The 127590-nt window shown below is 36.0% G+C and overlaps 2 protein-coding genes across 3 annotated transcripts; both read right to left on the reverse strand.

Annotated features, from left to right (window-relative positions):
- Positions 1–1457: 1457 nt before the first annotated feature.
- Positions 1458–114578, reverse strand: LOC121732470 (spindle pole body component 110). 2 transcript variants are annotated; one of them, XM_042122351.1, is made up of 12 exons: positions 114445–114578; positions 99449–99650; positions 97095–97214; positions 18670–18733; positions 13769–13914; positions 13130–13234; positions 4978–5127; positions 4428–4560; positions 3807–4073; positions 3432–3596; positions 3191–3356; positions 1458–3107 (listed from the first exon to the last, which is right to left on the reverse strand). In XM_042122351.1, exons 2-12 carry the CDS (start codon positions 99592–99594, stop codon positions 1678–1680), a joined length of 2892 nt encoding a protein of 963 aa, XP_041978285.1. In that variant the 5' UTR covers positions 99595–99650; positions 114445–114578; the 3' UTR covers positions 1458–1677. The 2 variants fall into 2 exon arrangements, with proteins under 2 accessions (XP_041978285.1, XP_041978286.1); XM_042122352.1 differs by lacking the exons at positions 97095–97214; positions 99449–99650; positions 114445–114578 and adding an exon at positions 75347–75421.
- LOC121732471 lies at positions 80747–87994 on the reverse strand. Its single transcript, XM_042122353.1, has 3 exons — positions 87660–87994; positions 83343–83975; positions 80747–81300 (listed from the first exon to the last, which is right to left on the reverse strand). The coding sequence occupies exons 1-3, from the start codon at positions 87984–87986 to the stop codon at positions 80830–80832; spliced, it is 1431 nt and encodes a 476-aa protein (XP_041978287.1). The 5' UTR covers positions 87987–87994; the 3' UTR covers positions 80747–80829.
- Positions 114579–127590: the final 13012 nt, after the last annotated feature.

Genomic DNA, 127590 nt, shown 5'->3' on the forward strand with positions numbered 1-127590 from the left:
AATATCAGTCTTCATATCGACTTTGCTATTTCACCAGCATTCCTATCAAGCATTTGAGCCAGACAGGCCTGTTTGTGATTGTTGATGGAATATCACACTTACTACATTAAACATAGAGTACTTTTTTGAGTGACGTTGTTTGGATATGTAAATACAATTCGTACTTTCTTCTAGAGTATACCTATATCTTTCACACGAGCGTGAGCGGGACGAATATATTTCTATATCTCGTATGTATAAGACGTTTTATAATGAACATGTTGAATGAAGTAAATATTAAAAAGATCTATTTTTAATACGTAGCTTCTAATCACAAAACGCGGTGCCAGGATTGCAGCGGCAATAATAAAGTATTATGTCTCCTTATAGTGTAAATTAGACCTTAAGTGTTTGCAAAAAAGCTCATTTGCTTCTTTACTTGTGTGGGTACGGAGGCAAAGTGCTGTAAACAGTGTGGCTTAAATGCGTGGAAAGTTGGGTGCTTCAGTGGTACACTGGTGCTCTGTAATGTGCTACTTTTAATGTTGTTCGAAAATTACTATTCGAAATTTGAAAACTTCTGAACGTTTCCAATTTCAAGGTCAGTGCATTTTATCTTAGTAAGGCTTCCTTTTATATTAATAATAAACTTTAGAATACCCCCTTGATAGCATTTTATAAAGTAACGGTTGTTGTAGACGTGTACTACAATAATATCATAACAAGCTGTATGTTTTTTTACTCAATCTTATCCATAGACAAAAAAATTTAATTTTTAAAACCAAATTCCATATTTGAATCCACGCCATTCAACAACCGTCACTACTAGAGTACATGTAACTACATGTATGATTTTAATTTTCTTAACATTATTGTAAGGTAGGTATTATTAAATATTATATATTTTTTTTTCATAGAATAAATATGTAATTGCGTTTTGAATTGACTTCAATTGTGAAATCTAATATTTTCGTGCTATTTTATATGATTATCTGTTACAGTAGCTATTATTTTATTCAATGAATGTGTAAAAATGTATGCAATGTAATAGTTTGGCCAAAAATAAAGCTTATTTATTCAATGGAATTTGTTTTATTGTATATTCATGTTGAATAGTGAAACGAATATATTAAATTGCGAGTTTCCATACATTTTTATTAAATGAAATCATTGTTTGTATATTATTATTTATTTGTAATTTTATTTCTTGAAGATTTGATTTTACAAAACTACTTAATTTAATTGTTTGTGACAAAGAGAAATGTAGGAAAATAAAAGATGTGCTGTATATCAATCGATTTATTAAGTACAAAAATATGTTTACGTAACTTAAATATTACAAAAATAACAGTAAAGATCGTGTATAGAATGTTTAAGAAAAGTATTTATAGTAATAATAATAATTTAATATGAATAAATAGCGTTCAATCAGATTTACTATTTGAAATAAATAAAAACATTAAATGTCTATGTAATGATAAACTAAATATTTTAGACTTACATAAATAGTGGACTCAAATAATTTAGGAGATTAAAGAGAGCAAAGTGCCTTATCTTATGTCAATTTTGTTTAAACAAAATTACAAAGATTCTAAAGTTATCCTAAAATTAAGTCTTAGAAAAATATTGCACTAAGGAGTAAGGTACGTTACGCTTACAATAATCGTTGGTTATCATCAGACGTACAGAAACGAACCTCTAGTAGAGTCCTGAAGGCATATCGGTCACTTTGTGCAAGAAATTGCCCGAACCTATCGGTGACATGGCGCGCTTGTGGTCTCCGAAACTGTGGCTACCCGTCATTACCAGGCTTGTCATGCTAGCCGGAGCGTCTCGAAGCATATGGGTACCAGAATAAAACCCTGCGGTACTCCCCCTCTTCATAATGAAAGTGTTCGTGAAATTGGTCCCGTTCTCAAACGATCCGGAACTGAGTTTGGCGTGGGATATGTATTTCTGCTCCTTTGCTTCGTCCTTGTTTTTGAAGTCGTAGATTCGACTGATCGGCTGGTTCACTGGTATCAAAGGCTCGATGCCGGTTTCGCTGTTTGACCTGGAGTTAGATCTTTGTCGCCTCTCGTAATTCCAAATTTGTTTCTTGGGTGTTGTCGTCACGACTATATCGACCATGGAATTTAAGCCTTCGTCGATTCGATCCAGGCTCTTGGTTAGTTTTTTAGATTCTATTAAATTAACAATTTCATCTACGCGACTGCATTTTGAATTGGAGCGTTGTAATTGTTTTGAAGGTGAATTAGTTGTGTCTTCGAAAAACATGCTATCTATGTATTCTCGCTGCCTGGATCCTTTTTCAGATGTCTGGAAAGACTCACTTCGTTTGACAGACGTTCTCTTATATTCTTCCCTAGATCTTGTTCTTGACCGCTTAGTGCGATTTTCATCCTTATTATTATCTACCACGGCGTCGAATTTAGCTCTACATTCATTGAAATCAAAACTAGTTATAGAATCTTGTTTAGTGATGTGATTAATTTGACATCTAGATGCACTAAGCAATGAATCCGATCCTTCGTCGCTAGAGTAGAAGTTATTGTCTTCATAAATGTCTGGTGCTTTACTGTATAGTAAACCCTGTTCAACGGGAGGCATAAACAAATGAATAAGACTCTTAGATCGTCTAGGTGGGAGGGGTAGTATTTTACTTGGTACTATTTCCTCTTCTTCATTATTATCATCATCAATGTCAGGGGAGTTAGTGATTTGAATACTATGTCTTGTATTTGTTATTGAGTCTTCCTTGTCACTGCTTTTGTTGTATTCAAAGCCACTCATGGATAACTCTGAATTTTTACGACTACGACTCCTATTTTCAGAGTACTGATTTCCCGAAGTCTGTTCTGATTCCGCATGATTAACTATATTTCTTAGTTCCTGTATTACTTCATCTATTGTGGTTTCCTCTTCGTCTTCAGAATATTTTTTGTATTCAGTCTTTTTGTTGCCTTCAATCTTCTTATGTGCTGTTCTCTTGTTTCTCCTAAGATCGTAGGTTTCATTTTTAATGTTAAATACTTCATATACCAATGGTTCCCTTTGTGGATCTCCTTCAGGGCTCAAAGACCTTTCGGAGGAACTTATACCTTCGTCCTCTGGTGGCGACGATTCGTCTGCAATAAAAAAAAATTGGTCAAATTCTTTTCTTTGAAGAGTAATATTTAGTGTCTATTTGTTAAAAAATAAACTTATATACCTCGTGATCTGTGAGCTGGCGTCTTCTTCTTCATCACAAACGTCTTCTTCCTGCCAGAATTGCTATGTTCTGATCTCAAAGTGCTCACTTCTTCTTGTAGCTCGCAACACTTCTCTTTTAAACATTTCTCCAATGATAAAAGAATTCCCTTCTCTTCTTGTAATATCTGAAAGATCAACTTGCATTTTACTACACTTTATTTGATTTAAAATACCCCCATATTGTTGAAAATGTACAGTACCTTTACTCTCTTTTCTAAAAGTTCCAATTTGTGCCTAAGATCATCTTTCTCTTTTTGCGCTTCGTTAGCCTTTTCACTAAGCGTATCAACGTCAATTAGTTGCTTCTCATATTCTTCTATCTCCTGTTGTAAGTAGTCACTCGTGTTTGGAAGCTTTGCAATTATCTGTAACACAATAATACGAGCAGGTTAGGTAAATCGTAATATTTGAACCCACTATTTTATAGCTTGTGTTTCATTTAGTAAAAGACAGACTTTCATATTTTATCATGAAATAGGTATTTATATCTACAGTTTTCATTAAAAAATATCATTCAAGCTTTAAAGAATTAAACAGTACCTAATGACTCATGTCAAACTGAAAGAAAATCTTACCTTCTTCAACGTGACGATATCGAACCCAGCCTGTTCCAATTCGGCCTGTATGTACAATTTCCTCTGCGGAGACGGGGCGCTTGACAGCAGTGTATTGATAAAGGATAGTCCTGCAGCTTGAAGGTCGCCGGTGCCACCTCCACTCTGCAGCATGCCCACTAGGAACCTGAAGCGGACTGGTTCGCCGTACCGCAGACGGAGGGTGGATAGAGCTTCGGAGACCATGCTGTGACCACCCGCCCCGGGGGAACATGCTTTTGTCAGCAGCTGGAAAGATATGTTTTGTTCTTTTAAGCTGATCTTATTTTATCTTGATTTTGCTTAAGAAACTTGCACTGCCAAGTGCCATGTTTTAGTACTACGAAAATGGCAGTGCAAGTTTCTTAAGCCGCGGTGGTTTCTTTCTAATCTGGATTGAATTGAATCTTGCTGACTCATTATAAATTATAATCTTTCTTACTCTTGACATTGTGACTCATCACAACTCATTCGAGTTCATCCGCCCCTAGGGAACCTCTATGCCCTATGGTAACATCCCTTTTTCGAGGGTTTTATTATTTTTCCCGACTTAGCAGGGGTTGCAGCAGTAGATAATTATGTCTGGTCGTTTAAAGAACCCACCTGTAAAGCGATGACCCTGGACTTGTTGACGGTGGACATGATGCAGACGGTGAGCGCGTACACCCCACTGGAGTTTGCCACCAGCCGCCGCGCGCAGTCGCCGTAGCGGGAACAGCAACTCCAGAGACATTGCCTGGAATTAACAAACGGGTTTCTATCAGACTTCAGGATTGGCAGATAGTTTCTTAGAATGACATTGTCACGGCAGTTTGGCGGGTGGAAATATACCTACTACGGCTAGTATAATAATTAGGTACTGTTCTGATCTTTAGAAATGGATTTGTACACCACAAATCCATAAATCTAAATGAGTAGCTTCTTAACCTTGTAAGTATACTCAAAAGCATATATTTTTTGGTGTCCTATTCATATTTTAGAAGCGTGCTCAAGTAGCATTGTTTCTTACTCGACAATGTGTAATGTGACAACCTTTTTTAAGACAAGAGAAACTTGAAATTTCTAAGACCCTTGCAGTGGATTTGACAACTGTTTTTCTACAACACGAGAAACTTAGAATTTCCCCAAACCTTAGCAAAAGCCAGATACTCACAAGCAAGCCAGCTCATCCAACAGCGGCCTCCTCCTGACTGCAGGCGGTCCTCTCGCCCCGTCCCCCGCCTGGCTCAGCTGGATATTCCGCAGCAGTTCCAGCAGCAACGTCACACCGTCCAGCGGCTCGCACGCGAACTCCTGGACGAAACTGAAATGATGGTAAGAGATTGTTAAGCGAGTTGATCATGATGATGGATGGATTTATATGCCCAGTTATTAAGTCTGGTAATTTACAAAAATTTTCATAGATTGTTTTAAATAATGGCCAATTAAAGTCGCTATTGTATAAAGACTCCTATCAAAGAAACTTGGTAACTAAGGCCAGTTACCAAGTTTAAAGAGGACTTCACCAGCTACATTGATTTGATACATTGATAGCGAAGATAGCGAAGCTGTTTATAGCATAAGCTGCCTCGGATTTATAAATAAGCCGTTTAAGCCGCGGCCTATGGGCGGTAGCGTCCTAGGAGAGCGCCAGCGTCCATACCCGGGGCGACAGATTCGTTCATAGGGCGGTGGAAATAAAGTGGCTCATAAAAAATATAAATTCGGCACTGAGCATGAGTAATCGATGTCGATCATAAATAAATAGTTATGCCTATTTTGCACGTTTGTTATTACTTTTAGCCCAATAGGTGGCCATAATTTTAGAGAAGTTTCATTATAACTGAACTCGTTTACGGCAGCTTTGATTAAAGTAAATAAAGTTGCATAAATAAGCAATTAAAATTTAAAAAAGCCACTTTATCAGTAATATAACAATATTAATAATTAATTTGATCCAATAATCATACACCGACTTCCAAAAAACGAGGAGGTTATATATTCGGCTGTGGATATATATATATTTTTTTTGTATGTTCGACCACTACTCCGCCGTTTGTGAACCGATTTTCAAAATTTTTGTTTTGTTATATTAGGTTTCACTCCAATTTGGTCCCATTTTCACAAAAGTGGTGATCTGATGATGGGATCCATGAGTAATCGAGGGAACTCCTCAAAATTTATATGGAAACATATGGTGATTTTGGTTTTATGAAAAGCATCCTAAGCATATGCTACCAAAACGCAAGATTTTGCACCAAGGTATACTATGGTTCCGAAGATACTAAGAGAACTCCGGATTCCTTATAGATACAAGTTTGGGGGTTTAGGCGTTGTTTTAAGAACTGAAAGCATATGCTACTAAGCAAATTACATTCATCATCATCATCATCATCATCACTACCATGTCAGGGTCACCAATGTCACCAAAATTGAACATGTATATGGATACAATATACACACAACACCATAAAATATCATCAGTCATCACGTTATGTCCTTAATTATTTGGTACATTTCAAAGCGATTTTAATACAAAAAAAAAATATATACTTAATGTTGTTTCAAAATACATATTAATATTTCAAGTACTTACCACAAAATTGAACATAAGTAACAAATTCAACCTTTACTCCAGAGCGTAAGGCACATTTGGGTTGGACTGAAGGAAACTGGGCACAATGGAAAAAATACTTAGAATTTTTTTTCCACAAAATTTTAACCTCTTATAACCACCCTATTTGAATATACTAATCGATAGGGGGCGTCAAGGGGAGCAACAAAGCTCAGATAAACTTTTCTCAAAAATCAACCCCTGTCGAAAGACAGGCTGAAATGTGACCCTCGTTAGCACGGAGAAAATACTTGAAAAAATATGGACGAAAAAATTCAACCCCTTTTGAATACACCAATCGATAGGGTGCGCCAAGGGGAGTAAGAAAGCTCAAATAAACTTTTCTCAAAAATCAACCCCCGGCCAGATACAGGCCGATATACGAACCTCGTTAGTATGGCGAAAATACTTGGAAAAATTTTGACGACAAAAATACAACCCCCTATGACCATCTCTTTTTATTATACCAATCGATAGGGGGCGCCAAGGGAAGCAAAAAAGCTCAGATAAACTTTTCTCAAAAATCAACCCCTGTCGAATGACAGGCCGAAATGTGACCCTTGTTAGTATGGCGAAAATACTTTGGCTAAGGTTTAGGAACCTAAGTCAATTAAATGTTGGTGACATGGGTTAAGGAGGATTGTTTTGGGTGAGAAAAACTCCTACTTACCGTTTTCACCGCCAGTAAACTCTCCGTTTAGAAGAAATTCGCATTTGAGATTTTCGTAATCTTCAGATAAGATCATCTGTTTTCTGATGTTTACGAAGTATTTTTAAGGCATCTCAAGGCTGTGATGAGTGGGTCTTACTTAACTACTCAGCTACGGATACGGGGGCGCAGCCCCCCGCCAAAACAAAAACAAACACAATGTAGAAAGTCCAAAAGTAGGTTAGGTTAGGTTGGAACTTAGACCACAACACCCAGATATAGGAGCCGTCGACTTTCTTTTGTAGTAGTTTGTCAAATAAATTGGGGTAGGTTTGTAAACATTTACCAAGATTAGGATAATATTAAGGGGTTGAAGTATTTTCTTACGCGATGGTTAGTAGGTAACTAAAAAGAGTGAAATTATTATTTTTAACAAAAAATTAAAACCGACTTCCAAGGTAAAAACAATAATAACATCCTTATAATATGAACTAAAAAGTATTAAATCATTTTTCCTATCTAATAGTGCCTTATTCCGAATTCGGCTAAACCTCAACTATTTCTGTACTTCAATCTTCATAATTTTGATGTCGGTGCCAGTTCCAAAAGTTTCAAATATTCTGTCAGAGAACTAAAGATTCGGCTATCTGGTACCGACGACTTCAAAATGATGAAGATTGAATACAGAAATAGTTGAGGTTTAGCCGAATTCGGAAAAAGGCACTATTAGATAGGAAAAATTATTTAAATATACTTTTTAGTTCATATTATAAGGATGTTATTATTGTTTTTACCTTGGAAGTCGGTTTTAATTTTTTGTTAAAAATAATAATGTCGATGCTAATACATTATTTATTCAAACAAAGTAGCTAATATTATCTCATATCTGTACGTGTCCACATTATAACGAGAAAAAACGAGATACCAGCTACCGTTAAATGCCTTAATTAACCAGAAGATAAGGGTCGTTAAGTAAATAGTATATTTTCTTGTATGAAAAAAGGAATTCGACGCGGCGCCAGCCGCTTATTTGCGGGAAAGAGATAAAAATATATTACGCCTCTGATCTACTATCAGAAAAATGTATTCATAGGCAGATAGCGGCCCTAGGACGGATTTAGAACTGATTTATTTGCGTCCGCCCGAGCGCGCGGTTAGCAGCTACACCGCGAGATCGAACATCAATGATCAATCAATAATTATCAAATCGAGATTGCAAATCAATACTTGACATAACTCGACCAAATAACGTAGGTTCGCCATCGGCCTATGAATCAATGTTTCTGATGGTACATTCAGCTATGCTTATAACATATTGTCACCATTGCCAAAATATTAGATATAATTATTTATATTTAAAATGAATGTTGTGTTGCACATTATAAAGGTGTGTGCATCTGAATTGAAAATTCTTGTACCTATATTATTGACTGTAATTTTTAAATGCATATGCTGCATGGCTCTCCCACGTATATATTAAATGTAGTGTCCGATCGAAACTGATTTTTCAGCCGAAACCGAAACCGAACTGTCGGCCTTACTCTCAGTTTCGGCCGAAACCGAAACCGAAACCGAAACTTGGTAAAACATTTAAAATTACGATAATTTACTGAAATTTATTGTTTTTTAATATAAATTATAACTTTTTAAACTAAAGAAAAAGTACCACATTGATCTTTTTACTTTTTGCGACATTTCTTAAAATAAATATTATTAATCTTAGACTCGAATAGGTTCCCTAGAAACTTTTTTTTACTATATTCCGTTTTTTATAAGATTCCAAGTAGGTGCGATTTCACCAAAGAAATTGAACGCGCTTAGCGCACACTAAACAGGTTCTAAACGTATAAACACAATTGCATTTCACCAGCATAAACTTGTTCACAGCAAATCCGATTTTTATCTTCTAAACGCCCAATATTCGAGTTTTAACTTCAACACATTTAAGTCCTGTCAGTGTAGTGTCATGACAGATTGAAAAACATAAACGAAAAAATTGTTAAGATGATAGTTTTCAAAGATGCGTTTCGTTAGCTTATTAATCGTTTCTTGCTATTTTGTTAATAAAACAACGTGACAAGGCTCCAAGACGATAAAACATAAAAACATATAAAAATCATCGCGTGACGTAACGTAAACTTAGATTCATTAATCGCGATTAAAAGAAGAATCTATTTGAAACAAAACGAGATTTACGTCGCCATATAAATGGGTTCATTGTTCAATGAGAATTTAGTTTAATCAAACGAAGTTGTAAGTGTGATTGGTGAAATTTCCGTTAATGTATTACAACGAATGATTACCCTAAGAAACAAGACCAGAAGTTATTTCAATGTTATCATTATTTAGGTGCGATTTCACCTAAGAAATAGAACGCGCTTAATGTACACTAAATCGGTTCTAAACATATAAACGCGTTTATAACACCAAATTGCATTTCACCAACATAACGTTCGCAGCAAATTAAAGTTTTATCTTCAAAACGTCCAATGTTGTTTGTTAAACTTCATAAAAGCTGTTAAAGTCCTGACTTCTGTCAGTGTAATGTCATGGCGAATCGAAAACCATAAAGGAAAAAATGTCAAGATCACACTTTAATTGATAGATGCGTTTGGGTAGTTTTTGTATCGTTTCTTGCTTTTTTGTTGATAAAATAACGTAACTAGACTCCAAAATGATAAAATAATGTAAAATCATCTTGTGTGTGACGTACATAAACTTAGATTTATTAATCGTGATTAAGAGAAGATTATTAAATCCATTTGAAACAAAACGAGTTTTACATCGAACGCGTTTAATGAGACTAAGTTTTATAAAACGATTTGTGTGATTGAGGAAAAAGGACACAATTGCAGTATATTATTTTTATGGGAAACATGGATACGACCGCGGTCGAAGTTCAAAACGAAATAACTAAGGTGGGATTTCACCAAACGCACATAAAACTTAGTTTTATAAAACTTAGTTCCCAATTCCCATTGAACGCGTTCATGCTGCGAAGTAAATCTCGTTTTGTTTCGATTGGATTTCACATACTTCTTTTGATCGCGATTATTAAATCTAAGTTTACGTGACGTCACGCGATTATTTTACATGTTTTCATCATTTTAAAGCCTTTTCACGTCAATTTAACTACAAAATAGAAAGAAACCATACATAAACTAACAAACGCATGTGTCAAAACTGTCATCTTTACATTTATTTTGTCTATGTTTTTCGTTCCGTCATGACAGGGCATGAACGGGTTTTATGATGATGAATGATATGATGTTAAACTTCGGACTTTGGGCGTTCAGAAGATAAAACTCGGATTGGCTGTGAACGCATTCAGTTTATACTGGTGAAATGCATTTCGATGTTATGATCGCGTTTATACGTTTTGAGCCGGTTCAGAATGCTTTGAACGCGTTCCATTTCTTTGGTGAAATCGCCCCTTAGGTAACTAGCAGTTGACGTCACATTTTTTTTGCCCCAGAAGGCGTTTTGCCACTAAACCTGAAAAATATGCTAAGGGCCGCAAGAGTGAAGCTTACGGGGAAGTGGGCTAGATAAGATTCTAGCAGGGAAGGAACGGTCTAAGAGATTGCGTGTCTATAGTTAAAAGTTAATTTTAAATATTTAAATAACACTCGTGTTAAAAGGAAAAAAGTGAGGCCAGATAATTAACTACATAGATCTCATCTCTCTGCGTTTGTCGTAGAAATAAAATTCAATAATATAATTTCGATAACAATAAGTTTTGACAATTTATTGAAAATAAAACGAAGTGCTAATTTTTGATTTGGGATTAATCTGGAAAACATAATCCCAAAACACGATTAAGTAGATGGTGGCGAACTAAGCCGGGGCCTCGCTGGCAAGCAAGCACGAGTTAACTGCGAAATTTACTGAACGACGCATAAGTTTCGGCGGGGCTGAAACCAAAAGTAAGGCCGAAACCAAAAGTAAGGCCGAAACTAGATTTTTTGGCCGAAACTGGCCGAAACCGAAACCGAAACCGAAAGTTCGGTCAAAAAATATAGGAGGGTAAGTTCGGACACAGGGTAAGTACGGATAATTATCTTATCACTAAAATAGTGTGTTTTTTACCTGGCGCGGCTGCGGCTGCGGGCATATTATGTCGTACCTGCCATACTGCACTGCAACCGCAAACTGTAGTACCGTACCGTAACTGTTACAGTTTAATTTAGCGTTACCTTGAATTACCCTGATTAACTATAATATAAGTACGATTTATTTTATGAGTCAAACGTATAAAACTCACATCTTGCTTTCCTCGTCGCATTTTTATACACTTTTCCCTAGACCTATAAATAATCTGGATGTAGATCAGCGCCATTACAGTACGCTGGGGTATAATTTGCCGGCATAAGGGAGATTGTCACAAATTGTACACAGCCACTTTTATTTATGGTCTAACTTTGTTTAAATTAGCTCCGACTGTACAATAATATTAGGTTGTGTTCACTGATTAGAAAGTTTTCTTATGTTATTAGTAGAACTCACGACTGGTACTCACTCACTAGAAATTAAGTAAATTTAAAGTACACATTTTAAAATAAAATCTGCCAAGTGCGAGTCGGACTCGCGCACGAAGGGTTCCGTACCGTTATAGAGCGAAAGTAGGGGAAAATTGTGTTTTTTATATGGGAGCCCTTTTTAGGGTTCCGTAGTCAACAAGGAACCCTTATAGTTTCGGTATGTCCGTCCGTCTGTCTGTCCGCGGTTTTGCTCAGAGACTATAGGACCTACATAGCTGTTATTTGGCATGAATGTACTGTTCTGTACATATTATATGATGCCGACAAAATTGTACATAAAATCTTAATTTATGGTACTTACCTTCCCTAGTAAAGCGGGAATGAATATTTTTTTTCGCGTCCATCGCATCGTGTGGGGTGTCGTTGGATAGGTTTTTTAAAAATATTATGAGTATTTCGATCATTTTACGACTTAGGGATCCGTTTGCATGACTGCGTACGCAGTCAGAAAAATTAGGGAAATTACTGATGAAGACACGGCAAGACTAGTTTATTTTAGTTATTTTCGCAGAAGAATGTCCTATGGTATCCTTTTATGGGGAAACGCTGCCGACATCAATACAATTTTTGTGCTGCAGAAGCGAGCTATACCTAAGCTCAATTTAGAAAATGTCAGCTTTTGAATCTCTGAGAGAAAAGTTTAAAGAAATTGATATTCTAACTATTGCTTCTCAATACATTCTCAATAAATTCTCGGTGATAATGACAGGTTTCAATTAAATAAATCCACAAGAGCATCTCTCTTGCTTTACTTTCGTAAACCAGTGACAAGGGCTCCAAACCAAAGTCCAACGCGGGAATCGAGCCCACAACCTCCGAACTACTGAACCCAGAGGTGTCTATTCGCATGCTCACTTTGTATCCATTTAGACCAGTTAGCAAACAAATTCCTTAACACATTGGCGTTAAGCGTTTATCTCGCTAATTAATGCGGCCCGGGCGGTGGTGTCAGGTAACACGGAACTCGATACGATTAGGATTCAGTAGGCTGTAGAAAACACTAAAAAGACTAAGATTTTAGAGTTAAATCGATGGATTTTTTTTTATTTTATTTAATTTTATAATTTTACCAGAAATTGTACACGTTCATAACACCCTGTTTTTACCTAACATATTTTATAGCTTTTCTAACTCTACATATAAGTAGAGTAAAATAAATGCTGACTGCGACAGCTATACTACAGGCATTTTTGCACAAAAATTTTTGACAGACCGTAGATATCATATCAGCAGCCTAATTCCCGACTGATATCAAACTGATATCAGATTTTTGACACTTTAGACACCTAAAATATGAAGAAATCTACGAATAATAAGGAAGAAATAGAATGTTGAAAGTGTCAAAAATCTGAGACCGATCAGTTTCGGGAATAAGGCTGCAGATCTGCTGTCTGACAAAATGTTGTCTTCTTGACTCAAAGTACCCCCATACAAAATTTTTGCAAAATCGGTTCAGTGGTTTGGGCGTGAAGTGGTAACAGACAGACAGACTTTCACATTTACAATATTAGTAAGTATTTACCTGGGGAAGGACAGACGGAGGTCAGCCCGCAGCTTGGTGAGCAGCTCGCTGGGCGTGGCGAACTGCCGCAGGCTCATCTCCTCGCCCACGTTCAGACAAGGATTCCTGGAATTACGACATCAGTAACTAGGTGTTGCCAAAATCGATTGATCAAAATCGGCTCAGCAGCAAAGCGGTAACAAATAGGGCAGGTTTATATCTAACTAAAGTTATTGCTGTCGTGTTCGCATACTTTACTAGCTTAGAATGATTACTAAGTACCTATTATACTTTTGCTGTCAAGATAGGCTTAAGGCTACCAATGTATTATTTGACTAAGTATTAGGCTCCTAGGCTAGGCACATTGAAATAACATGAACAACAGCAAAGAAAACAATATTATGGTATTAAATCAAAGTTGATTTTAACCCAAACATTTGCTAATGACCCATCATTGGCACCAGGTTAATGGTTTGTCAAAAATGCCTTTTAATTAATAAATAAAAGGAATGAGTGATAACCTGATAGGCTGATATATTCTGATCAATGATTATATAACCCAGACTGCCGCAAATTATGCTTGGCCTGTGATTCTTTGTTTAGGCCTAATATTTGGCCTAGCAGAGTTTAGTCTGCAATGCTCTGGCCTGGCAAACCTACCTGAAGTCCTTGCTCCCTTGCGCGGGCAGGGTCCTGGCCTTGTTCTCCTCCGGCTCGTACAGGTTGCCCGCCGCCATCTTCTTCCCCCACTTCTTGAGGGAGGTCGCGTAGTCCTCGGGGTTGTAGATCGGAGGCCGCTGCTTGTCCTGAGAAAAGGATGATAAAAATTAAACTATGTAAGGTAGTAAAATTAAAAACGTTTTAAAGTCGAAAGATTTGTATATTTATGCTCGTACCTATATTAGTTGACACGGCATGATTGACAACATCAAAAGATTTTCCTACCGAGCGACGTGGTATGCTCGGTCAGGACTCAGGAGTCAGGACACAGGCCAAAGCCTAATGTTGTCATTTCAGACGTTGGTTACGGGGCGCTGTGTTTGTGTCGCGCTTACAATATTTCTAACAACAAACCGTAAAATGCTAAGTACTTACATACGGTTTTGCTCGATAGTTTTACTCCAAATCGAGCAATAACCACCGTGTAGACCGCCAAAACTGACAGCTCGAAGGCTCGCTTCGAGCCGGCTCGATGGAATTAAATATGTGAAATATGTCATTTCCTTAGATTCGGAGTAAAACTATCGAGCAAATACCGTATGCGAATACTTAGCAAAACAGGAATGTGTTACTTATTAGAATAATCACAGACATTATATCAAGACGATTCCTTTACCCAATGTTTGAAAGTCTAGATACAAGAATTGGGTTTACGGATCCGCCTTCCTCCATAAATAAACTATTTGTGAACATACGTATGACATAATATCAATAACAAAGAGCTTCTCAGATGTAATCTCTTATCTCACTAACGTTGTTTAATTGCCGAATTCGAGGGAAAGGCGTAATTGTCGATTCCGTTTCACGTAACACTCATTTGTATATTTTGATTTTTTTGTATTCATCATCATCATCATAGTAAGTATGTAGTAACTCTCACGCCGGTTTTGGTGACGGTGGCCGGTTTCATAGAAACCAGGCCAGTTACGCAGGAGTAGTTTTATAGTGCCCAAGTGTGTGCGCAGTACACAAAAGCACTCTCTATTCCTTTTACTCTCATAACCCAGTGGGACGGAAGACCGACACGACTGGCTAGAGATCGGGCGCAGGACCGCGACCGCTTCTTGTCAGACAATCAGGTAATCAGCCTGCATTGTCCTAGCTTGGAAGCCGTCAGGTCCAAAATGACCCAATTGGTACTGGCCTTCAAACTGGCCGATTCCTGATGTTTTTGATTTCAGTTTAGGTATCTGTATTCTATTTAGCGCTAACGTTAAAATAATTACTAACTAATCAACAACCGTAGAGAAAAAACAAACTTCAAAAATGTCAGAAATTGGCTACTACTCAGCGCTCTCAGGCTGTTTAAAGACCAAAGTTAAGGCTGGTTTTATAGTAAAGCGTTTCGGCAGCGCCGTTGGAGCGCCGCGCGTTCGAATATGTATGGGGGTAGTAGTTGCGTTTTAAAGTCCGCGCGCTTGAGCAGCGCCGTTCGTCCATACGTTTGTTACAGCTTCGAACGCGCGCGCTCCAACGGCGCTGCGAAACGCTCTACTATAAAACCAGCCTTAGACACACGCCGCCGCGCCGCTCCATTACTCATCCTTGTATTTCTATTTCTTCGGTTTTGTGGTTTATATTTTGATTATAAAAAAGAAAGACTTTATAGTTTGACTTTTAAATGTATTTTTCTAGATAATTTTACACACGGCCCCTTTTATTCCGATAATTACTGGAATTAATAATAGGGATGATGACAAGGTCAAAGATTAGCGAATTTTGTTAATAAAATAAAGAAATCACGGTAAAAAATAAGTGTTCCCAAAATTTCAGCTTGATAGCATTTGTATTTTTTTTGTTATGCGCCTTCAAAGTTGGATATTCCAGTCGATTTTTTTTTTCAATCAAATTTCTTAATATTTGTTTATAATTCGATAACTTATGCAATTATAAGCAACTTTTGTTATGAAACCACTTTCATAAACGCAATATTTTATATACCTGTCGAACAAAGTTGTCTCCCGATGCGTACAAACTACGAAAAACTGACGTCATACTTTCGTAGCACTTTGTATGGAGCGTTTTGGGCAGGTCTTTTTTATAAGATATTTGAACTGTCGTATCTTGGTGAATTTTTAAGCTATCAGAGTCATTCTTTCAACGATGTTTCAATTTTTTAAGTGTCTTTCAATTACCAATTAGAAAAAAAAGTCATCATGCCTATTATCGTAAAGTTATTAGCATCAAAATAATGCAACTTTTATTTCTCAATTATCTAAAAAAATACATTTAAAAGTCAACCTATAAAGTCTCTCTTTTTTATAATCGAATAAACCACAATACTTGCTATCTAACAGTAGTTTTACTGCGTGACATAAAAAGGATGATAATGTGCTTTTAAGTCACTTTACATTCGATAAATGGACTAGAAAACCTGTATTTAAATACAGTAACTCTTGTTACCCTTTTGCCAAGAAGATAAGGATCATTTTATAGGTAAAATAACTTTGGGTTTAGTAGAACTTAATTACATTTTAGCTAATTTATTCAGTTTCAGTGTTGCCATCTTTGTAGTTTTAACGTGGTCGTGTCCTTTTGAAACGAAGTTCCTTATCGCGCGTTCCGCGTAATAGGACAAAACGATATTTGACCTCGACACTTTTTTATTAGTACCTACTTGCATGGTAGCTGGGGCAAAGGGCGTTGATAGTATTCCTGTGCGAATTTGCCACAAATATAGAGTAGATAACGAAAAAGGACATAGGCTACTTTTTTCAATGAAAATGTACAGTTTCCGCAAATACCTTATTTACGCGGGCGGAGCCGCGTGACACACCTAGGCCGGTATAAATAGTCAGTACTCAAGATGCATCTCGGTCTCAAGACACGGTTCAGGCTCTGTGATTGGTTGGCTGTCAAAATTTGGACCAATCACAGAGCCAAACCGCGTCCTGAGACCGGGTCGCATCTTGAGCACTGACCATTTATACCGGCCCTAGTTTTTGATAATAGTTATGATAATTAAACGGTTAAATAACAGCAGCCGAATCAAAATAACACTGGTAATATTGTGTAGCTTTTCCTATGCAAATCGGTTATAAATACACCGACATCTTGTTTTGCAAATTGCGTGAGAACCACTTTTTATTGCATTTAAAGTTGGAATTCTATTTTTAAATGTACATATTATTTTGAACAAGATGCATGTAAATAATCAGCTTTTGTTTTTTTTTTTGTTGCCAATTTACAAGTAAAATGAAAAAAAAATGATATGGATTGCTCTACCAAGAGTAACTTTTTACCAAAAGTAAAGAAAATCCAGGAATTTATTATCTCCATACCCAGCAAAATCGGTTTACGGCCGTTCCCAATATTTAATCTATCTCTGGTTTTGCCCTACGAGAGATAGGAATAACTCACATTAGACATTAGAGACATATATTTTATGTCAATTGTGAGCTATTCCTATCTCTAGTAGGGCAAAACCAGAGATAGATCAAATATTGGGAATGACCGTTAGCGATTACGCAGGCAAATTACGCAGATTCTGAGCCAGGGGGGGGGCGAATCAGATTTTTTATAAGCTAGGTGTTTATAAAGAATAAAAATTTAATAATTTTTAGTTGTATTGCAAAGAAATGGCAAAAATTCGTTATTTTTATAGATGAAAGTACTAGATAATATACTTAGTAGGGACGTCAACATGATCCGGGGGGGGGGGGAAGCTGCCCCCCCCTGCCCCCCCCTCGGTACGCCCATGGGTATGGATGCTTAAAATTTTGCAAATCGTATTCTCTACTTTTTTCTGTTTTTTTTAGCGACTTTTGTGCGACTCGGATTCGAAACTATTCGTTTCGACTCCGAGTCGAATGGGAATTACAAATATCCCAAGATTATGAAAGACATTGCTAAATTATTAGAAATCGTATCAAGTACAATTAGAGTACAAAAGTATATGTGATTTGATTTGCGTGTCGAAACAAAGGCGATTGGTTCGAGAGCGTGCGAAGTGCGATTGTAGAAAACTTATTTATTGGAATGTACACTTGTGAGACACGAGTGGGTGAAGTTGGTAACTAACATTTTACTTCAAGCTGATCGCACATTTTTCAGCACCGTACGCGTCGAACGCATCGCATATTCACGAAATGCGGCGCGTACGGTGCGGATGAATGTGCGAGGTTTCACATCATATCATACAACGAATTCTAAAATGCGTAGCGTTCGGCGCGTGCGTGCTGATAAATGTGCGATCACCTTATTATCTACTGATTTTTTCCCTTATAATTTGAACAAACCTTGTGACGTATTATGTACCTATAACTTCATCATCTAGCTGTACAGATAATCCACTTTTTTTTTTTAATTTCAATTTGCAATGGTCCTAAAGCTCTATTTATGCAAAAAACGTCAGGTTTTAAATTGTTACTTACCCACTTCATTCACTAAAAGTCTTTAGTTGTGACATGTGGATTGTGGATTATAGTTATTTAACAATAGAAAAGGTGCAATTTCTTTTAATTACAATCGTACTTAGCTCATTAGTTTTGGTGTAAAAAAGCTATTGTTGGTTTTTCCATTAGTTCGAGCAATTGTAGAGTCTTCGATTCAAAATTGTAACTATGTAGACTTGTAAAGTTTTGACCTTATAAAATTATTCGTTGCATTCGCACAAGGATCCTGGTATCAGAAGTACCAAAACCTAAGTGTCATTTGAGAGACGCTGGTATTTTTTGAGAGACACCTGTTTAACAAGTTGTTATCTTTTAGAGTCGGCTCACATAGAGACTGGTTCGCTTTCTCACATGTAGTGCTGGACGCTGGTTTTATGCTATTAAGAGTATGTAATAGAAAGCTCTTATGTATTTCACACACACTTGGACACTTAAAATTATGCGTACCTTAGACACGGGCTCCTCGGCCCAGCCCCCGCACGCCGCCATATTCTTCACAGCCGACAGCTCACTGAAACAAAAAAAATAAAAACAAAATTAATAATAAATCCTCACAATTTTAGCAATGATCTAGGCATCATAAAGCAGTGACAAGCTTATGATCATGAGGTGGTAATATTCTTTAAAATGATAATGATAACGACTCATTCAGTCATCGCCACGCATCCATGTGTAGGATAACTCCTATACCTAACCATAAAACTTCTTACTTCTTGTTCTTACTCGAATCAACATGATGGAGTGAGAAGGTATGCATTGAGAGTACGTCAAACTAAAAGGCCGGTCAACACTCTAAAAACGTAGGTATGTAAGAATGTACAAACGTCCGTTTGATTGGAAGGCAGCCGCCAATGCGCACTATACGTATATACTCCACTCGGGCTAACTTGTCGCTAGCGGTCGTTGACTCCCTGCCAAAAACTTGTCATTTTCCATATAAAACCACGATTGACAATATCTGACACTTCATTGTCAATCGCGGTTTATATTATGGAAAATGACAAGTTTTTGACAGGGAGTCAATGACCGCTAGTGACAAGTTAGCCCGAGTGGAGTATAGGTATATCACATAGCGATAAAAATAACAAAATAACCTCAGTTATTTCATTAACTCCACAAACTAACTTTATAACTATCTTTCTTTACTCCTATAACAATACCCAGGCTTTAAGTTCTAACATAAAGGCTAACCCTAGACGTAGGGAATAAGTTAGATGTGATCAAACGCTGATGCAATCTGCGGACGTTTTTATGTCTCTCGCAGACAATGGCTTCGATAGCCGGGCTGTGCCCGTCCATATTATTATTTGAAATTTAAATCCTCTATAACGGTAGGGTCGGGAGGGCTTCAAGTTTATTTGCAGACGAAACTTTGTCGTCCAACAGAAATCCGTGGATAGTTTCTGTCTTTCTCAATTATAATAAGCCATACTAATTACTAATGTTATAAATGCGAAGGTGTGTCTGTCTGTCTGTTGCCTTTTCACGCCTAAACCCCTGAACCGACTTTGCTGAAATTTGCTTTTTTTTTAATGAAATAAGGGGGCAAACGAGCAAACGGGTCACCTGATGGAAAGCAACTTCCGTCGCCCATCGACACTCGCAGCATCGGAAGAGCTGCAGGTGCGTTGCCGGCCTTTTAAGAGGGAATAGGGTAATAGGGGAGGGTAGGGGAGGGTAAGGAAGGAAATGGGAGAGGGTAGGGAAGGGAAGGGGTAGGGGATTGGGCCTCCGGGGAAACTCACTCACTCGGCGAAACACAGAGTAAGCGCTGTTTCACGCTGGTTTTCTGTGAGCCCGTGGTATTTCTCCGGTCGAGCCGGCCCATTCGTGCCGAAGCATGGCTCTCCCACGTTTAAAATGACCTTATTTAAAATTATGAATGGAGCGGAGAATGGAGATACTCTGAGTCTCGATAAAGGACATATGATACTTTTCATCTCGGAAAAATGTACGGTTCCGGCGAGATAAACAATTTTTTGTGCAACGGAGTTGCGGGCATCTTCTAGTATAAAATATTTTTCAAAGTCAGAGAGCAGAGAGCGCTAGCATACACATTATATTATCCGCCCAAAATTGTCTAACGTTGAACTTTTTGTTTACTGTCTGTGCTGGTGTTGCCGCTAGCGTGACAACAAAAAAGCCTTTATTGATTCCTTAAAAAGATTAATTATTACAATTACATTATCTGGATGGCTCTCCAATTGCAGTAATATATCCTACCTCAAATGCAGTGTGGGTACTTTTCGGTAAAGATGTTGCCTTGTCAATCAGTTTTGCCTCTATGATTCTTTTACTTATCCATCTATTATTACTTTCTTATTGTAGTATTTTCCAATACTACCATAAGTAAAGTTCGACTAAAATCGTCCAGTGCGTAACGCAAGCAAACAATCTGACAACAAACCTTCCATCCATCCATTTTGAAATACACTAGCTATAATCTAGTAATTTATAGCAATATTTATGTGCTATCCATGAATACAGTAATCATATCACAATATAGAACGCGCCGTGTTTTTATGCGCCCGCGCAGCCATTGCTGTGACTTATGGGTACACCGCGCACCGTTACTAACTGGACCTCACTATTGATTGTGTTATATTATGCTTTATTAGTTATTACATAGGTCATCTTAGGTATTTTCTCTCACTTTTTAGAAGAACTACATATTTTTAGAATCTATAAGCTGTTATTTTTGAGTGGCTAACAAAACTTTACATGATTATTAGGAGAATGATACCTTTAGCAACATTTTTATGGCAGAAACTTTGAACTAAAAAAAAACAACGGCTTGAAGTTTGGGAACGGCAGAAGTGCAGAAGCGGCGTTGAGAACTTTTTTGATGAATGTTAAACTCTCGTCAGGACACGTGATGACCTGATTGAAAATTCATAAATCGCCTCTCTAACACGCGGAGAAAATGTATGCTTGCCCCTGTTGTTTTGTTTTTACTTCTATCAGCACTTGCACCGGAGTGCTTATGAGTTTTCAGGGTTCCGTTCTTTAATACTAGAAACGGAACCCTATAACTATGACTTCGCTGTCTGTCGGGACTCGGACTGTCACTAGTAACCACTGACCAGGCTGTATCTCCTAAACCCTCTGCCTGGTGGCAGACAGACCGCAATAGCTGTTTCTATCTCTTTTATTGCATCTTTAATCATCTTTTATCACTCGAACGCACTCGGTAATGGCAATTTATAACGTCGTCCGGTACGTGCCGGTGACGTCCGCATTCCGGCGACAATATCGTAACTGTACACCACCGTTGTTATCGTAACTGTTCATGTCATGTCAAACTAGGATCTGCTCATCGAAATATTGACATAATATACTAGTCAAAATTCGTTTATAGTTACCGCAAATGTACATTTTCCGGGATAAAAAGTTTCCTATGTCCTTTCCCGGGACCCAAAGTATTTGCCAAATTTCAGATAAATCGGTCAGCGGTTGGGGCGTGAAGAGGTAACAGACACACAGACAGACACATTTTCGCATTTATAAATTAGTATGGATTAAGGTTGTACAAAATGCATTGCAATTCATACAAAACATCAGCCTTAAGGAAATTAACAATAACATACTCGTAACATACTTCAAACATTAATATTTGATACTAAAGAAAAAAATGTGTAAAAAATGGTGACATCGGCTTTGGATTATAATTTTGGGTAGGTACGACAATGACCGCACAAGCTGACTGATTTGGAATAAATTTCATACCTATGCTATCGGATAGTTGGATCGGATAGAACCGGCCGAGCAATACGCACACAAAATTTAATCAAATCTACCACTTTTTGCAAATACAATTACTGCTTTAACTTGAAAGTCATAAAAACTAATTACTTTGGACGAAAAGTTGGAAGAAAAATTATGAAAAATTCGAATCTAGTCAATCGTCCGATTGGGACGAATACTTATGGAAAGAAAGACCCAACTACTCCTATTTCTTATACCCGAAACAACGTATGAGTCAAAACACCGTTTACCGGGTCAGATAGTCTGACCTGAACTTAAATAAAACTAAAAATAGCAGACCAATTCCTAAGTATTCAATTCGGCAAACTAGCTCGAACAATGTGACCATTATTGACCCTAAACTCCAATTTGTGCGTCACGCTCGCGTCACGTCGCATTTCACGTCGAATCCGTTTTCGACGGTTATACAATAACTTTCTTAACGCTGCCATTGAGGCTGCAGTGGGTTTTCGGCAAACCATAAGTCACTGAATTCTAATTGTGTCGATTTTTAGGGTTCCGTATCCAAAGGGTAAAAACAGGACCCTATTACTAAGACTTCGTTGTATGTCCGTCTGTCCGTCTGTCTGTCTGTATGTCAGACGTCTGTAGGTTATAACTTAAGAACGGTAATAGGTAGAGATTTGAAATTTTCACAGATTGTTTATATCTGTTACCGCTATAACAAAAAATACTAAAAACAAAATAAAATTAATATTAATCTTAATTTAGGGGGCTTAGGGGGCTCCCATACAACAAACGTGATTTTTTTGGCCTTTTCTGCTCTATATCAATAACAGCCACAGTTAGGTACTTGAGTTTTGCACATCGATCCTTAGTTTTATGTGTACTTTAATATTTAATAATAATATTTAATTAAAATAATAATTTAAGGGGGGCTCCCATACAAAAAACACAAATTTTGGACTAATTATTTTGCTCTATAATGTTACGGAACCCTTCGTGCGCGAGTCCGACTCGCATTTGGCTGATTTTTATGTGTTTAGAGCTGCCTATGACTTAATTCAATAAATTTAGTCATATGCAGTTAACGGACTTTTGTTATGTGGTCGTTATTACATAGAACTGCCATCTACTTATCAATCTAGTTTTCGGATAGTAGGTACTGTAATGTGTAGATTTTTTTCTATACTTACCATGAATAATTTAAATGATTGAAAATTGTTGAATTTAAACATTATAAAAATGTAAAACATACACTTAATGATCTTAACAAAATTTATGAAAATTTTTACGCTATATAGATGCTAATTCACTTCACGCTTAAAATTTAAAGAAGGCCTTGAGTTACAAACCTACAAGTAATGATTACTTATTACTTCAGGCTAAATTTGATATAATATTATAAGATTCTAGTGATGACCCATCGACTAACCATTATAAGAACCGATATTCTTGTTAGGTATTCAGGCCGCTAACGTTTTCCAATAAACGCCATAGGTTGTATATTATGACCATAAAGTTAATATACCTAGCGGAATAGAGAAACAAAGGCCTGAGCAAGAGAGATGTCGCTATCAGTAACACTGCGTGGTAAAAAGAGACATGTGATACATGACAGCAGCACTCTTTTTTTGACGTCCAGTCGGCACGTGCCGCACGTTGACAATTTAATCTCATACAATTAATGTTCAATCATGCTTGTGTAAGTGTATACGTACACATATTTTTCACACAGATGAAAACCAATTTCGGTTTCGTTTGACAGCTCGAGATTGTTGCTCTATTCCGCTAGGTATATTAACTTTATGGTTATGACAGAGTTTATTAGCATTATATCAACATACAGAAATATGACACGTTATGCAAGTGCGAACCGATATATCATAATATCACCAGCTAATTAGAATACTAGGAAACAGACGCTTCCGAACTTATGTAATAATCAATAAATTAGAATTTCTAAGCCAAAATAATAAAACAGCAGTCCTTATAATAGGCAAAGTAGGATAGTGTAAGATTACATTCAACAATTTTTTCTCAACTTTGACAAGATAAAGTTATCACCATGGGCCACGCCACAAGCCCACAACACTGTGTTGCGGCGTCGTATCGCACAGGAATGCGATGCGTTGTTACAACGCAAAAATTTCATCGGAAATGCAACGCATCGTGGAAAGCGACGCGACAGCGAGATTTCCGATGACATTTTTGCGTTGTGACAACGCATCGCATTTCTGTTGTAGGTTTTTGCGATACGACGCCGCACCACAGTGTTGTGGCCTGGCCCTATAACTTTTAAATAATTAATAAGTAGATGACGCCCGAAACGTTTAATGCGAGTACGTTTATTGCGCGGGAACCGAATATTTTTATTCGGAATAAGAATTAGTATCCTATGTCTTTTCCCGTTTCAGTATCTCCATACCAAATTTTAGCAAAATTGGTTTAAGCGGTTTGGTCGTGAAGACATAGCAGACAGAGAGACACACTTTCGCATTTATAATATTAGTAAAGTACAGATGAATATCATCACAGCGTCACGGTACTTGAATGTTGATTGCACTGTTTTTGAGGGGTTTTGACTAAAGCTTAGTATTCGATAACGCTTCTGATTAGCCAATGCTGCGTCAAAATTTTAACCAATCAACAACGATTTTAAATTGATAAACTTCTGTCAAAAACTTCAAAACCACGCATAAGTTAACCCATATAAAATCCTCAAGCGGCAGCCGGCTACCGCATAACAATTGAAAATCTATTGTGTCTGCGATACTCACGATGGAGGTGCTACATTGGTAAAATTATGGATGGTTAATTTTTGTTTACCAAAATAAAGAATGACTTGGTTTGAAGTTTAAACACTCTACATTTTCTCTCCCTTAAGTAGCGTATAACCTACGCAAAACTAAAATAGTCAATATCAAAATTTTGTGCAAAACCAACGATTTACTGCCTATTCAAATTTAATCTGGAAAGTTTTTGACAGCTGTTTAAATAATATTATGATAGTAAACAATGCGTTATAAACACTACATTTGCATTACTAGATACTAGCTAAAAGCCGAGGTTGGTGAGGGCTCGCGTCGTCACACCTTGACTGACTGATGATAACACATTTACATATAAATAAAAATTACAATGACAGAGCACAAATCAATAGGCGTGATAGTTTTTCCGTAAAGTGTAGCACAAAATGTTCAGGTTGTGGGATGTACGTGGGAGAGCCATGCTTCGGCACGAATGGGCCGGCTCGACCGGAGAAATACCACGTTCTCACAGAAAACCGGCGTGAAACAGCGCTTGCGCTGTGTTTCGCCGAGTGAGTGAGTTTACCGGAGGCCCAATCCCCTACCCTATTCCCTTCCCTACCCTCCCCTATTCCCTTCCCTTCCCTCCCCTATTACCCTATTCCCTCTTAAAAGACCGGCAATGCACTTGCAGCTCTTCTGATGCTGCGAGTGTCCATGGGCGATGGATGTTGCTTTCCATCAGGTGACCCGTTTGCTCGTTTGCCCCCTTATTTCATAAAAAAAACCGGCCAAGTGCGAGTCGGACTCGCGCACCGAGGGTTCCGACAGCTTAAAGGTATTATAGACCTGAGTATTTGGTATGAATTTCAATTTAATACCTCTACGCGTTTATGAGGAAATGGGTAGTAAGTTTAAAATTATTAAAAAAATATATATTATGTGATGTAACTAAAAATTTATGGTTTTCGTAATTTTTCCTTTATCTATGCTATAAGACGTTGCTTCGTACCAAATTTCAAGATTCTGAGTTCACGGGAAGCACCCTGTAGGTTTTGATTCCCTTGCAAGTGTCGAAAATTTGCGGCATAAACGGCTGTATCTTTTGATTGCGTTGGCTTAGAAGTTTGATTTTTTCACAGCTTCAAGGGACAGTAGACCTGAGTAATTGATATAAATTTCAGCTTCATACCTCCACGCGTTCCTGAGAAAAAGGGTCTTGACAGACGGACGGACGGACAGACGGACAACAAAGTGATCCTATAAGGGTTCCGTTTTTTCCTTTTGAGGTACGGAACCCTAAAAATACTAGGGCTCACTTAGCTCGCCTTGATTATAGAACTACCTTATTTACTATAGTGTTAACTGTTTCTATAAAAATACCACTTTCACCATAAGCCCTTTGCCCAAGTCCTGTGCGTTATGGTTACCGGTGACAATAGAGCATAAAAAATTTCACTCTCTAAACCGCCAATAAATATATTAATAAATAGAAAATGTAATTTTCCGCTACCGACGTTCCGCCATAAAGTGGGCCAGCTTGCGGTGACGGTTTGGACATTTTGTGGCGATTGGGACACATTGTTTCTTGGGACATAAAGCATTAAAATCCGGATACCAGGTTTTATAATATTCTAGGTTTCTAGACTTTCCGCGCGGCTCCTCCCGCTTAAGGTGACGCATTTATAGTTTCACCTGCAGCGATATCGATTTTTCTCAACAATGACTAAAGCTAAGAAATTAAAATTCATTGTCAGTATTCATCATGTCTTTGTCTTTGAGTTAACCATTGCATAACACGATTGGTCAACTTTTATAACACACAATAATCAATCAAAAAACCTCTATAAAAACAGGAATTCCAATTTTGCAAACAGAGGAGAGTGATTTAGGCATCCAAAATTTGTACATAGATTAGTATATGCATACATTATCTTTGACCCATATGTCATATTATGAAATATATTTATCACTAGATGACGCCCGCAACTCCGTTGCGCCAAAACTCGTTTATCGCGGGGAACCGTACATTTTTCCGGGATAAAAAGTATCCTATGTCCTTTCCCGGGACTCAATGTATCTCCATGCCAAATTTCAGCAAAATCGGTTCAGTGGTTTGGGCGTGAAGAGGTAACAGATAGACAGACAGACACACTTTCGCATTTATTATTATATTATGGACTTTTCTAATAAAATAATGTTTTCTTGTAAATATAATTTACTTGCACAAACTTTTACAATGAGGTAAGAAGACAAAGACAAAAGGCCATAGATCATAGAGCCAGGTGAGAACACTGTTCTCACCTGGCAGAAATATAAAAAAAAAAATGTGACCAGTGTTAAATTTTCTTATTCAACATTTATAATATTAAGTATGGATTTTGTTGTCGTTATAACAACAAATACTAAAAACAAAATAGGTACTTACTTAAAAATTAAAATTTATATTTAAGGGGGGCTCCCATACAACAAACGTGATTTTTTGGGCCTTTTTTGCTCTATATCAATTATAATGGCAACAGATAGGTACTTGATTTTGGGGCTCCCATACAAAAAATACAATTTTGGCATAATTTTGCTCTATACGGTACGGAAGTCAGAAGTCTTCGTGCGCGAATCTGACTCACACTTGTCCGATTATTTAGTTAAACGCGGGGTCACCTTAAATAGGAATTCCTTGGGAACCGTACATTTTCTTTCAAAAGAGACCTAAGGTCCCCCGTGCTCTACCTACTCTATATAGGATGAAACAAAAATAAGTGATAATATCTTAAGGGTGTGTATGAGTCCCCTATAGAGTTAACTGTGAAAGTAGCAGCGTTGAAAGGGCAACGTTTTTTTAACCTTTGTATGGGAAATGTCATGACGCTGGGCGCTTGCCTATACAAGTGGCAAAAAAGAGAATTGCTCGAATCCAAAGTATTATCACTTCAGACGAGACGCCTCCGTGGTCTAGTGGTACAGAGCGCGGCTCTTGACTCGGAGGTCGTGGGTTCGATTCCCGCGTTGGAAACATGCTATTTCCAAGTTTGGTTAGGACATTGCAGGCTGATCACCTGATTGTCTGACAAGTAAGATGATCCATGCGTCGGATGGGCATGTAAAAAGTCGGTCCTGCGCCTGATCTCTCGCTGGTCGTGTCGGTCTTCCGTCCCACTGGGTTATGAGAGTAAAGGAATAGAGAGTGCTCTTGTGTACTGCGCACACACTTGGGCACTATAAAATTACTCCTGCGTAGCTGGCCTGATTTCAATGAAACCGGCCACCGCCACCGAAACCGGTGTGGGAGCTATTATTATTATTATTATATTATTATCACTTTAATTTGTTTCAGCCTGTATATTATGTGTCAAATCACATAAAAATCAGTCCTGTACTTCATATTATTTTAAGCGCAGTTCACCTTTTTAATATTCAGATTTCTTTAATAAATGTAAGCAAAACGTTTTTATTTCAAAATAGGTATCATGAATATATTTTTTGAACGTCGGAACAAGTAGAACTTATTTCCAGTGAGGCAATATAATCCCCTGGAAGTAACTATACTAACCACCTTCACACTAAATATTTATTTAGTGTAACTATCCCATTCGTGACGAAGCATGGTTAGAAAACATCGAATACCTACTTAACTCAGAATATTTTTCCCTAAAATCTACTAGCTATCTAAAAGTTTCATTTTTAATAGAAAGTAAAATCTGATTGTGTTTTAGTGTTCTCTAAAAGTAGGTGCTTTTTGTGTCGTTTCACAAACCTATATTTTAACCAAATTAGAAGTGTAAATTGTAATTACATTGATCGTTACGCTTTTACTTTTATCTTGAGCTGTTTAGTTTTTGCGGATAGTTTTTATAAAAGTTATAACTTTAAACGAAAAAAAAAAATGCAAAAACCTAAGAATGTTACTAAGGAAAAATTATTAATATATTATAATAATTGCCCCACGGAAAATTAACAAAAATTGGTCCACTCGTTTTGGATTAATTTGACAGCAAACATAAAACTTCATTTTTCGTAATTTCATAGAAATAATTTTATTATATTAGATTTGATATTACATTTTCAACCCTTATCGTTATAGCTTAATCCATACCAGTGCTCTTAAACCTTGCCCCCCCTTTTTGGCATGAAAAAATATTACGCGACATTCTCCACCTTTTGCTTTTTTATGTATGAGATTGGTTGTATTGACTAGTTATGTCATAACAAGTCAACACAACCAACATAACCAACTTAGTAAATGTTGAATAGATTTATATATGTATTATATTAGCTATCCCGGTGAACTTCGTGTCACTTTAAAACCTTCCCTGGACTTCTACGAATATTTTAAGACTAAAATCAGCCCAATCCGTTCAGTCGTCTTCGAGTTTTAGCGCGACTAACACATTTAGAAATCCATTTTTATATATAAGATAAATCTATTCAACATGTTATGTTTTACTGAAAAAGTTCCCTCGACTAACTCGAATAACAAGACGTCAACATTTTTATAATATTGTTTTACTGAAAAAGTTCCCTCGATCTCTAGCAACCAAAGAGGCATAGCGACCCCCTGGGGGGCGATTCACAGGTTGAAAAATACTGGACTATACTATTGGTATAGTCATGGTCTTCCTATATGACACGTATCACATAAAATATCCTCATTGGGTATTCAACGACGCACTACAATATGTGCATCTCGTCTGTGGGAACCCGATGAGTTCCCGGTAGCTCGTGTGAACGTGCCTTATTAGGGATGGACGAATTCGATAACTTGAAAATATCGATATTTTTTGCATCGATAAAGAGTTGTCGATAAAACGATGGTGAAATAATTTACAGATTAAACTCCACTGCTCCCAAGTATTTCTAAACTGAAAGTAACTATAGTACATACTTCTATACCTTACGTTCTATTGAGTAAATGCTCTGGAGAATAAATATTTCCATTTAAATTATTGTTCCATAATTTTTTATGCAACTGAAAAGAAACCGTTGCGCGTTAAACTCTTTCTTATGCGCGTCTTGAGATACAATTATTGTTTGGAATTTCTTTAAATAAAACATCTTTTTTCATTTCAAAATTAACACTATTGTAACATAATATATAAGAATGTTACAATAAATAACAGATATCTCATAAACAATAATTCATATTTTACAGCTGTCAAAGGCCATTATGAGTTCCTCACTAGAAGACCAAGGACCCTATCATTTAATAACAATCAGCCGGTGTTACACAAAGAAACTGCCTTTTTATGACGTAATAACTATCAATTACTGGACACGATCCCTTCATAGAAGTGGCGAGTAAAAAATATGGAATTTTGCATCGTTCCACGTAGTGAGAACATTAAAATATCAACATAATTGAGGCACAACACTAAACCTGTTCGTGATTTTGTGCAGTGTTACAATATGAATAAAAATAAAAACTTGAGAGGTGTCAAGGGACACCCGAATGGAACGAAGTTATTTCTTATATTCAAAAAACCTGTTTAAATATACACTAAAAAAAAATATTATAAAAACGCCATCTATTGACGCCCAGGAATACTAACAACGCCCTCTGCCCCTACCATGCAGGTACTAATAAAAATGTGTCGAGGTCAAAATGTAGGTCAAATATCGTTCTGTCTCAGATCAGAAGGAACTCCGTTCCAAAAAAATACGTGTGGACTGTGGCACTCGGAGACTGCCGCGGTAAAGCTTTTGCTTAGCATTTTTTATCCACTCATGCAATATAATTCACATACGTCGCACGCACACAATTACCATGCCGAAGTCTGGCAACACCGGATCACCTCTGTGCCGGTCGGAGTGGGGGTGTTAGGTTTTTTTCGTTACGGGATTTCTTGATTCGGTCAAAGCCCTCGATAAAAACTATGCAATAGATACCCCACACAATATTTTGCCCCTGTTTATCAAGCGAAATTTGAAGATTTGTCAGATGGACAATTAATGTTATAATTTAGTTAATCGAGAACGTTATCATCATTTCCAAGTATTATAAAATAATTAATTAATGATGAGATTTTGTGAAATATTAATTTCCTTCTCATTCCTCTGTGTGCACTGTGAAATCATTTACTCCTCCGGGTCGTGATTCTCCTTTTGGAGTTTAGTGACCACATTACGCCATCTGTGGCGATCCTTGGCAGAATGGAGAGCATCATGGAGGCCGGTATCTATAAGTAGAGTTGTGCGCACTTAATCAGACCATCTAATAGGGCTTCGGCCTCTTAGGCGGCGACCGTCAACTTTGCCTGGAACTACAAGTTGTTCGAGGTTATGGCCATCCTTCCTTGCGATGTGACCAAAGAAGTCCAAAACTCTACGTAGGCAGATCGACGACAGTCTTGTTTTTATCTTTAACGGTCATTCCCAATATTTGATCTATCTCTGGTTTTGCCCTACTAGAGATAGGAATAGCTCACAATTGACATAAAATATATGTCTCTAATGTCTAATGTGAGTTATTCCTATCTCTCGTAGGGCAAAACCAGAGATAGATCAAATATTGGGAACGGCCGTAAGTCACTAAGGATGAAGACGTTGGTACGAAAGGCGGTCCATGGTATTTGGAGCATTTTTCGCCAGCACCACATCTCGAAGGCATCAATTCGATCGCGATCTGCGAAAGCAGACTTTAGAGTCCACGTCTCCGCGCCGTAGGTAAATATCGAAAATACTAAAGACTGGACAAGTTTGATTTTTGTCTTCCGTGGGATGTTGCGATCTTTCCATATTTTTTGGAGCTGCGACATTATTTACAAAGATCAAGAAATTCTACACATTATTACATATTTTTAAAATAGTAATTTAAAACACCATGTGACACTGAAAAATATGAACAATATTTATTTATATATCAATATCATATTGTATCTCTGAAAAATGATATTCTGAAACATTTCAGAAAACTATACAAGTAGAATAGACTGCTTATACAGTACGTAGTAAAATCGTAGAAAAATATCTAATACAAGCATAATATCAATATGTATGAGTTTTTTACTCCAAAACTTGTAGCTATTTAGTCTTCATTAGATTTTTTTGCTGCAGTTCCTTGTTCTTGTTAATAATACAGGAAGAGTCAATGATTTTGTTCGTATAATTGTTAGTAAATATTGTTTAATATTATTATAATTATTATTTTTTATTTCCTGGTTATTATAATTATTGCGCTTGGACTAAATTCTGAGTATTATTTCGAGACTCGAAGTATCTCTATATACCAAATTTTATCCTATTACTCATGACATTTATAGTACATAAATACATAAACTAAACCATTTTAACACTATGATAACGTAGGTACTGAAAACTTAATGCCTACGTAGGTTTCTTTATATGTAACTAGATGACGTCATCCATTGTGGTAAAATTCATTAATCGCGCGAGAACCGTAAATTTTTCCGGGACAAAAATTACCATATTATGTCCTTTCTCGGGACTCAAAGTACGAGTATCTTCATGCCAAATTTCAGCAAACGTTTCGGTTTAGCGGTTTCGACGTGAAGAGGAAAGAGACAGACACACTTTCGCATTTACAATATAAGTATGGATATGATATCATAAGGTTGAAACACTTACGGATTTTGTCGCGGAACACTTTTATTAATCCCGACGTTTCGGCTGCTTTACAGCGGCCGTGGTCGCGGGTGGACTGAGGTGAGTGGCGTCCAATTCATTGAAGTTCTTCAACTACCCGAAAATTCATCAATTTTTGTTTGCGTTTCGATCAGAACGAACTCACAGTGTCTTGAAGCCGAGGTGTCCTAGATTTGTGCTTTAGTGTTTTGTGCTCACTTTTTTTTGTGCTGTGGGACACCTCGGCTTCAAGACACTGTGGGTTCGTTCTGCGTAGATCGAAACGCAAAACAAAAATTGATGAATCTTCGTTTAGTTGAAGAACTTTAATGAATTGAACGCCTGTTACCTCAGTCCACCCGTGACCACGGCCGTTGTAAAGCAGCCGAAACGTCGGCATTAATAAAAGTGCTCCGCGACAAAATCCGTAAGTGTTTCAACCTTATAATATCATGAGTGATACTCGCGTAAACTTAAGAAATCATTAGTATGGATATTGGATAGTTAATGATGATTAACATGATAGTAAATATTATGTTGAGGATTTAATGTACACGGCCATAAGTTAGTGCGGTCTAGTAGTTGTGCCAACGCTGTCAGCTGGTACTGGCTCGCACGGGGAGATTACTCATTATCGAGCTCATCTGACACGACGGGAGCAGTGGCTCTCAAACTGTAGGGTACGTTTGAGTACTTAAAACAAGTTAGATTTTAGATGTTGCCTGTGACTTTTTACCCGACTGCCAGGAAAGGTTTTGTGATATGTTTTTAGCGCGTATCTTGTATGTATGTATGTAGGTATGTACATGTATGTAATATTCTTTATTAGTGTCGAAATTGGTTTCTCACGCTACAGGAGCCGTTATATAATTATTCCACGTTAAAAACTATCCTGTATAGTTTTGAGATGATTAAAGTATTTATGCAACAAATTTCAAGTCGAATCCAAATCGGTTATACGGTATTTAAGCGTCTCTGCTGTGTCTTTTCATCACCCGATAAAAGTCTAAATAGAACCTTCCGATTACATTTTTTGGTAATTATTAGTTAGTTCATATTTTTTATTTCTTAGAAAAAAAAACATGTGGCACTATGGGACTGCCGCGGTAAAGCTATTGCATAGAATTTTTATCAACTAATGCAATTATAATTCGCATATGTCTAGTTGAACGCACACAAACACCGTGCCGTCTGGCAACGACTCACCGCACGTCTTGTCCTACGCACTCACGTGGAGGTGCTAGTGTCTAAACTTTGACATAAAGTTCAAAATTTTGACATATTTTAAGCACCATACATTATCTGTCAAACTCTTCATTTAATTGAATGTTAATCTTAATTAAATGTCTCTACTCTCTGATTACGGCGGTTAGTGTCTAAACACACTATGCCGAAGTTCTGCGGCGGAAATTCCGCATGATTACGTCAGCAATGTCAAACGCATACAATATGACGCGACGGAATTTCGGCATAGTGTGTCATCGGTAATTTAAAATACATTGCAGGCTGATTGTACGGCGGTTAGTGTCTAAACACACTATGGTGTGTTTAGACACTAACCGCCGTACTCAGAGACATTTAATGATGATTAACCTTCAATTAAATTAAGAGTTTGACAGATAATGTATGGGGCTTATGTCAAAATTTTCAATTAATTACATTTGAGTAATTAATGTTCCACTCTGAGTGCGGCAGTTAGGATTTTTGGATACGGAATTTTTTGATTCAGTGGCCGCGCTCAAATACCGCGGTAAAAAATAGAAATAAACTTCAGTATTGTTGATACGTGTATTCTCTGGTAAAAGTGTTAATGCACGATGCATTAGTGTCAGTAACTGCAACTGTCTCCTTCCCCCCCTCCTCGCACGTGAGAGGAGACGAGCTCGTTAATTCGGTCACACTTCATAGACCACCCCGTTTATTATGATTCGAGGTTGGAGGAACTTGCATGAGTCTTGTTTGATTGATATTTTATTAGCTATCATTAGAAGATTTCATAGACATCTATATAAATTCTTTTTCTAGATGTATTTTAAACCAAATTTTATAAAATGTACCTTAGATTACGGTCACCAAAAATAAAAATAAAATCAATTACATCAAATATCGGCAATATTGTTATTATAAATGGTATTTCTCTCGTCCGTCGTATTTCTGAAAGAGGTAAGGCATGTTATTTAACTAAACATTAAGCAAAAACTCAAGATTATTGCCTTGCCTTTATTTTCTAACGACCAAAAGTTTGAGAGCCACTACCAAACAGGTCGGCACTGTATGCGGTAGAGTAAGTGTTAATATCATATTAAAATGATCCGGCAGCTCAAAGGGCCGACGTCAGCGGTTGTAATGGTTCTTAGTGGTTCTTAGTGGTTAGTGGTTACAGGTTCCATAACCAGTAAACAGCTTCAATTCCGAACTACTATTGATTTTTATTATGATAGTTGAAGAATTCTCCTTAAAGAAGTATCTACAATCCATACTATTAATATAATAGAATATGTCAAAGTCTGTCTGTTTGTAACTTTTTCACGCCCAAACCGCTGAGCAGATTCTCCTGGGTACTTTGAATCCCGGGAAAGGACATAGGATACTTTTTATTCCGTAAAAATGTACGGTTCCCGTATCCTTGGTGCAACGGAGCTGCAGCGGGCGTCATCTAGTAATGTATATTGTACCTACTTATGTAGTTATAAGATAATGCCTACGATAATGCTAAATAAATAATAATGTCAACAAACAAAAATAAGTGGTTAATTTTGGTAATCCACTGACCACACCTGAGCCACAAATACAATGAGGATGACAGTTAAAATGTCAAAAATGGATGCATGTATTGCATACACACCCTTTCGTTTTGGCGCATTCAATAATTGAATTCGTCAACGAACGCAACGCCAATATTGTTATTTTTGAAGTTTTGGATACGGTCAGAGGGCATGCCTCACGTTCGCTATTGACATAACGCATGCCCTTGACGAAAAAAGGCACAGTGTGGACAAAGCTATTATTGTTTACATTATCATTATAACAAAGAAAATACTTACACAATATTAATTTTACTCCACAGTAAACATCTAGAAATCTAGAGGAAAAAATTAACAGAGAAATGTTATGACCGTTCAGATGTAGATAGACATGCAATTTCCTGTGCAGTGAGCACTCCTCTTATCTGATGCAATAATATGATTAGCATAACGTCAGTGAGAGAATATAAATTAAAAAAATAAATCATTGGACTCCATCGATTTGGCGCGCTCATTACTCGATGCTATCTTGTCCAGGCGTCTAGGCTATTTAGATGTGAATAGATAGAACAAAATATTGTAGCATTGATTAATAAGAACAGTGTAAAGAGGTCTATTTTGAAAATGCTTGGCTGGCTGATTCTTTATTATTTTTAATAAACATTTAAAAATAATAAACGAAGTGAACTGATAATAATTGCATACTGGATGAATAAATAATAATAATAATTGTTCGTCTTGCTTCCACTAATATTTAGTAGTCCACAACAAGACATAATATTTTAGGCACATCTCTCTTCAAGTGGTAGAGCCATGCTTCGGCACAAATGGGCCGGCTCAACCGGAGAAATACCACGGTCTCACAGAATAAAAAGTCGCTGAAAAATCCGGACAATCATACATCGCGTCATTCAAAAATTTAAACAAAATACAAGCAATTCAAAATCAATCCTTTATTATTACTCCTGTCTCTTTCTGCGGCTATTAAATCATGTTTTGTCTCGCTCAGCTATTACGCCGATAAGGCTGTATGTTACATAAATAGCGATAAATGTATGTAATGGCGTAACACGGCCGCGGGAACCCACATTTTATCCCGGTTTTTATCAACCATCCTGTCACGTCCTCTTCCAAGAATAGAAGTTTTTAATGCAACGTTTCCGTTAAAATAAGACACCTTTTACACTTGCAACTGTCGTGCATTTTTTGCTTTTGTGTCACATCTGCGGGTGTACAATGATTTACATTGAAATGGTTATTTCTACGATAGAATTTGCAAATCGATAGATTGACAAAAACAAATTACAATCTGCCACAGCCAGTATAGATAGTTTTCCAGCAATACTGCGTAAAAGATCGGCGTCTATGATGCTAAGAGTGCGGGACAGTTCCAACAGATATCTGGCGGAAATTGCTAATCAAGCTTGAAAGTCCGATATGGAGACATTGGACTAATTTACAAATTTTAAAATAATTACTTTTTACTAACATATTCATAAGAAATATTGTACTTTTACTAACTCTATATGGATCTGTTCTATGGTCTGAAATAAACTGATTATTATATTATTATTTACAAAATATATGTTTTTGTTTCTATTCTTTTGTACCTAGTCATGCAAAGTCTGTCATTATAGAGGCTTATTTGCTAGCCGTCCTTTGGAGAATCCAAAGGACGGCTAGCAAATAAGCTTCTAGTGTGTCTGAGTGTCTGTCTATCTGTCTTTTCGTCAGTCCGTCTGTCTGTTACCTCTTCACGCCCAAACTGAACCGTATTTTCTGAAATTTAGTATGGAGATACTTTGCGTCCCGGGAAAGGACATAGGATACTTTTTATCCAGGAAAAAATGACGGTTCCCGCGCGATCAGTCACGGCGTCATCTAGTATGAAATATTTCAATCCGCCTCATCATACTATTTTTAATGAAAGTGCAAAGTAATGAGACGCTAGCTGACATTTACAGGAATATGTTAAACTGATGCGTGCAATGATAATCATCATTAACAGCGCCAGTTCGCAAGCTCCACTGACACATATCATTAATATGTCATTTGCCTACCGCGACATATTGCAGGTCATTTCTTATTCTCACTATTATAAATGCAGCTTAAATAGCCGTCACAGATATTTCTTTTACTTACTTTTCTAGAATAAGAACCTGTTTCACCACTGCCTGATAAGAGCCGATGGCATGAGTTATCTGGCAGATGGAGTACTGAGTATCTGTCTGATAAGTTGTGGATAGCCTATCCGGAACTTATCAGTAAGAGGCCCCTTAGTGATTTTAGTTGGATAATTGTAGAGGATACTACATTTTAGTTCCTGCATTTATTCACATTCTTCTAACCTAATTTAGCGCATATTATATCCTCTGTATACGGTACCTACGTCTTCTAATTATTACATTTTTTATTTTATTTTGTAAATTAGGTAGTCTGACTGTAAAAAATCTCAATTATTTTGTATATTTTTAGGACAATTTGCTCATTGTCATTAACTGATTTTGATCTGTTTGTCTGTTACCTTTTCACGCACAAACCGCTGAACTGATTCTGCTGAATTTAGGCATGCAGATATTTCGAGTTCCGGAAAAGGACGTAGGATAGTTCTAATCGCGGAAAAATGTACGGTTCTGGCGTAGTAAATAATTTTTAACGGATAGGCGTCATCTAGTAATCAATAACAGGCAATCTATAGTGAGGTTCTATTCAATATTCTATGTACAATGTACATGGTCCTTTACGTAGAAACTCCATGTAGGCTTAATATGGTGCTCAGGGAGGTATAAGTGGTATTAGCACAGCGTGAGGCCTAAGTGATGTCATGATTAGACTTAGATAACTTACTAGATCCTAGATAACTCAGTTTACAAGTAAACCGCGGCTTATAGGTATATTTTATGTTATAAGGTATAAAATATATGATGTAATATGACAGGTTATTAATCCATCATGTATGAGATGAAATAAAAGTGCCATGTTGGTGTTTATTTTTTGCTTTTTGTTCCGGCGGATAGAATTGTATAATGTGCTGATTTTTCTGTTGGCTAAATACTTTGAATTCTAAGGATATTATATTTATTATGAAACTATGTAAGAAAACAGTACATAATAGACAAGTGTAAAAAATCCACAAAAGCAATATAATACCAACCTCCTTATTTTTTAAAGTCGTTAAAAATAAACCAAGCATACGTGTTTAAATAGTAAAATTACATACTAATTTTAACTTATTATTATTTGCACCTTAGTGCTTATGGTAATTGGCAACACTGAACATCAAGCGGTACTCCGATCCGAATTTTCAGGTTTATATTATTTTTCTGTGTTTATGACGATTTATATAATATTTACTGATGGTATGTGATGCCAGTACCTTTCTTGTTTCTTGTAGTGTTATTATTGCATAGTCTCACTACGCAAACTGGCATTTTGCTACGGACGTAACTTAAAATTTCGAAAATTATCGACACATCTACCTCACCCGAAGCTTGCGGCGCGACTGGCGCGCTTACGCCTTATCAGGCGTATGATTTGTTGCCGCATTTTTCAAGTACTCCGACGGTATCTAGTCGAGCGCGAGACCAATCATTCATCTAAGATTTGCACACTATGAATGTAGTAGATTATGTGAAGAATGAAAACACTAACACCATTATCGTACCGTATCTACCATATTTCTTGCAAATAAAAATGATTTTGATTGATTCATTTGATTGGTAGATTTTGCCACCCATCTTTAAGAGGATACACCAAGAGCTAGAAAAATTGAAAATAGGGATTTTAAAATGTATTGCCGTCTCACCAATCTCAAGTCTCCCACCGCAGAGCGCGATAGAGATAACTCGACAAAAGTTCTAATAAAAGAACAGAAAATCATCGATTCGTTGTCTGCTGATTTCTTCTCCAAAACTAAACCGATTTAAGTACTTTTTTCATTAAGAATTAAAGCAAGGATTGAGCTGTGTTCCTATGTTTTAATTTTTTTGTATATTCTAGCCAGTATTGTTTTCTGGGTGTTTGCACACAGAGGAAAATCTGGCCATTTTTTTGGGTTTCTGAACGTCTTTTTTATTAACTAAATTATGAAAAAAAAGAAAACATAGGGACATTGTATTAGTGGCCATAGATATTCAGGAAAAAATTATAACTCTACCGGCAACAGGGGGGAGGAAACGGGACAACGTTTGTATGGAAAAATGGCGGTGTGGACGCCTCTTAACAGTGTGTTAAAATCAGTCGTTACTAGTGCAAACGTCAATAGCTCAGTAGCTCAACTTGGTCTTACACGAATGCTACGCTACAAACGCATATAATTAGCTACTAATGAATAGATAGGGAAGTGGGTTCACAATGGGGTATTCACACGTCACCGGCATACAGTAGCGTTTGTATGGGACCACTGAATGGTACATAGTATTTAAATATCCAGTTTTCATACTTAGATAGAATCCAGGAGTTCTCAAACTTTTATGTAACGGGAAAGCAAAAATACCTTTTATTTTATACTAGTGACGCCCAAATCTCATAGAAATAAGTTTAGCGTATAAGCGTGAAAAGGTGACAAAACAGACAAACAAACGCACTTTCACATTTAATATATTAGTATTGATAAGGATAAATAGTTGCCGATGTAGAATTTCAGCACAAAACTAGTTTATCGCACAGTAACCGTACATTTTTCCGGGATAAAAGTACCGTAAGTCCGATTTATTGGTGTTAGTGTAAATATGTAACAGACAAACTGATTTTTATATTTTTACTAGCTGTCCCTATTTTTTATATTTTAAAACCTTCCCTGGACTTCTACGAATATTTTAAGACTAAAATTAGCCCAATCCGTTCAGCCGTTTTCGAGTTTTAGCGTTACTAACACTATTGAAAATTCATTTTTATATATATAGATATTACCTACCTAAGCGGGATGATATTGTAGTGTTTTCATATTATTAAGTACTTGACTTCGGAATGTAATTTAAGCTTTTAAGCTTTAGTATGGGGCCCAAACCATAAAGCTTTTCTGAGCCAAATTTAAGCTGTAATCATGATTTCATCATGATGATTTCGTAACGGTTAATTGTGGTATTAGCCATGATCCCGCGGTATCACGATGTAGCCATATTATAATTAGCCGGTTGTCGTGACTCTGATGATGGGGGTTATTTTGATCTCCCTAAGTGGCTAAATTGATGTAGCAACTAGCAATGATAAAATTTGATTGAAAAATTAGGCCTTTAAAAAAAGGCCGCTTTGGGGCTTTAAATTTTGAACCAAGTGTACCTGTCGCCACAGAGATGAATCTTAATCATTAGTGTATTATGATACCTCTGAATCCTTATAATGGCATTAACCATTTAAGAAAGTATAAATTCACTAGCTTTTTTATAAATTCAAGAAAGTATAAATTCACTAGCTTTTTTATAAATTCAAGAAAGTATAAATTCAGTAGCTTTTTTTATAAATTCAAGAAAGTATAAATTCACTAGCTTTTTTTATAAATTCAAGAAAGTATAAATACACTAGCTTTTTTTATAAATTCAAGAAAGTATAAATACACTAGCTTTTTTTATAAATTCAAGAAAGTATAAATACACTAGCTTTTTTTATAAATTCAAGAAAGTATAAATACACTAGCTTTTTTTATAAATTCAAGAAAGTATAAATACACTAGCTTTTTAACCTCTGTATTTCGAAACCCTTGAAAGCTCATAGATATTTGCAGAAAAATCTACGATTCTCGTGTTTTAAACGTATGGCACAACGAAGGATAACATTCAGTCGTGAAATTAAATACGTATTTATAAAATAACTATCACTTATTTTTTGCATAACTTAATAATAATTTACATTACTTCCTCCTAAAGTATTAGTTACATGACTAATAAACTCAAAGTTATAAGAGTTTCAACAGTAATTTACCATCAGGTGGTCCGCTATGAGTTAATAAAAAACTTTCGAGTCATTTTTAAGAGAAAACCAACAACACATATTTTTATAGTATGAATCTTTAACTGGTTTATGTTTGTATGCCCACAGGCAATTTTATCAAAACAGTTCCATGGCGTCAAGTTTACTTACTGACTTTTAAGATAGAAATTTAATTTTAGCTTAACATACCTCCGGAAAAACTCACCAAAAAACTCTAAGCTCAAAAACATGAAAGGAAAAATACCCATCGTTGACAGCCATCCTATTATTGACACCTTAGATTTTTGTTTTGAGAAAACTAGGAATATTAATACTAGGATTTTATGTAGTACTAGATGACGCGCGCAATTCCGTCGCGCCAAAAGTCGCTTATCACGTAGGAACCGTACTTTTTTCCGGGATAAAAAGTATCCAACTCCGTTGCGCCAAAATTAATTTATCTCGCGAAAACCGTAGATTTTTCTGGGACAAAAACTATCCTATGTTCTTTCCCTGGACTCAAAGTATCTCCATAGCAAATTTCAGCAAAATCGGTTCAGCGGTTTGGCCGTAAAGAGGTTACAGACAGACGAACTTTCGCATAGCTATAATATTAGTATGGAGTAATTACGAACAAAATATTATTTCTTGAACAACTATTTCTATATCTACAATCATAACTAAAACTGAATTATTGCAGTAAGAACACTGTCATTTCATGATTATGAGTATGGTATGCGCTCCGTTATCGCGCATCTAGGAATGCTGTACCGGTTTCGATGTGACATTGTAATCTCGTCAGAGAGATATGGCGATACAAGTTGTCACAACTTGTAATCACAGAACATTACCATTTTAGATGATGTTCAAGATGTTTTCTGTGATATAAAAGTTTCTATGATAAAGCATCAGATCAGTTAACTTAAGTTATTGAGGAGATCATTTTCTTATAGATTTTTAATGATCGTATATTGATGATACTTCGGTGATTGAAATAAACTTCCTGTCTTGTTTCCTTTTTTGGATGGGTAAAAATATATAAGTAAAATAGCTTTCGTAAAAGTACTAGGTGATTTAAAATTATACTGCTTAATATTAATCTGTTTTGTTTTGTTTTGAGGCCTTTTCACGTTGACAGATCATGGACAAATGCAAACGATTACAAACTCGTGGAGGGACTTTTTTATATTCCAAGATCGAAGATTCACGATTGCCCGTAAATAGCTGAGCAAAAATGGCAATCATGGTTATTATTGGCCGGCGTGAAGAGGAGACTACACAGGGTGTAACAAAACTAAGTGATAACGCTTTAGGGTTTGTATATTGTGTTCTTTATATAGAGTTTATGTGAAAGTAGCAGCGTCGAAAGAGCATTTTTTGTAGGCATGCACCCGAGCATCAGAAATTTAAAATACATAAATTAAAAAAACTTCTTTCAGCGCTACTACATTCATAGTGACCTCTATACAGGGTGTAAACAAAATAAGTGATAATACTTTAGGGTGTGTACGTGTTCCTTGTAGAGAGTTCACTGTGAAAGTAGCAGCGCTGAAAGACCAAATTTTTTTTTCACTTTTGTATGGGGAAACTCGTGACGCTCGCGCCCTTGTCCATACAAAAGTGAAAAAAATTTTTCGTCTTTCAGCGCTGCTACTTTCGCAGTGAACTCTCTACAAGGAACACGTACACACCCTAAAGTATTATCACTTATTTTTGTTACACACTGTATAGGGGACTAATACACACCCTAAAGTATTATCACTTACTCCTGTTACACCCTGTAACTGTATACAATATTATAGAGTAAACAATTTAACGTTCATAAATATAAATTAAATAAGAAATGGCGTGACAAAAATGTGGCGTGCGCCGACTGAAATTTAGAAAGTACACGAGATGAGCGCGCGCAGTTCCGACATATCGACGAAAGTATAATATCTGACCGATGTAAACTAGTATGTATTACAAATTATACGTGTAACGGCTGCATAATACATAATATCAATGATTACTTTAATTTAATGAAGATGTTGACATACACTGCCTACATTTTTTGTCAAAATCCTCATTTTAAGTAAAATAATCTTTAAATTACTTTCAAGTCTCAGTGCGGCATTGAGCTATCATAATAGTTCAATGGAGTGCGGCCGTAAAATTCTCCTTACAATGTTTAATATGTATTGAGTTCCAAAATTTAGCCCAGTATTCTGGCGTCTAATATACGTCTTGAATCTCAGTTCTGACGCTATAATATAATATATTGTACTGGTAAGCTACTGGTAAGACAAAATAAGACGTATTAAAATGACATCTCAATGAAAGTCATACTATATGTTAAGCACTGGCGAATATTTCGAAACGAATCAACAGCGCGGACGTCGATCATTAGTGCTCATGAAGTCTAGAATTACTGGTCAGTACCAGTAAACAGAGTGCATACGTCCGTAATATACCCAATATTACGGACGTATGCACTCTATTTTGCAGTTTCATGTGACAGACATAATCGAACAAGGATCAAAGTTGTATCGCGTAGGGCACTGGCGCTACCCATATTTTAAAAATCAGACCAAACTTTTAAAAAATCTGAACATGTAAGCAATAAATAATGCGTAGTGTAGTTTCAGTTTCAGAGAATTTCGGTTAAAAAGTTACCAGTTTTGGCCTGGTTTTCTAGCAATAGTTAAAGGGTTGCGCTACGCGTCCTTAATGTTGGATTAAGCAGGAATCGGAGCAACAACCATGTTCTGTTAATTGGTTTATGAGATTCACTGCTCACCGGGCAGTAGGCAGTGGGCGCATCCGTCGAACGGTACAAGCTATAAATTCGTAGCAGCTTATATCTGGGTCAATATTATAATCTAGTTTTTGCGACGCCAATACTGCTATACGAGACCAGGGATTTGCTAAACGAGTTGCGATCAGGTATTTCCAAAGCATTAGACTAAAGCATTTTCCAAACTATGTGCCACGGCGCCCTGGTGCGCCGTGGAAAGGCAAGAGGGGCGCCGTGAGTCGATCTTTCATTATTATCCGAAACCACAAATATTATAAAATTAAATTATAATATTAATAATAATAATGTAATGCAGGTAGATGATTAAATATTAGTTTATTACTATTTGCCTGCTTAACCTAACTTTAATCAGTAAAGGTATTTATTTATGTATCTCTTCCTAATAGCTAGGTAATGTAGGGCGTCCGCGCCGTGACAAAATACTTTACGTGTAACTACGCCGCAGGCTGAAAAAGATTGGGAGCCCCTGGACTAAAGACATCAGCTCCAATGGCTTCGTCACCCAAAAGTGTAGGACCCTATCTTAGAGATTGTCTGACGCCCGCACTCAGACGTCATTACTTAACTTTAAGTACCTGGATGACCGAGCTTTGCTCGGTATAGCAAACACTCATTGACTTCGTGTTACTTAATAACGCCGTCTGCTGGTCGTTAAAACAATTAGCTGCTCACAAAATGGTATTATTATTCGCCAATAGATGTCAGGAAGAGCCATATTTTTCAGTTTATCGATTATCGATAAAACACGAATAAAAAGACATTTTCTGAAAATGATTCCTAGCTAGATCGATTTATCGCCCCCGAAACCCCCTATATACTAAATTTCATGAAAATCGTTGGAGCTGATTCCGAGATTCCAATTATATATATATGTTACGCTCAAAGACCGAAATCGCTCAATGGCTCACAACGCGTTGTGGTCACAGTGAAACAGCCACGGCGCGTTCTGGCAATCACAAAAAGACCATAACGCGAAATTCGTGTCGTGGCTGATATGCTATTCGTTTTTCTTGATTTGTTCTTGATTGATTAGTCCATAATGAAACTTTTTAATCGGGACTTAACGCGACTTATTTAAGTAGTAATGCTACTACGAGTACATACTTGTTGCAACACGGCCGAAACGTCGAGAAAAAGTATGTACTCGTAGTAGCATTACTAGATACTTAAATAAGTCGCGTTAAGTCCCGATTAAAAAGTTTCATTATAATGCAACGCGAAAGTTTAAAATGTAATCGTCTATAGGTATGGAAGATTATATTTAAATTACCACGCGTACTACAAAATATTTTTTCTTTTACTAAATCACTGCATAACGTGTTTATCATTATTATTTATAAAATATCCATAACCGGCGCCAGACAGACAGGACAGTATGGATATTTTCAAAAAATAATGAAAAACACGTTATTGTATATACGCAGTGATTTAGTAAAAGAAAAATATTTTGTAGTACGCGTGGTAATTTAAATATAATCTTCAATACCTATGGACGATTAATCAATCAAGAACAAATCAAGAAAAACGAATAGCATATCAGCCACGACACGAATTTCGCGTTATGGTCTTTTTGTGATTGCCAGAACGCGTCGTGGCTGTTTCACTGTGACCACAACGCGTTGTGAGCCATTTTTTCGCTCATTGAGCGATTTCGGTCTTTGAGCGTAACATATACAAGAATTGCTCGTTTAAAGATATAAGATAAACTTTAGACTTTAAACGTTAAAGCTTGTCTAATAATGTAACGTATCATTAACAGTACGTCCATTCTATTAAATGGCTGGTAGACATTTCAAAACACGTAAAAATGTATTCGTCGGTTCGCACGGAATATATAATTTGTTTCTCATTTTCTTGGGAAGTCTTGTAAACAGCCGTTCCAAATGTAAGCACCCTTATGAAATGTTGTTTACTAGTTTGGTTAGGACAATGCAGGCTGATCACCTTATTGTCTGACTAGTAAGATGATCCATGCGTCGGATGGGCATGTAAAAAGTATGTGCCTGATCTCTTGCCAGTGGTGTCGGTCGTCCGTCCCATTAGGTTACGAATAACGATAACGCCAGGAGCGTTATCGTTATTCGTAACCTATTGTGTATTGCACATGAACTTGGGCACTATAATCACTGCTGCGTAGATTGCATTGGTGAATCCAGCTAATGTCATCGAACTGGTGTGGGAGGCATTATACTAGCTGTACTCATCTGCTTCTAGCTAGCGTTGCTAACCAAAATTATAGCACAATAGCACTGAAGAGGGTACTGGATAATAATAATAGCTCCCACACCGGTTTCGGTGACGGTGGCCGGTTTCATTGAAACCAGGCCAGCTACGCAGGAGTAATTTTATAGTGCCCAAGTGTGTGCACAGTACACAAGAGCACTCGCTATTCCTTTACTCTCATAACCGAATGGGACGGAAGACCGACACGACTGGCGAGAGATCAGATCAGGACCTACTTTTTACATGCCCATCCGACGCATGGATCATCTTACTTGTCAGACAATCAGGTGATCAGCCTACATTGTCCTAACCAAACTTGGAAATAACATGTTCCCAACGCGGGAATCGAACCCATAACCTCCGAGTCAAGAGCCACGCTCTTAACCACTGGACTACGGAGGCGTTTAGGTCACTGGATAATGATGATTCAAGTACATCTTAATTGACTCATCAACGTTAAGTACTAACCTTACCGTTATTAGTTACTACCTAATAAGATACTAATTTATTATTGAGTATTAACTGTGCAGACAGATAGAATAACATACTAAAAGATTAAATTATGGCTTCCTATTCTTTGAAATACTATCCGAAACTCGATGTCTCTGCAGACTGTAATACTCAAACAGTACTTATAGTAAGGGACTCTTAAAGTAGAAGAACTATGCATTGGCGCGAATTGGCCGGCTCAACTAGATCAATACCAGCATGATGATACAATATGATTAAGATTTAGCATTTCTTATTCTTGAAATATTATCAAAGTTTACATTAATTACAGGGTATAACGAAATAAATTAATTATTATAGGTTAGGTTAATATAGAGTTCACTGTGAAAGAAGTGGTGCTGAAAGGGTAACATTTTTTTACTTTAGTATGAGTATACAATGCTCAAACAAATCACAAAAAAGTTCCTCTTCCAGAGCTCCTACTTTCATAGTGGACTCTATATTATAAGGGAGACATACACACCCTAAAGTATTATCACTTCGTTTTCTTACACTGTATAATCTTATATATAAAAATGGATTTTTAAATGTGTTAGTCGCGCTAAAACTCGAAAACGGCTGAACGGATTGGGCTGATTTTAGTCTTAAAATATTCGTAGAAGTCCAGGGAAGGTTTTAAAGTGACACAAAGTTCACCGGGACAGCTAGTCTTATATATAAAAATGGATTTTCAAATGTGTTAGTCGCGCTAAAACTCTAAAACGGTTGAACGGATTGGGCTGATTTTAGTCTTAAAATATTCGTAGAAGCCCAGGGAAAGTTTTAAAGTGACTCGAAATTCACCGGGACAGCTAGTCTTCTTATATATAAAAATGGATTTTCAAATGTGTTAGTCGCGCTAAAACTCGAAAACGGCTGGACGGATTGGGCAGATTTTAGTCTTAAAATATTCGTAGAAGTCCAGGGAAAGTTTTAAAGTGACACGAAGTTCACCAGGACAGCTAGTATCTTATATATAAAATTCTCGTGTCACAATGTTATTTACCGTACTCCTCCGAAACGGCTTTACTGATTTTCAGCAAAATTTATATGCATATTCAGTAGCTCTGAGAATCGGCTACTGGGTACTTTTTATATTGATGAGTACCTACATTTGTTGAATAAATAATAGTAAATTATTACAACTCGAGACTGACGGCGATCATTGTTTGTGCGACGGGATAGCGATGGACGTTGCCATGGTGACATACTTATTTAGTCATTTCAATAAAATAATATGGGCGAAATACTTTATATGGCAAAACAACGTTTGCCGGGACAGCTAGTTTATTATAATAAATTTAAGTATGCGAAAGTATCTAGTCAACCTCACTCTTTCATTTTTGGCTCATCATTGATTGCCACCTTCGTATCAATCGTGTCCATCCATTATAATGTGCAATTCTAGACCTTATGGCAACGTGATAAGTGTCATGATTTCCATAGAAAGTCCGGCGAAAACGATGTAAGTCTGCAATAATTGTTAATCAACCCGCCTACGTACCGCAAATAAAGGGTTCCATGTGCTATTATAAACTAGTCAATGTCATGGAGGCGAGGCATATTTAAATTGAAGTTGATACTGAATCAATAAGCTATGCGACCACGTACCACCACTTTAATTTTATGAAGATTTTGACTTAGGATACCTTATATTTGCTGTTAAACTTTTGATTAAATTAAAGTTAAATAAATAATAAGTGTTATTTTCAGAAGCTTACGTGGCCACTTCACTTCTGGCGACTGGCTACCAAAACGTAATTTTCTTAACATGGCGGTTTGTATTTTAAATTAAAACAATTTTCAGGTACCAGGTATACAGGTACTTCTTATCATTTCATAATTATTATATTATGATAAAAATATTCCATAATATAAAACCTATAGTGTACTGTGTAACTTATACTATCAATGTCAATTTTAATACAATAATATGTAAATACAATACGGAACCAAACCGCCATATTAAAAACTCGAGCTCGACAATTACATTTCGTTCAAATAATTGTAATGTAATAAATTTTAACGACTTCATCAACTCTTTCCAGAATCTACAATCTCTTTGTTAATATAAATTGGTATTAGATTTGCAAATCGCTGAGTCAGATTTTAGGAAAGTCACTGTATTATTTATTTATTATGTAATCGTAACCAGAGCGCCTAAACTTGGTATCAAATTAATTTTAACCTGAATTTTAGAATAGGAAGCTAAGATATAGATGCAAATAATTCATAGGAAAATAATATTAATTAATACTTATTTGAATACCAGTAGAAAAACATCAAGATTTCTAGTTTAAAAAAACTGTTTTAAGCTATTATATTATGTACTCAAAAAATCCGTCTTTATACCCATACAAATTGCCGATCCGGGCATCCGTATGGGTATGAAGACGGCATTTTTTTTGAGTTCCCAGCATGATTGTTCTCATAGAAAAAGTTGTTCATTTTGACGGGCTCATTAATTGATGGTTTCAAGGATAACGGTGTTTACACTAACACACTATATAATATTATGTTACTTGATTTATAATTTAATTAAATTAAATGAAGTTTGTTGCTAGCCGCAAGAATAACAATAATATTTTAAAAGACGTCATAAATAAAATATTAAGTACAAAATTATTATTAAAAAAAGTGCACAATTTTTTTTAATGAAATAAGGGGGCAATCTTCCATCGCCCATGGACGAAATTTCCCACGATTTAAATAACGAATGTATTTTTCAAGTTTAACTTAAACCGTAATTTGAACATGGCGGACACGACAGATCAAATCGACTTCCCTTTAATTTAATTTATGATAATATATTTAATATAATTGGTTTTAACACGCGTTTTATAGGTTTTCGTAATTTATTTCATGGAGAATCGAGACAGCCCATTAAGAATCTTTTACGATTTCATTAAGCTATACGCCGGCCGTTAGACCAAGCAGAATTTATGTAAGTCTATTAGTCTATATAAAATTGGAAGGAAACGATATGTTATAATATTTGACATTTTAATATTGCTCATTCGGCGATGCAATCGCCGACTGATGCCATATCTTGATGTGATTTGACGCTTTATCATCTGTAAATAATAATAGGATTGCTCTTTCAGTGCTGCTTCTTTCACAGTGAGCTCTACACAAGGGCACGTACACACTGTAAAGTATTATCACTTAGTTTCGTTAGACGCGCTTACAGACGACGGCACGTGTCGGCGGCAGTCGGCGGCACGTGTCGGCGGCAGTCGACGGCAGACAGCAGTTAATCACGCTTGCAGTTGTGACGTACCGCGTAAAGGTAAGCGTCCACAGGTCGGTATCGTACGCAATGGACGCAATTTTTTTACAGTACGTCCACTGTATCGGCAGCGTACGGATTACCGACTAGCCAGTATGTTTATCTTCAAATTAGTCCAAACAAAGTTCCTAAGTCAAAATTTCTGCTTTTTGTGGGCTTCTTACACGTGCCGTTCGTCTGTAAGAAGCCCACCCTGTCATATTTTACCGTTCTTATAGACTATGAATGGGCCTATCAACATGGCGCTACGTATATGGCAATTTACATAATACGTTATGTTAATATGATAATTCCGTTAATGACGTATAAGATCAAAAGAGATTAGTAATTAACGGTGTTCCAATGCTCTATCTAATTTATACGATATAAGAAATGAAGGCCGTTGAACCAACATTAGTGGTACAGTTACTTTTTTGTACATAACACAGGAAATCGTACATACATTAACCTATTTTTTATAATATTTTATTTCATCTTTCAAAAGCTTTTTTACTCGTGTCGAGCTTAAATTAATAAAAGCAACAACTGGGCCCAAAGCCAAGATGAGTTGAAATATTTTGTGACAGTGCCCGACCATCTCAAAGTCTAATACTTTAGGGGTGCCTACCTTTTGCTATTATTGATATCGAGCAAAAACGGCTAAAAAAACGCTCCCATACAACAAACGTTATATGGGAGCCCCCTTTAAATATTTTTATTTTGTTTTTAGTATTTGTATAGCGGCAACAGATATACACAGTACACACTCTGCAAAAATTTCAGAACTGTAGCAATAGCGGTTCTTGAGATATTGCCTGGAGACAGACAGACGGACAGACAGACATGGAAGTCTCATGAATAGGGTCCCGTTTTCACCCTTTGGGTACGGAACCCTAATAACGAAAATCTGGCTGACACTAGCTTTTACTACAGAATGTTACAAAATTAAGTGATAATATATACTTTAAGGTGTGTACGTGTTCCTCGTAGAGAGTTTACAGTGAAAGTAGCAGCGCTGAAGATCACTTTTTTCATTTTTGAATGAGAAAACGCTCGGGCGCTTGCCCATGAAAAAAAAATTTGGTCTTCCAGTGCTGCTACTTTCACAGTGAACTCACTACAAGGAACACGTACACACCCTAAAGTATTATCACTTAGTTTTGTTACACCCTGTATATATTATTATTAAATTCGAATTTAATTATTATAAAAATATTTGCTAAGTGCCTAATATTTAATCCTAGTTTTCTTTTCATCATTGCTAACATTTTCATCTTACAAAACAATAAAATATTTTTACTGCCATCTTTTAAATGTAAGAATGCCGTAGTAGCCTTTTGGGTGTAGGGGCATAATCAGACCAAGTTAGATGACCTCCGTTAACAGTACTGTAACAATGGTTCCCACGGCGTTGGGAGCTGACTCAGGGTTGTACTGGCAGCTCCAAGATCGATAAAAACTTTACAAGCTAAATACTTTGAGGTAAAGTAAAATGTTGCCTTAGTTAGCTTGAAGGTTTATTGACATAGGTATTACGTTACAGCTTAAGAGAGATTTCATTTGGAAATACAGTTTAGTCTCAATTTCACCAACGACTGTTAAAGTTAACGCTCGGATTAATATCACGTTACTTCTTTCGTTTTTCATACGAATGAAAGAGAAGACATGACATTTTAACAAGCTGTTAACACTAACAGACGTTGGTGAAATTGGGCCTAAAGGTAATAAAAAAACTTTAAACGTATAAATGTATCCTATGTGGATGGTCCTAAAATAGGCGAGGAAATTAATCTTTATGCTCCAAAAAGTCAATATAAAACTGTATGCTCCAAGCTTTGACGACCTCTGTGGCTCAGTTGGTGGGCTGGTGGTAGCCCAAGCCGGGGGTCGCGGGTTCGAGTCCTACCCACGGAACAAAAAGTTTTCAAAAGTCCTGGGTCATGGATGTGTATTAATTAATATGTGTATCATATAATAAAAATATGTAATAGTATAAAAGTATTAAATATATTTCCGTTGTCTGGTACCCGTAACACAACTCCTTCAGGTACTTAGCACGGGGCCAGACTGAAGTGGTGTGAAGCGTCCATAGATATTATAAGTAGCCAGGAAAAGAAGTAGCATCATAGAAAGAACGTAACAAAAGCATTTTAGTTCTGCCGGCAGGAGTAATTTTTTTTTGTGCTTTCTATTCTTCTACTCTTCTTCTCACACAGCTACATCATTTCTACTAATAATGTAAGGGTTCTAGATACGATCTAGCTGCTAGTCTGATTTCATAATAATATTGAAACGAATTCATGATGATAATATTTATTGTGTAACGAATATACTAAAATGAGAACTTAAGTATTAGGTGACCAATTCTCAAAACACAAATGTTGTTACTCGCTACTACGTTTTCAGAAACAGCCTCCAATCGAAGCTACATTCGAAGTATAAGAATTGAGCCTCAAATTATTGTTTTTGTTTCTATTAGAGTAATCTTGGCAATGTTTCATAATGAAACAAAATACCTTGAAAATTGGAAATCTCCGGTACAAAATATATTTAGTTCTTAGTTAGAATAGAAGCCATAATAATCCATCCAGCCATCTCTAATATATAAAATTCTCGTGTCACAATGTTAGATAGCGTACTCCTCCGAAACGGCTTTACTGATTTTAATCAAATTTTATATGCATATTCAGTGGGTCTGAGAACCGGCTACTGGGTACTTTTTATATTGATAAGTGCATTTGTTGAATAAATAATAGTAAATTATTACAACTTGAGACTGACGGCGATGGACGTTGCCATGGTCATGGACATACTTAATTAGTAATTAGTCACTTCGATTAAATAATACGGGCGAAATACTTCATATGGCAAAGAAACGTTTGCCGGGACAACTAGTAAGTAATATAAAAGATATTGACTCTATACCTGGAGGCCATGGGTTCGAACTTCGATTCCGGCATATATATATATATATATACTAGATGTCCCGCGCGGCTTCGCCCGCGTAAATTAGAAATTTTACAGAATCCGTAGGTACATTTTCCCATAAAAAATATTTCCCCCGTTTTTCCCACATTTTCCTGAGTTTCTTCTGTCGTATTAGTCTTAGAGTAATAATATAATATAACCTTCTCGATAAATGATGAGTCTTACTCGATAAATGATCTATCTAACACTGATATAAGTTTTTAAATCGGACCTGTAGTTTCTGAGATTGACGCGTTCAAGCAAACATACTCTTCAGGTTTATAATATTAGGTAGATATAGATTTTTTTTAATTATCGCTTGACAAACTCGAGTCTCGATCTAAAAGACTATGAAATGGTATAATATGGTAGTGATGATGATGATGATGATGATGAAGAATGTAATTTGCATAGTAGCATATGCTTTCTGTTCTTAAAACAACGCCGAAACTCCCAAACTTGTATCTATAAAGAATCAGGAATTCTCTCAGCACCTTCCGAACCACGGTATACCAGGTATATCTCGGTGCAAAATCTTACTTGTTGGTAGCATATGCTTAGAATACTTCTCACGAAACCGAAGTCACCATATGTTTCCCTATAAGTTTTGAGGAGTTCCCTCGATTACTTATGGATCCTTCATCAGATCACCACTTTTCTGAATATAATACCAAATTGGGATGATACCTTATATACCAAAAGAAAAATTTTGAAAATCGGTTAACAAACGGCGGAGTAATCGTTGAATATAAGAAAACGAACATAACACCTCCCCCATTTTGAAAGTCGGTTAAAATTGTAGCCTATGTGTTATTTATTTAATATTTTAATCAGCACATGAATTGAATAACAAATTTTTTTTCAAATTAATCGTAGCACCATCTGTCAGGACAAACTAAAATTGAAATAGAATAATATTGAATGCGATGATAGCGCCGTCCGCCGGATCTAATGTAAAACATTCCAAAATCAACAACTCCTTATAAATAAGAAATTAATTGAAAAAACATTTTCCAGTAGACCAAACTGTAAATCTAAACCATTCTCGAATCTCCACGAACACACACAAAAAATTTCATCAAAATTGGTCCAGTCGTTTAGGAGGAGTTCAGTCACATACACACGCACACAAGAAATATATATATTAAGATATAGAAGAAAGATTCTTAGAACATGCACTGATTGTCTGTCTCTCTGATAGTCTGACATATCTGATAAAAAGATCTGTGCTGCTCCTGCGCATGCACTTCTGCACTATAAAATAAATCTGTGTAGCTGGTCTGATTTCAATGACACAATGGCATGGAATTATATTATTCATTTAAACTTTAAAGCCTGCTAATAAAACTAATATCAACTAACATACCTATATTATCACTAATAAATAATCAGTCTATTTTGTCATTTTAATGCCTCCGTGGTCCAGTGGTTTGTAGCGTGGCTCTTGACTCGAAGGTCGTGGGTTCGATTCCCGCGTTGGTAATAATATGTTATTCCCATGTTTGGTTAGGACAATGCAGGCTGATCACGTGATTGTCTGACAAATAAGATGATCCATCGGATGGGCATGTACAAAGTTGGCCCTGGCCTGGAAAGGTTGGTCTCTCGCCATTCGAGTATGAGAGTCTTTACTGCTGTTGTGTGCTGCGCACATACTTGGGCACTATAAAATTACTTCTGCATAACTGGCCTGGTTTCAGTGAACCCGTAATCGGGGTGGGAGGTATTAACTATTATTATTTTGACGTTCGCACTGATGACTCACAAAGTCTTACCTATAATCTTGGGAAGTATAAATTAATCAATGTGAGAGACAAAAAGACGGAAATTCTTCCAATCTCTAAATTCACATAATCATAACTCTCTATTATCTAATGCAAAATTCAGTCACGGAAACATAACACCAAGTGTGAGTCGAGAAATTATTTAATAGTGCCGTACACAAATTAATAAGACTCATAAAAAAGTGTCTAATCATCAAAATCTGATTATACAGACATGGTTAACAAGGAAGTAATTTTTAAGCACCATGTATAATTGTTTATTATACAGGATGTCCGGAATAATGTAATATAATGATTTCTCTAAGAAAATTATTATTGAAGATATTGTAGAAGTTTTTGTAGGGTAGTTAAATTTTTAAAGACAGAAAAAGTAAACCTCTTATTTCGGTGTTTTGCCAAAATACCACTAAACAACAGCTATATCGCCTTTTTGAAATGCTCATGGCCTGATCAAACTTGATTTACATATTATTTAAGCTAGGTTAAGCTTTCTCATAAATTCTTAGAACAGTATAGGAATTGTTTATCTGCAGAGACATAATATTGTTAATATTATGTTGCTTTTAATACATACATTTCAGTTTTGGCTTTTGCTAACTTCAGCTATTCTGAATTCAACTATTGTATAAAAAATAAGAGTTTATTAAACTGTCTTATAGACTCTAGGATTTTATCAACGTTCTCAGTAGTGCTACAATAATAATATTATATTACCTATTAAATTATATTATGATTATACGGAACTCCATGCCACTATTATCTATCTATGGAACCCTAAATAAAAATTCCATGCATGTTAAACTTTCGCCGTATTACATCAAATGTGGAGCGCTACTACCGTACACCGTTACCTACGGTCTACGTCCATATACGTTATGTAAATCTACGGCGAGATAAAATCATCATCATCATTTCTCTAATTGGGAAATTTGTTGATTTGCATATTGGTACATTGGTTGATGATGTTGATTGATGAGTCTATATCATGATGAGACTCAAAAAGGTTTTGACTGTCTTTTTTAACTTGATACCTCTTTTGCGTCGCCCCTTTAGTTGTAACGTACCTGGAACAAAAAGTACTTTTATTAATTTTTGAAAATGTGTAGCGCAATCGCGTTAAGAAGTATTATTATATACAAACTTTCATCCCCTATTTGACCCCCTTGGGGTTGGAATTTATCAAAATCCTTTCTAAGCGGATGCTTGCCATTGCATGCCAAATTTCAGCCCGATCCGTCTAGTGGTTTGGGCTGTGCGTTGATAGATCACTATGTCAATCAGTCAGTCACCTTCGAGTTTTATATATACAGGGTGTAACAAAAACAAGTGATAATAATTTAGGGTGTGTACGTGTTCCTTATAGAGAGTTCACTGTGAAAGTAGCAGCGCTGAAAGACCAAATTTTTTTTTCACTTTTGTATGGGGAAACTCGTGACGCTCGGGCCCTTGCCCATACAAAAGTGAAAAAAATTTTTCGTCTTTCAGAGCTGCTACTTTCACAGTTAACTCTCTACAAGGAACACGTACACACGCTAAAGTATTATCACTTATTTTTGTTACACCCTGTATAGATAAAAATTGTTAACAGGAATAATCTGTATTCCGTATATATTTTACTATAACTGTATTATACAGTAGTGTATACAGATGTTGGCCGTGTAGGAAGCGCCTCACTGAGACTGTAATTTGTCAATGGCGGCTCGTTTGGCTGTCAGTGTGTTTGCTACAGGCGGCTGCGCAGGTGACAATTACGAGGGTGACTGTACCCAGGTAACCAAGAAGTCACTCTTCGAGCAGAAAATCGTTTAGGGTGAAGCCAAACGAGCGTAATTTGTGAGTTGTGAGTCGCAGAATTTCGGTCGCGTAAATATCTTTTCATACGAATCAATGACTCACAAAATTACGCTCGTGCAGTGAATGAAACAGGGCTTTTGTATTTTTTTTTTTATGAAATAGGCAAACGAGCAAACGGGTCACCTGATGGAAAGCAACTTCCGTCGCCCATGGACACTCGCAGCATCAGAAGAGCTGCAAGTGCGTTGCCGGCCTTTTAAGAGGGAATAGGGGAGGGTAGGGAAGGAAAGGGAAGGGAATAGTTGAGGGAAGGGAATAGGGTAGGGGTTAGGGGATTGGGCCTCCGGTAAACTCACTCACTCGGCGAAACACAGCGCAAGCGCTGTTTCACGCCGGTTTTCTGTGAGAACGTGGCATTTATCCGGTCGAGCCGGCCCATTCGTGCCGAAGCATGGCTCTCCCACGTATAAAACTGAATGCAGCCGAAATTCTGTGACTCACAACTCACAAATTACGCTCTACTAGCAAGACTGACGCAAGCAACTCCGTTGCGCCAAAACTCGTTTATCGCTCGGGAACAGTAGATTTTTCTGGGATAAAAACTATCCTATGTCCTTTTCCGGGACTCAAAGTATCTCCATACCAAATTTCATTAAAATCGATTCAGCGGCGTTAAGAGGTCCTTACAGACCTGTCTGTCTGTTACCTTTCGCATTTATAATACTTTTAAGGATTAGAAAAGAAAAAAACAGCAAAAGTAAGGATAATATCCTTAACAACTAAACTTTTGAAAGCCCCAGAAAACACAACACAGACGAGCATTTTGTGAGAAATATTAATTTGTTGTTAACTTTTTTAACAATTGGCGGTAATTTTAACATAAATAAACGATCGAGATCAGCCGATAATCGTGGTAGTCACCAATCATGTTCAATCACTAAAAACTGTACGCACACTCTGAGCCGTTACCAGGCCTTCATAACATAGAAGGTAGATGACCGCCTTTTTTTCGAGCATAGGCACGCCAATATGCACCGTATGCACTGCTAATAAGGTCTGTTTATTTGTATAATTCACGGAGGCGTTTTACGATTTAATAAGTCATGATCTGATTGAGAGAATACATTACGCAGCTGCGATTGTTGTGAGAAAAGAAATGAGGACACCAAATTGTGTCGGATTATAATCGAAGAAAGGCCTTTGTATGTTGTTATATCAATAAATGAAATAACAAGAATGATATTAGGCGTTTTTTGTGTACTATATTATGTATCATTAGACCTCATAACGAATCCGTGGTCAAATGGTATAGAGTGCGGCTCTTGACTCGGAGGTCGTGGGTTCGATTCCCGCGTTGGAAACATGTTATTTCCAAGTTTGGTTAGGACAGTGCAGGCTGATCACCTGATAGTCTGACAAGTAAAATGATCCATGCGTCGGATGGGCATGTAAAAAGTCGGTCCTGCGCCTGATCTCTCACCGGTCGTGTCGTTCTTCCGTCCCACTGGGTTATGAGAGTAAAATAATAGAGAGTGCTCTTGTGTACTGCGCACACACTTGGGCACTATAAAATTACTCCTGCGTAGCTGGCCTAGTTTCAATGAAACCGGCCACCGCGACCGAAACCAGTGTGGGAGCTATTATTATTATTATTATTATTAGACCTACATGGATGGTGCATATCACTGTCATGAAGGCGTAGATGAAAAAAAAGAAGTGAAACTAGCGATAATTTATAATTTGGCCAAATGCACATCCAACATGATTACACGAGTAGCACTTTACAAGATGACGTTAGCTACAAAACCGCCAAAACATCTCCGTATGATTTTACTACATAGTTACAATCTGATAATCCTAAATAATTGGCATTCTTTGTACGTCTATATTCTAAGTTGGCATTTCGTCTCTGCTAATTCCTACTTGGCATTCTATTTTATAAGTTGGCATTTCGTCTTTACAAATTCTAATTGGCATTAATTTTGCCCTAATAACCCTAGAATAATCCTTTTTTCCTCGAGTCGAGTTATTGTATGAGACATCAAAGCAACCGTCTAATTCCATCCATGGATGACAGATTACCTCATCGTGTCTAGACGTACAGTCGAAGACTTTAGCACTTTTCGACCTTATGTCTTGGTGATAGGTTTTAAAAGTGTTAAACCTGTCTTCGACTGTACTGGTTCTAAAGTACCGGTTCCCGAGTTATGTCAACATACGTGATTTAGGATTGGTACACACGGAGCGAAAGATCAAAATTAAAATCTGCATAGTAAAGAAAGAGTCTAAGTTTTTAAACTGTGTAGAAAATTATTATAGATTGCGAGAAATACATAAATTGAAAGCAAGGAAGCTAAAAGATTTTATAGAATAGTTTTATTTATAAATTATTATTGAATTATTGATTGCACAAGTTATTGGCAAGTTTTGTTATATTTGGGAAATAAACTATCTTTATATTCACGTGTTTCTTTGTTCCGCGTTAACTAACGACCTACAAAGTGAAATCTAATTATTAGACAAACTAAAAATAATTGACATAATAATAGGTTGAGTTACTTGTGTTTGATCGCGAGATATCGGGAAACAAAGCCGATAATTATGATGGGGTTCCCGTGAGAACCGTGCACATTGAAAGTTCAGTATTGTTTCAAAACGCGCCATGCACGTTACACCCAAAAAGTCGATCTACATTCTGTCGGAATGGTGCCAAATTGCATTAATTTTACATACAATATTTTATTTATTTATTAACAAAAATAAGTGCATCTAACAAACAAATTTTACAAAAAAGTATGTAAAAACAAACGTACTTGTATCCCAATGAATGATAAACGTATTGAGAAGTTTAGGGGTGAAATTATGTATAAGATTGGAAATTAACGGCCATTCCCAATATTTGATCTATCTCTGGTTTTGCCCTACTAGAGATAGGAATAGCTCACAATTGACATAAAATATATGTCTCTAATGTCTAATGTGAGCTATTCCTATCTCTAGTAGGGCAAAACCAGAGATAGATCAAATATTGGGAACGGCCGTTAGAATATCATAGTAGCCCAGATATGACATTTTATGACATTTGGTAAACTTTTCAAATTAATTAAAAACATTTTTGATACCACTTTCACCTCTAAAACAGTTGGCAAAAATAATAAGAGTAAATTTAGTGAATGGGCTACACCAGGTATTATGAAAAGCAGATTAAAATTGTATGATCTTTATAATGAAAGAACTGTAAATCAAAGTGAACACTTTAAAAACTATGTAAGATCATTTTCAAAAATATTTAAGCAAGTTTGTAGGGCTGCAAAATCTATTCAAATTAGAAATAAAATTCAAGATTCAAAAAATAAAGTAAAGACAACGTGGCAAATAATAGCAAGTGAAACTGGAAGTCGCCAGTCACAACTCAGATTTTAAATTAAATATAGATAACAAAAATATAACTTCCGACGATGATGTTGCGACTGCTTTTGAGAAATCTATTTTAGGACCCTTCCTATTTCTTATTTATATAAATGACCTGCCATTCTTAATCAAAGATAAACATGGGATAGTATTATTTGCTGATGATACATCGCTTACATTTAATATCAAACGGCTTAATGCGTGTTATGACGAAGTAAATAATGCTCTCTTAAAGATTGTACATTGGTTTAGCGTTAATAATCTTTTACTCAATAGTAAAAAACCCAAATGTATTAAATTCACACTGCCCAATGTAAGGCAAACGGAAACCAATGTACTTTTAAATGGTGATGCTATGGCGCTAGTGGATACAGCTGTATTTTTAGGTATAACACTAGATTCCAAGCTTCAGTGGGGCCCTCATATTGCTGGGTTGGCCGACAGACTCACTTCAGCAGCATATGCAGTAAGTAAGATTAGACAATTTGCTGATGAAGCAACAGCACGTCTAGTTTACTTTAGTTACTTTCATAGTATTATGTCCTACGGCATTTTGCTGTGGGACAATGCTGCAGATATAAAAACAATTTTTGTGCTGCAGAAGCGAGCTGTTCGGGCAATCTACAAGCTAGCTCGTAATACTTCACTTAGAGAAAAATTTAAGGAAACTGTAATTTTAACTGTTGCTTCTCAATATGTCCTATCAAATATATATGAATTCAAGAAAAAATGTGATACCCATAGAAGAAATACACGTAATAAACATAAGCTTCTAATTCCGGTGACTAGACTTACTAAAGTCAAAAATTCTTTTAAAGGTCGCCTTTATAATAAGATCCCAGAAAACGTTCAAAATCTTTCAATTAATAAATTTAAAAAAGTTGTTAAAGAACGTTTGTGTACCAAAGCATACTATAAAGTTATTGATTTCATGAATCAGTACACCGTGGGAATAAGGTTGCCCCCTGCAGAGCTGTTTCTGTATATTATTTTATTGTAATATTGTACACTTGTTGTATTTAGTTTTTTTTTATTTAATCATAATGACTTTGTAATTTTCCATCTTTTTAGTAAAAGATGGCCCCGTGCGAGTTTCTTACGCCGGTTCTTCTCGCCGGGTTACTTCCCGAACCGGTGGTAGGCCCCAGTAGCATCTACGTTCGGAAAGTGTTTGAATAAAAAAAATTGACTTTGACTTTGAAATAGTGCATAGTACCTATTTTGGGATGTAAGTTAATTAAATTTTGAAGCATTTGAAGAAATTATGTAAAGATGAGGTTTTGTTAAAATTAATTAGTTTTGTTTATTTAAAACATGCCTAAATAACCCTGTTATTTGTGACTAATCTGTACGATCCACACTAATAGTATATATTTATTTTGTTTTATTATATTTTATTTAAATTATAATAAAGCACTTTGAGTATAATTATGATATTTAGTTTTTAACCCAGAAGTAGGTAAAATTTTCAGATGCTTCAAATCCCAAGCGGCCACATGCGGCCGCGATAACAAAAGATAAGCTATTGTGTCTGGTTTTCCACGATCGAGGTATTAAGACGTTTAGAGTAATGACCGCACTCAGGGACATTGAAATGATGATTACACTTCAATTTAGCTAAGAGTTTGACAGATAATGTATGGGGCTTGTGTCAAAATATATATGAATGAAGTAATTAATATTCGTATCTGTGCGAAAGTAAATCGTCTCTAGCAATACCGGGGTAGTTGGAATAAAACATTTTGATCCTTTTTTTTCCTTATAGCCGCTGATTCTGTGTGTGAAACATGCAAATATATAAATTTATCCAATGGTCAAGGATATTTTTTGAAAATCAGCTGTCAAAATTTGCCATAAGATTCTGGTAGGCCTATAATATTCGTAATGTAGTGCGGCAGTAAGATATTTTAGCTAGCTAAGCTAGCTAGCTTAGCTAGCTAAAAGCCGAGCTTTGTGAGGGCTCGCGTTGTTTTTCTGCGTGGTAATAATCTATAAGGCAGTTTTTTATATTTTAATAGTAACCAAATCGTGACTGACCGATGATAACACATCTAAATACAAACTAGCTATTTGACCGAGCTTTGCTCGGTATTCGATAAAACACGAATAAAATGAGATTTTCTAAAAATGATTCCTAGCTAGATCGATTTTCGCCCCCGAAACTCCCTATATGCTTACTTAATTTCATGAAAATCGTTGGTGCCGATTCCGAGATTCCAATTATATTTAAACAAGAATTGCTCGTTTAAAGATATAATATTAAAATCACTTTGTTAAAGCACAAATCAATAGGCGTGATAGTTTTTCCGTATGTACCACAGAAGTGCTCAGGTTGTGGAATATAATACTAGGGCTCGCCTCGCTCGCCCTGATTAATTTAAAAGCTCAGTGCGTCAAGGGCCTAACTTGTTACAATAATGGGGCAGTTATAATTACTATGGCAGACTGTACAGTAGCTACTAACTCATTCTGGCGGCAGAACTAGAATATAGGGTTATGTGTGGTATCTCTAACCAGTAGCGGCTTAAGGGCGGGCGCCCTGGGAGGTTGGGCGACCTCCTAGGGCGCCGAAGACAAATTGGGGCGACTCCGAATCCGACTCGCACAATATCATAGTCACGATATCTAGCCATTAGGTCACTGGTACATAATATGTTGGTTCATTCACATAATTATTTTTTTTAACCCTAGACTTTTGTCTAGGGTTAAAAAATTGGGCACCCGATGGGTCTTTTTAGACCCATCGGGTGCCCAATTGATGTTTTTGTCCATACAAACAGACCGACACGTTAAGTTTATAAAAGCTTGACGTGTTGGTATTATATATTGTGTATCTGTGTCTGTTCAAACGGATTGACCGATTTTGATCTTGTTTTTTGTTTGTTTGTAATGGTTGATTCAGACCGCAACGAGACGAGGCGAGGCGAGGTGCGGCGCGGCATAAATTTGTATGGATTTGACAGATTTCAATTGCGTGACACGTCTTGCGAATCTGCCAAATCCATAATAAATTCAGAAATGCATCTACGCGTCGTTTTCCGGTCTGAATCAACCCTAAGCTGACATTTCTTCACTATTAGCCCGCACAGTGTCAAAAAATTTAGGTTTATCGGTTTTATGAAAGGTTCTAAAACTTCTAGAAATTAGTTAAATATTTTGCATTCCTGAAACCTATTAAAGCTTACAACAATTCTTAGTTCCTTGAAGTGAGATTATGCGTAACGAATGGACACTTCTTCTTGACGTAGAGTCGCAAATAGGGTAGTATTTCTATGAACATTCAGAGGTATACTTCGTAAGGTCCAGTACCTACATGAGGGAAGATCACCGAGACCCGAGATCCATCTAATACTTATATATAAAATTCTCGTGTCACCGGGTTCCATGATTGAACTCGACCGCATATCGAACCGAGAGCATATCGGCTAGGGCTGAGAATCGGACAACATTTACTTTTTATATTGATGAGCGCAATTGTTGAATAAATAATAGTAAATTACAACGGGTCACGGGATAGCGATGGACGTTGCCATAGTGAGGTATACTTATTTAGTCACTTCAATAAAATAATATGGGCGCAAATCGAAATAATTTATACGGCAAGACAACGTTTGCCGGGACAGCTAGTACTAATATAATATTATAAATGCGAAAGGTTGTCTGTCTGTCTGATACTTCTTCACGCCTAAACCGCTTAACCGATTTTGCTGAAATTTGGTATGGAGATATTTTAAATCCCGGGAAAGGACATAGGTCACTTTTTATCTCGTTTAAATGTACAGTTCCCGCGCCGTAACTATAACAGAATCCGATTAACGGTTTAATTTGGAAATTAAGTTGTTTTCTTTCTTCTATTGATTAGTGCTTACACTCCATTGACTTGCGTTTGAAATCATCGAACACGTACCACTTTTAACTTTTTCTAACACTTTTTACAAACAGTTTTTTCGTCGGCTCGTGACGATAGTAGGTACGTGGTACGTGGGATGTCAGAATATCACGTACTGTGGGTCAATGCCACAGATTTAAAAAATAATACTTGTTACTTTACACATACAAATAAAAGTTTAATGGTGTATTCTAACTTACGTACATATTATGTTAAAACTAATTTGCCAAAAAATATTTTCAAAAAGTATTTAAAAATGCGCAACGTCCTTGCGAGAAAAATCCCTTACAAAAATTTTGGCGCATGATAATGTTACCAATTTTATTTCATAATTAAACTAACTGATCCGGCAAGAAATGTTTTGCCATAAACGTGATTTCGGGTATCAAAATCAAAAACAAAATCAAAATTGCTTTATTTCTGAATAAATTTAAAATAAATGTTTTTAGAATGTCCTACATGGTGCCTACCACCGGTTCGGGAACTAACCCGGCGAGAAGAACCGGCGTAAGAAACTCGCACGGGGCACACTTTTTTCTATCTTTTTAAAATAAAGTTTACAATTTAGAAACTTAATATATAATAATTTAACTGAGTATAAAAAAAGATGTTGACCTGTGGCCGATTCTCAAATCTACAGGATAAGCAAAGTTTCAAGAAAATGTGTCCAACCATTCGGAGTTAGATAAAACCGCGACACGAGAATTTATTATTTAAGATTGTTTACGTTCATATTAAATTTGATTTAAATGCTAAATGTGAAACTACATAGTCCACATACGCATGCGAATTAATTCTCAATACTAAATACCAATTATACAAAGAAATAGACGAGTAATGAGCACATACTTTCACCCTATATTGTCAAGTCATGTACAATATGACGATTCATTTATACATGAGACAAACACATCTATTGTAGCGAGTTAGAGAGGGACGGATGTAACATTTCTTTTTGTAGGCTTTTTAAAAGTTAATGATGTTTGTTAAGGAGAAAACGATGAATGATTATAAGATGTTACGTTAGTTATATGTCTAACAAGAATCAGTTAATGAACACATCTTTACTTTTATACTACTGTAAGAAGTGGTTAAACTTTTATGACGTCCACAACTCCGTTTCACCAGAATTCGCTGCGGGAACCGTACATTTTGCCGGGATGAAAAGTATTCTATTCCCGGTTTGGGCGTGAAGACGTAACAGACGGACAGATTTTCGGACTTAGTAAGGTTTATTGGATAAAGAATATAATTTGCAGTACAAAGTCTATTTTATAGTGAAAATTAGATTTCTCAATGAATGGTGCGACTAATTCTTTAGACGTCTGTCATGTACTGTACCCGCCTCGGGCTGACGAGCTATTACAGAGAAATACATATCGGAAAATACAGGCAATAATGTAACTGACAGATAATATTACCGGAAAATCGATTTAAATTACATGTTAATTGGAAAATATAAAGAGAAAAGTTGTAAGTTGAACGAACTTTGGCTTATTTCCAGTTTTTGAGATATTTTGACAGGCACTTAATCTTTTTTTTTTCTTTATTTATTAAAGAGGGTTTGTTCGCTTTGCTTAATGTTTTGCAATATCGTAACTATTGATTGGTAGTTTTTGACAGTCACAAAAAAGTGGATAGTTATCAGTTAAATTTCGGCAGAAATTTAAGAAGCTGAGAAGAGAAGGCAGGCAATGCACCTGCAGCTTTTCTAATGTTGCGAGTGTCCATGGGCGACGAAAGGTATCATTATTGAACATATGACTAAAAGTCATAAATAAAAAAAAACCACCCTTATAAATACCACACAGTATCTATTAAATTTGCCATGTACTAGAATAATTAATGGACTGCACCTGACACTGCGTTCAAATATATTTTACATTTACCAGGACCTTATACCAAGTTGATAAGGATCTTTTTTCAAGGAATTACCAATGGAAAATAACATTGTACCACCATGCTATTCTATGCTGAATATGCAAGCAACTGTATTAGATTATGCATGCAAGAAATCATCTGCTGTTTCCTTAAATGAACATGACAGTGTAGAAAAGGTGCAACCATTAGGGTTAGTGCACACTCAGACGTGTATTTTAAAGATCCTTCATTCATTTGGAATCACTAAGCTGCACGCACTCCAAATAAAACAGTCAACAAAACATTATTTTATGACGTAGGTTTCATGTGCAGCACAAAGTTGTGCAGCGCAAAACTCCAACCCTTACATTCGTCTTTTCATGAAACTCCACTACTTTTTCAGGCAAATTTTCATAATACGAGTGAATCTAATTTCACGAGTAAATCGCGTGTGAAAACCAACACAAGAAGTAGAATAAGATAATCTCAAATCAATAATAAATTATAAAATTAAAATAAAATGAATATTTAAGTGGGGCTCCCATACAAAAAAACATTTTTTTTTACTTTCGCTCCCTGACGGTACGTAACCCTTCGTGCGCAGGTCCGACTCGCAGTTGGCCGGTTTTTTTTTGTACTTTTACGTACTGTATTTTTGCGCGTGAAGAGCTTGCTATAGAAAACCTACAATTATGTTGATGGAGGAAGGAAGGGTCCTCGTTAAGTCATGTTAAAAATTTCAATGTCTTGCAATTTTATAATTTACATAAACATTCATAAGAGTTCAATACCTTCGCATCATGATATGCCAATTTGATCGTTACTACAATGGTATACAGCTGACATTCCGTAAACACAATCATATAATTTGAATATAATAGATAATTGTTGCACCGACGGTTTATAATATGTAAAATGCAGTTTTAATAATCGTCTCTAAAAGAATAACACATGGATACGTGAGTATTTTATTAAAATAGTATTTGTTGCAATAATTTAAATAATATCTGCAGCTATTTTAAACATGGAGAGACAAAAAACAACAGTTTGCACTCCGGTAGTGCCGACAAACGTAAAAACACAAAAAGCAGACATACATTTTTGGTACGTGCTAGAAAAGAGCCTTTGCCTTTCTGACAGTTTGGCATCTCCCTCCGTCTAATGATTTTTTAGAATTATTACAACCCAGTCTTGTCCATCTGTTTACGTTTAAAGAGTGCTGTTTTAAGGTCCCCATATACGTGAAGGCCGATCGTTTCGGTTGGACTGATCGCAGGCTGACCTGACTCGTCCAGATTTTACATATATGGGAATGCACAGCGGGGCTAAAATGGTCACATTTAGCAATACAATACTCAATCAATTCAGCAAAATATGAATTGCTAAAACTGTCAAACTGACAAATGTGAAATCAAACTGAAAAATGAATCATATTATGATTCATATCATGATTCTTCAATGCGACCATTTTAGCCCCGCTGAACGAAAGAAACATAACAAATGATAACCCTATAATGCTGCCAATTTAAAAGCCTATGGAGACTGGTGTTCTTCGGCGTTGGTGGTCATAAATTAAGTGGAATGTGCCATCCATTACTCTGAAGACCTCCTCTATTGAAATTAGATATCTTGATGAAAATGACGCAAGACCCTTATCTGATGAGGAGAACATAGACCGGTTGACATAGGAATAGTGGCCGTGTTTATCCTTAGTTTAACCGACTAATAAAGGAGGGAGTTTTTTTATCCTTAGTTTAACCGGCTAAAAAAAGGTGTGAGTTGTTATGTTCAAAATATAGTGTTATAAAATCAAGGACAGATGTTTTGGGCGCATGCTCGCATTTGGAGAACATCAAAGACAAAAAGTATTTTTTATTTGCAAAGCAAACTGACTTACTTATATTTAATAAGTCTTATATAAGTACTTAAGAGTACGTAAAATATTACAGATATTTCGAAACATCTTAAATCTTATATTATAATACTTAATCGTAATAAAATATCTACTATAACTAAGTCATACAAGAATTTATATTCCATCCGAGTCGTTTTATAAGCCCCATTAAAATGGCCCCAAAAACTTAAGGGCGGGACACGTTTTTTACTTCGATATACTACGTTCAATACGTGCATACAAAAGATTTCAACGCGCTACAACCGCAATTCAACTTCCAAAACTTCAATCAATTCCGAGTAATTAATTATGATTCCTCAAAAACTTGTCGAAGTTATCGATGGCTTTTTAATTAATTATCAATTCCGTTATAGCAATTACGGACAAAAACACACCTCACGCCGCGCCCCGCCGTAATAACGCAGCTCCCGGGTACACCGATTACAAATAAGGCCTAGGACAAGGGTACGGGCGAGCGGGGAGCGGAACGGAAAGCGACATGGATAGCAGAAAATAAGCACAAAATTGTAATTATAGACCGGGGCGTACAGCGGATGGAATAATGGACTATATCTAAGTGCTTAAAACAAGAAAAAAAAACAGTCTGAGGCCCGTATTTTTAGTCAGTATTTAAGAAGCGCCTTGGCCTCAAGTCGCGGTTCGCCTCTGTGATTGGTCCAAATTATGACAGCCAACCAATCACAGAGCCTGAAACGTTCCTTGAGGCCGAGGCGCTTCTTAAATATTGACCAAAAATACGGGCCTTAGTAATTATAATAAGTTCTTATGACGAAGAACTTAGCCAGGATTGAGCGGGTAAAATAATAGAGAAAGTATACCAAATATAAAATAAGTAACGATTACCAAGCAAAATTAAATGCCTCAAGAAATAAAGCATTGGACCGAGTAATCCTAAAATTAATATATTATGTATCTTTAATTGGTTAATTATTATTCTCGCAACTTAATATTATGATGACTAGATGTTTAGAAACTGCTAAAGTATTTTCGCTCCGCGCATCTCAGACCTAGGTCTTACGCGATCTAAAAGCCTGTAAGGTAGCAAAACATTTAAATACCTTTAATTACATAGTGTTACAATTTTTGAATACCGCTGCGGGAGCTAACTGTGGTAACAGTTAACATGCAAGTTAAATAACTGACAGTTAAGTGGAAGTAATGGTTAGATTGTGGTTTGTTTTTAGATCAAGAAGCTTCTAGATTTAAGGGCCAGTTCACACTGAAAACGAAGCTAGACGCTTGTCTTTTTTATATTGCTGCTAGTTGACGCTCACAACTCCGTTGCGTAGTAAAAATGTTATATGTCCTTTACCGGGACTCAAAGTATCACCAAACCAAATTTTATCACAATCGGTTCAGCCGTTTATTCGTGAACAGGTAACACATAGACGATCAGACATACTTTCGCATTGGTAATGTGTATTAGTAAGGGTTATATTGTAGCAAACTGCCTGAGACTACTCAGGCATTTTTGAAATATTTTAGTGGAAAAATATAGAATTCTTGTGGGATTTTATTTCACTCTCCGAAAAAATATTAAAAGCTGAATCATGGCGCTACCGCTTACATTTTATTGACATTTCAACGCATCCCCTTAAACATTTATCATTGTGTCTTAAAACGGACACAAAAAGAATATAATATGAATTACGACCCACATACCAGCGGTTTCGGTCGGTAAAAACTTATGAGGTCAATCGGACACTGAGCTGGGGTCTTATTCTCATGCTTCGAAAAACTTTCGATCGCCGGCATCTCACTCGCACGTGAGAAAGCAAGTGTATGAGTAAGACAGCTCGTGATAGAAGCATAAAGTAAATATACCTAGCGGAATAGAGAAACAAAGGCCTGAGCAAGCTAGATATCACTATCAGTAACTTAACATTGCGTGGTAAAAAGAGACGTGTGATACATGTCAGCTGAACAAATTTTTTTCATCTATTTGACGTCCAGTTGGCACCGGCACGTTGACAATTTAATCTCTTAGAAAGATGCTTGTGTAGGTACGTAAACAAATTTTTACACACAGACTTAAATCAATTTCGGTTTCGTTTGACAGCTCGAGATTGTTGCTCTATTCCGCGGTATATTAACTTTATCGATAGAAGCGATATTCAAAGTATGACAATCGGACCCTAGGGTGATGCACACATGCTGTCTCATTCGCACGTGAGACAGATTACCCACGTGAGTTAGATAGTGTGTGCTCGAATTGATATTCGAGGTATAAGAATAGGCTCCTAACTCCCAAGTTGTTACCAACAGATGGACTCATTTTAATCACTTCATCATCATCAATCTACTCCTACGTATGAATTATATTACATAATGTTAAGGTGTTGTAACAATAATTACAGTACTAATCGTACCATAAAGATTGCATTCTAATTGTGCTTCAAGAATTTTCATCGCGGAATTATATTTTACTAGATTATGCCTGCAACTCCGTTACGCCAAAACTTGTTTATCGCGGGGACCGTACATTTTTTCGGGGCAAAAAGTTTCCTATATCCTTTCCCGGCACTTAAAGTATCTCCATGCCAAATTTCAGAAAAATTGTTTCAGCGGTTTGGGCGTGAAGAGGTAACAGACAAACAGACAGACATTCGCATTTATAATATTAGTGTGGAAGTATAGATTTGTTTGTAAAAATATTAAAACAAGTTGTTAATGAAAATAGTTAAGTTTAAGATCACTCTGCAAAATCGGCGCATGTGTACAATATCTTATCTGATAATATTTTAGGGTGTATGAGTCCCTTGTATACTATGAAAGTAGCAGCGCTGAAAGACCACTTTTTAAAAGCTTTTGTATGGGAAAATTCATGGCGCTGGGGATGTTTCCCATACAAATCAAAGCAAAAATAACTCAATCAGCGCTGCTTCTTTCACAGTTAACTAAAGAGTTCATGTATGTTTAACTGTCACAAGATCCCTTCTGTTGAAGCCAAAAGTCTCAAAGTTACGCGCAACCTGTAACAAGTACGTAGTAAAGACACGAAGAACTAAACAGCAGGTGATAAGTCAGTAATTTGTATTTACGACCTAGACCGACTAATAGGTTCTAGGTCTAACTAGACACTAAGTTTTACTGTCACAGTTAATTTAACCGGTTTAATAAAATGCATTGAGCTTATTGAATAAACCGTCCACCTGCAGCGTTTACGATGGGCATAAAAATGCGATATTTCGCAGCTAAAGAAACAGCAAGAGAAGAACTAGAGTCCTAGACTCTAATTTATACTGATATTATATAAAGTGTGTCTGTCTGTTACCTCTTCACGCCCTTCACCACTGAACAACAGACAAATTAAAGTCGACTTGATGACACCCGCAATTCCGGAACCTCCGGTCCTATATCGCGTGGGAAGCGTATAATTTTCCGGGATAAAAGTCTATGTTCTTTCCCGGGACTCAAAGTACAATTCAGTGGTTTGGGCGTGAAGAGGTAACAGACAAACAGACACAATACTATCGCATTTATAATATTAGTATGGACTTTTTATTGCTCATCTAGTTTCGTTACAGCGTCAACTTTAAGCATAAGGTAACATAAGGTATTGGTATTTACAACATCAGTAAGTAATACTACAATATTATATGTTATTGCTCATTGGTTTACATGTCAGATATATGTTTTCTTTAATTAGTTTATGCTAATATAAAACCCGGTTTATAACGATCAGTGCGTGCATTCCCCACATAAACTTCTATCTTTATGTATTCTTTAATTTTTTTCTGTCGTAATATTTTATGACACTAGTTAAAACTTTTTTCTTTTAATTAAATTTATATTTATCATAAAATCAACAAGTATGATCATAGTCGTAGAAAAATAAGTAGGTATCTTTAAAGAATTATCTTGTAACATAGAATTCACAAATTGCCATGTTCGGAAATAATCAAAAAAAGTTTCAGTTCAACATTATTTACATTATTCTTTAGGCTTACATTACTCTAATCCAGTGATATTTAAATTAGAGATGTGCCGATCATGACTTTGGCCGACTAGCCGACTAGCCGATTAGTCGGTTGCAAAGAAGCCGACTAATCGGCCGACTAGTCGGCCAAGCCGATCATGGTTTCGGATGTTTCCGTAACGCTTTTATCCTGTTTCGCGGGTAAGTCGCACACGCTGCTTGCAACGTGTCGAATCGTGTTATGTTCAGGTACTTCGTGTACGTTACTTTATTCTGTTTCTCTGATACAGACGATACAGTTGATGATTTTCATTAAAACATACCAATTTCAAGTACATGAAATCTCGATTTAATAATACATACTTAATTTGTTGTAAAGATTATAATATTTACAAAAATAATTTCCTTACTAGCAACTAGCAAGTAATTTCAGAAAAACTTCATTTATCTGATTTTAAAATGTGTAACACTGATCGAGTGTGATATTATACTTTTAAACACATTATAAATAATAATCAAAGTTTTTCTTTAATGCAATTTCGATATTAGCAAAAAAAGTAAAAAGCATTAGTCGGCGCTTTTTGCCGACTATTCGCCGACTAGTAGCCGACTACAAAAGTGGCCGGATAGTCGGCTTTACCGTCTAGTCGGCACATCTCTAATTTAAATTGAAACGTATACCGGAATGCACTGGAAAGCACTGAATTACATTCCAGCGACCGTTTACATTATTCCAGCACTATGTGTGTGCTCACCGCTTCTCGGGTTACTGGATTGAAATAATACCTGTTATAACATCCAAAACTGCACCAAACTAACGTGGGAGAGCCACGCTTTGGCACGAATGGGCCGGCTCGACCGGAGAAATACCACGTTCTCACAGAAAACCGGCGTGAAACAGCGCTTGCGCTGTGTTTCGCCGAATGAGTGAGTTTACCGGAGGCCCAATCCCCTGCCCTATTCCCTTCCCTACCCTCCCCTATTACCCTATTCGCTCTTAAAAGGCCCGCAACGCACCTGCAGCTCTTCTGATGCTGCGAGTGTCCATGGGCGACGGAAGTTGCTTTCCATCAGGTGACCCGTTTGCTCGTTTGCCCCCTTATTTCATAAAAAAAACTACACCAAAAGTTTTGACAGTAATTTCGACAGTTCGGTACTGAAAGTTAAGCATGGCTCAGCATAACCTCCACAAGTATTTTGACAGTTTCTCTGACTAGAAACTTTTAGAAACTCGGCTCACATAACGCAATAAGTACTCTTGGTTTTATAAACGTATTTAAATATGGTGAAATAATTAAAGGCTTTAAACGAGCAGGCTGATCGCCTGATGGCGTGTGATAACGCAATATAGATTGAAGTGTGAATATTTATAACTCTCAAACTATTATTTTGGCATCTGATACTCAAATACTCAAATCACAATACAATTTTTCCAACAAAGCCATTTTATACATGGGCCGTGGTATCAACAGCTGCTGTTATATTAAAGGATTCCTTGCTGTGGGATATTTTCAAACATAACAAAATGGTTTTGTTAATTTAATAATACGAATTACGAAATACAATAATTAAGGGGGCGCCTAGAGTGTATTATATACTTTAGGTGCCCACGGTAAAAAATATTTTCACTCCCCATGATGAAATATATTTCAAATAATATTGTAAACGAATTGAAATTAAAAGAAAGGTTCGGTTGTTTATTTTTATAGCGTTAGAATATATTCCTAATATATTTTACTACAAGTTTGTACAGAATAGGCAAAACATAGAACGAAAAGTAACATTATTTACTTGTAAATAATTGTAATGTGACTTTTGATTTAGTCAATAAGATTTTTACGCGCCTGAAATCGTAAATAGCTTCTTAACCGATTAATGTTTGAAAAGAAAGTAACTAAGTTTCTGTTACTTAATGTATTTCATATTATAACATATTTAATTATTATAAATAATTCAAAACTATCTTCTATTTTGTTATTAGTTGTTGCTGCTTACATAAATATTATTATATCATTAATAAATATTGACATGCGAAAATACATAGTCTATATTATGTTATTATGATAATTATGCATAATAAACAGATAGTCAAAACATAGTAAGTATTAATTGTCTTTAGCTAATACAGAAAATAGAAATGGAGTAAAAAGAGCTTAGCTAGTTAGCATGAAACGAAAATTTCTTCTATGTTGTTACTTGTTATGACAACGATTTGATACAGGCTAAAGTTTGTATGTTTGTTAGAACTTCACGTAAAAAAACTGAACGGATTTTGATCAAACGTGGCACATTAGCAGTTAATGTTCTAGATTAACATAATGATTATCTTCAAAAGCTACGTGTTCCCAAAGGATACTGTAATTACTTGCTTTTGCCCTTTTTGGTGGCAAAGTAGAATATAAATATATTATCTAAGAATATGTATAAATAGGTACTTAAGTACCGACTTAAGTTTTTGTATGATTGTTACGACTTACGAGTACGAATTATAATTCTACTTAGATGATATCATGAGAGTGCCCCTTGCCGGTATGTAGTATGGACTAGTTTAGTTTTTATCACAAAGTATTTAAGTCTATTGTAAAAACTAAAACCTTTACATTGGTATCCGGTTTTTGACCTTTTATCCGACTTTCAATAAAGGAGGAGGTTCTATGTTCGGCTGTTAATATTTTTATTAGACTCGAGTTTACTTTTGATTGGCTAAATTTAAAACATTAAACAATGAAAAGTGCTGTGGCATCCCACAGCACTTTTCATTATGCCTGGTATTTTGAGGTTATTTGACAGGGGTTTAACCATCGTTAAACCCCTGTCAAATAACCTCAAAAATCAGGCATAAGTGCTTTTTAATTGCAAAGATTTTTAGACAATTTTTTGTCGGTAAATAAGTCCGTAAGACTTTGAATTGTAATAATTTACATAGAGCAAATATATACCTCAGTGTTTCTTTTTTAAATGTTATAAATATGTAGAAGGTAAATAAGTACGTTGTTTTTTTCCACTGCTGTTCCGCCTGAAATTAAACAGCCAAAAATACAAGGCGATTTTCTCTGATTCCGCAATGTATCACTTTCAGCTATTTCTTTTCTGTCCACTCTGTTTTAACAACTGTACATTTTACAGTTGGGTGCATTTATGCTATTTTATTGTTAATTTATTTCTTTAAAGAAAGTGCATTATCATAAATATCCAACTTAAATGCAATTTTGAGGTGTGTATTACATTTTGCAACGTTAAAAATGAATAACATCCTTAATAATAAAAAGATCCGCGATTTAACACAAGTTACATTTACAAAATATTTTGTTTTTGTCTGATACGTAAGACGTGGCTTGACGGACTAAGGCAAAACATTATAAAACCCTAGATACTTTTATATACTCTACAAATATTAAAGTGTCATATCTCTAGATCCTTCCCCATACTCTACATGTGTGTCGAATTTTATCACAATCGTTACAATAGTTTAGGATCTTATTTAATGCAAATAAACCTATCATCTTTACATTATAATAAGATTATTAGAAGTAAATTATTGTTAGTTATTACTGAAGAGCAGAAGTAAAGTTGGTTTTTAAAGAAAATCCCATTATTGAGTACCAGATTAGCATTAGGAAATTAGGTCACATTCGACTTTGTAGTTCACAAAAATGTATTCGAGTTATAAAAAGTTATTATCGAGGTGTCAGTTTCGTTAATTTAGCAAAATAAGTGAAAGCATTCCGATCTCATTATTCTGGCTCATAAAACACATTTAGGAGGTCCACTTATTTAATTATTTTTGTTATAATTTTTAATGACAGTCTAAAAAAATATTTGAAAGTTAGAGTCATTAAAAAAGTTATAAGAAATAAAATTAAAATAAAATTATTTGGATTTTTTTATTAAAAATATATTTTTCATTTTTATAAACCGGTTTTAATATCAAACATTAAAGAAATAATTAATTTTGCCAAAATTTTCTTATTTTTACATTATTCCTTATACAATGCAATTAAATAAAATTTTAATTTTTTTTCAATGATCAAAACTCATTATTAACAAAAAAAAAATTTTTTTTCTTTGAAAAAAAAAAAAGGTTTTTGTTGTCCCACACGATCTCTTAAAAATCACATTTTTACCTTTTTTAATGCCGATAACAAACAAATCCTATAAACACAACACAAACACACAACACAACTATGCGCGCGCGTGTCCCCTCGTCGGGCGCTGTACTGTCAACGCGAACGCCTCGAACTTGGTCGTTTTCAAGAGCGCGGTCCTATTCTAGATCTCGCGATAAATACGTGAGCGAAATGTTAAGAGAGAAAAAAGAAACAAGTTATAATATATTGTGTACTTGATATTTTATACTTAGCGACAAAAAGACTTGCTACGTGTGATATATTTTTAGACGACATAAAAACTTGCATCTTGTTTTGACATTAGATTTTATCTTGATATGCTGTATGCGTAGTTATTTGCGCTTTATTGTCTAACATACTTTGCTTTTATTTTCTGTTGATGGTAGATATGAAATTCCAACATAGAAGAAATTGATTTGATTAAGTGGCATAAAGCTTACATATACTTATTCCGGAGCTCAAACATTTTGAAATTTATGTAATAGACACGGAGTATGTTTTAAAACAAATTTAGAGGAATTTTCATAAATATTTAAATGCACATCTTATGTCGTTTGCAGACTTTGATATCTTAATATTTTCCAAGTAGCTTTTTCTATTTCTAAGTGAAAAATATTTTTAGTATACTTACGTCATCACTTCTTGTAAAAGTTTTTGTACAAGACAAAAGCACAATATTTGTAGATTTAAGATCATGAAAACATATAATATTTCAGAAATATAATAAATTTTATTTACCGAAATGTTCATTTGAATATTTAATAGTTAAAGTCTATGTACTTATAACCTTAACATTACGTACGTTTCCCAGATTTTTACCTATTACCATAATATATATTCTGTGCTAATACGGACACGATACCAAAGCGATATCAAACTGATTCAGTAGCGATGCTGTCCAGAATAAGGCCGCGTCTTCCATTGATTACGTGCAGTAGTCGGCGTAGCGTAACCACGGTCACTCACCCGATTCTCGCTTCTATCTCACTTAATTACTTTCGAGAAAAAGGGGGTTTAAATAGGTTTTATGTTTATTTATCTGTTACATTTTTTATTTATAAAATATGCGTAGTGTAAGGAAAATTGGAAAAAAATGTTTTATCTATGGACGCTTCACACCACGTCAGTCTGGCCCGTGCTATGTACCTAAAGGACTTGTGTTACAGGTACCAGACAACGGAAATATATTTAATACTTTTATACTATACATATATTTAAGATTTTATTATATGATACACATATTTAATACACATCCAGACCCGGGAACATTGAAAACTTTTTGTTCCGTCGGCGGGATTCGAACCCGCGACCCCCGGCTTGAGCTACTAACGCGCTCACCACTGAGCCACAGAGGTCGTTTAAGTCTGGAATTCTCTTTAAAGAAACGATGCTAGGATTATTCTCTAACGTTTTTGCTATCCTTAGCATAAGCATGAGTTATTTTACCAACAGCAATAATTAAACTAACAGTTAAAGACCTAATCGTCTTACTTCAAAGTGTAGCGCGGCAAAAAATTGCTATAAATATTCCAATTTAAGAGCTATGTAAGTCTATTTTTGTGTAGCTTAATATTAGTTGTATCAAAGGGCAAATACCAAGATGACAATGATAAAAAGCGGATCCACAGACTTATAAAAGGGAAGAGTTGTGAATTGTGATGCAGAATGAGTGATCTTATAAGAGTGTCGTCATGGACAAAGTCGCTCCATAGTGGTTTTTTAGGAACAAGATGAGATTATATCCTCGAATAAGCAGAAAGTTTACATTACCCATGAACTAGGTAATAAAACAATCAAAGTCTATTCGAAATAATAACAAAGATTTACACTAAGATGAGAACTGAGAAGATGAGAGAACTGTTGCTATTGGTGATTGTAAATTATTTGACGGTCCCAAGATAGTTTTTATTAGTTTTAAGTTTCTATTATAATATTATAAATTATGTTACGCTCAAAGTCCGAAATCGCTCATTGAGCGAAAAAGCTCATATCGAGTTGTGGTCACAGTAAAAGAGCCACAACGCGAAATCCGTGTTGTAGCCCTAATGAAAACGGCGACGACGCGTTGTGGCAATTATAGAACGACCAAATTTGAATTGGTCGTTCTATGATTGCCTTGAAAAAACATTTTAGTTTTAAATTTGAATGAATATAAAGAATTTTCTATCTATGTCGCTCAATTTTGTAATGACAAAATGTTATTTTTAGGTTATCAATCGCATATAGTAATATTAAAAATTACCGAGTTCCTAACTTATATTACTTCTTTTTAAAATGGCTGCTTAGTGAATGACCAATTTCGGTATTCTATCTTCCTAGTATGGAGTGTAGATGGAGGAGAACTATCTCTGTATGTAAAAAGTGTCCGCTGAAATGCGTTAAATTAGGGTGGTGCTACAGTAGCAACAGGGTAAATTTTAAATCATTTAGCAGCTTTTATTTCAGCCATTTTAGGATATATTTTTCAAAATATATTGGTATTAACCCAGTAATTCTGTGACTCGGCTATTCGGCTAACTTCAATTTATATTTTGTCACCAACGGCTACATTCATTCCATACCCTTTGTTGCAGCTAGCGCCACACTTGGAGGATTTTTCAACTGTTATTTACTGCGTACAGCTGGACACTTTTTCAAATATCCCCCATATAAGATAGTTCTCCTCCATCCACACTCCATACTTCCTAGGTCTATGGTTGCGTGTTGCAGTCCGCAGCAGGTGCAACAGTGATGAGCCATGACTTATTCATTACTGTTAAATGTTTACGGCAAATGGACACCTACTGTATTTCTTGCGCAATTTCAATGAAATTACTTTACAATGGGCGTAAATATATTATATCATATTCTCATCAGTTAATATTTTTAACCGACTTCAAAAAAAGGAGGTTATCAATTCGACGCGTATACAGTATGTAATATTTCCAGAACTGTCCAGTTTTTGTATATGTTAATCTATAGCATCTTCTGAACAAATGTGCCAAATTTCAAAAGTGTATGTATGTATGTATGTTTTTATGTTTGTGACCGCATATCTCCGGAACTACAAGTCCGATTCAAGTGATTCTTTTTTTGTTGTACTAAGTATTATTCAACTTAGTGAATACTGCAAGTTTAATCAAAATCGGTTCAGTAATTTTTGAGATAGGGAATTTTAATTCTTAATTAAGTACGTACAATTTGAAGTCGGTTTTATCTTTTTAATAAAATTACGTAAAAATATAATATATTATGGGGTTTTAGGTCTATAATCTATTTTACTAACAAGGAAATCAATAAAATAATGGAAATAGTTGTAGGGATCTAAATCTTATTTATAACATTCTTGTATCACGATGTTTGTTGCTAAACTGCTCCGAAAATACGATATCAACTTAGCGATTTTGATGACATTATATTGTATCGTTAATTAGTTATCGAGTGATCACTCGAGTAACTAGTATTTTTCATACCTGAAATAAGTAGCATAGCATAGGTTATAAAAGTTTTAAAGTAATAATTATTGTCCTCACAAGAATTATCACATTTCACAATCGAGAACCAGTGGTAGCGCCATATTTCCAATCTCGCGTACCGTTCGATAGTTTGGTCTGCTGATTGGGTTCTGTGTAGACTGCCGCGCGGGGTTTTTGTCCAGTCTAAATATTACATTACCTAACCCTAACGGGACTCGGTAATGTCGTCGGGATTTTAAGTAAACAAGCTATTAGCTTTTTGAGCTACTTTGTGATGAAAGCTGAATAATCTAATAAGTCGGGTTTTCCTTCCTGATGCTATAACTCCAGAACGCACGAACCGATTTCCACGGTTTTGCATTCGTTGGAAAGACCTTGGACTCCGTGAGGTCTATAGAAAAAAATAATCTGAAAAAACTTCAAGAGAAAAGCAGGAAAACAGGAAAAATCATTTTATGGCAAAATAACGTTTGCCGGGACAGTTTATTTATTGCATAGCTTTTAACGCAGGCTTTGAGCGTAGCGACCGAATCAAGAAATTCCGTAACGAAAAAAGCCTAACAGGTGTTACAAGCCGCACCACTGTGCCGGTCGGTGCGGCGTTGCCAGACTTCGGCAAGGTGTTTGTGTGCATGCAACTAGATGTATCAAATTGAGCCGCTGCATGATTTTACGCTATTATACAATGTCGGAAGTAGAAAAAGCTTGGAGATCAATCTGATTTGATTCTCGATTCGATTCTAATTCTGGGGTTCCGGGTTAGCAAAACCCAACCACATATTACTACTAGCTGACCCAGCAAACGTTGTTTTGCCATATAAACCGGGGATGAACAATGATTAAATTACTAAAATGGCTATAAAAAATAGGGGTTGGTGATAAAAAAGTAAAAATTTATTTGTATGTATATTTTAATGCCACATTATAAAAAAATAAAAACAAAAAATTTCGTCCAAAAATTAAAAAAAAAATTTAAGCGTGGTCAACCCTTATGGGTATGAAAAATAGATGTTGGCCGATTCTCAGACCTACTTAATATGCTCACAAAATTTCATGAGAATCGGTCAAGGCCTCAAGCCGTTTCGGAGGAGTACGGGAACGAACATTGTGACACGAGAATTTTATATATAAGATAATGTCTTAACGCTAGACGGGAGCACCAGTACCTACAGACGGTAAAAAAAAGTTTTGTTCGACGTTCCTGTCATAGTCCTAAAATGGCACGTGCAACAGGTAGGATTGTGATCGGATTATTTTCTGTATGTGCCCTCTGCTTTTAATTTCCGTAATAGTAACATAATATTGACGCAAAACTATACTTTTTTAGCATCACATAATATATAAATTTTAACTACTTTGTTTATTTAATGACATACAATAGTTAGATAATCATCACCGTTTAGAGGTTAATTCTCGTATACTGAGAACTACGAACAATGCATGTGGTTCCCAGGACCGAACTTCTCATTATTGTAACAGGGTTGACACCTTCCAGCTACTAAAAGTAGCGTTAATTCAGGGCTGCTGCGATTTAAAAATATCTGTCTTCTTCTTTGATTATGGCGGCTTCAGAGAATTGCTAATGTCAGAGTGACAAAATATCTGTCTACCAATCGCTGTTCTTGAAATATAGCCTGGTGACAGACAGACGGACGGACGACGAAGCCTAAGTTGGTGCAACCCACCCTAAAACATAGTAATCAGATTAAATAGTGCACTGCATACCTATTCGAAAAAAAATACTTTTCAACATATTGTGTAATGAAATTTGGCTACAAATAAAATTCGATATAAAAAGCAGACACCGAGGTAAAATACGAAGAGTAATTTGGGCATAAATAACATTTATTTTCACTACTATTTACATCAAAAATGTTTTGTTATATTTTATATTTAAGAGAATTGAAGTGATAATTCCTATTATCTATCTAATGAATAAGTTAAGCTTATAACGAGTACAAAAAACAAGTGAGAACTTGATACAACAGTATAAATTAAAACAGTCTACTCAATACTAAAACTAAATTATGTTGATTCGTCAGCATTTAGGTCCTTGTCTTTGTAGCGTCCCATTTTCAGTTCGTACAGTATATTGTTAATGAGGTACTTGGCTTGTGTCACTTCTTGGGCGTTGTTTACACTCCTCAGCTCAGAAGCAACGTACGCACCGTAAATATCAAAAGAATCCATCTCATCCAAAGTCTTTTTTATCTTTTTATCAGCACAATCTATAGACTCATCATCGCAGATTTTACTACTGCTTGCGAGTTCTTCTATCTCAATTTTATTTACCAAAAAGTCTTCCTCTGTTCTATTTGTTAAGATTTCCGTTCCATTGAATGAGAGTTCTTCTATCTCTCTTCTATTCATCGGAAGTTGCATCTTCCTTCTTTTTCTTGCGAACGTGGACGTTGAAGCATCCGAGGCTCCTTCTGACGTAGATTCGCCTTCTATATACTCAGACCGCAATTGATTTTCATACAAGTTGTAGTCGACCTGGAAATTATAAAAAAGTTTGTTGGTAGGTCTAAGTTTAAATATGGAAATATATAAGCCCATTAACCTCTCAGGCGTCGGACTAGGATGTACATATTATATAACATTTATAAATTCAACAATTCTGACCTAAATTAGAAATAATATACCTCTAGTAGAATAAAACATCCTGCATCGATTGACACAAAAAAATCAATACCTTACCGACAAGTTATGTGAAATATGTAATTAAAAAAAACTGGGTTTACCGGTAATTCTGTGGAAATATTTTAAATTGAAATTGATGAAAACTATCCTTCGAAAAATAATGGCGTTACAGCTGTTAAATTTGACATATTCGTTTCATTTTCAATGCGCATGTGCAGCTTTCGCGCATGTGCAATAATAAAAATTATTATCAATTTCTGTCAGATTTTGGCACGTGACACTAACACTGACACTAATTTTTAACTTTGAGCATGCGAAACGAACACGACTATGATTGTGTTTGAATTATAGTGGCGGTGGTCAAATTACATCTCAATTTTTTCAATAATAATTAACTATCGAATAATTCCTTAAAAATCTATTATAATCAATAATTATAAGTGTCTGGGTGTTTGTGTTTTTTACATATTAGTACTTTCATACTTTAATTGGATGCACTACGTAATTTGACCATAAATAATATTATACTTTCTATATTACGTTTATCTTTGAAATAATATCTTAACTTACAATGTTTGTATATTAATTACTTAGTTTGCAAATAAAATCTTTGAATCTTTAAATCTATATTCTTAAAGTTAAGATATCGTCAAATATGGCGTCCATTATTGACTTTAACTGGATATTTGACAGTTTATTTGTCATTTTGTTATGGTTAAAGTTAAAATAATAGTTAAAGTAAGTTGGTGCAACCCACCCTTAGTCGATTCTTTAAGATAGTCTGGTTAACGAATGACTCAAAAGAGGGTATAGAGTGCGTGAGCGGGAACCTAAGCGATTTCTGCTGGAACTTATGCAGGGTGATTAGGGACAAAACATTCTAAAAGTCCTGACGTCTAGGAGGTAAGCCGGAGGAAGGGGAGGGCGACAAAGGTCTAAATTATTGGTTTTTCGTCAATAACTAAAAAACTATGCGTTGTAGCAAAAAATATTCTATGACGACATTAAAGTTTATTAAATTCTCTATAAATTAGATTCTATACAGTTTTTCCAAATTCTCATCCGTTTTCGAACTACACGCTCAGGAAAAGTGAAAATTAAAAAAAAGCTATATTTTAAATACGTGGGAGAGCCATGCTTCGGCACGAATGGGCCGGCTCGACCGGATAAATACCACGTTCTCACAGAAAACCGGCGTGAAACAGCGCTTGCGCTGTGTTTCGCCGAGTGAGTGAGTTTACCGGAGGCCCAATCCCCTAACCCCTACCCTATTCCCTTCCCTACCCTCAACTATTCCCTTCCCTTCCCTTCCCTACCCTCCCGTATTACCCTATTCCCTCTTAAAAGGCCGGCAACGCACTTGCAGCTCTTCTGATGCTGCGAGTGTCCATGGGCGACGGAAGTTGCTTTCCATCAGGTGACCCGTTTGCTCGTTTGCCCCTTTATTTCATAAAAAAAAAAAGGTATTCCTTTCTAATTCTTCACATCAGGACTGTTAGTATTTTTTGTCCCTAATCACCCTGAATAAGTTCCTACAGAAATTGCTTGGGTTCCCGCTCACGCATTCTACAACTACTTTGTTGACTGAGCTAAGATCGAATATTATGTTATAAGAAAGTTACTAAGTTAGATTATTGTTTTTGGATTTCAAGAGGTAATCAGGCTAACTAAGCCTTGAAAACTAAATAACTCGCGTGATTCGTGAACACTCTAGAATCTAGATTAATCAAATTAGTCATCTTCTATTAAGAAAAATCAACACCCTGTATAAACTTAACATATAAAACTCGAAAAATGTTTCGAGAGCTAAAATGATCAATATATTAATGTTATTTGTTAATATATTATAATTACTTAATAGTGTTAAATACCGTAATAAAATATATACAACTTACCATCATATCGGCAATATCAAATTTATTCCTAGGAGCTGTAGAGTATAAAAATTGCAGTCGCTCGTAAAACACCCACTTAATTATTTTCTCATATGGAATACCACTTCTTAATTTTGTTGCTATTTTCTGTCTCTCTTTGACGAACTGTGTACGAAGTCCATGTACTTTGGCCTCGACATTTTTTCTTGTGATCTTTAAGACTCGAGCAATTTCTTCAAATGCCTCAGTTCTTTTAGGTTTACTTCTGTAGTTCTTTATAGTTGTGTCCCAGAGCACAGGTTTTGAACGAAGGAGTTCTATTAGGCGTTTAACTTTGTCGTGGGTCCAGGAGTAAGCCATATCATTACGTGGATTTTGATCATCGTCTACACCTGTAACATCAGCAAAATGTGCAGCAAAAGGAAACATCTGTAATTCTTCATTTTCCTGCTCCCTATCTTCTCGATTTTCCTGGTTATCTTCTTCATTATCCTGTTCATCTATCTCTTCAGCTTTAAACTCGTAAGTAAAATTTTCGCTTGTGTTATCAGACTCCTCTTTTGACTCTTCTTTTGGTGTGAGTCTTGACGATGAATCATCTAAGTAGCATGCTGCTACCATGTCACTTTGACAAAGACTACTCTCTCCCTGAAACTAATAAAGCAGTTTTAGGGAATAAATAGACAAATAAATTATAATATTAATATCTTTATATATAAAAATGGATTTCTAATTGTGTTAGTCGCGCTAAAACTCGAAAGCGGCTGAACGGATTGGGCTGATTTTAGTCTTAAAATAATCCTTGAAGTCCAGGGAAGGTTTTAAAGTGACACGAAGTTCACCGGGACAGCTAGTTATTAATAAAGCATCAAAACAACATTACCTTACACGTCATAAGATAATAATTCAATCTTATTAAATAATGTCTCTATCTTTGACTGTTTCTTCTCGATACTTACTACACTAAATTAAGGTCTACATTTCTTGTGAACTTATTGTATTGGTCGAATTTTTCTAGAAATTAAGTAAATATGCATCACATACGAAGTGTACGTTTATTATATTATATTTTAATATTCTAGACTTTTATCTTTATCGCTTCTTTATAGAATCGCCGATCAAAGTGTATAGAATTGACATACCTAAGTGTTCGATAATATGAAGTTGACGTTCGACTCGTCTTGTCAATTCCATACATTTTGAACGGCGATTCTTTAAACAAGCGATAATGAAAACGTCTTGGTTAGAGACTCTGCTTATTTTAAAGTTTGAGATATAGTCCAGCAGTACTGTTGAAGTCCGTAACAACCATAATATCATAAAATATCGACGGTCCCTACGTATAAAGCGACATGTCAAAAGTAGTGGTTTTCAGGAGAGCTTTTTTAAGATTCAAACTGTTGCTGTAGATTACCATAAAACATTAACACAATGTTTTTGGTTGATTTGTAAAGCTTAATGTAGGCCGTTTCTAATGATATAACACAATTTTAAATATTTTCAATATTTTCGCCAAAATTACAAGATGACTGTTTTTACGCTGAAAATTCAAGACAAATTCAGTCTTGAATTGTCTGCGTAAAAACGGTTAAGTCGTACATGTCCGTTTTTACGTTGAAAGAATAAAAATATTAGGTCCTAAATTCATTCAGCACTTTATAAAATGATTCTTATTGCCATAATTTACAAGTTTATAATTTATGAGTAATATAAATTCTGGCTCTTCAGTAAGAAAAACTAAAAATACAGACATAATATCTTTTTATTAATTTAATTTAAGAAGTTTTTTCTATGTTATAATGAACGAATAAAAGGACATGTCATCGTTGATGACATGTCCTTTTATGTCTTCCATAACTATAGGTCTAAAATGAAAAATTCTAATGAAATGTGACTTTTTGATAAGTTAAACTGTATAGATTTCAAAAGTCTAAAAATTTTAGTATCAATGTATTAACTAATTCTGTTTTCACTAAAGGGTAATACAAAAACATCATTTCTTCTTCTTGGTCTTTTCGGATACGTCTTGAACAAGGTCAATTTCTTTTCCAATTTCCCTTCCCTAGGTGACCATTGACGACCTTAGACTTTTATTGCATCTTACATGAATAAATTCTTTGAGGCTTCGTTATAACTTCTACAGTGGACAAGTCTGGACGGTAAAATATAATTCTGAGTCGATTATTATATTCAGCTTTTACTGACTCTTGATAATATAATTATGAAGGTCGTAATTTTGAGCATTACCATTAAATACAGAGTTCCATCGATATAACCATCTTACACGTTCCTCACAGGAACTAAATAGTGTTTTATTCCAATTGGCGACCACCAAATTGACCACAGAACATCTTATCTATTCTAATATTATTAAGCCGAAGAGTTTGTTTGTTTGAACGCCCTAATCGCAGGAATTACTAGTCTGATTTTGAAAATTTTTTTAGTACTAAATAGTTCATTTATCGAGGAAGGTTATAAGCTATAAATTATCACGCTAAAATAAATACGAGCAAGGAAACAGAATAAATGGAAAAAACGGGGAAGATTATTTGAAAGGGCTTATTTACCGTCGTTAGTTTGTCTATCGAGCGAACAAGGAGTGTTCTTTATAGTATTTAATTAATGTTACATTATTTATTAACTGTTTTAAATAAAATAAATATCATTTCATTTAATACATAAACAATTTAACGCCTTTTGTTCGCAAAACAAATATGCAGTCGAAACTCATACTCAATGTTCATGCAAAGCCGCAAACATAAAGATATTTTATTTTATTTTTTTAAATAAGGTAACATAATATAATATTTTTAAGCTTTTAGGTTTCCGTGCTTAATAATTGAAAATGGGAACCTATCAGACTTCGCTTTCTATATTATGTGGTCCGTCCGTCTATCGCCGAGGTTCATCTCAAGAACCGCAATAGTAGAAATTTTCACCAAATTACATTTTTTTGTTGGTGCTTTAAGAAATATATTAAAATCAAAATAAAATTAATGATTATTGTGGGGCCTCGAATAACAAACGAGATTTTTTTGCTCCATATCCATACCGGTAAGGCCCTGATGGTTGTTTATCATGAAAAGAAGCCTCAGCCTCCGTTGCAGCTATTATTTCACGTCACTGAATATTTATAACACTTAAATATTCATATTGGTTAAAATTTGATTGAATGTGTGGCACTAGTCCCACTGAAAACAAATGGAAATCTCATAGTAACTGAACGTAAATTATAACAAGTCTATAAATAATTCTCTACCTTAGAGGTAGAAACGGACATGTCGCGGGACGGTGCGTAATTTCCAACACGGTACAAGACGGTAAGTATAGATGTCCGCATCTACCACAGTAAAATCTAATAAAACACCCAACTTGTCGTCATTTACGTCTTTTTATCTTTGGAATTACTTGTGATAGAAAAATAATAATAATGTAGGAATATGCGTCTCATTATATGGAAGTGCATGATGCAATAAAAAATTTTTGCTATTTTGGACATGACCTTTTATACGTAGGGACCGTCGATATTATTACAAATTATTTTAATACTATGATTTCAGGTGATTACTAATCATGAGAACAGCGGTGTGGACAGTGACTGATTAGTGCATGTCCTTTATTTTCTCCTAATCACTAATCACCTGAACTCGCAATCAAAGTGAATACAGGCCCAGTCATCTTTTGACAGTTTAGTGTTTAGTAATTTTTGAAACAGGAATAAACATTGTTTGAAGATTTCAGTAGGTAGTTGTATGAGGTTTTCAAGAAACGCCTGATGAAATAACTAAGGTATGATTATGTAGGTACTTGGTTGCTATTGCATAGGCCATAGGCACTGAATTTTTTCTGTGTTTCGAATTTTCCCAGATTTTACAGAATCTTCGAAGTCTCAGTCCAGTCCCTGCCTACAGAATGATATGTCCTACAGTTATTTATTATTTTTTTTGCCTTAACGTAAAATTATTTTTACATAAACATTCGATTAAATGTAAGTATAATATTATTTAAGTACCTACGTACAAATTTTTCCAACTTTTATGAACATTTCCAAAATCGTTAAAAAATGAAGATTTATATTATAAGTACTAGAATATAATTTTTACGTCCGTGAATATAATATAATATGTTGCAAGCGCCGAAATTCAAGTAAATTTTTCAAGACCAAAGCTAAACTGACTTTGATGGAATTTATTATGGAGATACATTGAGTTGAAATTTGAATAAACGTATAGTCCATTCTAAATTAAATCAAAATCAGTTCGGTTGTTTATTCGTTAACAGTCAGATAGACACACTATCGCATGATGGTAACATTGATATAGGTTAAAAATAACATACCGTTAATTTATTTAGATCATAATGGGTGTAATTCTTTGCCCTCAACAAAAATTGCATCGGTTCGTAATATATCCACATCTTCTGTGTATCTGTGACGCCGTGACGTATCGCCGCCGCTATCCTCTTTCTCTCTCTGGTGAACTGCGATCGTATCGTGTGCAGTTTAGATTCCACATCTTTCTTCGTAATATTCAAAGCACTCGCTATTTCCTCCAATGCCGCGTTTTTCCTCTCTCCGTCCTTAAATTCGGCGTTAGTTGTATCCCACAACAAAGGTCTTGCACGAAACAATTCAATTAAATGGATCACTTTATCGTACGTCCACATTACCGCCCGCGCCATTTTTGTTGCGAAACGTCAAAATGGTTGCTCGCAAACGTCAATAACGCATTCAACATGGCGCAGCGTCATTGACTCCGCAACAGTGTTGCTCGCAATTTAAACAACTCCGTAACACAAAATAGATATTCAATATATAATAATATTTATACTTACATAATAAAATTATTTAAGTTTTCATTAAGTTTTAAAAAAATTAATATTCGTACATTTTTTAAAATAAATTATAAATCAGGGCACAAGAAAGCGCCATCTGTGGTTTTAGCATTTAACTAGAGTGTGTTACTGTTACCTTGGAAACATAGCTGCTATGACATAAGTTGATTTGAAAAAGTGATAACAGATGGCAGCACGTATAACTATTTCTAAAACTGGATCAAAGTATTCGACCCTGGTAAAATTTAAAATAAAAAAAGTAAAAAATAATTAAAAATTATAAAAATAATATCATAAAAACCATAGATAAAGTATTATAGTATAGATGTAGTCTTAGCCCGTCATCGCGTGTCCATTTTGTGCTTATTTTTATACAAGTAGTGTGCGTATATTTTCTTGAATATTTCTATTTGTCGATTATTTCGAAGCACATTATGATACAGGAAAGAAAGTCAACTAATTCATGATAACGATTAACTATAGTTCAAGTGATGAGAATCCGTAAACACACGTAAAAAGCTATGCAATTTTTATAGCCAAATTATTAATTGATGTGACATTTTTAGCACTAATGCCTTACATAGCACGAATAAGGGATTAATAAACTAATGAATTATCTTTTTAGCTAACGAAAATACCGATTGAAAATCCCAAAAAACGTTGTTCAAAACTTACGTATTTAATGTTAAATCCACGTGTTTGAGGCATTATTTGACCATTCTTATGGTTTATTATTAAGCGGAACCACAAAAATCAACAATATCTAGCATTAAATGTTCACTAAAAACCTTTATTAACACTTTTATTACATGAAATATGCAGACCGACTCCTTTGTTATGCCCTAGTAAGTAGGACATAACATTACACGCTTTTGACGCTTATACACCGATATAAGGCTCTCTCCAGTCTATAGTACCTTAATGATAAAACACTGTTTATTTACGTGTTAATTAGTGGTCCTTAGCATCGTTATAATAATATTAATATAATAAGTAAAATATATATGCCAATGGCTGCTGACAAAGTAGAAAAAGTGAAAAAGAATACTTATTCATGTTTAGAAAGTTTTTAAGATTGTCATGAACCCAAATAAATAATATTCCAAAATTATGGTTTCATAACCTTCTCCAAACTTTTTTACTTTATTCTTCGTGATTCTCGTTAAATCTTCTGAACTTAAACCATCAATGGAAAAATGGGCTGTGACTTTTACAACTTGAAAGCCTATTAAATAAAAAAGCAATAAAAAATCCATTATGTTTCACAAATCACACGTCATATCATATTGACAGAAACGTTGTCAAACGTCGAGCAAAATTTTCATCATACTTTACAATAACAGCTATACCATAAAGTTAATATACCATACCTAGCGGAATAGAGAAACAAAGGCCTGAGCAAGAGATATGTAACTATCAGTAACATTGCGTGGTAAAAAGAGACGTGTGATACATGACAGGAGCACTCTTTTTTTGACGTCCAGTCGGCACGTGCCGCACGTTGACAATTTAATCTCATAGAATTCATGTTCAATAATGCTTGTGTAAGTGTATACGTACGTCATATTTTTCACACAGATGAAAACCAATTTTGGTTTCGTTTGACAGCTTGAGGTTGTTGCTCTATTCCGCTAAGTATATTAACTCTATGAGCTATACTTAATACTTTATAGACTATGGAAAACTTTTTGTTTACTGTCTGTGCTGGTGCTGCCTCTAGCGTGAAAATATTGCAGCATATTAACCTACCTGTGATAAGCTTTCTCGTATTACATTTTTTTTCTATCAAAAATACGCACTTTTTTAGGGTTCCACAGCTTAAATTTTTTTTTTTTATGAAATAAGGGGGCAAACGAACTAACGGGTCACCTGATGGAAAGCAACTTCCGTCGCCCATGGACACTTGCAGCATCAGAAGAGCTGCAGGTGCGTTGCCGGCCTTTTAAGGGGTAATAGGGGAGGGTAGGGAAGGGAATAGGGGAGGGTACAGAAGGGAATAGGGGAGGGTACGGAAGGAAATAGGGGAGGGTAGGGAAGGGAAAAGGGTAGGAGATTGGGCCTCCGGTAAACTCACTCACTCGGCGAAACACAGCGGAAGCGCTGTTTCACGCCGGTTTTCTGTGAGGACATGGTATTTCTCCGGTCGAGCCGGCCCATTCGTGCCGAAGCATGGCTCTCCCACGTTAAATAAATAACTTTTTATAGTTAGGGAGGGGAAGAGGGGATTTCGGGAGTAGCTCCAGCGTGTCAGATTAAGCTTGCATAGGCTTCCGACATGTGTCTAGTTACGAGTATCATGGTATAGAAATCAGATTTCTCACGTAGTGGGTAATTTTTTTTTAAATATTGCAATGTCATCGGATCTATCAGATTAAGATAGGGGATGTTTAGTATACCTCAAAAAGCTTCCATATAAAGCACTGATGATTCAAAGGCTATTTAAGCCTTTAGGGACAAAAACTTTAAAATGGCTGCAGTTTCTGAACCCACCGCTAAAATAAAAAAAACGCTCTTATTATTTTTTTTATCAGCTTTACCTAATGTACAAAACCTACTAGGTCTCCGTGACGCTCGAGTGACTACAAAAATAGCACCCTCCCCTCCTCTACTATTACTTTTCGTGGCTTATTAAACGGCGTTTAATAAAACACCAAGTCCAATAACACTGAAATATTAGTCTGCGAGTAAATCTCAGCTCGATATTAGTTCCCCGGGCAATAAATCCGAAGGATCCGCCGGCCGCGCGGGTAAATTATTTTTCCCGCTTTTTTATTCAATTTTTTTTGGAGTGGATTCTTGCAAATGTTCTCTGCGTTGTGTTATGAATTTGATAAATGTATGACTGTTACGTTAGTATTATTAAACATCTCACTTATATGTTCACTGTGAAAGTAGTAAGTAGCGCTGATAAGAATATTTTTTATAAAATTTAATGGGAAGATGCATGACGCTAGGTTGCTTGCCCATGCAAATCACAAAAAAATTGCTCATTCATCGCTGCTACTTCCATAGCCAACTCTATACAAGGGACCCATGTCCCATACACACCCTTGTTATGTTAGACCACAGACATAGATCAAGATAGATACCGCATGTCGCTTCATTTGTATGAAAACGAGCGTGGCATTTTTTTCCTTCCTACTGAGACGTACCGATGATAAGAAACGTGTCCATTATCTAGCCTATTTGAATTTCTATATATTATTTTTATTTTTTTATTTAAACATTTATTGCACACAAGACACTATTTACATAGAAATTGACATGTAAAAACGACACATTATTTCTATATAGAAATTAAAATAGCAACCTATTTGAATTGCTACAGTTCAATACGGCACAATTAGGCATTTAGGCATTTTTAAATTTCCGATTAACATCCGATTCCGATAGCAGACTAAAGAACAAACTTTCGAAAGACGAGCTTTGCTCGTCGTTTGGGAACGCGATATGGCGGGGGCCAGGCCCCCCTCATTGTTTATTTCCAAACCAACTAGCAACAGACTAGTTATAGCCACGATTAAACTACCATGGTCTTAACCAGACCAGTAGCATAGACCCTTACGAAAAAAAAAAAAAACGCGAAGTACATACACATGCGGTATCTATCTTGATCTATGTCTGTGTGTAAGACCCTTTATCAAATTGTCGTATCGCGGTGTGTGTTTCACTTCAAAATAGTAGAAGGTACAGTAGCTTTGAAGTGCTCATGTAATTTGGGTGTTCAGTGAGGGAACAAACCACAGAACCACATACCTACTAATTACAACCCGCGAACAAGTACAGGTTCAAGTGTAGGTACACACGTAAAGGAGTTTCTTGTTTAACTTGTGCTTGCTCATAATATATTTTCATTTAAACGTCTTATGTGATATAATGTTAATATTTATTTATTTATTTATTTTGGAAAACCAACAGCCTTAAATTACAATACAATAGAAACAACATTATAGAAAAAGAAAGCCAATGACAGGTTTTCACGATTAAAGAAATAATATGACATAGTTAGGAAACCTCACAGTGTACACACAACATTACTCATACAACACTAAAATATACTTATTTTAATTTTTTTAATTATTATTTATTCTTAACATACTAGTTGTTATGTAATTACTCGAAATATTATCTATATATTACATATTATTTTCCTATTATCTAAGTTCCTCAGAAGAAAGTAGTTAAGGGTGAAGCCAAACGAGCGTAATTTGTGAGTTGTGAGTCGCAGAATTTCGGTCGCGTAAATATCTTTTGATACAAATCAATGACTCACAAAATTACGCTCGTGTGAATCAAACAGGAGTGAGGAAATAAAAATGTAAAAGAAAATTTTCATCCGTGAGCGAGCTGATGGTGATTGATTCTTGATCTAAAAACACTCTCGATTACGTTTTAAACAAGAAAACTAAGTCGAATTCGAATGAACATACACACAGACACAGACAGACAAGTTAAACTTATAAGTTATAACACTCCTCTGTTTTATCGGAGGTTATAATATTAAAAGTAAGCTTAAAACGCTGAAAGGATAATACAGCATGCATTTCCACCGCCGCACGTTTTAATAAGACACTAGAATATTTCCGGAATGCTCATCTCAAAGCAATTCGTTATCTACCGGACCTCAGCCCGCTTTCCGCTACAGCTAAGTACACAGCGTCTTAGCAAAGAATTTAATTGTTCTTGCCTTGTGAATGCGGGCGGGGCGGGTTGCCAGTGCTAGCGAGAAGCGATTTCTATCTGTATCTTTATAATTCTTAACCCAATGTTCAAAACAACTCGTTATCTACCGGACCTCCAGCCGCTTTCCGCTACAGCTAAGTACACAGCGTCTTAGCAAAGAATTTAATTGTTCTTGCCTTGTGAATTCGGGCGGGGCGGGATGCCAGTGCTAGCGAGAAGCAATTTCTATCTATATCATCATTCTTAACCCAATGTTGAAAAAACTCGTTATCTACCGCACCTCCAGCCCGCTTCCCGCTACAGCTAAGTACACAATGTTTTTAGCAAAGAATTTCATTGTTTTTGTCCTGTGAATGTGGGCGAGGCGGGGTGCCAGTGTTAGCGAGAAGTACGAAAGTGTCTGTTTGTTCGTCTAACTCATACTTCTTCACGAAAAGATAAATAATAATGTTTGTCCCTTAAAAATACGGTTTTTCTTATCTTCCGTGGAAAACGAATAACAGCAAAGTGACGGGTGACATCTACTTATATAGATAACTTATATTTACAAAACTTTTTAAATTAAATTACGCTCAGTAATTTTATTATTATTATTGTAATTTTTAATAGAGGTTATGGTCCCAAATAACTATAAATTCCTTCAGTGGTTCCTAAATATAATACTCAAAAGAGTATTTTTTTCCCACGTACGTAACGCCAAGGATCTCAGCATTCATTCACAATAAAAATAGTCGACGGTTCAGTACAAATAAGTATGATAAACGCTTAGTTTTTTATTAGGAGCACTAATAAAACAACAATTAATAGGACTAGGTATTAAATTTTGATTTAATTCTCCTATTTGTTATTTATTAGTGATCGTATAATAAAAAACTAAGCATTTATCAAAACGCTGACACTGCGCCCATACCAAGAAACTTTAGAACAAAACGGGGTGCAGCTCATTACAACAAAAGTTTCACAAAAATGTGTACAACGAAGCTTCTGTGCCAATTGGTTACGAGTACTACTGTAGATACTGAATAACGTAGACCAGATGGGGAAAGTTTCAGTATTGTAAATATAAAGTTATAAACAAAAGTCAAAACTTTATATGTATCATATAATAGGCTAGAACGTAAATACAAATACCTTTAAAAAAAAAAGTACAAATTCCTACTGCACAGAAATACGCACATTTTATTGTTTGTGGGGGGGGGGTAGAAGTTCGAACTTGTGGTGCTCATTTATTACTTCATTATTTTATCTAATAATAACATTCTTATAATACAACTTAACTATTTTATGCAACCTCTCTACTTTTGCTTATGACCGACGTCCGATGCAATCATATGAATTAATCAGTTGGAGAAGCCTTACATTTACACTTTAAGGGCCTGTTTCACCACTTCCTGATAAGGTTATCCACGAATTAACTTGACAGATCAAGTATGGAGAATCTGTCAAAAAAGATGTGTATAGCCTATTAGGCACTTTATCAGAAAGTGCTGAAACAGGCCCTTAAAATATTAACTTAATAGTGAATTTAAGTGAATATCAATTTAGAAATGTAATCACTTATCAAAATCCGCATTCATTAGCGAATGGTATTGCAGATCTTCCGCGGACAGGCTAATGGATTACACTTTTATATTACATCTAGTATTTACATAGAGAACTCGACGAGGGGCAGCTCATACTGATAACCGTGTTTTAAAAGGTGTGAGCAGACCCTTACAGTTAGTGCAGACAAGTGAAAACTACGATCAGGATTTTTGTAAGAACAAAAAATGCGCGTGCGCTGGGCAGTACTTACAATAATATTTATGTAAAAACAGCACTTTTTAAAAAGAAAAGGAGATTTAACTAATACCTATAAAAACAATTATAATATTATATTTTTTTGTAATCTGTATTATAGGCAGCCATCCCAGGGTCATAAGTTTTCCCATACAAAAGTATAAAGATTACTCTCTCATACTTGCATAATGAACTGTATAATATAAGGAACATAATAATATATACACCCTAAAGCATTAGGGTAGGGTAAAGTGCAGTTGTGCAACTTGTGCTATATCACAGTATACTGTATTTTATACTTACCTACCTTACTTTGACCCGAGGTTATGTAATATGCAAGCACCCAGTACAATAAAGAAGTTTTTTTTTTTTATGAAAAAGGGGGCAAACGAGCAAACGGGTCACATGATGGAAAGCAACTTCCGTCGCCCATGGACAATCGCAGCATCAGAAGAGCTGCAAGTGCGTTGCCGGCCTTTTAAGAGGGAATAGGGGAGGGTAGGGAAGGGAAGGGAAGGGAATAGTTGAGGGTAGGGAAGGGAATAGGGTAGGGATTAGGCCTCCGGTAAACTCCCTCACTCGGTGAAACACAGCGATGTTTCACGGCGGTTTTCTGTGAGAACGTGGTATTTATCCGGTCAAGCCGGCCCATTCGTGCCGAAGCATGGCTCTCCCACGTAGATTATATTATTGTAATCGTCTGTTAAAATATTTAAAGTAACAATATTACATTTTTTCTTATCATATAAAATGAACCTGCAATAAGGTTCGTAATTAAATACTTTTGACTTTACCCCTTTGAATCAGAATAAATTGTCAGTAATCTAACTAAATTGTTTAAATAACCGACTTAATTAATATGTAGCTGACGAAAAGAGGTTAATTTCAAGACAAAATATCTTTTCGAAAAAAGAATTTTATCTTTGAAATAAAGTATGAAGGTTTGAAAATAAGCTTTAGTTATTTAAAATTGAATCTAAATATTAGCCTGTAGGCATGGGCGTACCCAGGATTTCAGCTAGGGGCAGCTCATAGTGGTTTCGAGAATATGGTTATTCCAGTAAGTATCTTGAAATAAAAAATCATGAAAAATTATTTTATTAATATGACTGAAAAATATTTTATTTTCAACACTTCATTTTGCGCAGAGTAGGTAACACGTTTTTAATTCCCACTTGCCAGGAAAATTGACGTTTATTTTAACTTCCAGGGGGAGGGAGCAGCTGCCCTGGGTACGCCCATGCCTGTAGGCAGAAATTACTACGAAGTATGTAGATAAAGATACAGAACAGCCAAACAATGTTGCACCTGATAGGTACCTATAGGACTTGTAGTAAAGTAGGAAGGTGTAAAGTAATATAGTGACAGTAAAAGTAGCAAAGAAGTTTAAAGATGTTTGGTAAAAAAAATCTTCCTTTTACGAAATCCGTCTTGTTCACACGTCACATGCAATTTCAGTGCCCGCGTCGCATATTTTGTAGAGCAGAGCCTTCTACTTGCTCTTGAAGTGCATCGACTTACCTGAAAGATACAAAAAAGATTCGATTAATATGGTAAAAAGAGAAATTAAATAGATAAATATTGTACACAGGTGAAGCTGGTACACTATAATAACGACCAAAGCGATTTTCTGTTCTTTAACTTGAAGTGTTCTTTAGCATGATTAAAACACCTCCATCGTGGGTATCGTAGACACAATAGATTTTCAATTATTATGCGGCAGTCTGCTGGCGCTTGGGGATTGATGGGTTAATTGTAAAAGAACAAGAAGGATCTCAAAACGGTGAACTCTTGAACGGGCGTGATGAGTACCTAGCATGAAGATAGAATAGAACGATGCAGAATAGAAAGATCGGTAAAGTTTTAGTATTATGATGACAGACAGCCATACACACTTAATCATTTAACTATTATACACAAGAAGGTACAGAAGTACTACTAGAGAAGCGGATTCCTAGGCAGATTACGGACCTACTTGTAATTTGGTCGCATTAAGTCAAACCCATCCGACCGATCACAGCTTTAGGGGTTTCACACACAGAGCAGGTAATGTATATTAATTATTAATATACATTTACATCCCGGAATGTATAGCTTTAAATTATCTTAATTTGTCACACACACAACAGGTAAATTAATGTATCTTTCCCTACATTTCAATGGTATACACCTCGCTTGACACACTTTTCAGCTGCTAAGGTGTTATACAGGCTGTTCTTATTTTTAACATTGCAATACTATGGCCCTTCGTGTTACTTGCTATTAGATTTACTAGATAGTTCATCAGAAGATGATTCGTATTGTGATTTTGATGTGCGCATTATTACATATTGTGCCAAAAACAGAACGGTGTGGGTTGAAGATATTCTCTCTCTGGGGAACAAACTGCTTGCAGTACCTAATTTCCTCGATGGAACCAGCATGGTGTAAAGAGGAAAAATCGGTTTAGCCTCATTTAAGTATAGATAATAAGCCCACCTGACACAGTCCTGCGAGCAGTCCTCCTGGCAGCTGCAGGAGGAGCACGAGGACAGGCTGACGGAGTCGAACCTGCGACCCGCCGCCGCCGAGCTAGGTACTGTGTGCGAGCCGCGCCATCTGGAACCGTGTTGCAACGTATTAGAGTTCATTTTCAATTGGGGAATTAATAAAACGAAAATATTTATAAAAAGAATCATTTTTTTTAAAGTTAGGCTTTTGCGTCAAATAAAAATAGTTAACTCAGGGTTCATAGCTCGTCTCGTTTCAGTGCGAAGCACGAAACACGAAAGTATTAGACATATTATGAAGCATAATTTAATAATAATTTGAGACGTCTACAGGAGGTTCCGAGGACGACTTCCGAACACGTCGCGCCCCACGTCGGCCGTCGCAGACAAAGTGTTTAGTGTTAGTGTTAGTTTTAGTATAAGTGTATGTATGTTAGTCTATAAGGTATTTATAATATGGGCCAAGATGACTGACTTAAATAAATAAAAATAAATTAAGTTTCTCTCCCATCTGTGTCCAGTATCGCGTCCATTTTGAGAACAACCTTAATTTAAACACCATCCTCTAAACCTCCACTAAACTATAAATAATACACACACACACAATATAATAGTTATATCTAAATACCTTAACATTAAATGCGGGTTTTATTTCGTTTTAATAATGATCATGCTTCATGAGATTAATGAATCCAGCTTTCATCTAAAGTATATTTTAATAAAGAGAAATTATTTATTAATTTTGCAATTTTCCTCGACGGAAATTAGTCTGGAAATAGCTTTTAAGATTATAGAGTCAAGTTACTTAAATTATAGTATTTATAGTTAGTGATACGTTGTTAAGTTATAACATTTTATGTGTATATATATGTATGTTATTATATATATATATATATATATATATATATATATATATATATATATATATATATATATATATATATATATATATATATATATATATATATATATATATATATATATATATATATATATATATTATTAGTAGACTAAATGCCCGTGACTTCAAGCATTTTCTTGACCGGGAACCGCACGTTTTTTGTGATAACAAAAACTTGAGAGGTGTCAAGGGACACCCGAATGGAACGAAGTTATTTCTCATGTTCAAAAAACCTGTATATGCCACATGATGGGCCACTATACTGGCCCGTCATGTGGAGCCGCTATAATACATAATATACACTCAAAAAACTATTAAGAAAAAGCCATCTATTTACGCCCAGAAATACTAACAACGCATCGGTTTATTCTCAAATAAAGCCATCTAGTTGACGCACAGGAATACTATCTACGCCCTCTGCCCCTACCATGCAGGTACTATAAAAAATGTAGCGAGGTCAAAATATATCGTTATTTCTAGCCTATCTAGCCTTAAGCCGAACGCGCGATTAGGAAATCTGAATTTTTCTATTTTTAACAAAAGGGGTGGATTTCACCCCTAAAACACAAAGCGCAATACGAGCGTATGTCACATTAAAAGTAAAGGGTTTAACGTACTTAATCCCAAATTTTTATCCAAATCGATAGAGGTTCAACAAAATCGGAGGTTGTACCTGATTTTTGCCTTCAATTACTGTACTATATTCTACCTTGAATATATCGACGTGCAGTTCTTTAACTACAGTTAAGTGTTGAACTTTCATTGTAAAACCGTAGTTAGCTCCAGGTGAAAACATGTAGGACATACTTAGGAACTAGTTTACTAGTATGGCACAGTTCAGAAAACCTGTCAAGCTTTGATGATATTGGAAGCTTCTTAGCATTAATGTAAATTAGTAGGACATTAATCAGGTTAAATATATGTTTGTTTTAATTAACTTAAGTGGTTTTTTATGGTAGCGTTATGGTCTGGTAGAGTTTAGTTGGAGACCCATATTTTATACAGCTTTTAAGCTTTTGCATAGTTTTTCATCTATTACATCGCTTTAGACTAAATCAATAAATTCCGTAACAAAAAACCTAACACCCGTGGTGGTGCCACGTTGCCAGACTTCAGCGCGGTATTTGTGTGCGTGCGACTAGACTTTTGCGAATTAATTGCATAAAAATGCCATGTAATAGCTGTACCGCGGCAGTCTCCGAGTGCCACACTTTTTTATCAGGGTCCCCGAATCAGAATCCCAAATCTTTGTTATGCATCATGCATGTCTTAAGCAGAGTGCAAAAGCACTTATAGTAAAACTACTCCTTGGATCATGGGTCTACTTCACAATCGCTATAATATTAGTTTCAAAATTATTATACCCTGTCAGACAATAATTTGAATTCGGTTACATTACAAATCGATATATTACCCGCAAGGCTAAACATATTACAACTAACCTGGCGCTCTTCGTCTCCACATGCTCCATCAGCACGTTCCATGTCCTGTGCACCAGGTACAGCAGGAACAGCACCCTGGAGCTCTCCGCATGTTGGTGCTCCCGCGCCCACTTCCGGCTGTTGGCGCTGCTGTGCACGCCGCCCATTTTGAATTTCGAATTCGGTCATTTATCGATCAGCGCTCGAAGCGAGAGGACGTATGCTGGAAAATAATTATTGTTTATTAATTCACACGATTAAGGTATTTTATATTAATTATTATTTTTGTTCCTCTTTTACAATAAGGTGTATAATTTATGTTTTTTTTATATATTTGTAATTTATATCGCTTTAAACAATATACCCATTCAAATTTTTCCATTTTTCCTACCGATTCCCCAACGTGCAAGAGGTTAAATTCAATCGTATATTTAAGTTCCATTTTGGTAGAATTTTGACAAAATCCTCCTTATTATCTTAATCATAAAAAGTGTATCCGTAAGGTACAACAAGTGTGCGAATTCCTAGCTCTATGTCCCTATGTTAATCGGTTTTGCTTTTTGTAAATTAAAAACTTTTTCATCATGACAAATAATTAAACCTACATCTCATAGGGTTTTTGCTGTCAATAAATCATTAAAACCCCGTGATTATGTTGACGCTTTTAATGATACGATGTTTTTTGGGCCATGGCATCGTTAATGATTATACGAACTGTTATAATGATAGCCTGGGTGGTCTAGACCAGCATCCGTCTTAGGGGTGTGATTAGGTCTTATAAACTACTTAGTGCCTAAGTATAGGATACTTATTGATTGCTTTTACCTAGCTAGAGAATGGGATGGGAGTTATTATAAAATATATCTTGATTAAATAATACTATTGCTTGCTTTATGTGTGCAACAAAATCCACAGCCAGAATCTTTTTTCTTTTTTTAAATCGGTTAAAGAGCGAACTCTCAATATCTATAAATATTTCTGTCTGTTACCTACTTCTTTAAGCACTCCTGAGTGCTGAAACGGTTTAGTAAAATTTTGTATCTTTGGAGTGTGGAGATTCTTTGAGTCCCAGTCAAATGACACAGGGCATAAGTATGTCCTGGAAAAATATTATACGGTTTACGCAAACAAGATTCCAACCAACGAACATCGTAACATACTCGTAATGTTTATATTTTCTACATTTATTTTACAGAAATATTTTGCTTGTGGTGTTTTCGAGATCCTAAAATATAAGATGTTATTGGGGTTTGGACAAATACTCACTGTGTACGTCGAGTTATAGACTTATTAAAAGCGTAGACAGGCTCAAACTAGCTAAAAGCCGAGCTTTGTGAGGGCACCTTGACTGACTGATGATAACGCATCTAAAAATTACTATGTTAAAGCACAAATCAATAGGCGTGATAGTTTTTTCGTAAACCCCAAAATGTACAGGTTTTGGGATATACTAGGTCTCGCAAATATCAGCTAAACGACTAACTTTGTACCGTAGAAATTAATTCGTAGGCAGATATTATAAATTATGTAATTTGATCCGGTTATGTCAAGCCCAGCCAACAATATACGGCCAACTTTAACTTGACATAGCTTGACCAAATAACTGAGGTCTTAGAAATATTATAACCCGCAAAAGTTATCACGAACTTTTGCGGGTTATCTATACTAATATTATAAATGCGAAAGTATCTCTGTCTGTCTGTCTGTCTGTCTGTCTGTCTGTCTGTCTGTCTCGCTTTCACGCCAAAACTACTGAACCGATTGCAATGAAATTTTGTACACAGTTATTCTAGAGTCTGAGAAAGGACATAGGCTACATTTCGATGTGGGAAAATATCTTATTTCCATGAAAATATCGATGAAAATTACTTCGCATTGCGCGTGACCAGCGCTCATCCCGGGGGTCCTGGGTTCGAGTCCCGCAGGCGGAACAAAAAGTTTTTAATGTTCCTGGGTCTTGGATGTGTATTAAAATAATATTTCAAAAATCTTAAATATATTTTATGTGTAATATTATAAAAAATCCAGAAATATATCGACGCGATGCAATGAACATTTTAGTTCTAATACGATTCAACAGATGGCGCTTTATTTTTTTACTTCGTTGTAACATAGAACTAATCATACTTATTAGTTGTTATGTTTTTGTTTATAGTTTTTAATACGTTAGAATATTATGTTTAATAATGTTATCACTTGCTATAATAATAATCAATCTATCTTATCTTATAGAACTCCTACTGCATTTCTAAGGAGTTCGAGTGTGTTGTGTTGGCCTATATTCCATCCAGAAAATATATCAATGCAATCAGCAATCAACATTTTAATTCTAATATATGAAAACAGATGGCGCTTTATTTTTTTACTTCATTATTATAACAGAACTAATCATACCTACTTTATTATATATTATTGTTTTTATTCATAACTAGCTGTTGCCCGCGACTTCGTCCGCGTGGACTTTAGTTTATAGCGCGCGGTGTCAACAAAATTTGTGTCAAATTTAAAAACTTTTTAAAACCCTGGTAAGTGGTACCCCTCTTAGGGCCGCGCAGCGCGCTACACCGGAATGGCAGCGCTGAAAGTGCTTGCCTCGCCGCTGCCATTCCGGTGTAGCGCGGCCCTTAAGAGGATACAACAGCGGCTAGAGAAATGAAAAAAAAGTACGTGTAATATCTATAGCTGTCTCCCTTACCTCAAGCCTATACCGCAGAACGCGATAGAGACAACTGCAGAAAATCCAGAAAATCAACGATTCGTTGTCCCCTGATTCCTTCTCCAAAACTTAACCGATTTAAGTACTTTTTTCATTAAAGATTAAAAAAAGGCTTGAGCTGTGTTCCTATGTTTTGCTTTTTTTGTATAATCTAGCCAAATCTGTTTTCTGGACGTTTGAACACAGTGGAAAATCTGGCCATTTTTTTGGGTTTTTGAACGTTCATATCTTATTTAATAATTAAATTATGAAAAAAAAAATAAAACATAGGGACATTGTATTAGTGGCCGTAGATATTCAGGAAAAAAAATATAACTCTACTAGCATTATCCAGGGAGGAAACAGGGGACAACGTTTGTATGGAAAAAAGGGCGGTGTGGAATCCTCTTAATTAATCAAAATACCCAAAAACAGCTGTGCAGTGTGCACATAATCTGTACTAATATTATGAATGCGAAAGTATCTCTGTCTGTCAGTCTCGCTTTCACGCCAAACGCCAAAACTACCGAACCGATTGTAATGAAATTTTGTATACTGATAGTCTAAAGCCTGAGAAAGGACATAGGCTACTTTTTTACTGGAAAAAAGGGTTGTAAGGGTCGTAAATTTGTTCAAAAAATTCATAATAGATGGCGCCGTGCGTCTTCTACATCGCGCTGACGCTTGCTCAAAAGTCTTTCTATAAGAGGTGGTATCATCTTACATTTAAGTCTCGATTTTTTTCGATTGTTATATCTATTCTACGGTATTAAATAACTCAGTACTTTATCTGTGCAGGCAGTGACGTAACCTTAATACCAAATTTCACCAACGACTGTTAAAGTTAATGCTCGAATTAGTATCACGTTAGCTGTTTCGTTTTTCATATGAATGAAAGAGAAGACAGGATATTTTAACAAGCTGTTAACACTAACAGACGTTGGTGAAATTGGGGCTAAACCTATCAATGATAAATAGTTTATGGGTAAAGTTGTGTAATTGGGGGGCTAAATAAGCTTTAAAATTTGGCATAATATATAAAGTTTAACATACAAAAATGAAGTACTTATTGTTTGCACACTGCACAGCTGTATTGATTTAATGGGTACCAGGGTTTTTTTATAAAAGCTTTTGACACCAATTTTGTTGACATCGCGCGCTATAAACTGAAGTCCACGCGGACGAAGTCGCGGGCAACAGCTAGTTATAATATAATATTATTTGAAAACTTCTAAACGATAGCTACGATTCGCTGAAAGTGACTTCTGATGATTCGATGATGATTATACGAAGAATACATAAAAGTAGTGCATTTTTAAATTAAATATTCTTATTAAATAGTCTTATATTTTATTAATTAATTTTATTAGAAAGTAAAGCACATAAAGTGGCTATTGAGTATTGACAGATTTATCTGAGAGCTATCTCTAGATTTAATGAAGTCTAGATGATATGCATATTTTATGGAATTGTATTAATCATTCCACTCTGATGGTCTACAGTAAACGGTAACCAGTGAAGCAAGCAGTTTATATAACTGGTTTTCAGTATTAAAGTATTTAATTGTTGTTCTTTTTCTACTGATATTAATGTAACTGATATTATTTGAACTTATTTAATTTTTTAAAATTATTTCAGTTTTTGGGTTTAATCGAGGAAAATTCCTAAGACCACAAATTTCGCGTGGTATTAGGAGAGGAGGAGGTCGGTTCTGATAAATCTTACAGGAGTCTCAGATAAACTCACATCAAGTTTTAAAATAATAATAATAAAGCTTCCTTCTGCTTAGTTTAAATTTAATTTTAGAAGTTTATATTTTGCTTTTTATGATATGGTCGCTGTTAAGCTTTTGTGTATTCAATTTCATTTTTTTTTGTTTCGTTATTTTTGACAGCATTCATAACTCAATACGTATTTTTTTCTTCATATAACAATATTATAATGCTTAACAGCGTCCATATTTTCTTTAATTCTAACGATATCTTAATATGAGCAGTATCTTAGATGTATTCCTATATCTATGGTCAAAGTGAAAATCTAGGATTTTCTCTCGCGTCATCGAGTTGATACTCAATATCTGAAACTTACTGCCGTCTTACTGTCAACACACTATGGTCCAACATATGAGAGTTCCAAAATTTCATACTCTCTCTGGGTAATGATTTCATACTATCGTGGTTGGACTACTGCTGTAATTATAAAGGATATAACAAAACAAACTGATAATTACTTTTAGGGTATGTATATATTTTTTTACAGTTTATTGCATACAAAAAACCATTTAACTTTATTTATATTTATGATTTATGAAGAAAAATGAAAGAATGTGTGTGTCAGTTAAGAATTTACTGATCAAGTAACAGCGCTAAAAAAGTAACTTTTTTAAACTTTTGTATGGGCAAAATCATAGCACTGGAGCGCAAATAAAATTTTCTTTTTCAGCGCAGCTGCTAATACCACAGTTAACTCTATATAATATGGGGCACATACACACCCTAAAGTATTGTCACTTAGTTTTATTACATCCTGTATAAAAATACCAGATGACCCGTGAACTTCATAGTATCACTTAATTCCCAAATTTTTCACCTATTGCCCTCTTTGTACTTCCAGGACTTTCAAGACTAAAATTCGGTAAATCGGTTCAGTCGTTCTCAAGTTTTAGTCGCGAATGATTGCAAACGAGCAACAAATATGGTTCGTTTTGATGGCTCATTTCAAAACGTTGTTTGTGAACTAAGGGCCTGTCCACATCTCCGTGTCACGACGTCATCAACGTGGAACGGTGCGGGAACGTGGCACGGTACGCTGACGCTGAATTTACGTTAACGTAACGTAAAATGCAAGTCACGATATAGCAACATTGTGCGTCACCATGCCTTGTAAAACTAGATGTGGACCGCACAATATGTATTCTGCTTTTGCTATTGTTGAAAACGGAGAAAGAGAATAAAAAAGACGTGCATTTACGTTACGTTGACGTAAATTTACACGTCACGTCAACGTATCGTGACGTGGATAATATGTGGACAGGCCCTTAGAGCCAGGTCACTACACTGCGTTGCGGCGTCGCATCGTATAAATCTACGACACCGCAGAACGCATCGTGAAAATTTCCGATGTAAAGAGTGCTATGCTATAAGAAATTTTTGCGTTGCGCCTTTCTGTGCGATGTTGTTTTTGCGATACGACGCCGCAACGCAGTGTTGTGGCCTGGCCTTTACACTCAGACCAATTTAATCTTAGTTAATTAAACCTACGGTTATAATATGGGTGCTAGTTATTATGAGGTGTCCCATAAAAGAGAAAGCAACATTTGATTGATAATGGTGCAAAGTAATAGCGTTAGTTGTAAACATTTTTATAGTTCAACACCATACGTCCGTTAGAACATTTACATTTTAAGACTTAACCGATATTTTCCGTTATTCTATCTTGTTAGACCTTGTAAATATGCAGGTATGGTTGTTTTTATAAATGACTGGTTGATGCAACGTTGCGTCAAAATTCTTTTATTGAGATGCCACCATATTTTTGGGATAAAAAGGAATTCTATGTCCTTTCCCGGGACTGAAAGTATCTTCATACCAAATTTCATGCAAAATCGGTTCTGCGGCTTAGGCGTGAAGACGTAACGGACAAACTCTTGCATTTATATTATTAGTACGAAATACGGACAATATCTGTAACAAATAGAGTGAATATTTTATTGGTAGGAAGTATTCAAAGCGAAAAATACAAAAACAGCATTGTATAGTGTAATTTCAGGAAACGGTTCGATAACAATTTATAGCTTATTGTGGGGAAGATATACAGCCACCTAGCGCGCTTTAATTTATATGTTTGTTATTACACGGTGCTTGTAACAACATAGTATACGTGGGAGAGCCACGCTTCGGCACGAATGGGCTGGCTCGACCGGAGAAATACCACGTTCTCACAGAAAACCGGCGTGAAACAGCGCTTCCGCTGTGTTTCGCCGAGTGAGTGAGTTTACCGGAGGCCCGACTCCCTTCCCTATCCTCCCCTATTCCCTTCCCTTCCAATCCCCACCCTCCCCTATTACCCTATTCCCTCTAAAAGGCCGGCAACGCACCTGCAGCTCTTCTGAAGCTGCGAGTGTCCATTGGCGACGGAAGTTGCTTTCCATCAGGTGACCCGTTTGCTCGTTTGCCCCCTTATTTCATAAAAAAATATAGTTGTTCATAAAATTGTGCATAAGTATACTTCTGCAGCTAGCATAGGTATATTTTTATTCTTTGCTGCTTAATGGTACGTGTGTTTTATGTCTATTTATAATCTAATTTTCTTCCTAAACGACTTGCTTATATTATAAATTTATACAAATCAGTATAACATGTTGGTCTAAATACAAATAGCTCTAAATTTAACTCTACTTTTCTAGTAAACTGCACTCTTGTGCTTTGATCTATTTCTACAAAGATTCAAAGTCAATTTAAGAGAGTAAATAAACACGATGACCATAATATTATTGTTTTCTCATAACATCATTATTTTCATTAAAAGACTATAGTCCTAGAGGAGTCCCCTGCGTAACACCCGGACCTAAGTGTGAAAGTCCCTGCGGTGAAAATGCACTTCCAGTTTCTACAATTAACTGGCTCACTCGTTTAATTACTGTCAACTTGTTATGATCATCACTGTCATCGTCATTGTGATCATCATAACTACTTATTTATCACTGTGATTATCATAACTTTGATGTTATTGTCATAGCTTGAATGAGGTAGTAAATATAGCAAGGCAGGAAAATTCTCATTTCTTGTATCATTTCGACTGATTGATTACAAGATACATTGCTGTGTGTATAGCGTACATTTTTAGAGGAACCATTGTTATGTACGCGTTATACAACGCTTCCTAGAGTTTCATACATCTGGGCCCATCAGTGACGACGCTGCGCGTGTGGTAGGCGTATGACTAAAACCAGCCTTAAAGACAGTATTCATGACGATTTTTCATATTAGTATAATTATTTATCATTCCAAATTATTTATTTTATCATTAGTCTGCGACGTCCCGCTCACGGCCAAGCTAGAGCGGGCAAGTGGGCCGCACGCCACCACTCGCGGAAAGAGTTTTGTCAATAGTTCCTTCCTTGTTGTTAATCGGTACTCGCTGTTAATGTGAATATTATGCAAACGATGGTTTCTACTGTACTAATGTATAGCCGCCATTTATAATTTACAATGCAGTTACTTGTTCTCGTTTTTCAGGAGTTTTCCTTCTTATGTCTGCCATATGTATTTAGAAGACACTCAAAAAGCTCTTTACAAAGATGTATTCATCAATAGCATTAAATTTTCGAATTTGACAGAGCACATTTGGCATCATGGCTAAGGGCTTTGATAATTTGGAAATAGCCTTTTTACCAGATTAAAACAAAGATAGCACCTACTTATTCCGCGCTTAAGAAATTATAAAGATGTTGCGTTAGGAGTGTACTTTGTGACAGTCAGGCGAGGTCCATTAGCTAGGTACTGATTTCTCGGAGCTGGCACTGAGTAACATCACAATGCCTTTAAACATCATTAATATACTTTTAATACCTACTTGATAGTGTTATATTATTACTTGATATACACCACAACCTCCAGTGTAGTGAAGTGTATCGCGGTGTGCGTGTCGGACTCACGTTACGTATGTAACAGTATCGCTTAGAACTATTTCAATATCAACCTCTGGTTATGTGAGACTGGTACTGTCGCCCGCGCTCAGAGGATGGCTGAGGGCCAATCATATTGCAACGTCGCGACGCGTCGGGAGGCGTTGAGAATTTTAGATTTTTTTTAAGCGAGTCATATGAAATCAAATATGAAACAGGCAGCCCAACACTGCGGGCGACAAGTCTGTCAATATAGAGAAACAAAGGTAGGAGACATACACTTAAATAATAATAGTCAGACATGCTTGAAGTGCACACGATATCTAGAATACTGACAGTAAAACTTTGTCAAACGTCGAACAAAACTTTTTGCCTACTGTTTATGCTGGTGCTACACTCCAGCGTGAAAACATTGCAGTAATATATCCTATTCAATGTCTATCTTATTTAGCAAATAAAGTTCAATTTTGACTGGGTGATGACTGATACTCCATCGTCGATGACAAAGAAACATGACGCAATGTGTACCGACCTTAACAGGGACGGTGCGGGTTCGTAATAAATAATAATTTCCACAGACTATAGGTTTTCCCTGTATTAAATTGGTAATAATGATATTACCATTTGGGCAACTTTAAAAACACACAGCGAAACAGAGGCAAAACTGCCATCAGTAGCAGAACCCTACTAGACAAGTGGCAAGCGATTATCGTAAACGCCAACAAAATGTATGCGATTTGACATAAGTGATCGTTTCGCTATTTTGTTGCTAATGTCAAATCCCATACATTTTGTTGGCGTTTACGATAATCGCTTGACACTTGTCTCTAGGCCCTGCACTGACATCTTCTTAATGTTTTTCGCCCCTACAGTTCCGCCGTACGGTTTTAAAGTTTGTAAACGGTCTGTAGTCATTTAGTCATTTCGAAATTTATGTACCGGGTGTTAATATGCGATACACAAAACTGTTAATTATAAAACCGCTAGACTATGTTGCCGCTACGCCAATTTCCAAAATGGCGTCTTTAGATACGCCAAGTTAGGGTTGTAACGAGTTATCGACACTCGATGGAACTTATCATTTTGTGATTTACGACTGGAATTTCTATGACATTTGGACCTTTGCGATGATTAAGTGAATTTTGATAGGATTTAATTTGAATTTTTTAAGTTTTCCGTTCTAGGTCACTTATTATTTTAATTTTTTTTTACCCCTAGGAAAAAAAAATGTTATAATATAATTATTTAGTTTGTCTGTGTGTGTTGTGGTGGATCGATTTCGATCTATATTTTTTTGAAAGTTGACTTAATCGAGAGTGTTCTTGTAATGGTTTTATCAATTTTATGAAAGATTGTAATGAGTTACAATCTTTTGCAACTTACAGTGGTTATTTTTTCTCTTTATATAATAGTACGAATTTTTAAAAATAAATGTTCTTACTTGTATAGAACTTTCTGTTAAAGTTGTAACTTGTAACCAATGCAAAATGTAACGTTTTAGTAACGTGCTTGTTTAATATTTACGTTTTGTTACGGTTTACGAACAGAGTTTTTTCTGTCTGATGCTATTTATGTTATAGTTGTACTGTCTGGTGTTCTTGCTGTTTCTTAGATTACGACAAATCTAATAATTACACTCTGTTCAACAATGTTCATCTGTGAAATACACAATATTATGCATTCAAACAGATAAAATTTCTCACTCTGGCAAACGTTGGTAAAAATCCAAACTAATATTATGATCGAAATTGAATAATCGGCAAAGTGCGAGTCGGACTCGCGCACGAAGGGTTCCGTACCGTTATAGAGCAAAATTAGGCCAAAAATTGTGTTTTTTGTATTGAGCCCCCCTTAATTTTTTATTTTATTTTAATATTATTATTAATTATTAAAGTACATATTATATTATTAAGGTCTTTGTGCAAATGTCATGTCCCTACTTGTTGCCATTATTGACATCGAGCAGAAAAAGCCAAAAAAATCACGTTTGTTGTATGGCAGCCCCCTTAAATATTTATTTTATTTTTAGTATTTGTTGTTATAGCGGCAACAGAAATACACAATCTGTAAAAATTTCAGAAGTCTAGCTGGAGACACACAGACAGGGGGACAAACAGACAGACGGACAGACAGACGGACAGACAGACGGACAGACAGACGGACAGACAGACGGACAGACGGACAGACGGACAGACAGACGGACAGACATCGAAGTCTCAGTAATAGGGTCCCGTTTTTACCTTTTGGGTACGGAACCCTAAAAATTGGAAAATGAAAAGTCTGATTTCATAACGGAGGACGTAGAGGACAATCTCAGAAACTAAGTGAGAGTGCCAATAAAAAAAAATTACGTCCAATCGAATGCTTTTATCTGTGAATAGGATTTATAGGCTATACAAATTTCAGAATTAATAAAAAGTTTCAAAATTCCACCGAGGAATTCAATAGGGGACCAGAGTTTGTGTAACACACATTTTGCAAATGAAGAAATTGAAATTGTATGTTAGGTTTGGTTATATAGGACTTGTTAAAGTGGAGACCACGCTTAGGAAAACGTAGTGTAGGACGTCCCGCAGCACATTGGACCGACGAGTTGAAGATTGGCTAGCAGCGGATGGATGAGGGCTGCCCAAGATCGGGATGGTTGGCGCTTATTTGGGGGGACCTACGTTCAGCAGTGGACGGCAATAGGCTGATGATGATGATGATATAGGAGCAAGAGCAAGAGGAGAGCAGATGTGGAAGAGCCATGCTATACCACGAAATACCACGTTCTCACAGAAAACCGGCGTGAAACACCGCTTGCGCTGTGTTTTGCCGAGTGAGTGAGTTTACCCTATTCCCTTCCTTACCCTCCCCTATTCCCTTCGCTTCCCATCCCTATCCTCCCCTATTAACCTATTCCCTCTTAAAAGGCTGGCAACGCACCTGCAGCTCTTCTGATACTGCGAGTGTCCATGGGCGACGGAAGTTGCTTTCCATCAGGTGACGCGTTTGCTCGTTTGCCCCCTTATTTCATAAAAAAAAAGCTAGTAAGTACTAGGTACATGTAGTGCATACTAGTGAATGATATAGAATGGAACAATTAAGGATTTATTCACCATAACATCCATTTTAACGGACCAATTCATTCCGCGTTAATAATAATCCGTTATACGTAAAAGTTATATCACAGAGAATCATCGTAACCATTCCTTATATTTTATTCAACGATACATCAACTTCGGAAAAAATCGTTTCCGTTTTTAAAAACGTAATCACAACAGCAGGTGTAAAAATTAATTATTTCTTTTTAGGTCTTTACACCTTAATTTACAAAAAAAAACATGCGCTACGTAATTTTTAAAGTGCGACAAGGCTTTAAATGAACGTGGGCGGGAACGCTGAGTGGTAAAGGAGAACTGTCAAAAATGACGTTTTTGTATGATGGCAGCGTTAGTTCCTTTTTTCGCCACGTTCATTTAAAGCCTTGTCGAGCTGTACTAACATTATAAATGCGAAAGTGTTACTTAGAAAAGTTTTGGCGTGACGAACTAAAACTATAGATATAAATAAATTTTAAAATAATATCTTGGTACAACAATTTGACAAAGGATTTCGGCAAAAAGCCCGTATAATAATATTATAATAGACGTCTCAAATCAGTATCAAATTATTTTAACAAGAATAATGTTTGTCATGAAACTTTATAGTTATATACAAAAATAGTACCAATTATAGTCAGTATAACTGACATTTCTCCCAGGACGGGTATTGGCTGACCGGAGGCAGTAAGGAGCCGACAGTTAATTCTCCTCTTGTGTCTTCTTGCGGCTTTTACCAGATTTGGGTTCACTATCGTTCTAGAGGCTCCTGTGTCTAGAGTCATTTTGCAATCCGTCCTGTTAATAGTCCCCTGAATCACAAGACTATTCCCGCTGCATGCTTGGGAGATAACAGTTATCGGGGCTTCCTCCATTTATATTTTAGACGTTAATATTTTCCCTTGACATGACTTTTAAAATTCTAATTCAGCGATATTTCCATAGCGAATTGATAAAAATCAAAGTCATTTGAAAGTGATGTAATTTAATATTATAATATTAATTGGATTGAAAGTGATAGGTAAGTGTGATTTTTAGTAAAATCGGGGCCCTGTTACTAAGACTTTGATGTCTGTCCATCTGTGACTCCAGGCTATGACTAAAACATAATACGTAATTAAATATTTAAGAGTGGTTCCCATTTAACAAACCTGATTTCTTTGCTTTTATATTTTGTTCGATACCAATAATGGCAACTCGCAACAGGTAGGCTTTATGTTATGTTCAGATGGAGTTGTTGTAGCATAAAATATTAAGTTGTATTTATATTTTAACTAGCTGTCCCGACAAATGTTGTTTTGCCGTATAACGTATTTCGAGCATTTCATCAAAATGGATTGAATAGTTTAAGCGAAAATTATAAAAGTTTCATTAAATCAGAAGAGCTGCAGGTGCGTTGCCGGCCTTTTAAGAGGGAATAGGGTAATAGGGGAGGGTAGGGATGGGAAGGGAATTGGGGAGGGTAGGGAAGGGAATAGGGTAGGGGATTGGGCCTCCGGTAAACTCACTCACTCGGCGAAACACAGCGCAAGCGCTGTTTCACGCCGGTTTTCTGTGAGAACGTGGTATTTCTCCCGTCGAGCCGACCCATTCGTGCCAAAGCATGGCTCTCCCACGTATATCCTATGTTCGTCTTCGGCACTCAAAGTATATCTATGCCAAATTTCAGCAAAATCGGTCCAACACGTGATGTCGTGAGTCGTGTCGTGAGTCGTGACTCGTGGCCACGCGAAAATGGATTCATTTTTATATAATATATAGATATTGAAATTAAAAACTACATACATACTTAACTAATTAAAGGGGCTCCCATACAACAAACACATTTTTTGTCTATTTTTGCTCTAAAATGTTACGGAACCCTTGGTGGCGTTATTTTTATTTATAACACAGTTGTATGGAAGTCCGTTACATAATAATATAAACAATAAAAAGTGAGTTTATTTTGACACACTTAATTTATAATTTAGTACCACTTTAATTAAATGTCTCATAATTGTCACAATAAAATTTTGTTTATGCTCTATTCATGCCATAAATTAAAATTTTAACATATAAAAAAAAAGTTAACCTACTTTCGTTTGTTACAAAATAATAACGTCAATAAGCTACCAAAAGTTACTATAGATCTCAAAAACTTTCTAATTATAAGTTTTTTGAATCCATCCATACTAATTATAAATGCGAAAGTGGGTCTGCCTGTCTGTCTGATACCTATTCAGGCATATTATGAAGATACCCTGAGTCCCGGGAATCCTTTCCCGGGACTCAGAGTATACTTTAATACTATATAATATATATAGTATTAAAGTATCCTAAGTCCTCTTAGGATACTTTAATCCTGAAAAAAATGTACGGTTCCAGCGCTATAAACGAATTTTGGTGCAACGTGTTACGTGGTTGAGGGCGTCATCTTATTTTTCGTTGGTGTATGTAGGCCAAAATATCAAATAATCGGCCAAGTGCGAATTGGACTCACGCACGAAGGGTTCCGTACCATTATAGAGCAAAAATAGAACAAAAAAAAAGTTTTTTGTATGAGAGCCCTCCTTAATTATAAATTTTATTGTCAATTAAAGTATAAAATAATATACAGCTAAGTATTTTTTGAACATTTCAGGTGCCAATCTGTTGTGGTCATTGATACCGAGCAAAAAATGTTAAAAAAATCACGTTTGTTGTATGGTACCCTTAAATGTTTAATTTATTTTGTTTTTAGTAAGTATTTCACCTCTCTAGCTATTACCGTTCTGTTACAGCTTGGAGACAGACGGACAGTACATTAACACCAAGTAATGTAAGCTTAACTTTTATAATTTATTTATCACTAGATAACGCCCGCAACTCCGTTTATGGCGGGAACCGTACATTTTCCCGGATAGAAAGTATCCTATGTCCTTTCCCGGGACTCAAAGTATCTTTTTACCAAATTTCAGTAAAATCGGTTCAGTGGTTTGGGTGTGAAGTGGTAACAGACAGACACACTTTCGCATATTTATAATATTAGTAAGTTTGGATAAGCATAGAGATAGAACTTCAAATTATTTTGAATTTTATATTCTAGGACTCTAGGTGTTTTCTGACAGGACTCAGACCTCAGATATATTTAATGGTTACTTTACTTTAATTTAGTGAAGAATATTACAGAAAATATATTATGTATTTCAATGGATGTGGATATCAAATGGATTTCAGAAAATATAATATTACTAGCTGTCCCGGCAAACGTTGTTTTGCCATATAAATAATTTTAGGTATGAAAAATAGATGTTGGCCGATTCTCAGACCTACTCAATATGCTCACAAAATGAGAATCGGTCAAGCCGTTTCGGAGGAGTATGGCAACGAAAACTGTGACACGAGAATTTTATATATTAGATGTAAGTCAAAATATCCACTTGATTGAAGTTTTAAGTATTCATCAAATAATTTTTTATAAGTGCGGCCGTTTTTTTTCTTTGTTTATTATTTAGCGTAGTTTGTTTACAATTATTTACTGGTAATAACAGAAAAACTGTTATAATTAATATCAACATAACTTGGCATGTCTGTTTAAATCGAGCACAATCTCTAAAATCTATTCTCAAGAAAGTGTTAATTAATATTCATTTACCTGGCACGCATTCCTACGCACTAACACTTCACTTCACGCACAACACTAGTTTCGAAAAAAAAATGGCGATTTTAAATTGGCGGTTTTTTAAGATGGCGGGTTTTTTCAATCGGAACGAATAAAGCGCGCGCTGGCCGAGAATTGACCTGAACAACTGATTGCTGGCGCGTGCGCAGCGGCGATTGTGCATGCATGATGCATGGTAACCGATATAGTGCTTTCTTTGTAGCACTAACCTGTAATGCGCCATGTTGTGATGATGATGATGATTAATTTAACATGGCATGTGCCGTTTATGTTTTGCTGTGTTATCGATTTATCAAAGAATTTATAACATGACTAGACCAGAGGACGCTGGCAACTTCATTTTGTCAAAATTCGTTTATGGCGTGGGAGCCGTACATTTTTCCGGGAAAGAGACAGTATCCTATGTCTTTTCCCATATTCAATCAAAGTATCTCCATACCAAATTTCAGCAAAATCGGTCCAGCAGTTTGGGCATGAAGAGGTAACAGACGGACTGATACACTTTCAAAATGAAATTTTTCTTTCTTTCTTTCTTTCGAATTCATATTATTGGTAAAGGATGATTTTTGATTTTTTGATTCGCAATACTAATTTATAGTGGAGTGGAATACACATTTAAATTGTTGCGATTAATAATATATACCTATCGTCATTATTTCCGTGGTGCTACAGATTAAAGGTGCTTGAACTAAAGTTATTTCACATTTAGACAAGATGTCGCGAGTTTTAAAACTGCTTTTTGCTTCGGAAAGTTTTTGAAATCGGTCCTGCTCTTAGTCAACGTCTGAAATAATAGTGGACTTTGGCCTTTGGCATGACCAAGCCAAGATCAATACTACCTCGATAGGTCGGAAGTTTCTTCTTTTGAGGCCTTTAAGCATTGGAATATGTTCCCACGCTAAATAGCAAAACAGTGTTTGCCGGGTCATCTAGTTTGCCATAAAATAGCAATTGACTCTTCATTTTCCACATGACATTTGCTATGGTGAATTCCAAGGAGTCACGAATGTGACATTAGAATACGATTGTACATTGTACGATTCTACGTTGTAACCATAAAGTTAATATACCTAGCGGAATAGAGAAATAAAGGCCTGAGCAAGAGATATGTAATTTTTTTTTTTTTATGAAATAAGGGGGCAAACGATCGAACGGGTCACCTGATGGAAAGCAACTTCCGTCGCCCATGGACACTCGCAGCATCAGAAGAGCTGCAAGTGCGTTGCCGGCCTTTTAAGAGGGAATAGGGTAATAGGGGAGGGTAGGGAAGGGAATAGTTGAGGTTAGGGAAGGGAATAGGGTAGGGATTGGGCCTCCGGTAAACTCACTCACTCGGCGAAACACAGCGCAAGCACTGTTTCACGCCGGTTTTCTGTGAGAACGTGGTATTTATCCGGTCGAGCCGGCCCATTCGTGCCGAAGCATGGCTCTCCCACGTATATCAGTAACACTGCGTGGTAAAAAGAGACGTGTGATACATGACAGCAGCACTCTTTTTTGACGTCCAGTCGGCACGCACGTTGACAATTTAATCTCATGGAAATCATGTTCTATCATGCTTGTGTAAGTGTATACGTACACATATTTTTACACACAGATGAAACCAATTTCGGTTACGTTTGACAGCTCGAGATTGTTGCTCTATTCCGCTAGGTATATTAACTTTATGGTTGTAACTCGTACTTGCAACTTGAATTAATGTCAATTTTTACCCTTCTCGATTCAAATAAGCACATCTTCTTACCAAAAGGACTCGACGATATAAGTAAAATCACAAAATGCTACAATTTTATATACTTAGGGGCCTGTTTCACCACTTTCGGATAAAATGCCAAATAGGCTATTCGCAACTTTTTGGACAGATTATCCATACTTGATCTGTCAAGTTAATTGGTGGATAGCCTATTCGTCACTTATCAGGAAGTGGTGAAACCGGCCCTTAGTCATATAATTATTTATTACTTCGGAGATAATAATATTATTAGATAAGTAGAAGATGTCCACAACTCCGTTGCGCCAAAGTTTATTGCGCAGGCAACCCTACATTTTCCGGGATAAAAAGTATCCTATGTCCTTTTTTTTATTAAATAAGGGGGCAAACGAGCAAACGGGTCACCTGATGGAAAGCAACTTCCGTCGCCCATGGACACTCGCAGCATCAGAAGAGCTGCAGGTGCGTTGCCGGCCTTTTAAGAGGGAATAAGGTAATAGGGGAGGGTAGGGAAGGGAATAGGGGAGGGTAGGGAAGGGAATAGGGGAGGGTTGGGATGAAAATAAGGGAGGGTAGGGAAGGGAAAAAGGTAGAGGATTGGGCCTCCGGTAAACTCACTCACTCGGCGAAACACAGCGTAAGCGCCGTTTCTCACCGGTTTTCTGTGAGCCCGTGGTATTTCTTCGGTCAAGCCGGCCCATTCATGCCGAAGCATGGCTCTCCCACGTAACAAGAACGTGAATCCTTTCCCGGAACTCAAACTATATCCATACCAAACAGCAAAACCGGTTCAGCGGTTTGGGCATAAAGGGGTAACAGACAGACAGACAGATAGATAGACAGATAGACACACTTTCGCATTTATAATTTAGTGTGGAGATCACACACGCTTGTAAAACAGGCAGACACGAGTTGTTGACAATCTGCTTACAGTACAGCGTATTGCAGCAACATACCATTAAATTTGCCCCTTCTAATTTTGCCCCTTCATATTAGGAAGACGTTGATCGAAACAGGCCGGAGTTCAGACTTCAGAGCTCAGAGTTCAGACCATTTATTATTTAAAGTAAAGTAAAAAATTTAGTTATTATTGTAAGCACACGCACGGGTACGCACAAAACGTATTTGGTCATGTCGGCCAGTACATCGGCCTCTATCATGGACATGGGCTTTTCTTTGTGACAACAAGGGACACTATTCTCTATTAATCTCAGATCATGTTTCCTCACCATATACGTTTATTTTTCTCTATATTCCTCACTAATGGCTTAGCCAGAGACAATGACGGTCTCTTCCGGCGACATTTTGGGCGACATAATTTAATAATGCACGACAATATCATAATCTTATTGCGCTAAAAAATAATTTATCTACTATCAACGTTTTCGGGACTTAAAATATGTTATTCAAATCCATACGCTATATTTTACCCTCACCGCGGCCAATGCTTTTGTTCGCCTGCGTTAGCCACATGTGCCTGACACGGTAATCTAGTGTTAAGCGTAAAAAGACAAGTGTCAGATAGCTGACATAACCTTTGCATTTGCAATAGTAGTATGGATTTTTAGCAAAAGATCTCTAACAAACAGGTTGGGCGTTGGCACCAGAGGCGTGGTTATAGTTACAGTTGTGGTCAAAGTAATGGTTATAGTTAAGGCTAACTTAACCTTAAATTTAACTTTGACCACAGAATTTGACAGATATCTGTTGCTTTATATGAACGTGGGCGGGGGCGCTGCTGGTAAAGGAGAATTGTCAAAAATGGCGTTTCAGTATGATGACAGCGTTAGATCCTTTTTTCGCCATGTTCATTTAAAGCCTTATCGAGCACTATGGTAATCGTTAAATATGGCGTCCATTATTGAATTTAACCAAAGATTTGATATTTTGCATTGCAGTTATACCAAGTTAAAAGTTATAGTTACAGTTATAGTAAGTTGGTGCAACCCACCCTTAATAACGATTTGTTACGATACGGACCGTTAGCTGTATTTTACAATACAAATCATTAATTTGGCAACCAAATTACCTTGTAAAGCAAAATAATAAGTGCATTATGACTAATGGGCACTATAACGATAAATAAATGCCATTATACAATTTGGCCGCGATAGCCAGGGACCATAAAATGGGCACTAGGTTTTTTTTCGAAACATTATATAAATAATGCGTTACGAAATGTAATTAATATTCAAAGTTATTTTTTGGACATTGTCCTACATGATCCAGTTCCGTACAAAATGTGAATTCATTAAACACTAATCAATGGATAGAGTCGTTACTAGTTTTTGGAAAAATCTGTTTTGTAACTAATTGAAATGAATATCGATGACCTCAATAACTATAACACCCGAATAGTATACAGTGATAACAACACTAAGTGATAACACTTTACAGTATGTGTAATGTGTGATATGTACCTTGTAAATGTAGAGTCCACTGTATAAGTTACTTTTGACTATGTTTCTATGAAAAATGCTTTTATAGCATATTTATATACAGCATTTTAAAAATCCGCTAGGTCATATCAGTTTCTCAATAATAGAATTTTATATAATGTGTTAAAATATTAACTTAGTTTAATGCACGATTATGGCAATAAATGAAAAATTCTTGAAAATTAGATGCATCTTAGTAATTTTATTCTATAGAGAAAATTTTAAGATAATTTATCGTGTTTTCGCTAGGTCGGATCCTCGGAAATATAATGTGGTATATAGGTTTAGAAAATGTAACAATTCGGGGCTTATTTTCAAGTATAAAAACGAATTATTAAATCGAAAATTTAGGGTTAGTCGCTCCCTTAAAATATATGCTACTTATTAAAATATAAATAACAAAATTATACACGAGGACAGTAAAAGAATTTCTGCAGAACTATGTATTGCAGACTACAATATCCATTTTTCATGCAGTTTTAAATATTTTTTATATTAAAACAATATAATTAATTAATTGTTATAAAATTATTGTAATAAGATTACGTTTTCTCCTGTCGTACATTTATGATAATCATTTTAAGACCATTTGCCCTGATAGAGCCTTGCATAATGAACTAAAAACCAGAGAGTAGGTATGCGGATAGATGAGACTCACTTTTATACCTAAGTAGGTTGTACGTTAAGTATTCTTCTTCTTTACGTGGGGTCAAAGAATCGAACCTACATAAAGCGTATTTTTTGAGCTCAAAAATTTTATGCAATAGGAAAACCTGCTATTTGCGCTAAGAAAACGGTCAACGCTTTAGTTATACTGGTTTACAATGTGGCTGGGGTATTTTCTGGTGCATCTTCTCTCGGGCTGCCTTTCCTTAGCCTCTAAAATACTCAACTCAAAAAATTATGTAGAGACTTTTTTTAAAGTCGGAAAGTTGATGCCATAGAAAAGTTGCTCACATCCAGGAGTATATATTCACTCTGTAAACAATTGAATATCATTATGTACCTATTTAATTATAGCTTGTGAACTGAACAATCATGATTTATATTAGCTAGTGACCAAAACGAGGAAGGAAAAGAATCACTTTCAACGAACCCGCCATCGTAACCGATATTAACTAGAAAGTTGCGAATTTATCGGTAAAATGTTACAATACAATTAATATTATTTTATCCATACTAATATTATAAATGCGAAAGTATCTCTGTCTGTCTGTCTGTCTGTCTGTCTGTCTGTCTGTCTGTCTGTCTGTCTGTCTTGCTTTCACGCCAAAACTACTGAACCGATTGCAATGAAATTTTGTACACAGTTATTCTAGAGTCTGAGAAAGGACATAGGCTACATTTTGATGTGGGAAAATATCTTATTTCCATGAAAATATCGATGAAAATGAATTCGCATTGCGCGTGGCCAGCGCTCATCCCGGGGGTCCTGGGTTCGAGTCCCGCAGGCGGAACAAAAAGTTTTCAATGTTCCTGGGTCTTGGATGTGTATTAAATTAAATTTCAAAAATCTTAAACATATTTTATGTATAATATTATAAAAAATCCAGAAATACATCGATGCAATTTCTAATACGAACATTTTAGTTCTAATACGATTCAACAGATGGCGCTTTATTTTTTATTTTATTCTAACATAGAACTAATCATACTTATTAGTTAGTATGTTTTTGTTTATAGTTTTTAATACGTTAGAATATTATGTTTAATAATTTAATCACTTGGTATAATAATAATCAATCTATCTTATCTTATAGAACTCCTACTGCATTTCTAATCCATACTATCCATACTAATATTATAAATGCGAAAGTATCTCTGTCTGTCTGTCTGTCTGTCTTGCTTTCACGCCAAAACTACTGAACCGATTGCAATGAAATTTTGTACACAGTTATTCTAGAGTCTGAGAAAGGACATAGGCTACATTTTGATGTGGGAAAATATCTTATATCCATGAAAATATCGATGAAAATGAATTCGCATTGCGCGTGGCCAGCGCTCATCCCGGGGGTCCTGGGTTCGAGTCCCGCAGGCGGAACAAAAAGTTTTCAATGTTCCTGGGTCTTGGATGTGTACTAAAATAAAATTTCAAAAATCTTAAACATATTTTATGTATAATATTATAAAAAATCCAGAAATATATCGATGCAATTTCTAATACGAACATTTTAGTTCTAATACGATTCAACAGATGGCGTTTTAATTTTTACTTTATTGTAACATAGAACTAATCATACTTATTAGTTAGTATGTTTTTGTTTATAGTTTTTAATACGTTAGAATATTATCTATACTAATATTATAAATGCGAAAGTATCTATGCCTGTCTGTCTGTCTCGCTTTCACGCCAAAACTACTGAACCGATTGTAATGAAATGTTGTACACAGATAGTCTAAAGCCTGAGAAAGAACATAGGCTACTTTTAACTGGAAAAGGGGGTTGTAAGGGGGTGAAAATGCGTAAATTTGGTCAAATTAAGTTAGTTCCAAAAACTTAAATTAGACGGCACCAAGAGTCCCCTAGATCGCGCTATTGCTTGCTCATGCGTATTTCTATAAGAGGTGGTACCATATCTAACTAAGTTTTTCGATTCTTTCGATTGTTTTACACGTCATTAACTAAGAACTCACCTACCAACTTAGATTAGATATCAAATTCAAAAACAACAGCACCAAAACTACTGAACCGATTGTAATGAAATGTTGTACACAGATAGTCTAAAGCCTGAGAAAGGACATAGGCTACTTCTTACAGGAAAAAGGGGTTGTAAGGGGTTGTTTATGCGTAAATTTGTTCAAATTAAGTTAGTTCCAAAAACTGGAGTAGATGGCGCCAAGAGTCGCCTAGATCGCGCTATCGCTTGCTCATATGTATTCCTATAAGAGGTGGTACCATGTTGAGTTAATATTTTCGATTCTTTCGATTGTTATACATGTTATTAAATAACTCACGTACCAACATAGAAATCAGAAACAACTGTCTACCAATAATAAATACTAAGGCCCGATTCGACCAAACTTGAAGTTACAAGAGTATAACTATCATGAAAATAATTTTACTCCTTTAATTTACTCTAGGGTATAATCGTTTGCATTTTACCAAGTAACTCAAAGAGTATGAAATAAAATGTCAATTATAGTTCACAATGACACCGACCGTGACAGGTGAACCCTGTTATTCTCAGTTCTCAGCAACTATTCTCAGTTTAATATTTATTCCACCAAAATAGCCCGTTTAATTATTTACTCCCGTTACCTCATACTTGGATTAGAAGTTGGAAAAACGCAAAACCAGCTTACTCTTAGATTAGGAGACAGTTATACTCGAGTAAAATTTTACTCCAGTTTGGTCGAATCCGCCCTAAATAGTTTAATGGCCTATGGGTATTGGCTATTGGGCAAAGCTAAAGTTGTGTAATGCATTATGCAGTTAAGTTGTGTAAAGCTAAATAAGCTTTAAAAGAAAAGTTTAATTAAAAAAAAAACATATTATGTGCACACTACACGGCTGTTTTGGGTATTTTGATTGAAGGGGTACCAGGGTTTTAAAAAGCTTTTGACACCAATTTTATTGACACCGCGCGCTATAAACTGAAGTCCACGCGGACGAAGTCGCGGGCAACAGCTAGTTATAAATAAATATTATATAAACTAGATCAGGGCTTCCCAAACTGTGCGTCGCGCCGCCCCGGGGCGTTGCGATACTCCAGGGGCGTCGCATGTCAACACAACCAAATCGAGTCAGCGCCGCGCATTATGTCAATCATACATCCCGGGATTCCTGGGCACTGGGCAGTCTAAATCCCCGGTTTCAGAAGCTATGCTCAGAAAAGCAAGCGCAGTCTTCACATTAGCCAGGCTGGTTAATGTGGTGGTAGATGCTGGCTTTAATATCTTTCATAATTAATATCGCCATTAATTTTTATGCTTATGCTTTGATTTGGTCATTATTTCCTAATAAAAATATAAATATCCAAATAGTGTTTATAAGATAATTATTGATAACCTATGTAGGCTAGTTCTAAAATTAGAAAGTATTTTTTGGGGCTGGGTTGAGGGGTGTCGTAAAGAAATGGCAAAGTCCCAAGGGCGTCACAGTACAAATAAGTTTGGGAAGCCTTGAACTAGATGACGCCCGCCATTCCGTTAGTGGCGTACTTAAGCGTAAGGCAATTAAATAATAATCATCTAATCATCTGCTGCTTCTTTTGACAAATTAAAATATTTACTAGAAATCATTTCTTTTTTTGGCAAACGGGTCACCTGATGGAAAGCAGCTACCGACGCTCATGGACACTCGCAACATCAGAGGAGCTGCAGGTGCGTTGCCAGCCTTCTGAGAGGAAATACGCTCTCTTCTTGAAGGTTCGCAGGTCGTATAGGCCCGGAAATACTGCTGGTGACAGGTTTCAGAGTTTGCACAAAAATCATTTTACGATGTAGGTATAAAACTAGAGAGCAGAGACGCTGCCTCCTCTACACGCTACTCTCATGTGCTTAAGTAATACTTCTAATTGCCCCTCTGACCCCGTGGTAAGTGGATTACCAGCGTATCAGTTATGACATTACCATAATACCATTAAACGAGGGAGGGCATTTCTCTACGTTTTATTAGAGCTATAGCCATTTTGTAGATAGCTAGATGATAGTTGCAGCTCAGCTGAGCAAAAATTCGTTTATGGCGGGGCAGCCGTACATTTTTAACCTACTTCCAAAAAGGAGGAGGTTATATGTTCGGCTGTGGAGATTTTTTTTTCTACAAAAAGTATCCTATGTCCTTTCCCGGGACTCAAATATCTCCATAGAAAATTGTTAATGCGAAAGTATGTCTGCCTGTATGTCTCTCTGTATGTTTGCCTGTCTGTCTGTTACCGCTTCACACCCAAACTGCTGAACCAATATTGCTGAAATTGGCTATGGAGATACTTTGAATCCTGATACATAATAGTATTAGATAAAGGTGCATAATCTATAATATAAAAATGAGTCGCTGAATGTGTTGCTAAGCGCAAAACTCGACAACGGCTGAACGGACTGGGCTAATTTAAGTCTTAAAATATTCGTAGAAGTCCAGGGAAGGTTTTAAAGTGACACAAAGTTCACCGGGACAGCTAGTATAGTATAGATTTTCACAGGCTTTTGTTGTTCAAAATTTTGCAGAAACCGTAATATTTTTTTAGTTTAGAAGACTAGACTATTGATGATAGGGATCTTTCAAGTTTCATCATAATATTACCTCGCAAAATGGCACCTGGTCTACTAAAAGAAAATGGAATTATGTAAAATAATGGACCATGTGTCCATGTAAGAAAAATGAATGAAGGTATAGATTATATAAGTTACCCGGAATTAAAGAAATTAGCCAAATATTGGAAAAAGACTTGCAGACTAACGAACATTGATAGGAAGAGAGGCCCATTTATTACGGAAGAAAATGTTGGTGGAAATCGTACTTAATTTTCTTAGAGCAGTAATTAATATGCAAACATATTAATATCTTTCTTAACGCAAACTATAAATAAATTTCTATTTACTATCAAGTATCTGGGGTTAGATTTTCATGGATCGAATCTCATTTCGACCGCAAAATATCTCTTTTACGTAAGGTCATATTGTACTGAATTGACAGATTTCATTTGCATGAGACGGGGTTTTTTGTACTTATATCAATGGTGAGACGTCTTGCAAAATATATTTTAAATCCATACAAATTTCGAAAATATTATGCATCTACGCGCCACGTTGCGGTCTGATTTAGCCAGGCAGCAATGTTTACGTGGATCGAAGTTGTGTATTCCGCGTAGAGCCACGGGGGCTCTGCATAAAGCGGAATAGCAGGAACACCGCTGGGGTTTTAGTGGGTAAGCCCGGGCGCGGCTCTCCGCCCCCAGGGAGTCCCACATACCCCGGTGGCCCTCCCCAGACCGCCGGGGATGCGTAAATGCATTTCCCAACGGAAAAAAAAGCAGCATGTTTTCGTATGAGCGAGACAGTCTTCGCTCGACGTTCGAACAATGAGAATCAGGCACCAGAATAGTTGCGTATTTAATATTATGCGTATATCACGTTGGCCGGTTTTGGTCGACTAGCCATACAGACATTCTAGGAACTACTTTTTATCTCTCTAGACCACAGTATAAATGTTACACAGTAGTGTAACTCAATCGTGTCCTTGACAGTCGCTTGGACAGTAGACACTTGCTTCTTGTACTTGTAAAACATTTATTGGTGGCTTTTATCTATATATTAATACGTGAGCCAAAAACTTTGTATCCCTTTTGACGAAAAATGGGGAAACGTAGGTGAATGAAATTTTGCATAGTTATAGTTTATATGGTGAAGGAGTGCATCGAGCTAATATTATTTTGAAATTATGCTTTTATCATAGATTTTTTTAACAAATAAAACATTACACACACTACAACACACACACTAGAAAAAATGACAGATTTTTGAGTGACAAGCCTATACATACGAATTATACTCTTTTATTTATGGTTGAGGTCTGTTGACAACAAGGTGACAAATTGAAAATGGATCATAGTATTTTTATTGAATCTTATATACTATTAGACAAAGCATAAACTTATAATGCATAAGTTGATAAGTTTATGAGACAAAGCTTACATGGCCAGTGTGAGATCAGCTGAGTCCCAGAGACAATAGTTGAAAAAAAATATGATAAAGTCAATATTATTTTACAAAATATAGGTAGTAATCCTAATATAGTTGAAACTAAGGTCGAATTTCGACCATTGGGCGATCTCTAGTAATAATAATTCACCATAGCATGGGCCACGGCACTGCATGGTAATATCGTGGATGTTTCAAGTTCTTGTAGCTTTTTGCTATAATTATCCACGAAATGCCGTGTGGATGTCAATTTAAATTTCTTAAGGACCTGAAGTGTTTCGCAAATTATAAAATCGACCATTTGCTACATAAACTTGTCTGAAATCTTGATAATGTGTGCGTGCCCCGCGGTTCGGAAGATGTATTATGAAGTTGGTCTACTTTATATTACAAATATTGTGCATAAAGTCTAGATGTTATCAATTGGAAAGTAGAATCTGGTTCAGCTGATAACTAATGACTCGTTTTTACAGTTCCGTATTAGGATAAAGATACATCTTAACTTAAGTTTCTCGCTGTTTTCTTGTATAAAAAGATTTGAAAACAAAAAATATTATATTATATAATAGCATTTATAGCACATTGGCACCATCTATATGTATATTATTTATGTTGCTTCCACACCACCGTTAGAAAATGTTTGTAAACATTTTCTAACATAAAAACAGTTCCTAAAAAAATACATTTTGTTAGGAACTGTTACGTGTTATAATTAGTGCTCCCACACTGCCCTTGCTAGATAGAAAATGTTTACTAACATTTTATAACATTTTAATCTGGTCGCAGTTTGGTTTGCGTTCTGAGGGCGTCTACACGAAAATGGAAGAGGATTTGCTCATTGGAATAGCTTGAATTTTTTGTCTAGAAAAGAAGAAAAAGCGCTCTTATTGGATGCGCCAAACGCTAAAAGCTAGAGGAAAATATAGAATAGAATTCGGGTATCTGCTCCCGTATTACTCCGCGTAGACTATCGCTAAACGACTTACGATAAATAACGTCGGAGGCGTTCCGCGACTCACCACATACCCCGCCGTCACCGTTTATAAAAGGTTAACAAACAAAAGGTACTTAACACTTTTTTTTTAATATATTGTAATACATGTTTTATTTTGTTATAATTTGTTGCTTAAACGTAAGTTTACTAATCATTTTCTCACATGGAAACATTTTTAACATTTGTGATTAAATGTTTACTAACATTACTTAATAAACATTTTCTAACGGCAGTGTGGGAGCACCATTAAATAAAAAATAGCTTGTGGCGGTATTCGGCAACAGTGACAACGAAACAGCAGCCCAGACATACATTTACAGGGGATATTATTTCTTTCTCCTACACCTCTTCTTCTCTATCTACTCTACTACTTTCACTTTTTCTACTCTAGTCTCCGGGCTCATTCTGTCTTATGAATATTCGTTCAGGTCACATTTTCTGACGCGAGTTTATATTTTTTTCAAAATCAAGTTTCATCTTAAAAACCTCTTTACATAATGTTTCTGTAAATAAGCGGCATAAAAACCTTCTATCTTATACTCATCAATAACCAATAACACCAACAAAAAACTGTTTAATAAAATTTCCAAAGTGTCACAGAATATTATAAAACAGTATGCCGAGCTGAGTGCTTATTAGAGAACCATAAAAACTTTGTAGCGTTATAATGGCCTCAGTGTTAACGGTCAGTCATGTGATATAACATAGATTTTACACAGTTGTAATATAAATAATGTAACACAGATAATATAACAAAGATAATAATATTTAAACACTGGAACAAATAACATAATAATTATTTATTTTATTTTTTTATTTATTTGAGTCAGGCATCTTGGCCCCATTATAAATTACCTTATAGACTAACATACATACAATTATACTAAAACTAACACTAACACTAAACACGTATTGTCTGCGACGTGGGGCGCGACGTGTTCGGAAGTCGTCCTCGGAACCTCCTGTAGACAACTCCAATCGGCCAGAACTCATGCTTTCGAAGGTCGTTAGATGATGCGTCGGGACCCTCACCACAAAAGAGCTAAAGTTGACTTTGTGGCGGGACTCCAAACGCTCGACCCTCAAGACGAAGTGGGTCTTGCTCCTGATGTAGTCCACGACATGCTCGGCCGTCGTGGACCAGTGCAGCCTGGACACGTACAGCGGCGTCGCGAGGATCTCACGCCGCATCAGCTACTCGGGTTCTTCGGGTGTGGTGCCGCGATGGTTGCAGTTATTAATGCCTACTATTTTTCAGACAACCATACTATATAATATTAAAAATGCGAAAGTTTGTCTCTCTGTATGGCTGTTATCTCTTCACGTCAAAACTGCTGAAT

Source organism: Aricia agestis, chromosome 12, assembly GCF_905147365.1.
Source record: "Aricia agestis chromosome 12, ilAriAges1.1, whole genome shotgun sequence".
Lineage (NCBI taxonomy): Eukaryota > Metazoa > Arthropoda > Insecta > Lepidoptera > Lycaenidae > Aricia > Aricia agestis.

Bases quoted from the DNA above. Each gene is read 5' to 3' on its own strand.
- LOC121732471 (XM_042122353.1), bottom strand. From the start codon at position 87,986: ATGTGGACGTACGATAAAGTGATCCATTTAATTGAATTGTTTCGTGCA. The intron at 83,976-87,659 runs GTATGTTATTTT...CTGCTTTATTAG, and splicing joins ATGATCTAAATAAATTAACG to TTTCAGGGAGAGAGTAGTCT. The intron at 81,301-83,342 runs GTAAGTTGTATA...TATAATTTCCAG, and splicing joins TTGATATTGCCGATATGATG to GTCGACTACAACTTGTATGA.
- LOC121732470 (XM_042122351.1), bottom strand. From the start codon at position 99,594: ATGGGCGGCGTGCACAGCAGCGCCAACAGCCGGAAGTGGGCGCGGGAG. The intron at 18,734-97,094 runs GTGGGCTTATTA...TTTTTGTTTCAG, and splicing joins TGCTCGCAGGACTGTGTCAG to TGAGCTGTCGGCTGTGAAGA. The intron at 3,108-3,190 runs GTATATAAGTTT...TTTTTATTGCAG, and splicing joins GCCAGCTCACAGATCACGAG to ACGAATCGTCGCCACCAGAG.